Source organism: Hydractinia symbiolongicarpus, chromosome 11 (genome assembly GCF_029227915.1).
Source record: "Hydractinia symbiolongicarpus strain clone_291-10 chromosome 11, HSymV2.1, whole genome shotgun sequence".
In the NCBI taxonomy this organism is placed as follows: domain Eukaryota; kingdom Metazoa; phylum Cnidaria; class Hydrozoa; order Anthoathecata; family Hydractiniidae; genus Hydractinia; species Hydractinia symbiolongicarpus.
The window spans coordinates 25,548,870-25,693,048 of NC_079885.1; the positions used below are offsets into that span (position 1 = coordinate 25,548,870).

Consider the following 144,179-nt stretch of genomic DNA (forward strand, 5'->3'; position numbering starts at 1 on the left):
TACTACTCAAAATTTGATTGTTAATTCAAAACGAGAAATTCGTACCAAGATCCTAAAACAAAGAAAAAAACATTTTCAAATAAATTTAAAAAGTCTACTATCATTTCAACTAGCTATGCTTGTTTGTTTAGACAGAACCAATGATGCTATTTATTGTAGTCCCAACAAACGTCAAACAATTTCGTCGTCAACAAGTTTTATTTATAATGAAATAAAGTACAAGCTTGAATTGATTAATCTGTTTGTGGCAAAATTTTCAACCGCTCAGTTTAAAAAAAACTATCTCATTAATAAATATTACTTGGGAGATGGTGACTCTTCGTCGTATAGTGATGTTGTTGCTAGCAAACCATATGAAGCATATGGCATAGAATCCGAGAAATTAGAGTGTGTTGATCATATACAAAAACGTATTGGAACCAGACTACGCAACCAACGCAAGGAAAAGCATAATGGGATGACAGGCCGTGGCGAACCAACTAAAGTTGCTGTTAATGCCATTCAAATTTACTTTTGTATTACTTTCGCCATACGTCAAACAGTAGCTTGAAAGTCATTAAACGATAAAGAAAAAATGTACCAAGTGAAAAACACATTCAAGCAGTTTGTACCACTGTACTGATTTCCCTGACACGACTCGTCGTCACATACTATATGGTCTATCAGTCCTAATAGGTGGTGTAAGTGGAAAGAGTCAGTTGACAATTCCTACAAACCAAAAGTAAACTTGCCAGTTTGGATAAATGATAGTGTAAAGAAAGACTTTGAGAAATTAAGTGATGATAAAATCTTGAAGAAGTGTACCCATGGAAAGACACAGAAGTAAAAGAATAAATTAGGAGCTATTAGAAAAGGTTGGGTGGACAAGAAGAAAAAACTTGAAGGGGAGGAATCTTATAAATCTGCCAAGCTTTGATGTATTTTGGACAATTTTTAATTTTGCTTATTTTATTTTTGCATCTTTGCATAAATTATTGACTTTGACTGAAGCTAACTTTTGAATGCCTTGAGTTTTTTAATTGAATTTTTCAGGACTTGTTTTAAAACTCCATAATTTAGATTATGTATTAAAACACAACCAAAAACATTATATTGACAGTGCTACTCTCGTACATACATACAAATTTCTTATCCTTACTTCAAAAATATTTAAAATATGGTCCTAGATAACTATTTTAGTACAGGAACTGCATAATGTATAGGAGTCAAAAATAAAGCTTTACTTTAGTTAAGTTTTGAAATTATGGTGATTTGAAGATTTTTTTTAAAAATGGCGGATTTTGAACCTTTTATGAAATTTTCTCATTATTTAGCGAAATAATTGTCATAAAATTCCTGTTTTTGCTTTTATTTTTTTCGATATTTATTAGAAAATACAAACATATAACAAATTATAGCATTTAAAGAAAAAAAAGTATTGGTTAGACAACCTTATCTGTTAACAATTCAATACCAATCTCTTCACATTTTCTGACGAACACAACAACGAAATCTTTAAAATTCCACCATCACACTTAGGTTTGACAAAAATATCAATAAAAACGAAAAAAAAGTCGAAATATTCAAAGAATTAAAATATGGTATCGGCAGGGGTCTGAGTACTTGATGTCGGGGTATTAGGTATCGGGTATTGGGTCTCGGGCATCATCTGGGGTATCGGGTCTCACTTTTCTTATATGCCTCAAAAACGTTGGTCGTCAGCCTGTCGGGAGTCGTTGCAGTTGCAGTTAGCTGGCTGCGCACAGGAGAAAACACATGGGATGTAAAAACGCAGTTCTAAATCAATTTTAAATATATATTATATACTATTTAGGAATAATATTATCTTTGTACTTTGTTCATTGTACTTTATGTTGAATGAAATCTCAAAAATATCTCCAAAAGTAAAACAAGCGTATGTTTGGTTAGTGCCCCCATTTTTAATGACATGGAGGTTAGGTCATAGGTCAGGTATAGCTAAATCTTTCCCCTAAAATTTTCCAACTCCTGAAACTCACAGCCATTTTTTTTATTTTAAACCTCTGCTGACTGTACTTAGCCTTGTTCCAGCCTGTGCCCAGAAATATCTTCACATTCAGTCTTGAAAGAAGTCGGATGGTTGATTTGTTTGATTGTGACTTGACAGGTAAAAAAACACACACTATTTTTTAAACACAGCTAGCATATACCGTCCATATAAGTAAACTTCTAAGTCCAGGATCTACTATATTACCAATTGCACCAGTACCAAAACTTGTGTACGTTACGAAAACAGATGGCTCAAACATCACTTATGTGAGCTTCTCACACCAATAAGAGAATTTGTGTGCGTTTAAATCTAGCTATATATTATCTTTGCAATCCTTTATTAAATACGAAAAACCTGTATTATTATGAAACTGGTTGGGCTTGGAAATATTTGTAAGATAAAGTTTAATCGCGCTGTGTGGCTCTCCTCCACAGATACTTCTTGTTAAATAATCACTTCACCACTAGTTTTCCTAATGTCGCGCCTGTTTTTTGATAGAGAATAGAGAAAGATAAATGGTAGCAACTAGTTACTCTAAGACAAGTCATCAATTATATATGTTGTATATAACCATTTTTAATCATAAAATATAGGCTTTCGAAAAATTCAAGTGGATCTCACATTGGAATAAAAACATAGTGATATGGATTAAGAGGTATATATCATGCAACTAAGACATTTTAGCAATTATTTATTTGCTTGAGCCTGTGCAAATACCTGCAAAGTTCACCAGCATTTTTGCAAAGTTGTTTTAGAATTACCTATAGTCATAACCATAAAGTTATGTAGCAAGTGGAGCCGCCAGATCGTGGCTAGAGCTGTTTCTTTAGATAATCATGTAATATGGAAATTTTGCTTTTAAAAAATGTTGCTGTTATTTGGATTGTTCACTGAAAAAATAGCAAAAACTGGTTTCCATGTACAGTTACTTTATTTTGTTTATGGAAAATGTTCTGTTACGAAGTTCCAAGGAAGAATTGTCACGTCTATATAAGAAGTGACTAACTTTTCGACTCAAGAATAGCTAGAGCTACGTAGTTAGAACAAGAGTTGGGATGTCACCTTTTATTTTTAGGCATTTAAATTTGATAGCGACATTTTAAAAAAGCATCGCAAGTGAAAGTGCTTGGTTTTTTGACTCAGTGACCAGAATTTTCAAGACGTTTTTCAAATTTTACGTTAAGTCAAAGCACTCAAACTTATGATTTCCCGGGAACAAACTTAAAGGGGAAATTAACTGAAAAAGTATTTTGAAAATATTATCACTCATCTGTTCAGTTAATGTCATTAAATAATATGAATTATTATCATGTCTCGTCATAAAAAACTAAGTTTATTAAATGCTACGTTTCGACACTTACAACAAGCAACGATCATATTCTTCTTTCGCTATTTATTAGTCATCATCATTCATCATTCTTGGCTTAACGTCTGTTTTCCATGCTAGCATGGGTTGGACGGGGTATATTAATGACCCTCTTCCAATCTGATCTAGACTGTGTTAGATCTAAACTCAACTTCCTCTGTATCAAGTCTGTCCTTATAACCTCCTGCCAAGTCTTTCTCTGTCTGCCTCTGGGCTTTGCCCCCGGAACTATCAAGTCTCTACACTTTCTTACCAAATTATCCTCCTCCATTCTTTCCAAGTGCCCCAGCCAATTCAATCTTCTTATCTGGATAACATCTTTAATTCTACGGAGACTTAGCCCACAAAATAGAGATTCATTTTTTGTAATTTTCAAATTTTTCAATTTTCAACCTAGATATTTCTGGATATTTTACAAATCAGTTGAGAAAGGATCATCATTATCATCTTCTTTATCGCCAATACATTCGAAAGCCTTTTCCTTACATCACTTGTAAAAGTCTGCATTACTTCCTAATTTACCGCGTTTGAATTTTTTTTTGTCCAATTATTAACGCTTGATTTGATATCCGAAATTTTTTTAGTCTAATTTACTACAGGTGCCGTCCAAAATAATTGATTTTTGCCACGTGTTAAATTAGAGAATTTACGGTATGTAAATACATGATTTACATATATCAGAGTAACATATCTATCAGAAATTACTTTATTTTTCTCATTTACGTAGAAAAATGTCATCACCAAAAACAGTAGTCCCATCTGTCTATAAAGTTGTTTTGATTGGTGAAACTGAGGTTGGCAAGTCCTCAACGTTTATTCGGTTTCGAGATGGAAAATTTGAAGAATACATAAATTCCACTATTGGATTGGATCATACCACAAGAGAAGTATCTTTCGAAACAAAAAGTGGAGCTAGTAAAAAAGTACAGGTGTGTTCACGTTTTTTTAATCACTAACTCCATTTTTTTCCTTGGCCTCGTTTGCTAAGCATAATACACAAATTTTAATGTTGTTTCTTAGAAAAAAGACTTTTTACTCTTTTCAAGAACTAATTTGTAGGTCGCTTATTCATGTTTTGCGTCTTTCTATATACCTCACTGGTTGCTTATGGAGGCAGACTGGCTGTTTTTTAGCTTGTATTTATAGGCAAAAAGGTGTGGACTGGCTCTGAACAGTAAAAACATTTGTAGACAAAAAAATGATTTTGGTAACAAAATTGAACATAAAAAACAACCAGGTCAGCTTGCCTTATCAGTTGCATACTAGGTTGCTTTTTAAAATCAAATGAATTTGAATAGATTAAGTTTTTAGTGCAAATTCTCTGTTTATATTGTAAACTACACGAAACAGGACTTTGGGAGCTCAGTAAGGGATCAGGAGCTGTGCATTCGACTTACATCCAAGAAGTTATGGGTTTGATCCTTATAAGGCTGGTCTTGTCGGGCAGAATATCACTGGTTTTTGTAGCTTAAATAGGGGCTTCACATACTTTTTTGGCTTTGTTGTTCTTCCTAGAAGTAATTGACTGATTAACGGGGCTTTAACTACATGAAAATATACACGCGTTTATATAAGAAATTCAAACTCAAATTTGGCAAAATTAAAGAAACACTAAGATTTTCTTTGTTTACATTTTTGGTGGTAATATCTTTCAGCGTGTCAGGAAAAAAGATAAGGGCTCGAGATGAAGCAAAATTATTTTAAGTCCATTTTGTAAAACGAAGACATTGTCCTAACAATGCCTTCGTTTTGCAAAATGGATAGATAAATTCAAATAAATCAGCATCAATCTATACTCGATATTAGTCTAAAACCTTGAACGATGTTTCTGTGAGAAGAAATCCATAGGTAAAGACCTCCTTTTACCAAATATTAGCATCTTTTTTCCTGACACGCAAATGTCAGCGCAAAAAAGCTTACCGCTAAAAAAGTGAACAAATAACGTCAGGCTGGAATTCATCTAGGAAACATTCAAGACACATTTTTTTCAACAGAAAAACTTAAAATCCATCTTAATATTTTCAAACAAGTCAAGTTGAAAACCCGCCTGAAAAGGAAGTTAAGCTCCCAAGATCACCTGATGTAAAACAATTATCTTTAAAAACATTTGCGAAACATATCAGGTTAAAAATACAAAAAATTAAGAAATATTAAGGCTGAACTCAATTGTTGTGTTTCTTACATAAAAAAATCACTAGGGAACGCCTTAAAATTAAAGGAAGTGGTTCACTATCCTTTATATCGAATCGTACCTAAATACATTTAGATTCAATTATGGGACACAGCAGGATTGGAAAGAACTGGTCGCATGACCAACAACTACTATAACAACAGTCGAGCTGTCATTTTGATGTTCGATGTAACTGATGCATCAACTTTAAACCGACTACAACTATGGTACGAAGATGCGAATTTATACTGCCGTGAGGAACAGGGCGCCGTTACAACAAAATATTTTCTAGTCGGCAATAAAATAGACTGTGGGCCGTCAGAAATCGAAGTGAAGCCACAAGCAGCGCTTGGCTTCGCACAAAGAACTGGATTGCCAAAAAATCATGTTTTTAACGTATCCGCTAAAACGGGAAAAGGATTGGAAGATTTTCTACAAAATATAGCTCTGATCTTATCAGAGACGAGCGAGCCAACGCAACCTAAGAACGTCATATTTCACGATTCGGACGAACACGATGATAAGTGTTCGTGTTAGGGTACAGATATTCGATACATCGCTCGTAAACCCTTTTTTACGATCGCGTAAACTCGCATAAACGCGCTTTTTGTAGCTTTTAACAGGATTGTTTTTCTTTTAGCGTAAACCAGTCTTAATTTCACATTTAGTACAATTTACAGCATATAATTATAATACAAAAAGTTGCGACATTTGATACTTTGAAGAAACTGCCATTTTAGTGATTTTTGGCTCAAATAAAATCATAATTTAATGTGTATTTAATTCTAATCAAGAATTTTACACAATGAATCTGTTCGGTCTTAGTTTTATTTTTTCCAAATGACTACACCAAGAATTTTTTAAGGATGCTTAATCGCGAAAGTTTATTCCCTTAAATTATGTTGTTGTGGGTGTTATTCGCGAAAATTAATGCCCACGGAATTTTTTTCATTTCATCCTTATTGTTTAAGGTTTCGTGTCTTTCAGGTCTTTACATTGATTTAAAATCATGTGGTTTTTATCGTTGCTCACTTTTTTTGGTACACACTTTTTTGATGGTTAATTTTCGCGAGGAATCATCTCAAAAGTTATGCAAAAAAGAGCCATTCACGATAGTTAGTTCTCTGATTTCGCGATTTTTTGGTCTCGTGAACGTTCCTTTTTTTAAAGTAATTGTATTGACCGATAAAAAAATTGTCCTAAAGAGAAACAAATTATTTTTAAAAAGATTTTCTGTGTTGTAGGAAGATATTTTTCTAAGAGCTTTCTAACATTCTACGTAACTCTAGCTAATGATTATAGATCAATAAGAAGATACGATAGAATCCTTTCCTCCCACACTTTTGTGTTTCTATAATTATAATTCATATGACGTCATAATAACAAGATTATATTCGCACGGTGGTTTTAAATAATTTCATATCCATACTTATGACATATATACCCTCCTACACGCACTTATACATAGATTATCTCCCACGTAGAGCTTTTATATGCAAGACTGCGCTATTGATAGGGGCGGGTTTTTTTGCGTTATATTTTTATACTTATGGTCTAATTTGTATCATGAAATTAAACACAACAAAATAACGAGTCTTTTAAAACAAAGTTAGATTCTACTACTGGTTTTAAATTTTTGCAAAGCAAGCATTCTTTTGTGACGATGGAATGTGCCGCTGTCCTACCATCGATAGGTCATTATAACATAACTTAGTTTCTCACCAAACACCCGAACTGCATGATATATGAAAACTAAAGGTTTTTGTTTTTTTTTCATTTTGGATTTGAGAAAAAAAGCGCTTGTATTTTTTTTATTTTTAATGTTTTTGTTAAATTAAAGAAACTTTTTTTAAAGAAATTAAAGAAATTTTTTTTTACGAAGATGAATTATATTTTAGACGTTAAAAATTATTTTTATATACAATATGTAAAAGTTTAGTTCAAAATTTCATGATAGCAAGGAACAGTTCTCATGTTTTATTATCGATAATCATGCAGAATGATGATAAAATTAGAACCAGCTGTCAATTTAGGACTTTATTGTGAGGAGTTAATTGGGCGCTTGTGGAGTTCAAACAATGGGAAGTTTGCACAAAAATTTTTCATAATAAATGCAAGTAGCAATAAAGATATGTTTTCGATGCGACGTATACAGCGTTTTTTTCCGGGCAATTTTTTTTCTCAATGGTGCTGCAAATCTAATTCCCGCCTTTATGGTACTACCAATCTCGTTCGCAGGACCTTTTTGCTTAGCTAGCAACAGAGAACAAGTCCTAGGGACGAGCGAAGCTGTTGCGCCATTGATAACACACTGCCTGTGTTGGTAAAGTTCAAAATAATGCCAAAAACAAAACATCATATTTGCACACGCTGCGATCGCATGGTTAGCATGTCAATGCAGGGGATTCCCTTTATATTTGATTTATGTTTAATATATATTTATTCAAATTATAAAGCTTTATCATATATCCCTAGTTTCTATTAACAGGGATATTTTTGTACGCTTTAAAGGAAAAATACAAAGCTTGTGTTTTTTTTTATGTATACTTTAATCGACAGTTTTGGGTAATTTGCCAGAACTCAAGTTTTTTTTTAACTACAAGCAAACTACGCTTTAGTTAAAAAAAAAACTTGATCAGAATGTTTTTTACGCTAATAGAAACCAGGGTTAACAAGAACGATTGGAAAGTCCCGTTACCAAGAAAAGATAACTATTTTCGGTTTCCCAGAAAGCTTCATCGAAACAAAGAATTGTTATTTCTAGAATCGCTGTTTTTGTTAATCTCAAGTGTTTAAATAAGCATGTATGATTTAAAATCAAATCATAAACAAAAAAACTTTATCATTAGAAGGACCAAATATCTGAATGACATAAATATGCCACCTACAACAGAATCTTTTGAATTTACGGATTTCAATCCACTGAAAAGTATACCTCTGTACAAAGTTGTGCTGTTGGGAAATGTTGGGGTTGGCAAGTCCACCTTTTTTCGGAGATATAGAGACGGTTATTTTACACACCTCAAGAACGACTGTGGTTTGGATAAATTTGAACGAGTTTATAAAAGAAAAAATGAGAACGTGAAGGTATGTACATTTTCTTCTAACCTGTCGGTTAAAATAACTGTTATTGGGAAACTTATGTTGTGAAAAATCTTTTTCTCTTTATTTTATCTTATCTTTTATAACATTTTGATTTATTAATTATTTATTCAATATATATTTGTTTAGTTGACAAAATTGTTCTTGATAATATGCTGGTAGAAAAAAATGCGTCATAAATGCTCTCCACTATATAAATGTTTGCAAATTAATCCCAAAATCGCAAATTGAAATGTCGCAAAAGACCTGAGCGATACCTAAATCGTAGTTTTTTCTCGCAAATAAAATCGTCGAAATCGCAAACATTAATGTTCCTAAATCCATTGCCGTTTGCGAAGAAAATGATTTAGGAACCGCCATGATATTTTGCGATAATTAATTTAAACAATCGATTCGCAAATTTACAAGACACTCTTCGTACCATCGTTAAACCGTGTTTTAAAAGATGCGAACAAAAAGTTATTTTGTGACTGCCAGAAAATAAATTGTAAGCGAGAGAGAAAATTTTTGATACTTCTAAATCCTAAAATATGATAACTACTATAATAACAAATCAATAACTGTATTTAACAGGAAAGTTTTAAGTGTTTACATTTTCGGAGCGCGTGGTAATCGAAATAAGTCATTTCTCTATGAGAGTTTCACCACAGTCGTTTCTCTATGACAGTTTGACCACAAACACTTAAAGAACACCATTGAAAATGTCTGTGTAAAAGAAAGGGAAAGATATCCACAAAAATTTTATTTTGTCTATAAAAAGAGTTTAATTGCAACCCAAGTGTCAGTTAAGCTATTTTTCTGTCAGTTCGCAGAATTCATATTCGTTTATGTAAACAAAGTATCTATTGTAATTGAAACATGATAATATATTTACACGTCATCAAAAGTGTATTCATAATGGCGGGCATTTGTTGAAAACATTTCTAAGATGACGAACTCTCCACCTTGCTTTTTGTTACTTACCATAGGTTTTAAAAAGGTCAACCTCGACCCCAGGGCTTTTCTCTCTTTTTCCTACCTGGGGTCGAAGTTTACAAAAAGTAAAATTGTTACGTGTATCACAACCTTGATCCCAAGGCTCTGTGTGCCTTCTTTTATCCCGAGATGCCCCGATATCGAAAAGAGAAAAAAGAGGTCGAGGTTGCGTGTATCATTCACATCAACTGCCAATTAGAATTGTATTGCCATATCATGACGTAACACTTAAATTTTTTATTTATAGTTGCAACTATGGGACACTGCCGGTTTGGAAAGAACAGGAAACCTGATGGAAAAATATTTCCGAAGCTGCAAAGCAATATTATTGATGCATGACCTGACAGATCGTACGTCATATTACGACGCCATGACGAAATGGAAGGAATATTCCGACGATTTTTGTCCTGACGACGTCATGTACTTCGTCATCGGTACTAAAAAAGACGAAGCGAGGAATAAAGAAATCACACTACCGAAACGTAAAGAACTTTTCAAACAGATACCCGAAGAAAATTTTTTCACGATTTCAACTCGAAATGATGATGAATTTGAGAACTGCATGACCACCATCACAGATAAATTGATCGAGAATGGTCAGCCTGCCTACTTGAGAGATCGATTTCGAGCCTTGACGCTGAGTGACGAGCACAAAATTAAAAAAATTAAAATGAAGTGTTGTGAAACATAGTGTGTGAAACTGACAGTTAGTGAATTGCTAATCTTGTGCAATGTAACAAACTGAACAACCTCGCAAGTACCTGTGCAAGTACCTGTGAACAACCTCGCAAGTACCTGTGCGATTCATGGACCCTTTAAGTGTTCGTTAGAAAAACGTAGGGACAAGGTTGCTAAGTAGATTAAAACCGATTGGTCAAAGAACTTTCAATCGATGGCAACCACGCTCGAACTAAAAAATGTCAGAGAAAATGCTTGGTAGTGCTGGAACTTCAATAATAATAATTATAGTTAAACTGTTTTAATATCTTCATATTTTAAAAGAACTTCTAAAAAAATGTGGATTCCTTTTTAAACAAACAAGAACGTGGAAAGGCCTAGAAGCGGACTGGATGCTGCCTTGGAATTCTTAGTTTTCCGTTAAGCAGGGATGATGTCGAATTCTGTAATATTATTGTTTTCAATAACATTTGTAAAAAATTTGTAATTTTTGAAATGTAAATATGTTTATTCTAATCTGATATCTTCAGATCACAACAACTGCGTCATATTTGTCAAGACTTCGTTAATCTTGTGCATGACGGAACTGGGGAGAGAATTCTAACCAACCTCATTCCTAGGTCATTTTGCCTTAATGATAAACTTTGTGGTGGTGTAAAATATTGGCCACTTCAATGGCTTAGGTAGTAGGAGTAAAATTCAAAATCACACGAAGAAAAAAATCTCGATATAGAGAAATCAAAAACATATAGAGCTGAAATTTGGTATACCTCAAACTTTATCTTAATAAGTTCTGAGGAAAAAAATGATACGATGATACTTACTTCTTTTGATACGTATTACCAGAAAAATTTCCATCAGTAACATTTGTAGCAAATAAGATATGCAACGTTTTTAAAAATGGTGCGTTTCCGAAATTTTGAGGAAGAATTATTAAATTGGAAAACCAAATCAAACTATCTGAAAGAAATGTCAATTTAATAAATTCTAACACCCAAAATCATTATTTTTAAAGTCACAAACATTCGTCATTGCAGCGATGCAATCGTTGAGATTTGACTGCATTTTTTGATATGGCGCACAAAGCTCAAGTGTTCTTTCGTTAGTGCGTGTGGATTATACATATACCAAGATACACTAGAATAGGAAGAGATCAATCTGCAAAAATTGAATGTCAAGGTGAGCGTTCATAAATATAGATCCATGGAACTCCCGGGGATTTCCTAATTTCCCGGATCACATGTTGTTTTGTTTTGATTTTGCGAAACTTTATGATAGAGGGGAATCTTTTTATAACAGACACGAGTATGTTTAAATATTATAATTTTTATAAGCAACACAAAACAAGCGAGGCTCAATGTTAATATATTTCTGCACTTCAAGACTGTTGAGTTCAGGTTGCTTGTTAACTATTCAAGAAGACCAAATTCACTAGCCTCAGTCCAGTGTGCTAATGGAAAATTAAACTTTTTATTATGCATGTCGTTATATAAAACTTGCAAGATTATTTACTTCATTTAGGCAGATTTTTGCTTAAAAGTTTAAGATTTTGCTTATAAAAAAACGGATACTATGGCGTAACAAATGCATCAACAAAAGTATTACCTTTAGTTAAACAGGATATTCACAACAAAAGAAACCGGGTTTATAACTTGAAATATTATTACGCAAATATATACAAAAAAAAGGATAAAATATATAAAATTTTCTATCGATCACAAAAAAAATCTTCCACTTCTACCATAGCGCATGCGCCAAGACCACTTTTCCCCATTGTTCGTAAACATGCTCTTGCTTGTCCGATTGATAATTCTAAGACAGGCTGACCAGGTAATTTTTGAGATTCTGCAAAAAATAAATACAAAGGTAAAATTCTTACTGCAAGACAACATTAATTCACACAATAAGCTCTGAGGTAAATATTGACACTTCCATGTTTCTTAGTGATACACACCATCAACAATTGACAAAAGATTACAAGATCTTTAGCAAGAGTACAAAAAAAAATTTAAAATGTCGGTGTAAACTCATTACAAAGTATTTGCTTTAAAATCACTTTATTTATTTCGCATATCTTTAAGTCCTCTTACTGCATGCATACGAGGCTAGAATTGCTAGAATTGCTCATAATCAGATTACCGCGACAGTGGCAAATGCAACTGGGAGGACCGACTAATAAAGAAAACATTTTTCCACGTCATAACATATGCCAAGCAGTTTTTTCTGTTGCAGAAATTAATTCACATCACATAAATCCCTTGACTGCAAAAACGACAAAAATTGTTTTTTGGGAGAAATTGTTGTGGAACTTGCATTTGAGAATAGGATCTTAAGATTGAGCAAAATGCGAAATTAAAGATGGCAATTAGTAACGACGACTAGCTATTGTTTCACTCACATCTCATGTCTGTAGTTAATTTATATATCTGAAGTTAATTTATATGTCTGAAGTTAATTTATAAATTTGAAGTTAATTTTGCGTTAAATTTACTGCATAATTGCAAACCAGCTGAACTAAGGTATTAAAAAGATTGCAAAGGCGGGCCTTTCTTTAAAAAATGCAGAATTTAAGTTTGCGAATACAAGGTACATCTACTTTCAATTAATCAAATAATTAATTCCGCTTAATGATTATCGATTAGTATTATCTATCTTTTTTTCCGATACTCATACACTGAGTGAACGGATATACAAGTTGACGCATATTTCATAGCAGATTCCGAGAATACGATAAAATAATTCGATTATACGTCCGAAATGTTAAGCCATTGCTGAAAACGATAATTAAGCAATATCTTATCAATAGCATTTGTACACTCACCTAATATGGCAGTATTGAGAGAAGCGCAGATGTTTTCACGTTGTGACGGATCAAGTAAATAACCGACCGGGCTGTCACGTGGGTTGTTGTACGCCAGTAAGCTGAATGCTTCCTAGGATAAAAATAAATAAACATATTTTATACTTTGAAAAACTTCTATTTACCTAATTACAAGGCGCTCACAGTGCAGCGAGGGCGCTTTAGGAGAATTTAGGTTCAGGTTTAAATTTTGGAGGAAATTTTGTCTAAATTCTAAAGGATACATAGTTACTAATAATCAAGCCTATCTCGACATCATACATACTGGTTAATCTTTTTTGAAAAATGGATAAAAGAAAAAATTCTTAGAAGGAAAAAAACACATCCGTATGACGACAATTAAAAATAATAATATTGTAGGTCCATTGTCAGATTATTTGGGAGATTCTACAACTTTTTTACTCGAATAAGCTTTCTATAGTTGCGTGATACTTAATAGGGTGCTCAATCACTCGCCTTATGTATGTCTCAAGTAACTTCTACATAGATGTCTCACCTTCATCAGCATCTCGTTTCGTTCTTCTGCTGACATTTCTTTATAAATATTCTGCAGCGTTTTTCCAAATGCGATTAATTTTTCTATAGCGTAGATATTACCACCGCAAAGTTGGCGTATTGATGGACCAGTATCCATAACTAAAATTCAAAGCTTATCATAACAGCACATGTTGAAACCATAGCAACCGTTCAAACACGATCCTCCGGTACATGTACATCTACTTATTTTCCATTATAATTTTGATAAATCTTTAACATGTTTAACTGAGATTTTTTTAACTGATTAAGCAACACACCCCTGAATCCTAACTTGAAAAAGTGCAGCATGAAATCTTCATTAAAGGGGGTACGAACGGTTAAAACGCAATAAACAGACCAGCGCACTTTGCTCGCTGGTTCAATTTTTTTTTTCTAAAAGTATATTACAAAGAAATAATTTTCATGACAAAATAAATTAGACGCCAAATTCATTGTTTACATTGGTTAACCGCGTTCTGACTGGTCTAAAACTAGTAGCGAAACCTTCAGCCACGAAAAATTAGGAACTGTTTCAACTTTTAAGCGCAGCGAATATTTCGATGCAAAATCATAACAACAAAACTGCGCATGCTCAGATACAATTCACCGTTCAATTCGCTTCGTGAAAATCCCCCTTAAGTCACTAAAGTTGAAAACCAACAGCCGTTTCGTAGCCCCTTTAACAAAAAGAGGAAGAACAACATCTCACCTTTTGTTGCTGTTGTAATTACAGACACACTGGTGGCATTCAGTCTTGAATCATCACTAACATCCATACTACAGTTCCCTTCCTCTCTACATACGCCGTTACTAACGACTTCGTCTGCTGAAAGCATCACTGTGTCATCTGCACCATTTTCTACACCATTCACTTCATGCATACCATCAACACCATCAAACTCCCGATTGGTTGTTACAGACGTCACGTGATAGCCACTGCTACTGCTTCCTCCGCTGCAACTTGAGCCAGTGGAATTTGAGTGACTGCGCGCAGGACTTGCGCAGGGACTGTTTCGCGCGCTTCTTGTTGGGCTGTGAGCGAGGGGTTTGACCTCCCCATCACAACCGTTTACCATCTCGATGAATTGGCGACATTTTAATTGGAAAAATAAGTTGGGGTTACGATCTAGTAAACCAGGATATAAAGACTGAGTTGTCTCAATTGCCTCGCTCACTCGCCCAGATAATATAAGCTTTTGTATTCCTGAAGGAAAGGAAAAGTTATAAGAACAGGTCAAACGTGACATTACAAACATTAATAATTTTTTTTTAATCTTTAATAACATTTTCATTTTTTGTTTTGAATTTACTATGGCTTGCAAAAGCTAATTATAGAAGTGATAACATTTGTTTTTTTTATCTCATAAACAAAATATCTTGATGAAATTAAGAACTTTATCTCATAAGTTATTAAAACAAACTTCTGCAGTCATAATAACATCATTTTTGTAACTGGATTGCCTAAAAAAAACGTTCAAACAAGTTTTGTCATCTAACCAAAAATTCTTTTCCGACAAAACTTTGGCACGCTACATCGAAAAAGCACGAGCTTAATTTTTTCAGTGCTTTTTTACTCTAAACTGCAACAGGAATAAAAATCAATCTGTTCAACACAGGCTTTCGACCACGGGAAGTACATTTGAATATTTAGTATTTAATCCCTTAGCAATGGATTGGTTCGTTTGCAATTCATTCGGATAAGATCATAATTAAGTCGACTGACGCAAAATAGTTTTCAGTTTCTTTCAATAGACATATTCGCCAACAATTTAGTGAAATTTAGATTATTTCGTTACTTTTCACAAACTCTATCACAAAGTGAAAATATAGTACATACGCTGTCTGTTTCGAACAGATGATAATTCTTCTGCTATAGGTTGACCAGTACTCTTTGCAAAACATTCTGCTGTTGCGCAATAACCATGATGAAACAAGTATGCAGACACAATTCTGAAAAACAAAACAAAACAAATATACACATGCAATTATATTTGAAGTAAAATAGAAACTACACACGCCCTCAAAACTTATGCATATAACAAATATAGAGAGAAGAAATTTCAATTTTAATGTTCGAAGCACTACTATGATAAAATTGTTAATTAAAATAAACTGTAATTTTGGTAAGGCTGTTTTTTAAGTGGCAGAATGTACGTGGATAATGTACATGGATAATGAATGTGGATAATGTACGTGGATAATGTACATGGATAATGAATGTGGATAATGAATGTGGATAATGAATGTGGATAATGAATGTGGATAATGAATGTGGATAATGAATGTGGATAATGAAAATGTGGATAGTGATAGTGTGGATAGTGATAGTGTGGATAATGATAATGTGGATTGTGTGGATAGTGATAGTGTGGATAGTGATAATGTGGATTGTGATTGTGCAGATAATGATAATGTGGATAGTGATAATGTGGATTGTGATTGTGCGGATAGTGATAATGTGGATTGTGATAATGTGGATAGTGATAATGTGGATAGTGATAATTTGGATAGTGATAATGTGGATTGTGATTGTGCGGATAGTGATAACGTGGATAGTGATAGTGTGGATAATGATAATGTGGATAGTGATAATGTGGATTGTAATTGTGTGGATAGTGATAATTTGGATAGTGATAATGTGGATAGTGATAATGTGGATTGTGATAGTGTGGATAGTGATTTCCACAAAATCATTACAGTGACTGTAACGATGCAATGATATCACAACAAGAGTGAGAAAGGTGACATAACAACGACGATGACAACGATGACGACAACAACAAAAAACATGGATAAAGACGAAATAAAAACGAAAAAAAAATGATGGCGACGACTACAACAAGAAGACAACAACAAAGACAAAAAACAACAATAACGATAACAACAACAACAACAGCAACACCGTGGTTAATTCAAATACCTACTTCTGTAGTGTTGACTGCCAAGTTCCATCATCTGATGATACTGGGAAGTTTTCAATATTTCTCATCGTGCGTGCACGTAACTCCTACAAACAAAACGTAACAAGCCACTAGAAATAAAACTTTGAAAAGTTTACACAATTGCCCCACCTAAGCAATACCTATTGTAGAAAACATATCGTTGGTTCCTTAAAACATTTACCTTTCTCATTTCTGTAACATCGTATACAAAGGCTTCCTGACCAAAATTGACATCGATAATTTCGCCAGGCGTTTGTAAGCCAACAGTGGGGTACAAATTCGACTGAAAACAAATAATGTTAATTAACAGTAATATAACAATATAACTTTAAAACATTTCACTACTGATTAAAAAAGATAAGTGATTAACCATACTATCACTTTAAGCACTTTTCTACCAGTCATATTTTAGGTTTTGCAAAAAACAAAGGTTTCGTTTTTTTTGCATTAACAATAAACGGTAGTGAGAAACACATTACGTGATTTCAGATCTTTCAAACATTGACAAATATATCTTACAACTAAGTCTTTAAATGCAATACCAAGGTTTACACCATTCTTCGTGTAAAAACATGTTTTGTCTATCAAGTTCAAACCACACCCAACAACATCCCCCGTTGTGAACGTAGGACCATACACTTCTCCAGCACCTGACGTGCAAAACGAGTGGCCATCATCTGCATGGTATCCATAAGAGTCCTTTTCCCATCCTGCGCAAACGAGTTTAAATCACTTTAGTTCAAGGGCGTGTAAAACGTGCACACAATAACTCTCTACTGGAGTGTTCAATTAAATCAATTTCACTTAGTAAAGGCTGCTTTATTTCCACAATTACAATAAAAGAAATTTTGATATTATTGCTCGAGTTTAGCATATGCCTAATTTTTTCTATATTACGAGCCTTAGCAGGTCTATTATTTATGGGAGAGCAATCACAAAGACTCTCCAAATTCTAGCTGAGCTATCGATAGTTTTAGCTAGCTGAGCCATTAATTGCTCCCCCAAGGTTTATCTGGCTCAGCAATATCAATTCATCTCACAGGAAAATCAATGTTATCTTTCTTATTATTTGCAGTAAAAAATAACCAAAATAGATAAAAAAAGATAAAATAAAGTAGATACAAAAGATTTTGTAATAAGATATGCTTATTAACTCATTTTATTTTTTCAGGTTGCTCGCCTAGTCCAAATTATTGTAACCTTGGGTGAGCGATTTATTTCCCGAGTGTTATTTTCTTATTGATGGGCTTGCCTTAGTGGTAAATGCTTAGCAGTATTAAAACGTGTCTTGGTGATATTAGAATAAATGCGCGGAATGTTTGAAATATTATTTCTAACATGACTTTTTCCTGCATGAATGGTAACAAAAAAATTAAGAAAAAAAAATGTTTGCATATACACTGCATATCTATCTGCAATATTTTACCTGGAAGCTTGTTCATATTCACACCGGCAGCACACAATCCAATACCAATGTACCTAAAAATAACTGGACTGGACAGGCTCTTAAAAAAGGATAACAGAGGTTTGGGTTGGGTTTACTGTATAACTTTTGACAGAAAAATAAATATTCTTCCATGATCAAACTTAGCAAGATTGTAGTATAACACAGAAGGAACAAATCAATATAATATACTGCCATCAATAATTGCAATTGCTTTTCACCAAAAAATCTGTCAATCAATCAATAAATATATATTTTCTCTTAAGAACTAGCAGTTAAAAGTACCTATAACTTTGGTCCTAAGTTAAAAAACATTATCTCTTGAAATATTTGCAGTGAAAGTTCTAAAAGTTTGGGTAGCACGAAAAAGTCCTAAAATCAAGCAAGAATAACTATCCAGGTAGCGAAGCTTTCCTAAAATGCTTTAATGTCAAATGAAAGCAGCTTCATACTCATATTAGCAAGTGTATTAGCAAGCAATGAACCATTTTGTTGGTCAAAATGTTAATCTTAGAAAGGGCTCATCATAGCAACAATTCTTACAAAAGTGTTTTTTTAAAAAACTATTAATTTCCTGAATGATAAGATCTGAGAAAAACAAAATGTCAATTTTCCTGGTTTATAAACTCTCTGTTATTCCTTTTATTAAAAGAGATTTGAACATTTACCTCTTTTTAAAGAATCTGAAAAAGAGCTTTTGATGACGTACTTGTTACGAAAATACAAGAACTCTGGATAAACATTTTTAGTTATTGACTTTAAAACGTATGAATAGTTGGGCCAGTATCAAATATGACTTTATCCCTGTGCTTTCCCTGAGTTTTCCAAGAACCACAATTTTAGATTCTTCATACACTACAAATCCTGTTGGTTTGTGAATTTCCAAACTAAACTGGAAAGGTTAGAATGTTCGCAGAAGTAAACATTTAGACTTCATTATCAAAAGGTCTCAAGTAACAAATTATAGGTAAGTTTTACAGTTTCAAAAAAAATCACTTTCAGTTATAAATTAGATCCTCTTTCTTAATCGTGTAAAATACAAACACAGCAGTATTCACATTTTTTTTTTACAGAAAATAGCTTGATGGGTGTTCTTCCGTAGAGTTTGAGCTTAGCATGATTTTGAACATGGTTTAAAACTTTTTAGAAACGTGTCTTAAAATGCTATTGCAAAAAATGTGCCTCAATGGGATTGAATATACTTTCTACGGTTTTTAGAAGGAAAAAACAAACAATTATTATACCCATCACGACCTTTGCTGATAACTTTTATCTCGAAATAATACAATCCACATGTGGCTGGAATAGGATGGGTTGCACGAACTGATGCTGCATCTTTGGGTGTTTTTCCCACTCCTATAAAAATAGTACGCAGACATTAAAAAGTTGTTAGTTACATGATTAGACCTTTCTCCGGTAAAGTTCCTACAAAATATCGCCTTTGGGGTACAACCTGGGGTAATCGGTTATTATAGTATTATTATTGGTAAGACAGCCAACAATACCCCCTTTTTTACCCAACAATTTTGTGCAACATACTTTCTGCTTTGTAACAGGATATTATTTTAGATGTGTACAATAAGATTTTAGCATCTTCATTACCTGGTACCTTCACAAAAAATAACAAATAAACACAGATAGAAAAAATAATTCCTAAAATTGTGCCATGTGTTTGGTCACTGTCATATAAGCCAAGTGAAATGTATACCTTTGTAATGAGCACGGAGGTTATTCTGAGATAAACCAATATATGTGAATTTATCTTGAGTGCTCCAGCTTCTTGGTAAGGGGGTTTCCTCTTCATTTACATATGGATATAACTCTGAAATCTTATCTTTAAAAGTTTTTGTCATTGCTAAAAAAAAAATAATAAATAAAAGACTTAGAATAATAATAATAAAATACATGAAATATGTTTTTATAAAAATGTTTTAGGGTAGGTCACATGAATAGCATGTAACAACATTTGCACACGCCCATACATAATTATGCAATTAGATATATTAATAAAAGATGCATAGAATGCCATTTAATCTCTTATGTATATGATACACTTGACAGGGTATGCAAAATTTTCAACACTTTCCCAGGTTTTCTGCCAAAATTTAAACACAATGAAACTCCCTATAAACATAAAATGTAGGATACTTATTATTGACATTTAAACTCATGGGACTTCCCATGAGTTTAAATGTCAATAATAAGTATTTTTGTTTGAGTAATCCAGGTTGATTGTGGCCTGCGTTGTCCAGGTAGGATTGATTTTCAGCAAAATTTTATTTTTTCTTACTTATTTTAATAAAAGAAACATGTAAACAAATAATAACAACAAGGTTTAAAGGAATCTTTTCTGTTTTTTTATAATTTTATTATTATTTTGACTTATCAAACTGTGATAACACATAACTGTATTAATGGAGAGGTGTGTAAACTTTTTTATTGTAATTTATATTTTGAGTCACCAAGGTTGCGTAAGATTAGCAAGGAGAAGAGAAAACAAATCACTAACAACTACATGAACATGTTAATATTTTTTGTAATATTTTCACAAACTAATAATTACTGAGCACCATCATGTATTTTGAGTCAATATACCATACATCATTACATTCATTTCTGTATGATTATTAAAATAACACAACACACCGTTCTTCATTTAAAAACTTTTAAAATGCGATCTAAAAAAGCTTTTCTATCGCCGCTTTTCGTTCTTAAGTTTTTAAAATGCAATCTAAAAAAGCTTTTAAAATATCTTTAAAGTGCTTTTTAATTTTTCAAACTATACCACAATTTCAACATAATTTTTTATAAAGGAATAATAATAGTTATAGAAGTAAAAAAAAATCTAGTAAAATACGAATGCTCTCAAAAGAAGTTATTTAATACACCTCATTTTCTATAAAAAATAGTTGTAAAGGCTTTAACTTTAAATGTTAATGGCAATAACTCTACACTTTAAACATGTGAAGAAATTGTAAATATTGTTGTCAAACTGTTGCACAAAGAATAATATTACTATTTCCATGGTCAGCAACTTTTCAGCTCACCTTTTGCAATTCTTATTAATATGAACATTGTAACAAATAAAAGATGTGTAAGACCACAACCAAATTCCAAAAGCCATCTATAAAAATAAAAACCCTTTTTATAGAGTGGTGGAGTACAAAAAAATCTGTATATACAAATTCATGCAACAGATTCGTTAGCGAGCAAACTCAGAAATTGTATTTGGTGTCATCAATAAAACAATTCAATTTTCAGCAATTCTCAGCAAAGTTTTTTTGAGATTGTTGATACTAGTACAATGCAAACATGGTTTCTATTGCTGTTAATTCATAATAAAAAAAGGTTGCTACAGTAGTTTATACACATAGGGCATGTACAATGTTGGCACTTAATGTAATTTGCGACGAGTAGGTCCATGTATATTATATTTACTTCTTAAGCATAGTTTCTACTGGTAACATATGGATAAGCATAAGACGTTTACACATGCACAATGCATGAATACAGGAAGTGACATAAACATTACAATTACCACCTATAACATAAACATTATATATTATAGCAAGAGATGAAAAAGGACTTTTTAAGGAGTTTTTTTGAAATTGTTATTGGCTTAAAAAAATAGAAAAGTAAAGAATTCGAAAAGTAAAGTCGGTTAGCAAAAATTTCAACACTCTAACAAAGTAAACAACCGCCTAGATGTGGCCTGGAAAGATCAATTACCATTTTTCTATCGCAGTTCTTCGTTCTAAAGTTTTGTTCTTAAATTTCAGAATCTAAAAAAGCATTTCTATCACCGTTCTTCGTTTAAAAACTTTTAAAATGCGATCTAAAAAAGCTTTTCTATCGCCGCTTTTCGTTCTTAAGTTTTTAAAATGCAATCTAAAAAAGCTTTTCTATTGACGTTCTTCGTTCTTAAACTTTTAAAATGCAATCTAAAAAAGCTTTTCTATCGCCGCTTTTCATTCTTAAATTTTTAAAATGCGATCTAAAAAAGCTTTTCTATCGCCATCTAAAAAACCTTTCTATCACAGTTCTTCATTGTAAAACTTTTAAACTGCGATCTAAAAAAGCTTTTCTATCACTGTTCTTTGTTCTTAAGTTTTTAAAGGCGATCTAAAAAAGTTTCTTTATCTTTGTTTTTCATTCTTTAAGTTCTTAAAATGCAATCTAAAAAAACTTTCTATTGCAGTTCTTCGTTTTTAAACTTCTTAAATGCGATCTAAAAAAGCATTTCTATCACCACTTAAAAATATTCGATTCGCAATTTTATCATTTTCTTCGCAGTGATTCGCAAAAATGGCATTTGGATTCACAAATTGCGAATTGCGAGCTGCTAATTGGAACCCTGATTTTGTTAAAGGAGAAGTAACGAAACGACCTACATACACGTTTTTTTATAATTAAAACATTTTTACATTTTTTGTGTCCTAATTTTGTCCCCAAAAATTGATAATTAAATTAACAGTCGCTGCCATTATTGAACAAAAGCCAACTTGGTTTGTACATATTTTGTTGATATGTGACGTCACACCACAGTGTGTATAGATCAAAAGGATTTGTAAGCAGATGGATGAAGATTCAGTGACTTCTTTGTCTTCTCAGAGTGATTTAAATTTATCGTGAAGTTTAAGCGATGAAGAAGACAAGCTAAATTCTAGTATATATATATATATATATAAAAATCCTCATAGAAAAAATAAATAATATAAATAATTTCCAAGAATTTTTCATTCAAAAAAGGTAAGAAATAAAAAACTTTGACATTGCCCTTGGAATGCTTTGCTTTCACAAAATCACTTCCCATGCACTTATTGTGCATAATCATTTGAACTGTTGTTTTTGAAAGTAGCAAATAAAATCACCTGTCATCTTTCAAGATGTTTTAATTTAAAAAAATAACACAAGAAACATTTCATAATAAAATAGAACATATATATACAGATAATACTTAATAACTTTCAAGTGATAAATCCATGTTCAAAACTATCACTACCAAACCCACTTTTACCAAATAGTGCCACTGTCAATTCTTACGTTAACGGTTAATCATTTTTATTAACGGCCAATGTTTTTTGTTGCCTGTTAACTTTTCTTGTTAACTAATAACAAATTTAATTGATCGTCAATTTAAAAGATTGACTGTTAATAAATTTTGTTGACGTTAATAATTTTGATTGTAGGTCATTGCAAATATTTTAAGACATAAAATTAACGATTAATTAAATATGTTGTCTGTCGATTTTGAACGGTGCCAGTCAGTTTAAAATACTAAATTTTAGTCAAATGCACTGAAACTTCAAATCGATTAATTAAATCTTTTGCATCATTTTTTACCGTTCGTATAATGATATGAAAAAACTAACAAATCTTTAACAAGATTTATTAACCATCAATAATGTTTATTTTCTGTTAATTAAATTTGTTAACGGTTAAAATTTACGGAGAAGATTTGCAAGTTATAAATTAACCGTTGGTATTACTTAACTAGGGTCAATTTATTTAGTTGACGCTCAATTTATTTAGTTGACACTCAATTTATCTAGTTGACGGTTAATTTTTTAGTTGACGTCAATTTATTTTGTTGACGACCACGATATTTAACCAAAGGTTGTTCGGTAGTGCATATTAATGCAGTGGAACATCATTTTATTCTGCTAAAGATATTTATTTTAAAGCATAATAAAATTACTTTCAGACAATTACAGGAGACACAGTTTTCCCGTTTAGTATTCCCTCGCTTTGTTTATTCAGACTGCGTTTGTTTACATCCTAGCGGAATCATGTCACACAAGTTAGTAATTTACAGAACAGAGAACTTTTATGACACTGTCATGGCGGTGACTACAGGACTATTGTGACCTTAAATATCTAGAGAACCAAAGCTCACAAATATAAAAAATTACACAGTTCATATTCACACTATTCTGAACATTTTAAAATCAACTTGTTATCAATCATTAGCTAGATCTCAATTAAAAATCCACCATTTGCTATTTGTAATTATCAGGAGAACATTTTGTGAAATCCGTATAATGGGAGATTTTCATTTAGACCAAATCAAGCAACTGCTCTCATAATTAACTACCTTATACTTGTTTTTAAAAGATTAAGAACTATAATTTGACAAATAAAATTTTTTTAATGGCACTTGTGTATTCACAAAAAGAATTTACAATAAAGTTAGCTAGAGCATTTATATAGCTAGCGTTATTTTTATAAAAAAAATACTGGCCAGAAAAATAAACCCAAGTCAGTGCTTGTCTGCTGGCCAGAAATTCTGAAAAAAAATTACTAGGAATCCTTTTTTTTACCACATAAACATGGAGTTTCTACCAAAACATATATACCTATATAGATAAAATGCAAAAAGTATTATAATCAAACAAATATCAAATATATTAGCTTAGGGGTATTAGTAAGCTGGATTGCAATATATTTCTTCTCGGGAACAAGGCAATGTTTTTTGTTGTTGACAAAGTCAGTGCAGCTTGTGAAGTGGATTCGTGCGCAGGCCACACAAAACTATAATGGAAGCGCATGAAAATTATACAAAGCTCAAAGTTCGTTTATGGTGAAATAGGTGACAGGCAATGTAATGTAGGTAGATGTACGATGGCCCTGTGGCTTACTTCTCTTGTAATTTAAAAACACTTTTCTATGATTCAAACAGTTTACTTCTGTATTCTTACACTTCTCTTCTGTATTTTAACACTTCTCTTCTGCGCTTAACACTTCTTTGCTTTTTGTGGGCCCTAAACTTTCTCTTCACAACTAAATTTAGAAATCTGGTCCGCAATTTTACACCCATGGTCTGTATGTTTTTTTTCACATTCGCAAGAAGTATACTTGGCTAACACGTGCTCAATTTACAAACAGCTCATTGTAGCAGCAGTCCCTGCCTGCATGAATAAAATACTATCACAAATCAATTCCAGATCAGTAGCAGAAGAGTAATTAATTTTATTTACCAACAGACACAATAAATGGCTGTTCAGAGTCTTTAAAATCATGGTAGTGTCCACCAAGCAAATCACATGCTTTTTCTTTATAAAGAATGTGCTTTATGAGTTTATCAAAATAAGAATAATGACCACCCTAGTTAGAATTTATTCTTATAAAAGTGTGTATTAAAGAAGATAAAGAAATGACTCAACAAATGGAGTAGCACAATACATTTTTATCTGAAGTATGTGGCCCACTACACATAAAAGTTGTGAATAGTTAATTACTAAGAATACTTCATCTTTCTCATGGCGGAAGCAAGTATATAATTTATTCGCCCTTGTCCTAAGGGATTCTCGGCATCATCTCTTATATATTTCGAAAAGACAAAAATCCCTGGGGAAGAGGATGGTCATTTATTCAAAAACGTGAGTTATCAAAATCCAGCTCGATCAATATTCTGGTTTAGAATTAGGTCTGGGATTTTTTAAGTTCTTGGAAGAGAAGTGTTTCCCACTTTTGAAGAGAAGTGTTTGGAACGGAAGAGCAGTTTTTTTATTAAGAAGAGAAGTGAGCCATAAGAGGAATTTTCTGTATTCGGCGACTTGGTTCAGTTTGTTGCCATAGTGATGATTGACATTTGGCTTAATTGACGAATCGCATTTGTGCTACATCCACCATTTTTAAATTTTCGCTCGGTGAAAACAAACCTAGTTCGTAGGGGAAGAATGGTAAAAAATGTGGAAATGGAAGAATAATTAGCTAACGAAAGATAGTCGCAATAAAAATCTGTCTGGAAATGATGCTTAGCTATCTGGCTTTTGCTCCAAAAAATTATCTTAGCTCAAACTTTCTAACATTGTTTTTAAAACTCCAAAATCTGCCTAACTTTTCACTTTTATATAACCCAGTTACCATAACCTTGGTTTCAATTAAGATAAAGTTAATTGCATATGAAAGAGCTTCAAAGGTTGTCTAGAAATTTTGAATATTTTTTTTCAAAATTCTTGTTTGACTCTTTAGAATTTGGATTAGAAGATTCACTGATTATGCATGATGTCATGAACTAGCTCTGCGAGGGTAACACTTTAGACAAGTCGTATAGATTTAAAAATGTTTTCTGGTCTTCACTTTGACGTTTCGAACATTTTACATAAATTTCAATATTTAGTTACCATAATTATGCTCGATCTAAGGAAATGAACTCATGAACTAGAGCTAGTTCATGACTTCACTAGTTCATAATTTAGCATAATTAGCGCAACTTTAAAGACAAATATCTTGAGAACGGATAAAAATTTTCAAAAAAATAAAAAGATTTCTAGAGAACTTTCGAACTATCTGCTCAACTTAATTTTTGCGGGAGGTAACCTTTAACGTCTCTAATGTTGTGCAACATCTCTTGTGCATCATCTCTTGTGTGGCTCTTTAGTACAAAAGCTTACAGTGACTGTTGCATTGAAACTGACCTTAATCTAAAATGTCACATTTCTGCCAGTACTGAACTTTACAAATTTTTTAATCTCCTGTTATATCTCACACCTTAATGCCCCACCTTTCTCCATTTTTTTTTTCTCAAACCAACAAATTTCAATACTTTTTTAACTCAAATAAAAATATTATATAGTTTCAATTGCTCTATTTTTAAAGCATTCTGTTTGTTTTTGATGTTTAGTCTTCATTTTAGAAAGAAGTATATACAGTGATTTTTAAGCTTTTTAGGACTGTTTTTCGTCAGTTCAGAACAAAATGTGGCGATTTTCACACACGATTATCTTTGTTATTAAAATAAACAAAGTTGTTTTTGCTACATTAAAACATGATCGTATGGAGCAACATTGTACTTTGTTCAAAAATTATCAAAATGCAATCCTATGGAACTAAATAAAGCTTTATTAGATAGATAGATGTGCATATTTTACATGGCTAGCCTCACTAATATCAAGGGATATACCCTGTCTATTATTTCCAGGAGGGGCCATGGCTTATATGGAGAGTCCTAGAGTATTTAATGCTCATTTTAAGTTTCGCAGACCCAATTAGGGCCTGCGCTCTACTAAAAAAACTCCCGGAAACATCCAACGGCCCACACATGGAGCCATCCCCCCAATGTCCCTCACATGGCTTGGGTTAACCCGGGGCCATGGTACTCGCCCATGTTAAATCGCACCCTGGTCTCTCGCACAGAGTACAAGAGCTATAACCACTAATCTACAGCTTGTTTGGATCATTACAGTATATTGTTTAAACACCATCAAAATGCAATGGTATGGAGCTGAAACAACGCCGTACTTTGTCTTACATAAACTTTGTGGGCAAAAAAACTGAAAGAAAATTATCACAGATCACTTTTAATATTTAATTTGCAATTGTTTATAGAGAGTTTGTTACTTATTTATATATGCAGTAAATATCTTTAAAAAAAATTCAATTAAACCCTGCTGATCAGTCTTGCGAGATTTATTTACCTTTATTTGTGAATGACCCAGTTATCATACTGTATTTAATTTCACTTCAATTCTCAACAGCTGGAACATTTATGGACAAACAGTCATCAAGGCAGTCCTGGAGGAAGGCTTGGCTTTTTCATACGGTGTGATAATAATGATGTTATGTAAAATTACATTCAAAACTAAATACGAAATAATAAGAAAAGAACAAACTATAACAACAGAAAAAGAGAAAACAAACGCAAGCAAGCTTACCACTCGATAAAATAAATTAATAAAATAATTTAAAGCATTTGGTGTGAAGAGCTTAGACTAAATATATCACGTTTGTAAAACTTGTAAAAAAACTTTACCCTTTACGCTCTTGATGCACACTTGTGTAAAGAAAATGTAAGAATACTGTATTGTATATCAATGTCTTCTACTCAAAATTAAAAAAAAAAATTTTAAACATACCGTAATGTTTCGAATAAACTTCTGGGGTGTTTATTAAATTTTTTGACATTTTTTTTTGGGGTGGGGGGCATCTATTTGAGGGAGGGGGGGGGGGGGGCATTTATTAGATTTTTTACAATTCGTCTCTTTTGCAGTTTTTAAGGATACCTATAATATATATGTCTTCATAACAGAAAATAAAAAATATTCACATGTTTTAGAAAATCAACTTCAAAAGCTAAAAACTAAATTTCCAACCTTAAACCTAAGATTTAGGAAAAAAGTAAGTATACTTTTACTATCGCTTCAAATAAACGGCCCTTATGAGGGAGGGGCATCTATTAGAGAGGGGGGCGTTTGTTTAAAAAATGGCTGAAAAGGAGGGGTGTTTAATAGAAGGGGGCATTTATTCGAAGCATTACGGTATGTATATAAAGAAAATTTTAAGCTTTTTAAATGATATAACAAAATATTTTAAATTCCCTCTTAGTTGTAAAAAATATGCTTTGTTCATTTTTATGCTATGTCATCATTTATCCGTGCTGATTTTTTTGAATAAAAAAAGAAAGCTTATAGAATAGACTGTTGTTTCTTTTAAAATAGTGATACGGTTTTTAATCTAAGATTTGCTAATTTTATTAAGATGGTAGAACAAAAACAAAAGTTTAAAAAAAGCAAAGTTTGAAAAACAATATGTTTATAAAACACAAATTGTTTGAAATACAAAAGTTTTGAAAAATAATCAAAACTTTTTTAAAAAAACAGGGAGGTTTAAAAAACGAAATGTTTTTAAAAAACAGAAATGTAGTAAAATGTAATAAAAACACACTACTACAAATCTGTAAAGAGTTGCCCAAAAGTTGACATGTGCTTTGTTTTTTAATATTAGGATACTTCAGTATTCAAAGCACATTGATGTGAGTCCTGCATTGTTATGTATACAGACTATATACAATTGAGCATTAACAGCCCAATTTCCCTAACATGGTGTGAGCTAATTATATAAGACATTGTCTGCCACAACAGCACTTGCTAAACTTACCATGCCATGGACTGAACCACCTGACTAATTTCTTTCCTGTGCACAATTTATTTTACACAATTAAATATACTGCGTTCTGTTTTTGTCCAATGTTCCCTATATGCTTGTTTTATTTCTATTCTTATTTTAGTCTATAAAAACATGATAACATAAATGTAGTCAAAATGTTTCAAAAGACTGACAAGGGAAGCTCCACCAATCAAATTATTGGTGATTTTGATGATCCAAACAACTCATTTCCAGACGAACCGCAAGCACAACTTAACATGCAAGATGCAGATGACTGCCTTCCACCCATAGGTGATACTGCTCGGCAACATTCAGACAGCAATGTACAATTTCGTGGTTTAGCTGCATTACCCCCTGGCCACGTGCCATCTTACCGGGCAGTTTTTCTGATTGCGAATGCTGCATTAGGCGCAGGGTTGTTGAATTTCCCTCAAGCATACATGAATGCTGGTGGAATTGAAATTGCAATAACACTGCAAGCTGTAAGTAAATTTTGTAAATATTTCTGAAAAACTCCTACGTTACCTCTCACTTGTAATGCAAAATTATTTTAGGGTCTTCTAATTTTTATCATTGGTGCTTTTCTGATCTTGGCTAGATGTGCTGATCATTCACAAGCTGCGACTTATCAAGATGTATTGCTGTATATGTTAGGAAAGCGAGTGAAAAACGTGTCACAGATATTCATTGCTTTATACTTTTTTGGAAGTGCCATGACTTATATTATTATCATTGGTGAACAGCTTTCTTCAGGTATTCAAAGCTGCTTTAAATCTAAAAGCACAAAATGTTTTATATATCTAAACAATGCCACTGTCATAATCTCTGACTTTTTAATTTCAAGCCCTATAAGAAAATCTTTTTTGAATATACCTTAATTTACCATATTTTCTGGTAAAAATATTTTTTACAAATACGAAACTTATTTTTGAAAGCTGTCTTAAAAATACAAGCCAAACTTTTCCCAACAGTATGAAGGTTTAATGTAAAGTAAAATACATTCTATCTTGAAATCATCTGCGAAGATTTAAAATGTTTTTTTGCAATTCAATAGTAATAGAAAAATCGGGACTTGTTTTTGCGACCAGTCGACTTTTTCTTACTTTTACTGAACTTATTTTTGCGATTTGCGTAAAAATGTGAAATTTCACAAAAATTGTGGGAAAAGGTTCCAAAATTTAAAAAATAAGTTCCACAAATAATTTCTTTTACAAAAATTAGGTAAAAAGGTGTAAAGAAGGTATTTATTTGATTTGACAGTTAAAAAAAATCACAATTTGCTCAAAAACCTTTGTGAATAGGGTCTAAAATTTCAATATAATTATTATAATTTTTGCTTTTCTTAGCAGTTCTGACATAATTGAAGGCATGATATTTGTTCAAAATACCATTATCTGCTTATAAATTCAATTATTTCAGTTTTTGGACAAATTTTCACATGCTTTTTGAAGTTTTTGACAGACAAATAAAAGTTATTACTTATTTTAAACTTATTTAAAAGTTAAAACTAATTTTCAGGTTTTATATAAATCACTGAAAAAAAAGCTAAAAAATAAGGAAATTCCGTAAAATTCGAAAAGATCGGGAAGTTTGATGTCTAATAATAAATACTCAAAAGTATCATAACTATGCAGCATTGGATAAAATAGTTATTAAAAAAATGGCAGCAGGGTCGGAACTAATTTTATACAAATTAAAGAATACAATTTCTTTAATTAAAAAGGTAAAAATAAAAAATTGAACTTCCTTCACCACTAAAGATTTCACTAGACTACGGGGTAGCATAAATTTTCAAATTGTATGTTATTTTCTTATTATTACAATGTTAAAAGTAAGGAGAATGTCACCAGAGGATTTGACGCAACATTGATGTTAAGACCTGGTTTGACATTCGTTATTGTATAATAGATAAAGCAAAACTTATTTTTATAAAATTTTTAATGTAATGATGGAAAAAGACAACAACGAATTGTTTCAACATATCCATATTTTCCCCAGGTTGGCATGATCACACTAAATTTTTTAAATTTAGCAATCAAATCATGAGATCTGCCAATTTATAATACCTGGCCTTCTATCTGTGAGTGAAAGATGGTAGCTGTGAGTTGCAGAGGGCAATTTTCCTGCAGATTTTTTTAAAACCAGATTAGTGTATTTGTAATACAATAAGCAATTCAAAGTTATGTTTATGTAATAAAGTATTTTTCTTTTTATAGTATTGGAGTTTGCTAGTAATACTTCTGGAAATTGGTACACTGACAAAAGATTTTTATTTTGTTTGTTTGCTTTGCTTTTCTTGCTTCCACTTTGTATCCCAAGACGACTGAAAGCATTGAGTTATACTAGGTAAGTTGAATTTGCAAGCCACGTTGTAAATGTACAAAAAAATACCTAAGCAACTCTAGTCAGGAATTTGTCCCAAAAATGGTTTTGCAGTATGTAAGACTTTTACTCCTGTGAAGTTATGTTTAACTCCTAAAGAAAAACCTACTATTTGTTTCGCCTACCATGTATTGGAAAATCTGTCAAAACCAGATTTAGTTTTTGGCCATTACAATTCCTTAAGGTTTATAATTGACTTCGATTGCTCACAAAAGAATCCTATACTTGGTCTATTACTTATAGGTAAATTTTGTTTTGTTCATTATTAATCCTTTCACCTTGTAAAGTCAAGTTTGTGTTACGTACCGTAATATCCATATATAACACGTTTTAACGATAAATCACTGATGATGTTTCAAAGGGAAGGCTATATTGGGGTACTTTACCTTAATATAGCCTTTCCTTTGACACATGGTGGTATGTATTTTTATTACAAAGTAGAAACTTTGTGATAAGACCACCACTGATATGTATCTCTTTATAAGGGAAGGGATATACATGGCTTCACAGGAGATGTTCAACGTGTTATGTACAGTTTACCTAAGGATAAAAGAATACGAGGTACTTGCTTAAAAACCCCTGATACATTGCATTTAATATATTTCCACATCCATTTGATTTACTATACAGATTTTTTCTCTTTGTCTAACCGATGATATTTTTTTAGTTTTTTCGGTGGAGTTGGTGCTTTCTTCATTGCGTTTGTGATTGTATACAAATATTTCAAATTAGAACGAAAAAAAATTATCCAACCAGACAAAGTGTATGTATATTTCACAATATATCTCTTAACTTTGTTAAAGTCTTTCAATGTACTTTAGGCCCTATAAAATTTTAATCTGCTGAAAATTCTAAATCTCTGTTGACCTGCTAAAGTTTTTTCTAATATATTAATTAACGTCGACACTTGGGAGTTACCCACGTGAATGCTAATGTGTTAACCAAAATTCTTGATTCACGTCGGTAAATTTTGTATCATGCTGATAAAAGTATTGATTTTATTTACTGGCTAAACTTCACTTACTTTTGTGTTGGAGCAAAAAATCGTGAAAAATATGTACATGTATTTAATACTGGCGTGAAATACAATTTGCCGACATGAAGCAAGCAAGCGTCATTTCACTTTGGCAATTTTAAAATGAGAAAGTGAATGTGTTACTGGCATGTAATTCTACTCTCTTTGTTTAGAAAAAAAAAACAGTAAGGCAGATTTAACATATAATTTCTGTTTTAGAATTAATACTGATTGGAAGAGTGCATTCGCTGCAATACCTGTCATTTGTTTTGGTTTTCAGGTTTGTCGTAATGTTTAAATTCTTTTTAATCTCTTCTATACTGCAACAATTTAAATCTCTTACAACTAAACTGGTTGATAGACTAATGTTTTTGATTGCAGTGTAGTAAAGTGGCGCTATGCAAAAGCTGCAGAAATGCGCAACAGAGTTTATCTATTTTGTTCAAGTTTTTCTGCAACATTTTCGGCATATTTTTGTTGCATTGTATGTAAGAAAATGGTATAGTACGGGCTACAATCTTTTTGGTCGTAATGCAACGCAACAGATTCCATTGCGCCCACGACAGATTGCATTGCGTCCCTATGAAAATATTGCTCGTGTCCAATGCTTAACATAAGAATAAAATATATACTCAATTGGCATCATAAATAGTACAAACTATTTCCTTTTTATTCTTTTAATAAAACGAGGACTTAGGATACCAAGCTACCAGTTGCATTAGATTGGCCCGCCGGTAAATGAAGTGAAAAAATTTTTATTGCTTATGTATTTCATTTTACATCTTAAAATCTTTTGAAAAATAAATTGTTCCTCTTCTCTTTGCTTTCAATAGAACGGGATCCCACTGTGCTTTGATTAAGTTTCATGACAGACAATGTTTTTACATCCGATTAAATAGCAGACAAATGCTGTGGAAATGCTAAAAAGAAACCTAGCATGCGGTTATTACAAGCATCTAACATGTTTTTTTTGCATCTAGTGTCATGTGTCATCAGTTGCAGTGTATGCAGAATTAAAAAACAGAAGCATCAAGAAATTCTTTTCGTGTGCCATGGTTGCTATGGTAGTGTGCACGATTACGTATTGTTTGTCTGGTAGTTTTGGTTACAAAACATTCGGCTCGCTAACAAAAGCCGATATTTTAGAAAATTACAGTAATGACGACACACTGGTGAACATAGCACGGATATCAATCGTGTTTATTTTGTTGTCATCATTTTCAATCGTAACCTTTTGCGCCAGGTAATATTATTGCTTCGTTGCCTTTCCTTATTTTTAAATACAACGCTTTTCCTAGTATTTCATTAAAGGTTTACACCTTTAATGAAATACTAGCTATATTTGCTCTCATGTGTAATTTGCAGACCAGAAATACTAGGGTGCTAACTCTCTCAGGATAGTCAAGAATTGCCAGGAATTTTTAATATATAAGCAAAATGTCCGGAAAACTTCTTGAAAATTTGATCTTTTTATGAAATGTCAGTAAAACTTTATGAAAATTTGATCTTTTTATGAAATGGCGGGAAAACTTTATGAAAATTTGATCTTTTTATGAAATGTCGGGAAAACTTTATGAAAATTTGATCTTTTTATGAAATGTCAGGAAAACTTTATGAAAATTTGATCTTTTTATGAAATGTCGGGAAAACTTTATGAAAATTTGATCTTTTTATGAAATGTCAGGAAAACTTTATGAAAATTTGATCTTTTTATGAAATGTCAGGAAAACTTTATGAAAATTTGATCTTTTTATGAAATGTCAGGAAAACTTTATGAGAATTTGATCTTTTTATGAAATGGCAGGAAAACTTTATGAAAATTTGATCTTTTTATGAAATGTCAGGAAAACTTTATGAAAATTTGATCTTTTTATGAAATGTCTGGAAAACTTTATGAAAATTTGATCTTTTTATGAAATATCAGGAAAACTTTATGAAAATTTGATCTTTTTATGAAATGTCAGGAAAACTTTATGAAAATTTGATCTTTTTATGAAATGTCAGGAAAACTTTATGAAAATTTGATCTTTTTATGAAATGTCGGGAAAACTTTATGAAAATTTGATCTTTTTATGAAATGGCGGGAAAACTTTATGAAAATTTGATCTTTTTATGAAATGTCGGGAAAACTTTATGAAAATTTGATCTTTTTATGAAATGTCAGGAAAACTTTATGAAAATTTGATCTTTTTATGAAATGTCGGGAAAACTTTATGAAAATTTGATCTTTTTATGAAATGGCGGGAAAACTTTATGAAAATTTGATCTTTTTATGAAATGTCAGGAAAACTTTATGAAAATTTGATCTTTTTATGAAATGTCAGGAAAACTTTATGAAAATTTGATCTTTTTATGAAATGTCTGGAAAACTTTATGAAAATTTGATCTTGTATGAAATGTCAGGAAAACTTTATGAAAATTTGATCTTTTTATGAAATGGCGGGAAAACTTTATGAAAATTTGATCTTTTTATGAAATGTCAGGAAAACTTTATGAAAATTTGATCTTTTTATGAAATGGCAGGAAAACTTTATGAAAATTTGATCTTTTTATGAAATATCAGGAAAACTTTATGAAAATTTGATCTTTTTATGAAATGGCAGGAAAACTTTATGAAAATTTGATCTTTTTATGAAATGTCGGGAAAACTTTATGAAAATTTGATCTTTTTATGAAATGTCAGGAAAACTTTATGAAAATTTGATCTTTTTATGAAATGTCAGGAAAACTTTATGAAAATTTGATCTTTTTATGAAATGTCGGGAAAACTTTATGAAAATTTGATCTTTTTATGAAATGTCAGGAAAACTTTATGAAAATTTGATCTTTTTATGAAATGTCGGGAAAACTTTATGAAAATTTGATCTTTTTATGAAATGTCAGGAAAACTTTATGAAAATTTGATCTTTTTATGAAATGTCGGGAAAACTTTATGAAAATTTGATCTTTTTATGAAATGTCAGGAAAACTTTATGAAAATTTGATCTTTTTATGAAATGTCGGGAAAACTTTATGAAAATTTGATCTTTTTATGAAATGTCAGGAAAACTTTATGAAAATTTGATCTTTTTATGAAATGTCAGGAAAACTTTATGAAAATTTGATCTTTTTTTGAAATGTCGGGAAAACTTTATGAAAATTTGATCTTTTTATGAAATGTCAGGAAAACTTTATGAAAATTTGATCTTTTTATGAAATGTCAGGAAAACTTTATGAAAATTTGATCTTTTTATGAAATGTCAGGAAAACTTTATGAAAATTTGATCTTTTTATGAAATGTCGGGAAAACTTTATGAAAATTTGATCTTTTTATGAAATGTCGGGAAACTTTATGAAAATTTGATCTTTTTATGAAATGGCGGGAAAACTTTATGAAAATTTGATCTTTTTATGAAATGTCAGGAAAACTTTATGAAAATTTGATCTTTTTATGAAATGTCGGGAAAACTTTATGAAAATTTGATCTTTTTATGAAATGTCAGGAAAACTTTATGAAAATTTGATCTTTTTATGAAATGTCGGGAAAACTTTATGAAAATTTGATCTTTTTATGAAATGTCAGGAAAACTTTATGAAAATTTGATCTTTTTATGAAATGTCAGGAAAACTTTATGAAAATTTGATCTTTTTATGAAATGTCAGGAAAACTTTATGAGAATTTGATCTTTTTATGAAATGGCAGGAAAACTTTATGAAAATTTGATCTTTTTATGAAATGTCAGGAAAACTTTATGAAAATTTGATCTTTTTATGAAATGTCTGGAAAACTTTATGAAAATTTGATCTTTTTATGAAATATCAGGAAAACTTTATGAAAATTTGATCTTTTTATGAAATGTCAGGAAAACTTTATGAAAATTTGATCTTTTTATGAAATGTCAGGAAAACTTTATGAAAATTTGATCTTTTTATGAAATGTCGGGAAAACTTTATGAAAATTTGATCTTTTTATGAAATGGCGGGAAAACTTTATGAAAATTTGATCTTTTTATGAAATGTCGGGAAAACTTTATGAAAATTTGATCTTTTTATGAAATGTCAGGAAAACTTTATGAAAATTTGATCTTTTTATGAAATGTCGGGAAAACTTTATGAAAATTTGATCTTTTTATGAAATGGCGGGAAAACTTTATGAAAATTTGATCTTTTTATGAAATGTCAGGAAAACTTTATGAAAATTTGATCTTTTTATGAAATGTCAGGAAAACTTTATGAAAATTTGATCTTTTTATGAAATGTCTGGAAAACTTTATGAAAATTTGATCTTGTATGAAATGTCAGGAAAACTTTATGAAAATTTGATCTTTTTATGAAATGGCGGGAAAACTTTATGAAAATTTGATCTTTTTATGAAATGTCAGGAAAACTTTATGAAAATTTGATCTTTTTATGAAATGGCAGGAAAACTTTATGAAAATTTGATCTTTTTATGAAATGTCAGGAAAACTTTATGAAAATTTGATCTTTTTATGAAATGTCAGGAAAACTTTATGAAAATTTGATCTTTTTATGAAATGTCAGGAAAACTTTATGAAAATTTGATCTTTTTATGAAATGTCGGGAAAACTTTATGAAAATTTGATCTTTTTATGAAATGTCGGGAAACTTTATGAAAATTTGATCTTTTTATGAAATGGCGGGAAAACTTTATGAAAATTTGATCTTTTTATGAAATGTCAGGAAAACTTTATGAAAATTTGATCTTTTTATGAAATGTCGGGAAAACTTTATGAAAATTTGATCTTTTTATGAAATGTCAGGAAAACTTTATGAAAATTTGATCTTTTTATGAAATGTCGGGAAAACTTTATGAAAATTTGATCTTTTTATGAAATGTCAGGAAAACTTTATGAAAATTTGATCTTTTTATGAAATGTCAGGAAAACTTTATGAAAATTTGATCTTTTTATGAAATGTCAGGAAAACTTTATGAGAATTTGATCTTTTTATGAAATGGCAGGAAAACTTTATGAAAATTTGATCTTTTTATGAAATGTCAGGAAAACTTTATGAAAATTTGATCTTTTTATGAAATGTCTGGAAAACTTTATGAAAATTTGATCTTTTTATGAAATATCAGGAAAACTTTATGAAAATTTGATCTTTTTATGAAATGTCAGGAAAACTTTATGAAAATTTGATCTTTTTATGAAATGTCAGGAAAACTTTATGAAAATTTGATCTTTTTATGAAATGTCGGGAAAACTTTATGAAAATTTGATCTTTTTATGAAATGGCGGGAAAACTTTATGAAAATTTGATCTTTTTATGAAATGTCGGGAAAACTTTATGAAAATTTGATCTTTTTATGAAATGTCAGGAAAACTTTATGAAAATTTGATCTTTTTATGAAATGTCGGGAAAACTTTATGAAAATTTGATCTTTTTATGAAATGGCGGGAAAACTTTATGAAAATTTGATCTTTTTATGAAATGTCAGGAAAACTTTATGAAAATTTGATCTTTTTATGAAATGTCAGGAAAACTTTATGAAAATTTGATCTTTTTATGAAATGTCTGGAAAACTTTATGAAAATTTGATCTTGTATGAAATGTCAGGAAAACTTTATGAAAATTTGATCTTTTTATGAAATGGCGGGAAAACTTTATGAAAATTTGATCTTTTTATGAAATGTCAGGAAAACTTTATGAAAATTTGATCTTTTTATGAAATGGCAGGAAAACTTTATGAAAATTTGATCTTTTTATGAAATATCAGGAAAACTTTATGAAAATTTGATCTTTTTATGAAATGGCAGGAAAACTTTATGAAAATTTGATCTTTTTATGAAATGTCGGGAAAACTTTATGAAAATTTGATCTTTTTATGAAATGTCAGGAAAACTTTATGAAAATTTGATCTTTTTATGAAATGTCAGGAAAACTTTATGAAAATTTGATCTTTTTATGAAATGTCGGGAAAACTTTATGAAAATTTGATCTTTTTATGAAATGTCAGGAAAACTTTATGAAAATTTGATCTTTTTATGAAATGTCGGGAAAACTTTATGAAAATTTGATCTTTTTATGAAATGTCAGGAAAACTTTATGAAAATTTGATCTTTTTATGAAATGTCGGGAAAACTTTATGAAAATTTGATCTTTTTATGAAATGTCAGGAAAACTTTATGAAAATTTGATCTTTTTATGAAATGTCGGGAAAACTTTATGAAAATTTGATCTTTTTATGAAATGTCAGGAAAACTTTATGAAAATTTGATCTTTTTATGAAATGTCAGGAAAACTTTATGAAAATTTGATCTTTTTATGAAATGTCAGGAAAACTTTATGAAAATTTGATCTTTTTATGAAATGTCAGGAAAACTTTATGAAAATTTGATCTTTTTATGAAATGTCAGGAAAACTTTATGAAAATTTGATCTTTTTATGAAATATCAGAAAAATGTCAGTATTTCATACCTTTTACTAAATCCCCGTAATGCATATGCTTTACAATGTCAGTTTTTATCTTCAACTTGTATTTGGTTCACCCTTTGTTTCTTTGTTTCTTCATGTATATTGCATTTTTTCAGCTAGTTTATCAGCAAAAGATCAGAACAGTCAGAAAAATCGAGGTCCACTTTTGAGTGGACACCGTGAATCCATTGATAATATCCATTGATACAAAGCCGAGTTACATTAGTCTAAACCCAGCAAATATTCTAAGTTAATCTTATTTTATTTTTAATTTTTAGAACGGTAATTGATGGTATGGTGTTGTCAGTGCGTAACATGACTGTAGAAGAAGGCGAACCCACTGAGCGACGTCGCCGTGTTATAGTAACACTATGCTGGTTTGCCGCGTGTTTATTTATCGCGTCAGTGGTGCCAGATATTGGTGTTGCTATCGCAGTGATAGGGGGTATCGCTTCTCTCTTCATTTTCGTATTTCCAGGTATACTTTTTATTTCGCGCGTATTTTACACAAGCAATCATTTTTACACTGTACTGAAATAAGCAAAATAACGAAGCAACTTTAGTATCAACAGTATTGTGTCCACTCTGGGCTGCGGTTTTCAAAATACATTGACTTATACATTGACTTGCATTCTTTTGGTGTTTCCTAAGATAATCGGTTATACTCATCACTTTTTTCTGATTTTGACATTTATATTTATTTAGTCTGGGTATAAGATAAAAATTTGACATGAAATTAAACAATTGGAAATGCTTACTGGCATTTCTTTACCAAGTTTTTTGATAATATAAATCTTTAGCAGTTTTAATCAAGTTAAGGCAATTATACAGCAACTTAAGTACTAGGTCTCAAACACATTTTTGGTAACCATGGCAACTGTTTAATCATATTTTTTTTTTTAGGGTTGTGCTTACTGCAGACTGTCGACTTGAAAAAACGAAAACTCTCTCCTACAGATATCTGCTTCGTTGTTATATCTGTAGTGTATTTAGTTGTTGGAGCGTTCATATTTGGAGAAGTGACGACACTGGCTTTGCAGAGTGATATTACTGGTAAACAATTACAATAACCAACTTTTGAACACATCTTCGAACCTCAAATTTCAAAAAATAATAATATAGAACTTCATAATTTAAATTTTTGTAAGTATAAAAATGGTTTCTTAGTTAAGTGACTTTCCTTGTGAAACCCACTCCAACGTTATGTTGTTCGTACGCGTATTAATATCGCGCGGAGAAAAAATCTATTTCGCGCTTACTAGTTTTCGCGCGGGAAAAAAATCTATTTCGCACATACTAGTTTTCGCGCGGAAAAAAAATCTATTGCGCGCGTACTAATTTTCGCGCAAGTAACTAGGAAAAAAAAAGAAAAATACGTTTAATTTAAACTAAAGAATTATATTTTACTTCTTAATTTTTATCGTAATAACGAACTATTTTTTCTAGAATGCGCGAGAATAAATACGCGCGGAAATCAGTACGAATAAAGTATTGTTGAAGTAGGAAACGAGACATTTACATTTCGAAAATATATTTTTTTCCATGATTTTTATATTTTATATGGTATAATAATCCTTAAAATGTAGGTACATTTTAACTGAAAAGTTTGCAAGTATCTCTGTACGCAAAAAAAACAAAAAAAAAACGTTTTCGTGAATTTGTGTTATATTGGCTTTTTTTCGTGCGAAAAACTAAAGTCAGTTTCCACAACAACTTGACTGACTTTAATCTTTGATACTCACTTAGCTGACTATCAGAACTTTCAGTGCTTTTAAAAATGACATAAAATCGAAAAGAGTGCGCTACACCTCAATGTGAAGTTCAAATTTTACCGCCTACTCAAATTTTTCATCGGCCTTGGATGACGAAGGCAAGTCTTTTTTTTTACAAGAGAACTTTGTTACTTGCTGAACGAAATTTAGTTAGCAAATAATTCACATCCAAGAGAATAAACGACAATAAAACCTCTATAATACCCTCTATCAGTGAAGACTAACTTAAATCCCAAAGCAAAAAAGATGTGACGTTTGTGTGACTGGCTAGTGTAGTGTAGATTCAGCTTTTTTTTTGTTTTTTAAACTAATTGTTGACATTCGTATACTTTTTACATATTTTAGCATGTATAAAAAAATAGCATGAATTTTAAAATTTTGATAAAGAATATAATATTGCACAAAACGACCAATGATTTGTAATCTTTGCGTTGTTTAACCAGGGTTGTCAACACTGGGGAGAGAGGCAGGGGTGGCAATCAGTATCACTGTTATACACTCCTAATTATTTTAATTTATATAACAACATTGTCATCAATATGGTTATAAAATTCCCCAAAAGAAACAGATCTTATTTTTACCTTTAGTCCCAGAATTTAAATATACCAAAAAGTGCCAAAGAGCCCAGGGACAAGATTGCCAAATAAGTACAATTGAGACCCCAGGTATAACTACAGTAATTTGCGGATTATATAGAAAAATTTGAAAATGTCTGAAGTAGAAAAATGTAAAAATACGGATTAATATTTTTTGTCGTCATACTGTTTTTTTAATGTCTTATAGGAGCGTTTTAGTGAAAAATTTCATTTGGTGAAAAAAAGTTGTCTATCCTATTGAGTGTGCTATCCGTTCCAAGTACCACTGTCCGTTTTATAGAGCTGACCGCTTTATGGAGACTTTTATAAGCGTTTACTTAGACCTGTTTGTTCGAAGTACCAATGTCCGTTTTTTGATAAAACTTTTATGCTTTAGACAGTTACCGCTTCAGCGGGATTCCACCGTACAATATAAGTAAGTTATAACGTTCTCGAATTAAATTCTTTGAACAATTTTTTGACGTTCGTTTTTTTAAGGTACAAAGTCCTTTAGGCGTATGCGTGCATAATATGACGGATTTCCTCGAGTTCTTCTTTACCGTGCATTCCACACCCAATCTACCACTGGACGTCACACGCCTTCCATTGATGTTAAGATATATTGCGGCGATAAACTTTCACGATCAACCATTATTAAATTTTTGTGGCCCCTGACTTCCGCGATTCGGACCAAAAACCGCGTAACTTTGTTTCCATTTTCAAAGTAACAGTTGTGTATATTTGGAATATAAGTTGTAAAGTTATGGGATTATGGAAAAAATTTGTTCAAAAACTTCACCGATACTCAGCACAACCCTCTATGTTTTATTTCTTCTCTGAATCTTTAAATAATTCTGCAACGTAGGATGTTCTTGACAATCATTGCGTGTCAGTTAACTAATTTGCCCAGGGAGAAGAGTACAGTATGGCTACCTTGGGTGGAAACTATCTAGGGAGTTTTATCAAACAGAAATTAACGGTGGCAATTGTTCGGGGAGAAATATGGCGCAAGGACTTTTCTTGGAACTCTGAAAGCTTTTAAAATGGTATATCCGAAAGAAGTAAAGCCACTTGACAATGTCTGGAGATTACATTTGTCTCGTTTTATCACATTTTTTAATGACAAAAAAACCTGTTTTTTATAAAAAAAAATTTTGTTCTACAAGGCTATATTTACACTAAATATAAGACAATAAGCAATAATTTATTTCACCTTCTTATTCTAGTCACATTAAAAAAATAATATTAATAGTAATTAACAGATATTTACAAAGGTTCCGCTCCAAAGTAAAGTTACGTGTCGGTTTTAACAGCTTGTGGTTCTTTCCCGACTTCTTTCTTTAACGCATGAAGTAATGTTTGAGAACTTTCCAGAATCTAAAACATATTTTCTTGTAGCTACAATCTTATCAAAATAACTTGATGCTAGTTATCCCCTCCCCCCTCCTGAATCTACCCATCGCTTCTCTTCAACTTTTTCGTCAAGGTATTTTCGTACACTGTTGCTGCCTGCTGCCTAAGTTTTTACTTACAGTCAACCGAAAAATATTTTTTATTCACCTAAACAAGGGGTTTCCGCGCTGTCACACGGAGCATTAGCGCCCGTTCTTGAACGTTTAAAATTTGTGCAGTCCTAAGCAAAACTCAAGGTGTTACAAAACCATTTCCTTTTTTCTCTGACTAATCCGAAAATACTTATTTGCCGACTTTCTGTGGCCATGTTGCAATTTAACGTACTGAAATTAAAGTCATTAAGGATTCTCAGATTTTTACAAAAATAGAATTCAAAACAATGGAATGGAATGGTAAAAAACCTCTTTCGTCTACTTACCTTCATATAAGCTGTTTCTGTTTCTGATATTGTCCTATCATACTCAGTCTGTGCAGCGTATTTCTTAGATAAACTTTCTGTTATTTTTGCCAGTCTTTCAGTAAGTATTCTTATATCGTTTTGAATTTTTCGTTTTTCTTCTTCCTCGTTGAGAATTTGGCGATGCAGCTCGTCTCTTTTCGTGCACAAGTCTTCTATACCTAGAAAAAAAGATCATGTGCTTTTGTAATTGCTTGTTTATATTACCCAAGAAAGCTAAATTATTGAAGAGATGAAGAAACAACAGTAACAACAGCAACAACAAAAAACAACAACAACAAAAACAACTACAGGAACAACAACAACAACGACGACGACGACGACGACGACAACGACGACAACAACAACAACAACAACAAAAACAACTACAGGAACAACAACAACAACGACGATGACAACGACGACAACAACAACAACAACGACAACAACGACGACGACAACAACAACGACGACGACGACAAAAAAAACAACAACAACAACGACGACGACAACGACGACGACAAAAACAACAACAACAACAACGACGACGCCGACGACCACAACAACAACAATAAAAAACAAAAAACAACATCAACAACATCACAAACAAACAAACAAAGGCAACACTTACATTTTACCAATTCATTGTTATACAGCTGCAAAGCAGCTCCTTGATTTGACATTACTGTTAATTATATTCTAAAAAAAGTTTTATCCGTTTTCAAAAGAAGATTCTCGCAAGGAATACTAGCCATACATCAATTTTAGAAATTTGGTGTTGCGTATTAAAATTAACATGTCAATTAAAACCATTTTGAGACTTAAATTTATGACTAAAAGCCTAAAATTATCAAATAAAAATCACTGCAGTAACTATATTTTTTTAAAAGCATAACTTTTAAAAGCATATTTAGGCTCGGAGGAAGTTTATAGGCATATGCTAGAGATTGTCTCCACGATCGTGTCAAATTTGATCGTTTTAATTCGTATAAATTTTTTTTAAAAAGATCTCTGTACGAATTTAAAATGATTTGAAACGATTGAAACCAAAAATTCGTATCCCATTCGTATCAATATTTATAAATTTGCTTAAAAATCGTTTCATTTCAATCTAATGTGCGTGTTTTTTTCTTGTGTTATGGGTGTTTCAATTACACGTATAGCAAAGACTGAACACTTGGTCTTGTCTAGTTATATGTAAATGATTTAGTAAAGGACCATTTCATCTATCAATAACATGCAAGAAAATGTTTAGGTTTTTAATTCGTTTCTCAATAAGCATAATGTAAGCATACTCTAAGCCTGATTGCATTTTTAACATAAATATATTTATATGCTTATGAAACGTATAATATAGATTGTCAAAAACCGAAACAGTAAGGTTTTTTAAAGATTATCAGAAAATATAAAGTAAAATTTACAAAACATTCTAATCTAAAACGCATTAAAAATATTTATTCACAAAACTTGAAGAAGTGAATCATCTTCAAGCTGAAAAAATTCTTCCCATATGTCATCACTAAGATCATCACTAACCAAATACTCGCTTGGTATATTATCGTCATTGCTTCTATTTGCGTTAACTTCACCACCAAGCTCAGCAGAGTCTCCACAATCTTCGTCATCATCATCTATTCCAATTAAATCAACACATGAATTGTTTTTAGTTTCTTCAGTGCATTTGTTAGAAGATAATTCTTTATCAAACTTAACATTCTCTTGCTGCTTTAAAGGTTTTAGATTAACTTTTACTGGCAAAATATCAATGTCAAAATCTTCATCATCAAAATCTAAATAATCTATATCAAATTCAGTATCATTTTCCATTAGCGTGTCTTCTTGAAGAAGAAGTTTTGCAGGTGTAGGTGGTATGTTTTCAGCATTTTCACAGCTCTGTGTGGTTGAACCTTTTTTATTGCCACGATTTTCAATTACATTCAAGTTATCATCAATATCAAATTCGACATTAAAAAGATTGTTCAGTTCTTCATCACCAGAGATATCAAACTGTTCAATGTTGTCCTCTTCAATGGCCGGATTGACTTCATCAGGAATTCTTACATCTTCAGACCTATAGTTTATGCAATCAGGATCATGACATTTTTGATACAGCACGCAGAGTTTTAAATCAGCTACATAATAAACATGATTGCTTTTGTGTTGTCGTTGTATATTTCCACACCACCGATTCTCTCCAATATCGTATATCATCATTTGACTCTTTCGGTAAAACATCCACCTTCGAATAATACCTACAAAAGAAATAATCATGAATGTCAGTTAGCTTTAAATAATTCGACATAGCTAAATGTATGTAATGTTATATGTATGTAATATAAGTTTACTGGTACAAAAACAGGTTATAGTATAAAAAAATCCGGTAATGTTATTGGTTTACGCCTTATTTAACCGAGCTTTGTATGGAGTCGTATTGGCTGGTTCGGGAATTCATTAATAATATGAATAAATAAGAAACAGATTTCCACAGGCCACAAGAAAAAAAAAATAGTTGCTCACTGAAAACCATCTTTTTGTTTTCAATTTACCTAAAAAATGAATTGAATTTGTTTCGAGACATTACAAAAGTTTAATTGGACAACCTTAAATTACAAAATTATCATAATAAAGTGTGTTTTTTTTTAAACAAAACATGGCTTCCAATTTTTGTTTGCAAAAGAAAAATATATTTTAAATGAGATGTAGTCAGGTAATAATTAATAATTTACTTTTGACTTCAGGCTTTGTATTTCACAGTACATCTAAACTGGCCAGTTGCTGGTGTTTTTAAATATTACCAAATGTTAAAAGAAAAAAGATTCGCTACTTTTTTAACCCTTACTTTTTTCACCATGCTTATTGGCTTGTTTGAGAACAAAAATATCCAAAGTGGGGAAATGAGTCCTCTGAGAACCTTCTTCAAATTCTTTCGACGTTGTATCTACAAAATAAACAACACAAACATGTACACAGTGCAATAAAATGAGGGACATTCTTGTTGCTAAATTTAGTAAGAAGAATTTATATTTAGCAGGGAGAAAATATTCTCTGTTAAATTATAATATACCCAATAAACAAGAGAGAATTTAGTGTTTATATTTTCTAAACTCTTACCATATTTTGACGTCCCACATTAACAGAAATCAAGACATACTTGTCGTGGAAAAAACTCTCAACTAAAAAGCCTTATATTTTATCACACTCACATTGTCATTTACCTCAATATATTATTTATTAACACCTTGTCCTATCTATCCATAATGGCAATAAAACTCAGTAAATATTTAGACAAAATTTAATGTGTTTATTTATAACTTTATTCGCGCAAACAAAATACTAACAAAAACAAGTACATACATGCAGATTGATTTTGACTGTACTTCGAAACCTTTGCACCATCATCACCAAAATTCAGTAGGTTGACATTATGAATATCTTCAATAAATGGGCACACTAAAGTATCCGAAAACTTCTGATAATCTGCATCAAAGGTTCGATTCTTAATTCTGTATACTTCTCGTTCAATAGCTGTTAAATGTGTCTTAAATTTGTATTCATTTTCTTTAGCAATACACAAAGGGACATGTTTTGAAACTTTGCTGGATCTGTACAACCGAAAATTCCGATTTTTCGAATACACTGACAAGTCGCATAGAAATGTTGGCCCGTTATCACTTGCTACAAGTAGTTTTTTCAATTTCACTTTAATGTCATCAGCACATGTGTTGTTATATTCTGGCCATGCATTAAAAATGTGTGGAAAATATTTATTTGGATTGCCAGTTTCTACATATGACCGAAGAGCAAAACAAACATCTTTAACAAAATCTCCACATTGAATATTGTTTCTGAAATATGTACTGTCCTTGAAATGAAAGATAAGATGTCTAGAAAACTTGCTGTCAGTTGTTGAATCTAAATCAACTACGTCATTACGTGTGCATTCAATTCCAAATGCTTCAAATAAACATTTACAAACAATATCAATGAAAAAGTTTAAAACACTTATTCCATTCAAATTTTCATTTAATTCTGTCTTAAATTCAATATCAAAGTACAAACGACATGGCTTGCACTCGCGAATAACTTCATAAAAATGAAAATACCTCTTCTCCATTAACTCATATTTGGCCCAAAATTGTTTACAGGTTGTCACAAGGTATTTTCTCTTTCCATTACTTTTTTCATACGCAAACAGTGAAAAACATGGCTCCTTTAACAAAATACAATAGCTTATAGCTTCTTGTTGCCTTGGAAACCATCTCCAAACATTGCGTTCAGAAAAACATCTAAAGTATTGATGAGCATTTGGTAAAGGTCTTTTTTTAAACTCTTTCTCTCGCTCATGTCTAAGACGTTTTTTGCAGAGTTGATGAATGAATTCTTTTTTTGTTGATCCGTTATAAAATGACTTTGGGCAAAATCCTTTTTCAATTTTATTCATTTGCTCGTCTAAGAACAAAAGATATCATGATGAAGACAGGAAATTGAAGTATAAATTATATAAAACATAAATTCAAGGACATTTTTCTTATTTTCCTAAAGGTGTATTTCAGGACTAAATGACTAACCATGCTTAATTTCCAGGAAATTGAGAAAAAAATTCGCAACAAAAGATGTTGGTGCCATTATAGCAGTAGTCCAGTTGAATATCCAAGCCTTTTACATCAAAGACAGGGAGGAGTCGCCACTTGTTCCTTGCTTTAGAAAACTCCAAAAATTGTTCGCCCAATCATATCAAGAGATTCCACTGACGAGGAATGACAAACATTTCTGAAGCAATGGGATCTGTTCAAACATAGCATGGAGATCCCAAACAGACAATTGACAACCGAAATGTGGCAATGCTGTGACCAGGATTTGGAAGTAGATTTATTTAGATCGATAGACAATGTATTAACTGTTGCTGAAGCTGTCCTACTAAATGCTACAAAAAGAGTAGCAGTGATATCCACAGCGAAAAGCGTGCGAAAAACTGAACTTTTATCCATGCGTCAAGATCACGGACAACCTGTTCGCACATTTGTTACCAAAGTCAAGGGTAAAGCACAAGTCTGTTCATTTACAAAGGCTTGCCCTTTACAATAATGTCACCAACAGGTGGAATTTACAGATGATATAGTTAAATATGTTGTTGTTGCGGAATTGCAGACAAAGAGATAAGAAAAGGATGTCTTGGGTTATGCTGACCCAGACACAAGAAGGTTAAACGACACTGTTTCTTTGATCAAAACAAGGAGATGACAGCACGGGCTATACCGGACCAGGTTCTGTGTGGGGCTACTACTGAGTCAGAAAACAGAAGTGTGAACATTGCTGATTGAGAAAAAAACATCAGTTGCAGTTGGACTATGGAAGAGAACTTTGTTATGAAAGAATCTCAAGAGTGGTACGAGAGGAAACTACTGCCATATTTTTGAAGATAAGTTTCATTTCAGTTTGTCAAAGATTTGGGTTAAAGACTGAAGGTAATACCAATCTTTTGCTACACCAGTGCATAAAGATTTTTAAACTCAGAAGAACATGAACAAAGTCCCGATAGAAAATATAAATTAATTATAAGCCTATGAATCCCTAGCAAGATGCTTTAAAATTTTAGAAAGTGTTCATGTATGGTGTATATATATATAAAAACCCTTTAGATTTTCTAAAAAATGATTTCGAAAAGAGACCTGGATTAAGACAAAATGAGGCAGTTGCCACGCCAAAAAAATCTAAAAATTTTGAAAATCTGTTCTCTTCTTATAACATGAATACTCAACCTATGTTAACATCAACTCAAGTATATAAATCTATTTATGGAACGGCCTAAAACAAATATTGTAAGGCTCTGAGAATTTAAAATCCATGGGTCAATTGGGCAGTAGGTCAGAGTATATAAGTAAGGATTCAAGATTAAAAATTGACATTTGTGCAGCTGTTATAACAACAATAACTCTTGGTAATCCTTTGAGACCATTTCTAAAAGTCCTTCAGTAGCCTCAATGAAACAGATTTTGCAGAGCTATTTTAAAGAAAAATATGCAACCATTAGTAGTACCTCCCAGTCTACAACTGAGTAAGACTTTGTAATTAGAACCATGGCAGCTAGGCAAAAGATCCTAATCATATCTAAAGAGGGTTTTCCTATTGATCCTAAGCTTTTAAAACAAAGCTTTTTTTAAGCTAGTTAAAGCAGGGGTCCCATGACAAAAACACAGATTTTATATATGATTTTATGCCAATTTACACCCTATTTTATGCTATTTTATGTTTTTTACTTCTAATTTCACGCCATTATTTATGAAAATTTAGCTAATTTTATGCCAATGATTAAATTTGATAACTGTATGGTTCAATGGTCCTTACTAATTTCTCAAAAATTTGACGAATCTCCTACAAAAACTGGATAAACCTTGGAAAACTGGTTAAACACATAAAAAAGTGCTTTGAATTTGTTTTGACAGTCTATAATTTTACCACCATTGCTAAACAATGGGTTAAATCAATCAAGTCTAAGGGTTTGCCTCTTAACCCTATTCGGTCCGGGGTTTTTCGAACATACTATGACCGGGGGCGGATTCCGCCCCCTCTCAATAACTTTTCATAGGATTGTTCAAATTGAATCAAACTTGGTAAACTTATAGTACGTCATAAAAGGAACAAAATGGCGTCAATAAACTTTTGCTTGCGTCAGCACATTTTCTGTGACGTCATCAGAAGGTTGAAAATTGTTAAAAATGCCACTATCTGCTTTAAATATAATTACTTTTGTTCTAGAGCGAATTTTTACATTCTGTTTGAAGTTTCTGAAAGTTAAATAAAAGTTATTTAACATATCTTCCGGTTTTTACATGGATCGGATAAAAAATTGCCAAAAATTGCCCGAAAATCCGTTTTTTTCCGATTTTCGGGTGAAATCTGACAAAATCGGGAAATCGTACTAGTCACGTGTTCAAATTATTCAAAATGATTCTTCGTGATGAAACAAAGTTGTGTTGCAAGTTTCAAGTTCTAAGGATAATCCTAACAGGAGTTATTATATTTTCCCCATTATAAGGATTTCATAGAGATTTTTAGGGGTGGTTTCGAGTAATGGCCAATATCAAAGCCTCTGAAAGGTATGGGACCTAAAAAATTAGCATGAAGGTTTCTAATAGATAAATGTTTAAACTCAGTAAGTATCATAGCCATATAACAAAGCAATCAGGAGTTATTAAAAAAAACCGTCAGGGGGGGCGGAATCCGCCCCCCTCCCCCCCTCCCACCCCCCCGGCCGAATAGGGTTAAGTTTGTTTCTGAAACATTTTGTGTTACAGCATTTTGAATGCTGTAACACAAATTTTACAATAAGCTAAAAATTCATCATTTTTAACAAAACTGGGCCAAGGATAACTTTTTCCCCACTCTGGACAGTGTTTAATCAACACTATTGTAATTAATAACCTTAAAAAAGTTGTTCTACTCTTTTCTTGACTTAAACAATTGCTACAAACTCTGGGAAATGTCATAAGAATAATAAATGCTGAGTAAAGAGCAAACAAAATTAAAAACAACTGCATAAACAAAATTTTGGAGAACATGTACAAAAATTGTGATTTTTTATGCCAACAAAACAATTTTATGCTAATTTTATGATTTGATGCTGGTTTACAATCCCCAACATTATAAAGAGGGTGCCGATAAGCCGCAAACGCCGCATATATACGGGCGAGTTCGGGCAACTTTTCGAATAAAATTGGTGGTTGTCCCCCGAAACCGCCCGCACTTTCCTTAGCTCGCCCGGAACATTCCCGAAATGCAATTCCTTGTAACAAACCATGCGGACGATAGTTGGGAAGAAGGCGCTAGAAGAGAAAGGAGTTAATAAAGTTTATATAAAGTCTTTATAAAGTAAACTTTATCAAAAACCATCAAAAACAGTTCTTTTAAGAACTTCGCTACCACATAGTAAGTTTATTTTAATTTTTATAGATTTTTTGAATCACATTAGTGTCTATTTCTTTTTGTTTTTCAGGCATTGTTCGGGCCTATGCGGGTTTTTTCGGGCGAATACTTGATATTTTTTCAAAACGCCGAACTCGCCAGTAAACGCCCGCACTTTTTACGGCGTATGCGGCTTATCGGCACCCTCATACATTATATCAGAACTGAAACCTCTTTTGAAAAGAGGGCCTGATATTTCAAAGGAAAAGTTATTAGAGTATCTTAACTTGGCAGTGACGGATGAAAAGGAAAGACTTCAAATCAAAAAAATCATGGGAACAAACAAAATTTCTATCAAAGAAAATAAAAATTCTCTGGGCAAAATAATGATGCTTAGCTAACCTAAAATTAATTTAATTTGCATTGAATTGAATAATTTAAAAAAAACAGGGCGCAGAAATTTCTTCATCCTTGGTTAGGAAAACCGATCTAAAATCCTACGATGACTGAATCTTAGAGACACAATAGACATTTACAAGCAAGCAAGAGTACAGGAAATCTGGGCACAGCAGCGTCGCCATCTTGATTATCTTGATAATCCGTCACAAACTTCCCGTTCGCCAGGCATGAATAGACGGAAAAATTTGCAGACGCAACAATGTCCGCAGCCCTTGTCCTCGCTGTTTTCTACGATGGCCCTGAAGGCTCACATTGTGCACGGTGTTCTTGGTTCTGTGCGAGCTCTTCTTAGCACATTGCGCGGTGTTTAACGACCTAATGCGCTCTTCTTGGCTTACTTCGCGCTGTTCTCCATATAAAATTTCGAGAGTTGTTCTTCTGAACCTGACTTTTCATAAGTAGACTGGGGCAGAGTTGTGAAGCCAGCAGGTCAGTAGTTTATATTAACTTTTTATCTTATAAAGGAATACTTTTATTTCTAGCGCTTCTTTTAGTTTAGACATGATGGAGGAACTAATCGAGTCGTACTTTTTAGATGGATATACAAATGTTGAAATTTTGGGTTTCTTAGCCATTCAACACAATATTTACATAAGTGTATCAACACTTAAAAGAAGACTGAAGGAAAAAAATTTGCGTAGGAGTATCTCAAAACAGAACGAAGACAGAGCTGCAATAGGAGCAGAGGTAGCAAGACAGCTTTTTGGCAGCGGCAGTAATTTGGGTATGCAACTGTATGGAAGTTCAATATATTATCTTTTGTTACAGTTGATAATGACTATGTTTCATTTAGGATACAGAAAGATATGGAGTATCTTGAAAAAAATGGGTATTGTTGTTAACCGTAACACAGTTATGAAAATTGTCAGGGAATTGGACCCAGAAGGAGTGTCAACAAGGAAGAAGAAAAGACTTCGCCGACGAATATACTCAGTACCTGGTCCAGGCTTTCTGTGGCACATCGATGGCTATGATAAGTTGAAGCCATATGGATTTTCGATACTCGGGTGCATTGACGGATTTTCCCGCAAAATAATTTGGATGAAAGTTTCTCCAAGCAACAAAGATCCAAACATAATTGCAGCATACTTTCTCTTGGCAGTTAAGGAAAACGCAGCGGTGCCTACTAAAATCAGGTCAGATGATGGCACTGAAAACAGTTTGATCGAGCCTATACAAATAACACTGAGGGCCGAACATGATGACGAATTTGCAGGCCTTGCAAGTTATGTTATTGGTACATCTCCATCCAAGAGCGCACACTGACCAAAGAAGAGCGTGCACAAATCAAAGAAGAGCGCGCACTGACTAAAGAAGAGCGCGCACTAAGCAATGCAAGGCGTAAGTGATTGAGAACACCGCGCACAACGTGAGCCTTCAGGGCCATCGTAGTTTTCAATGCGGTGGTACTGGTCACCGTCGTTTAGAATGTACGAAATCCGTTTTTGAAATAAACGCTCCTAGAATACCGAATGAGCCAACCGAAAAAAACTAACATGAATCAGCTCCTTTGAAACAAGAAATGGAAGCTTTAAAGTCCTCACATGTAAATAGCAAATGTTGTGTTTATTGCAAAAAGATTGGAGCGAGTTTGTTTCAGTGTACTAAATGTCATTCTGGCCTGTATTGTACGAAAACATCTCAAAAGAAAGACATAAATCATCGCTTGCCGTGCAGGGCTATCGACTCGTTGGAAACACACGAGCGGGGCTGTTTAAAAGCTTTAGTGTATCAGACATTAACGTAATAACCAAAAAACAATAGTTAAAATTGATAAACTATCAGACATAAACCAACAGCAGAATTCGTTGCTAATAATGTGTCTATGGGACACCAGTAGTTCCATGGTTGGGGTCGTGAATGCCGACTGGCTACAGACAAAATTTCTGACACTGCTGTAAACAGTATTGTGGAATTAACGGGAGAAAACGAGGAAATATCGTTACAAACCGCAATTAATACGGAATTACCAATCGTAGGAGTAGCACCGTTGACTTTTCAATTAGGGGATAAAATCGTTTTTGACGTACCGTTTTTAGACACGCCAGTACTGTTAAGTTTACCGGTCGATGGTTATTATAATGTCATCCAACACATAGTTTTAAATCATTCGTCTGAACTTTCGGAATTGTTAAAATCTATTTTGCCTCAGGTAACTGATTCAAATTTAAATGTTGTTTACCAAATCAAAGAAAAAGAGAAAAATACCGACTGGTTAGCCGATGTGAAAGTTTGTATAATGTTACGATTCCTAACAACACCGCGTTTCAGATGCAAAACAAAAGTCATGGGTGACAGGTCGAATGTATCCATTCTATGTAAACCATCAATTATTGGTGATTTTGATGATGAGCTAAAAATCTAAATGTCCCTTGCCAGGGCAAGCCGAGGAAAATCGCCGCATATCAACACATTATGACCATAAATCCAACAAACCGTAAAATAAGGCACCCGCAAAACAAACATCCGCTGTGGTACTGGTAAATTACCAACCAACAAAATATCATGTTACAACAAAGAAAGTATTAAAGTCAACCAAATACAGATAAAGATGAGTAGTGAGGACAAAGAGAACGATTGGTTTCCTGAAATCGATTTAAAGCACCTTCGGAAAGAGGGAAGAAATCAAGCAAAGCAATTATTTGAAAAGTTAAAAGACGTCTTTACCCGTTCCAGCAACAATATTGGTTCAATTAAAAATTTTAAAATGAAAATCAAGCTAACCAACTCCATTCCAGTTGCTAAGCCATGTAGGTCAGTTCCCAGAAATCTGTATTGAGAGAAGTAAAAGAATACATGGATAATTTGCTCTTAAATGGTTGGATAGAGAAATCTTATTCGTTGTATAGTAGTCCATTCGTTTGTGTAAGAAAACGAACGGCGGTATTTGCCGCTGCACCGACTACCGAGACCTTAATTGTGAAACTATTTCTGGCAAACAGCTAATTCCTCGCTTAAAAAACATACTAGACAGTCTGGAAGGTCAGAAATGGTTTTCGACACTCGATATGAACACAGCATACCACCAGGGGTATATGGAAGAATCATCACAAAAGTTTACCGTATTTTTAACACCATGGTTTTTATATGAGTGGCTACGTATTCCGTTTGAATTGACCAATCCACCACCTGTTTTTCAGAGGTATGTAAATAAATGCTTACATAGTCTTCATGGCATTATCTACCGTTCATACTTAAAGAAAATGAAAAATTGTCACGCTTTGTCACTGTGGTGAAAAACAAATAATTGTCAATGAATTAAATAATATCCTTCAGTCCTAAAGTCATCGCTTTTCAAGACTTCAGCCTCCCACTCATAGTTCACTGCCACACGTCTAAACAGAAACTTTGGGTTTAATAACGCTATAACACTTGGAAAATAATCAGCTACGCTTCTCACTCGCCCGCCGAACGTAACTACCATCTGCATAGCGGCAAATTAGAATTTTTGGTATTAAAATGGGCAGTTATTAAACGTTTTAAGAATTCTTTGGGTTATGGCCCTTATTTTAAATTTATACCGACAACAATCCACTAACGTATGTCACAACCACTGCGAAAACAATCAACCTGTCTGTGTATCTAGGCTATCTGAAATTAACCTTACAACTGCAGGTTCAGCCGTGATTGAAGATGGTGACATGTCTCCGTTGCAGAATGAAGATGACGTCATCAAGCCTGTTTATGATTCTGTGTTAAATGGACGGTGGCCGAAGAACTTGCATTGTTTGCAAAGGAAATCAAGATTTCTCTAGAACCATTTAGAATATTAAAGATAATGAATAACATACTGGTTAGAACAACATATACACACAACCAAATTGTTTTACTGCGCAAATAGAAACAAATAGTGTATCAGGAAATTGCATGAAAAACATTTGGATGTTTTATTGGCCATGTATGACAAGAGATATAACGCACTATGTACGTCACCAATGCAAATACCTTAAAAAGAATTCACCAAATCAACTCGAAAGAGCTCCATTGGTTCCGATAAAATCTACGGCACCGTTCGAGATAGTTTCCATTGATTAAATGAAATTAGATCAATGTAAAGGTAATGATTTGTGACTACTTCAACTGTTACGTCCACACATTGCAACAAAACGTGCGGCAGGAAAGATATTTAACGATTACATAAGACTGCACCACGACCAACGAGGAGAATTCAATAATGATTTGTTTAACGGTTTACACGAACAACTAAAAAATCTCTGACGAACGGATCACGGACAACCAAAAAGACCAACCAAGCAAGAACCAATGAACGCGCCTACAAACGACGAACAAACGAACTTTAAGAAATAGACAAACCTCAACGTACTGAGGGACACCTGACAGATTCATGGCAATCTAACAGATTCACGATGAGCTGTCTGACGCATGACAAACAAACAGACGTACAATAAATATTAGATACATATAACAGTTGGATGAACACGGCACGCACAACAAACATACTAACATACTAACAAACAACAAATTGTCAGATGCATAACACACGGACGAACGAACAATAAATACAGAACATACGCACAACTGTTAGAAAAGCATGGTACATGGTACAAACATACACAGAAACGACGGCAAAAAACTGAAAAAAAACCCGACGAACGAACCACGGACAATAAAAAACAACAAACCGTACTGACGAACGATGAACTCCCACAAAGAACAAACTCTCAAAAAAACTGACGGACTAACTTCCGAAAAGACAAACTCCTAATAGACTGGCGAATCATGCAGCACGCATATTTTAATTAGCGCCACGTTTTTACTTACTGCTTTTGCCCAGCAACATACTTTTATCCTATTCACGTCACCTGAAGTAACGTGAATAAGATGAATAGTATGTTGTTTGTGCACGAGCGATCAGCGTATTCATTCTACACTAATTTTCTTTTATTAAACTTCTCACTGATCACACGAAAGTTGTACATTAATCAGTCATACATGCAGAACTACCACAATAAGACGAGCATGCTCTCCTCCGCCTTGCTGCCTAAATATATCGTCATTTGGTCGCTAATTTCTTTCCGTAGCGTTGCTGCTTCAACGATATGGTGCAAACACGCATTGTCTGTATATTTTTTACCCAGCAGCTTGTAAATCGTAGTAGTGGTACAGCGCTTACTGGAACGATGGACGTGCTATAGATGTCCGTGCTATAATGTCTGGATTGCGAAGATAAAATCTGTTAACAAATAATCGACGGTTACTGGATGTAACTATTAGCTTTTTAGAGCGAGTAATACTATATGAAGAATAAACCCTTCCCCTAGAAAGCTTATTCGTGGGCTTCAGACCCTAGAATATTAAGTAATTTTAGTTTTTTTAAACTAAAATGCAAGTAGAAGGTTGTATCCTTTTTAAAAAAACCCGCATTAGCAATTTTTATAAAAACATATGTTCGATTAAAGGTACCAGGGAGGAGTGTTATTTCGGAAAGGAGGAGAGTTCTATTTGTTTTGTGATAAATATGCGACATAATAAACAGATACGCAGATGTAAGACAAAGGATCACAGAAAAGGCGGAAAAAATATCTGGGATTCAGCTATGGAAAGAAAAAAATATATTTTCGAGATTGTAACTTTAATTTTATTTATACATTACGCAAAAGGTACGATATATGAATCATCAGTATGCGCAAAGACATCACAAGGTGTATTTTCCCGATTTCAGTATCCAAATTTAAACAACAGTCTTGTGCAGTTTAAAAATTACAACAACAGAATTAATATTGTGGTAAACGTTGCGAGCTTTTGAGGTTTAACCGTGACCTCATACACCCAGTTAAATGCACTTATAACGAAGTATGGAGGCACTGGAAGTTGTTCACTAAATGTCATCGCTTTTCCGTGCAACCAAGTAAGTTTTATGGAATTTAATTGAATCAAATTACTATTTGTTATCCCGTGGTAAACTGTTGGCCCATCGCTTTTGCAGCTACCATATTTGTTTAGGGTCTATGTTTTTATTGTAAAAGTTTGTATAATTAAACAACAATCTGTATTAATTAAAATTTGAAGAAGTACACGTCTAAATTATCTTGATAATCACCTTATCAAGCTTAAAGATAACTTTTTTATTACAAAGTCTTATGAATACAATTGACTCTCTATAACTCAAATAGTCACGGGGAATCAAAAATCGTTCTGTCTTTGTCTTTGTAAAGTTCCCAAGACAGATTTTTAAGGTACTGACTCGTGCTCTTGCTGCAAGGGATGACACGTTTCTAAAAGTCAAAACTTGCCAATCTTTGTGTTTTATGGGCTCCTTCTGCGCCTTCTAAACTTGTAATATTATTAGGTGTATAGGTCAATATTTATCATAGCACATCCGTATTTCATTCTCAACAGAAAATGCTTCACCCCGATCAGACCTCTGATTATGACGGGCGAGTATAATGCGTGTAAGTCATATTGAAGGAGAACTGAAATGAACAAAGTAGTTCTCCTTCAATATAACTAGGTATGTTGGAAATATAAAACGCCGGTTAGAAAATTATTACCACTCTCAAAAATTTATATAAGCATTAAACATCAACCGAGACTGATCTGTGTTTATTTTTTAGTTCGCCAATCAAGAACCATCTTCGAACGCAGAAATACTAAATGTCTTAAAGTTTGTTCGTCCAGGGAATGGTTTCCAACCGAAGATGGATATTTTTTCTAAAGCAGACGTAAATGGTGCTTCGGAAATCAAATTATTTTCCTGGTTAAAGGTACCTTATCTAGAATTACTTACTAAACTTTCTGTTTTTAAATTGCAACAAAATGTATTCATACACAAGTATCGACTTGACAGTCTCAACACTTCAATGAACTCTGTGATTAACGTCAAAGTTTCCACTTGTCCGTTCAGCATTTAATCCATCATTGGTGTATGGATTTCTAATGCTTCGTGAACCACGTATGAATAGCACAGCTGATTTTGTGAGTTTAAATGAAATTTTTGCCGCAGCCAGTGAACGAGTGTACTATGGTCGATGTCTTTCTTTGCTGATAAATGTGATGATGTTCACTTATGAGCCTTTCAGTTTTTCTACCAGCTCCTCATTGAGTCAAGACAATTGGGCTAAAGTTCTTATTAACCTGTGTATAAATTGAATATGCATCACGTAGCGCATTTAAAAAGTTAAAAAAGAAAAAAAAGCAATTTAAGATATTTTAACCGATTGTCATTATTTACAGGTTGCGATTGAAAAATGTTATTTGTGATTCCGTTCACTGCAGAGAACATTAACAAACTGTATTCCGTGGCCACGCAATAACTGCAGATTTTATTAGCTCGCACTATACATCTATTTTAGAGCGTTTGTCCATCACCAGTTGACGTGTTATCATCTTCCAATACAGTACTTTGGAGTCCAATTCGTAAAACAGATATTCAATGGAATTTTGAGAAATTTCTGATCAACCACAATGGAGAACCATTCAAAAGATACTCTGCTGATACTCCACCGTTGACGATGGAAGAAGATATATATGCGCTAATTGAGCAATGTAAGAAAGAGAAATATTATGAAGGGGTCCTGACAAATTAAAGCTAAGGCAGTGCATTTATCTAAACAAAATTTTCATGATACAAAAAAAGTACTTCACTTGAAATAGTTATGGAAAAAAACATACTAGAATTACTTACTAAACTTTCTGTTTTTACAATTGCATTTTCAAACTTAAAGTTACTACCTACTAACTGCCCCGTTGTATACTTTGACTTCAGTAGCTTTTATACGGACCAGAAATGAGGTTTCAAAACCGCAGTGAAATTTCCTCGTATTTACATGGAACTTTTTATATCGAAGATGTGAATTTTGTTTCGGCAAATCATTTTTACAAAATATTTTGAGAGAAAGAACAACATTTATAAAGACTGGACATTGAAATGAAACTTCGTGTGAAGGCTAACTTAGAAACTTTCGCGGGAAAATACGCATTTAAGAAAACAAGAAATAGAACGAAACAGAATTCAGTTTCGCGGTAGTATAAAGTTTATAGCTATGAGATATATATATACATCTAGGTTTATAACTAGTCCTAATTCTTAAGCTAGGTTTATTGTGTCAAAAATGATTAAGAATCTGATCTAAAATTCGCAGTTTTAAGAAAAAATCCAAAAATAAATTTATTTTTTTCAAAAAAACTTTTTAACACGAATACATTGAATTGTAATAAATTTTTTTGCTGTTTATATGATAGTCGTTTGTTAAATTAATAAAGCAATTGACTTGATGCTTGTGTAAATTACAGACCGGATTTTGTGCATTTATACGGAATATAATATTACATAAATGACAGTAAAAATATGAGTTAGAAATTTTTGTGGTTTTTATATGCAACACCGTAAACAATCAGACAACCCAAACACATACAAAAGACCAGAGTACATGGAAGCCGTTTGGACAAGACACTTCGTATCTGCCGCTCAAACGCGCGATCACCCATCTATACTTGCTTTTACGCATACCACGTGTTAAAATACGTTAATGGATTGTTGTTACCGAACACGCATTCAAATAATCTTAGTGAATCTGGTCTGTAAATCCATTCCATTAGGTCACGAAATTAGCTTTATTATATAAATCAGCCGCGTGCTTTAAAATTGTAGTCACGTTTTTGAAACTAGCGGTAGCATGTATCCCGAACTAAGAGGTCTTAGGACTTCCGATCTTGATATTTGCATCTTAGGTTATTTGGTTAGATTCAAAATCCTATAGGTTAATAATTCCTGCTGACGTCAGCACGCCTCAATTCTTTAATTTTTTGAACTTTAGTGTACCGCAGAGCGAATTGTTTCATAACGTGGACATAGTGTAAAATGCAGCGGTCATATTCTGTACGTTGTTTACTTGGTCTATATCTCTGATGAAATAAAACTCCTGCAGTCTACTGGCTGTAGAGAGTGCTAGCCTAGTGATGTTATCCCTAAAAAACAGATTCCCACAAATATGTCCAAGGTTATTGACGCCACTTCAATTGCAAGAAACACAAACACTCCTTTACTTAACTTCTCGATAACTTAACTATTTACCGGGTGCATTGGTTCTTATGTAACTCTTTTAGGGAAATGTGCTCTTTAAAGCTCGAATATACCTGTAAGTTGAATAATTTTGTGAGTCCCCAACAGACAGTTTTGAACTTACTTTAGTTCTTTAAAATAATATTTAAATTCTATCCTTATGTAGCCTGATAAGACGACCTGACGACTTGTAACTGACTTTTTTAAAGATGTAAGACTACAGATAGTAATCAGGAGCACCTTAGGTTTTGATATTTTCTCGCGTCATTTCCGTTTAGCGATATCTTGGTCTTGCTTCTATCACTTAAGCTAACTCGGTAGATTTTCCACGATTCTATAAAACCTCCACTTTTTAAAAGTTAAATATGTCATTTTCTTTTTCTTTCTTTTGTCATGTCATAAATTATTGGCTAATCTAAATATTTTTTTGCTGCTTTCCAATATTTTTAAAAGCTAAGCATATTAAAAACAAACAAACAAGCATATACTCTACATGATTCATTACGCTGAGATTTTTTGAATACAAAAGATTGATTTGAAAAAATATTATCCGGTAGAAGTAAACAAAAAACACAAGTAAACATGGAAAATGGTGAACAGAGTATGGGTCGTTATCGATAAGGACAGCACATTCTCTTAAACTATAGAAAATTAGGCGTGCCATAGAGGCAGAAAATTTATAATTCTTATGCTGAAAAAGCATATTAGTTTTAATTTGTACTACTTTAAATTTTCATACGTTTTTTTTTACGTTGAGATTTTCACCCAGTCCAATGTTTTTTAGCTAGCATTTATATTGAGTTGACATGAAATTTACCAGAAATGAGATTTTAAACCGCCAAGAAATATCGTTGTGTCTACATGGAGTTTTTTATATCAGGGTTATGTGAACTGCAAATGTCGTTGTCGGCGCCTGGCCTTGTGGTTATGGAGTTCGCTTCGCAATCACAAGGTCCGTGGTTCGGTCCTCAGCGCGGACATGTTTAGCAAGTGCCTTTACCACAGCTAAGAGTCAACCCATGCCATGTGAGGGAAAATGGGTAGGTATTACCGGTGTATACTTAATGTATACATTCCGAACACAGGACCCACATTCATAACAGTGTTTCCAATACTGAAGTGGCTATATCCTGTATAAATATTCGGAATAATAATGCATATAACTTTGTACACATGCGCAACATCACTTTGAACAGGCGCAAAAGATTTTTACACGTGCGCCACAGTTTCATTTTTAGGGTGACATTATATTCCATTTTGATCTTTTAGATTGAAATAAAAACAACACTGAAATAGGTTAAATGTGTATAAAAACAGAAATGAAATTCAAATTTTTTTCTCGCCTCTGAAACTTCATGAAAAGTCTGCCTTACTCTTAGCACCAGTCAACCAGGGATAAGCACTTCAAACTTCTTCTATAAATTCTTTTAAGACACTTGAGTGACTGCAGTTCAATGACCTTTAAAAAGGAGAAAGGCTAGTTTCCAGCAAGTGAATCAAATTATGCATATGAATTGAAAAATCTCATCCGTTTAGAATGAACTTGTTCACTTAGTCGAAAAAAAAAAAGGTTTGATACTAGGCGGACAAATTCAACAAATAGCTAATCAGATGTCAATTTTTGTTGGCACCTAATTTTGTGTGTCTAATGTGATTACTTGAGTTAGTTAGTAGACGTCAAAAAACGCACGTTTCTTTAATTTTTTTATTGTTTGGCTATAAATAAATACATTTGGATGTGTAACAATTAGAGAAATCGTAATTAGAATCAAAAATAAACTATTTTGGAACCTACTCAATTCTAAAATAAAAATGATGTCGGTATTTACGTAAAAGGAAAACGAACTACTGAAATCAAAACAATACATTTACCAAATGGCGTAAAATAATTTTCTTTACGCTGAACAGAACTACTATGCTCATCAGAATTAAAATAATTAATACATGTATTGTCTTCAAAATGGTAGCCCAATTGCTGCTTTTTGCTAAGTATGTACAAAAAAGAAATGCACCGGGGTATGCACGACGGGGAATAATCTAAAGACCGGTATGTGTCCGACGGACAAACCCGTTGATTCTTCCACCGGATGAAAAACTTTTTATTCTCTATATTAATAATAATACAAAGTATGTATGAAGGGCATTATAGGGCTGGGGAAGTCGTCAGAGGAACTTATTAATAATAATTACCTCAATTTACTAAATAATAATAAATTATATTAAAAATGCACTAAATACACGCCATCATTCTTCAATAAAACGTTTACAAGGTTATGGAAAAAAAACCATAAATTATAAACAATGTCCCCTGCAATAAAAAGTAGCAGCCATATTGCTTCAGGATGGCTGAAAAGAGAAGTCAAGAAATTCAGTTATGGCTAGAATCTATTGTGAGATTGATTTGATTAATTTCAAATGAAAAATATTTTTCTTTTTGTTTTCAAAGAAATTTCGACATTAATATGAAAGAACGCGATGCCGCAACCGCAATCTTTGTAACACACGCGGTATTGCAAATGACAGTTTCTCGTGACTACCTTTTGATAGAGTTTTTTCATAAATATTTACAGTAGGGGAGAAAAGAACCCTCCTCCATGGGTTATTTTATAGTGATGTGGAACAAGCCTATTGTTAAATGCATGCTTCAGGTCGTCAAAGTTTAGGAAAAGGTTCTTTCAGTTCCATTTTTTTTCCTGCCCAACAAGAAGATTTTGATTATAATAAGCCTACCGATATAAATACATGAATTCAGGTTAGTAAATTATCTAAGTATAGGTATAATTTTATTTTGTTTTCTTTTATTTATAGTGCCAAATTTGACTCGCTATCACTGATGGTTCTGCCTAATCTCTTAACAACCAGAGAAAAGTTTACCGTATACAAAAACAGTGTCTCCGCGTTTTGAGCCAGCTTTCTAATCGAATAATATAAGCGACAAGAAAACATACCTAAGTAGGAGAGCGTCAACAAAAGATAAAAGCTAGTATAGTTTACATAACAGACAAAAACAAAGTTTGCGTCACACTGCTATGACACCAATTAATAAGAATTTTGTTAATTCTTACGTCTATCATTCATCGTCAACACATTAACCAACTTAGTTAGCAGTCCACTTAATTACGAATTATAACTCATTTCCTAAAAAAGTTGTTGATAAAGTCGCTACACGCGAAGTATATAAGGAGACTGAATTGAAGTGTAAAACTATACGTTGTCATCATGTCTTCATTATATTGGCTTCTCTTGTTCTTGCTTGTGGCTAGCCTGCTCTCTTTTAGCAATGCAAGGCCCCATCTTGGATGTACTGGTATACGGTATCGCAGAAGGTGTTCCAAAACTAAGGTGAAAAGTTTAAACTTGTTCTTTCTGCTCAATTAATTTGTTTGGAACTTTTATTTTCGCAGGTTGTTAGAACAGAAATATTTTTGTTGTCAAATTCATCCCATAATCTTTTTTCTGAAAGTTGTTTATTGGAACTTTCGCCGTTCAGAACCAAGTTTGTATTACTTTGTGTTAACAATTTCCTACCCTTTTTTTTAGTTAATTCAATCATTCCTAAATTTGTCAAATCTGTTGCTTTTTTAAAATAAAGGGTATGCAAATGTAATATATATAAAATAATTGCCTCATATGATGTTTGAAATAATTATTTTTACTAAAATGTTTTTTTGGCTTATGCTTTAAAGTTTGCAAGGATACGATAAGCATCAGGAAAAAGCAAGTACCACCAAGTTTTTACAAACAGGTGGCTAATACATCATATTTCTGGTCAAAATATTATCTTTCCGAAACTTAAGCCGCGCTTGTGGACTGAAGAATAGACGTAGATGGTTCATGCTTGATACTGAAATTGTCTGATAGTAATTTGATACTAATGCAAAGCATTTTCCATGATAATCATAAGAAATTATGATTATGCAATTGCGGGTTGGTTTTTGCCCGATTTTGTCTGGATAATTTCATGGCCTGTCGTAGAAAGGTTTACGGGCATTTTGCTGGAAAAAATAGGAGAATTAGCGTATGTAAATTCCACATCAAGTAAAAATAACATAAAATGAATGCCAAATGTGAATTTTCGTATTTAAGACAACGTACAAAATTTCAATTTTTTGTTTATCTAGAATGTTGTGCGCAGATCTCACAAGAAGAAACACACAGTACAAAAACGTTTTATATCCAACTTTTCTGAAGATGATATTCAACGAATTATGAAAGAGATTGAAGATGAAATAAGAAGCGAGGAGAATTGAAAGAAAACAACATATTTTGAAATGGCGTAGGCGTCGTTGCCTATAAAAATGTATGGCAATTGAATATACCAAGAATGGTGATAATTAAGGCCTATGTGCTTATTATTCATGCTGACAAAAATTGTTATCTATTTAATATTAACATTTTATTTATATACTTATTTATTTTAACTTCAAAATTACAGAATATAGTTTTGACTTTATTTTCATTAGGTTAGCTAATGCATATTATACTCGTACATTCTATTTTAAAGCAAGTTTTGTTGCACTTTTTTTTGTCTTCATTTCACAACATCATAGCATCTTTTCCTAATTTAAATCATGGTAGCTATGTGAGATCGTCATCAAAAGGAGATGATCGATTCAATATATGGTAATATCAATGATTGTGGAGCATTTTTAGCTTGAAAATGGCGCATTTGAATGCAACTTGCGAATCAAATGAATGTTATACTTCTTCACAAATACAATGGATATGATAAAATACACCTTCTTCTTATAAGAAACTGAGCTTCAAGAGTTAAAATATTTGAAGAAACTTGTAACAGTGCATCTTATTTACCCCCTTCTTTTGGAACTTAGAATTATGCACTGTTATACGACGCAATTTTCTTTTTTCAATACTTCTCAAATACACACAAAATTTAACTAAAAAGATGACATTTACATTTTTGATATTTAATACATAATAAATTACCCCTTCTTCGATTCCTAAACATTTTTAACAATTTTTTAAGACTAAAATTATGAAGTAGTTAAGAAATAGGCAACAAAAATCCTACACATTATTTCTTCCAAACTGCGGCGGAATTTTAAAGTTTGTATCCACAAGAAATTTAGAAAGCAGCTTCGACATGAGTAACACGCACTACGAACTCGTCAAAGTTAACTTGTCAATTTCGCTAGACTTCTTGTAGAAAGATGACATTTTATTGACGTTGGCGTGTTTTCACCCATTGATATGGAAAGTCTGCATTTACTGGGAAACGAACAATACGAGAGAAAAGATGTTAAGTAAAATCAGTATTCGCCTCAGGTGCGGGAGGTATTGGGCCTAAACCCCGGCTAAGTCATCCCAAATACTATAAAAGTGTGAATCTTTTCTGCTTAGTGCACAGCAGGAGAATAGGATTGATATTTTAGGTAGTTGTCTAGTTAAGCGATTGCTTTGCTTACACAACTTTCGTAGCTCAAATGGGGGCTTTAAATGTGCTAGGACCCTCTTCGCAGGACCCTCGTTAATAGCAGTACCAATAGGAACTGAAAAGACTATCCTGAGTAAATAATTTAAATAATAAAAATAATAAAGGAAATTGCGTGTTTACACTTAGATCATTATTGACATGGCCAAGAAATCATAGCTTTTATATAAATATTAAGCTCTGTCTGTAAAACGTCTTCTACTAATCCAACGTTCCATTGTCTGAACTTTCAACTCACACCCACACGAAAACTAGAGATTCTGAAAAATAAATAAACAAGCAAATACACTTTGGTTTCGCAAATAGCCGACTTGCTTGAGAAGATTTGATGACTGCACGAAATATGATGCCGTTGTAATGGACTATAAAGTTAAAAAGTCAAACAGTCATGGAAGTTGATCAAACTGTTCATCAAACTTCATCAACCTCGCGAGTTTCATGAACAGTTTGATGCATTTGAGATGAACCACCAAATACAACTTTTTTCGAAAAATGAGAATGGGAGAAAAACATCATGTTTGATAGAGTTTGTTCGCGATCAAACTTTTCAATAAAAAACACTATTGATCTTACTTAAAAAAAACACGATAATTACTACATTACTCTAATTTGCAGTAAACATATGTTCAAGGGACTGCTGATAAAATTCATCACACAAAATGTATTTATTTTTAACTCAAAATTGTGCATACAAAGCAGTGACCAGAAACAATGTTAGATAGATTATACACTTGGCATTAACTATAATTGTAACTATTTTCAAACCTGTTACCCCACCCTGTCGGATATATGGTCGACAAATCTTGGCGGAATAGGGTTAAACGATGTCAGCCATAGGTTTCCGTCTATTCGATAAATTGTACACTAGAACCCTGTTACCTGATAAAATACTACTAGATTCAACTTGTGTACTGATGAGCATATCTTATGTGTACCACTAGTTTAGCCATTTGGTTTACTTAAATTTTATGCAAAAGGAATTTTGAAGGGGTGTGTACACATGCGCAATATCACTTTGAATAGGCGCAAAAGATTTGTACACGCCACAGTTTCATTTTTAGGGTGACATTATGATCTTTTAGATTGAAATGAAAACGACACTGAAATAGGTTAAATGTGTATAAAGACAGAAATGAAATTCAAATTTTTTTCTCGCCTCTGAAACTTCATGAAAAGTTTGCGCTAGTTTCCATCAAGTGCACAGGAATAAAATTATGCATATAAATTGAAAAATCTTATCCGTTTAGAATTAACTTGTCCACTTAGTCGAGAAAAAAAAAAGGTTTGATACTAGGCGGACAAATTCAACAAATAGCTAATCAGATGTCAATTTTTGTTGGCACCTAATTTTGTGTGTCAAATGTGATTACTTGAGTTAGTTAGTAGACGTCAAAAACGCATGTTTCTCTAATTTTTTTTATTATTTGGCTATAAATAATTACATTTGGATGTGTAACAATTACAGAAATCGTAATTAGAATCAAAAATAAACTATTTTGGAACCTACTCAATTCTAAAATAAAAATGATGTCGGTATTTACGTAAAAGGAAAACGAACTACTGAAATCAAAACAATACATTTACCAAATGGCGTAAAATAATTTTCTTTACGCTGAACAGAACTACTATGCTCATCAGAATTAAAATAATTAATACCTGTATTGTCTTCAAAATGGTAGCCCAATTGCTGCTTTTTGCTAAGTATGCACAAAATAGAAATGCACCGGGGTATGCACGACGGGGAATAATCTAAAGACCGGTATGTGTCCGACGGACAAACCCGTTGATTCTTCCACCGGATGAAAAACTTTTTAGTCTCTATATTAATAATAATACAAAGTATGTATGAAGGGCATTATAGGGCTGGGGAAGTCGTCAAAGGAACTTATTAATAATAATTACCTCAATTTACTAAATAATAATAAATTATATTAAAAATGCACTAAATACACGCCATCATTCTTCAATAAAACGTTTACAAGGTTATGGAAAAAAACCATAAATTATAAACAATGTCCCCTGCAATAAAAAGTAGCAGCCATATTGCTTCAGGATGGCTGAAAAGAGAAGTCAAGAAATTCAGTTATGGCTAGAATCTATTGTGAGATTAATTTGATTAATTTCAAATGAAAAATATTTTTCTTTTTGTTTTCAAAGAAATTTCGACATTAATATGAAAGAACGCGATGCCGCAACCGCAATCTTTGTAACACACGCGGCATTGCAAATGACAGTTTCTCGTGACTACCTTTTGATAGATTTTTTTCATAAATATTTACAGTAGGGGAAAAAGGAACCCTCCTCCATGGGTCATTTTATAGTGATGTGGAATAAGCCTATTATTAAATGCATGCTTCAGGTCGTAAAATTTTAAGAAAAAGTTCTTTCAGTTCCATTTTATATTTCCTGCCCAACAAGAGGATTTTTATTACAATAAGTCTACCGATATAAATACATGAATTCAGGTTATTAAATTATCTAAGTATAGGTATAATTTTATTTTGTTTTCTTTTATTTAAAGTGCCAAATTTGACTCGCTATCACTGATGGTTCTGCCTAATCTCTTAACAACCAGAGAAAGTTTACCGTATACAAAAATAGTGTCTCCGCGTTTTGAGCCAGCTTTCTTAGCGAATAATATAAGCGACAAGAAAACATAGCTAAGTAGGAGAGCGTCAACAAAAGATAAAACGTAGTATAGTTTACATAACAGACAAAAACAAAGTTTGCGTCACACTGCTATGACACCAATTATTAAGAATTTTGTTAATTCTTACGTCTATCATTCATCGTCAACACATTAACCAACTTAGTTAGCAGTCCACTTAATTACAAATTATAACTCATTTCCTCAAAAAGTTGTTGATAAAGTCGCTACACGCGAAGTATATAAGGAGACTGAATGAAGTGTAAAACTATAAGTTGTCGTCATGTCTTCATTATATTGGTTTCTCTTGTTACTGCTTGTGGCTAGCCTGCTCTCTTTTAGCAATGCAAGGCCTCATCTTGGATGTACTGGTATACGGTATCGCAGAAGATGTTCCAAAACTAAGGTGAAAAGATTAAACTTGTTTTTTTTTGCTCAATTAATTTGTTTGGAACTTTTATTTTCGCAGGTTGTTAGAACAGAAAGAACTATACATGAAATATTTTTGTTGTCAAATTCATCCCACAATCTTTTTTCTGAAAGTTGTTTATTGGAACTTTCGCCGTTCAGAACCAAGTTTGTATTACCTTGTCTTAACAACTTCCTACCCTTTTTTTTAGTTAATTCAATCATTCCTAAATTTTTCAAATCTGTTGCTTTTTTAAAATAAAGGGTGTGGAAATGTAATAGATATAAAATAATTGCCTCATATGATGTTTGAAATAATTATTTTTTACTAAAATGTTTTTAAGGCTCATGCTTCAAAGTTTGTAAGAATACGATAAGCATCAGGAAAAAGCAAGTATCACCTGCTATAAACAATATTAGGAATAAAAAATCCAAGTGTTTACAAACAGGTGGCTAATACATCATATGCATACCCTTGAAACTTAACTGTTTTGGATACGACCCTTTTTTCTGATCAAAATATTATCTTTCCGAAACTTAAGCCGCGCTTGTGAACTGAAGAATAGACCTAGATGGTTATGTTTGATACTGATATTGTTTGATAATAACTTGATACTAATGGAAAGCATTTTCCATGATAATCATAAGAAATTATGGCGATGCAATTGCAGGTTGGTTTTCTCCCAATTTTGCCTAGATATTTTCATGACCTGTCGTAGAAAGGTTTACGGGCACTTTGTTGGATGAAATAGGAAAATTAGCGCATGTAAATTCCACATCAAATAAAAGTAACATAAAATGAATGCCAAATGTGAATTTTCGTATTTAAGACAACGTACAAAATTTCAATTTTTTGTTTATCTAGAATGTTGTGCGCAGATCTCACCAGAAGAAACACTCAGTACAAAAACGTTTTATATCCAACTTTTCTGAAGATGATATTCAACGAATTATGAAAGAGATTGAAGATGAAATAAGAAGCAAGGAGAATTGAAAGAAAACAACATACTTTGAAATGGCGTAGGCGTCGTTGCCTATAAAAATGTATGGCAATTGAATATACCAAGAATGGTGATAATTAAGGCCTATGTGCTTATTATTCATGCTGAAAAAAATTGTCATCTATTTAATATTAACATTTTATTTATATACTTATTTATTTTAACTTCTAAATTACAGAATATAGTTTTGACTTTATTTTCATTAGGTAGCTAATGCATATTATACTCGTACATTCTATTTTAAAGCAAGATTTGTTGCACTTTTTTTTGTCTTTAATCAATAAAAATCATTTGTAAACATCTTCATAGAATCTTTCCCTAATTTAAATCATGGTAGCTATGTGAGATCGCCATCAAAAAGAGATGATTGATTCAATATAAAGGTAATATCAATGATTGTCGAGCATTTTGAGCTTGAAAATGGCGCATTTGAATGCAACTTGCGAATCAAATGAATGTTATACTTCTTCACAAATACAATGGATATGATAAAATACACCTTCTTCTTATGAGAAACTGAGCTTCAAGAGTTAAAATATTTAAAGGAACTTGTAACAGTGCATCTTATTTACCCCCTTCTTTTGGAACTTAGAATTATGCACTGTTATACGACGCAATTTTCTTTTTTCAATACTTCTCAAATACAGACAAAATTTAAGTAAGAAGATGAAATTTACATTTTTGATATTTAATACATAATAAATTACCCCTTCTTTGATTCCTAAACATTTTTAACAAATTTTTAAGACTAAAATTATGAAGTAGTTAAGAAATAGGCAACGAAAATCTTCCGAACTCCAAAGTTCGTATCCACAAGAAATTTAGAAAGCAGCTTCGACATGAGTAACACGCACTACGAACTCGTCAAAGTTAACTTGTCAATTTAGGACTTTTCTTAACGTCAAAACTTGCTAATCTTGGTGTTTTTGGGCTCCTTCTGCGCGTTCTAAACTTGTAACATTATTAGGTGTATAGGTGAATATTTATCATAGCACATCCGTATTTCATTCTCAACAGAAAATGCTTCATCCCGATCAGACCTCTGATCATGACGGGCGAGTATAATGCGTGTAAGTCATATTGAAGGAGAACTGAAATGAACAAAGTAGTTCTCATTCAATATAATTAGTTGTGTTGGAAAAATAAATCGCCGGTTACAAAATTATTACCACTCTAAAAAGTTAGTGTGAACAACAAACATCAACCGCGACTGATCTATGTTCATTTTTTAGTTCGCCAATCAAGAACCATCATCGAACGCAGAAATACTAAATGTCTTAAAGTTTGTTCGTCCAGGGAATGGTTTCCAACCGAAGATGGATATTTTTTCTAAAGCAGACGTAAATGGTGCTTCGGAAATCAAATTATTTTCCTGGTTAAAGGTACCTTATCTAGAATTACTTACTAAACTTTCTGTTTTTAAATTGCAACAAAATGTATTCACACACAAGTATCGACTTGACAGTCTCAACACTTCAATGAACTCTGTGATTAACGTCAAAGTTTCCACTTGTCCGTTCAGCATTTAATCCAACATTGGTGTATGGATTTCGAATGCTTCGTGAACCAAGTATGAATAGCACAGCTGATTTTGTCAGTTTAAATGAAATTTTTGCCGCAGCCAGTGAACGAGTGTACTATGGTCGATGTCTTTCTTTGCTGATAAATGTGATGATGTTCACTTATGAGCCTTTCAGTTTTTCTACCAGCTCCTCATTGAGTCAAGACAATTGGGCTGAAGTACTTATTAACCTGTGTATAAATTGAATATGCATCACGTAGCGCATTTAAAAAGTTTGTTCCTCGTAATCTTAAATTGCCTATCAGTCAAAAAAAAGAAAAGAAAGCAAGTTAAGATATTTTAACCGATTGTCATTATTTACAGGTTGCGATTGAAAAATGTTATTTGTGATTCCGTTCACTGCAGAGAACATTAACAAACTGTATTCCGTGGCCACGCAATAACTGCAGATTTTATTAGCTCGCACTATACATCTATTTTAGAGCGTTTGTCCATCACCAGTTGACGTGTTATCATCTTCCAATACAGTACTTTGGAGTCCAATTCGTAAAACAGATATTCAATGGAATTTTGAGAAATTTCTGATCAACCACAATGGAGAACCATTCAAAAGATACTCTGCTGATACTCCACCGTTGACGATGGAAGAAGATATATATGCGCTAATTGAGCAATGTAAGAAAGAGAAATATTATGAAGGGGTCCTGACAAATTAAAGCTAAGGCAGTGCATTTATCTAAACAAAATTTTCATGATACAAAAAAAGTACTTCACTTGAAATAGTTATGGAAAAAAACATGTGTAGCCAATTTTACATGCTCTGGGAAGTCGGTTGACCACGTTTCTTTTTCTGTTTTTACAATTGCATTTTCAAACTTAAAGTTACTACCTACTAACTGCCCCGTTGTATACTTTGACTTTAGTAGCTTTTATACGGACCAGAAATGAGGTTTCAAAACCGCAGTGAAATTTCCCTCGTATTTACATGGAACTTTTTATTTCGAAGATGTGAATTTTGTTTAGGCCAATCATTTTTACAAAATATTTTGAGAGAGAGAACAACATGACACTGAAATGAAACTTCGTGTGAAGGCTAACTTAGAAACTTTCGCGGGAAAATACGCATTTAAGAAAACAAGAAATAGAACGAAACAGAACTCAGTTTCGCGGTAGTATAAAGTTTATAGCTATGAGATATATATATACCTCTATGTTTATAACTAGTCCTAATTCTTAAGCTAGGTTTATTGTGTCAAAAATGATTAAGAACCTGATCTAAAATTCGCAGTTTTAAGAAAAAATCCAAAATATAATAATAAATTTTTTTGCTGTTTATATGATCGTCGTTTGTTAAATTAATAAAGCAATTGACTTGATGCTTGTGTAAATTACAGACCGGATTTTGTGCATTTATACGGAATATAATATTACATAAATGACAGTAAAAATATAAGTTAGAAATTTTTGTGGTTTTTATATGCAACACCGTAAACAATCAGACAACCCAAACACATACAAAAGACCAGAGTACATGGAAGCCATTTGGACAAGACACTTCGTATCTGCCGCTCAAACACGCGATCACCCATCTATACTTGCTTTTACGCATACCACGTGCTAAAATACGTTAATGGATTGTTGTTACCGAACACGCATTCAAATAATCTTAGTGAATCTGGTCTGTAAATTCATTCCATTAGGTCACAAAATTAGCTTTATTATATAAATCAGCTGCGTGCTTTAAAATTGTAGTCACGTTTTTGAAACTAGCGGTAACATGTATCCCGAACTAAGAGGTCTTAGGACTTCCGATCTTGATATTTGCATCTTAGGTTATTTGGTTAGATTCAAAATCCTATAGGTTAATAATTCCTGCTGACGTCAGCACGTCTCAATTCTTTAATATTTTAAACTTTATTGTACTGCAGAGCGAATTGTTTCGTAACGTGGACTTCTCGATAACTTAACTATTTACCGGGTGCATTGGTTCTTATGTAACTCTTTTAGGGAAATGTGCTCTTTAAAGCTCGAATATACCTGTAAGTTGAATAATTTTGTGAGTACCCAACAGACAGTTTTGAACTTACTTTAGTTCTTTGAAATAATATTTAAATTCTATCCTTATGTAGCCTGATATGATGACCTAACGACTTGTAACTGACTTTTTTGAAGATATAAGACTACAGATCGTCATTTCCGTTTAGCGATATATTGTTCTTGCTTCTATCACTTTAAACTAACTCTGTAGATTTTCCACAGTTCTATGAAACCTCCATTTTTTAAAAGTCCAATATGTCATTTTCTTTTTCTTTCTTTGTCATAAGTTATTGGCTAATCTAAATATTTTTTTGCTGCTTTCCAATATTTTTAAAAGTTAAGCATATTAAAAACAAACAAACAAGCATATACTTTACATGATTCATTGCGCTGAGATTTTTTGAATACAAAAGATTGATTTGAAAAAATATTATCCGGTAGATGTAAACAAAAAGCACAAGTAAAGATGGAAAATGGTGAACAGAGTATGGGTCGTTATCGATGAGGACAGCACGTTCTCTTAAACTAAAGAAAATTAGGCGTGCCATAGACGCAGAAAATTTATAATTCTTATGCTGAAAAAGCATATTAGTTTTAATTTGTACTGCTTTAAATTTTCATACGTTTTTTTTTTACGTTGAGATTTTCACCCAGTCCAATGTTTTTTAGCTTGCATTTATATTGAGTTGACATGAAATTTACTTGAAATGAGGTTTTAAACTGCTATGAAATATCGTTGTGTTTACATGGAGTTTTTTATATCAGGGTTATGTAAACCGCACATGCATATAACTTTGTACACATGCGCAATATCACTTTGAATAGGCGCAAAAGATTTTTACACGCCACAGTTTCATTTTTAGGGTGACATTTTGATCTTTTAGATTGAAATGAAAATAACACTGAAATAGGTTAAATGTGTATAAAGACAGAAATGAAATTCAAATTTTTTTCTTGCCTCTGAAACTTCATGAAAAGTCTGCCTTACCCTTAGCACCAGCCAACCAGGGATAAGCACTTCAAACTTCTCCTATAAACTCTTTTAAGACACTTGAGTGACTGCAGTTCAATGACCTTTAAAAAGGAGAAAGGCTAGTTTCCAGCAAGTGCACTGGAAGCAAATTATGCATATGAATTGAAAAATCTCATCCGTTTAGAATTAACTTGTCCACTTAGTCAAAAAAAAAAGGTTTGATACTAGGCGGACAAATTCAACAAATAGCTAATCAGATGTCAATTTTTGTTGGCACCTAATTTTGTGTGTCAAATGCGATTACTTGAGTTAGTTAGTAGACGTCAAAAACGCATGTTTCTTTATTTTTTTTATTATTTGGCTATAAATAATTACATTTGTATGTGTAACAATTAGAGAAATCGTAATTAGAATCAAAAATAAACTATTTTGGAACCTACTCAATTCTAAAATAAAAATGATGTCGGTATTTACGTAAAAGGAAAACGAACTACTGAAATCAAAACAATACATTTACCAAATGGCGTAAAATAATTTTCTTTACGCTGAACAGAACTACTATGCTCATCAGAATTAAAATAATTAATACCTGTATTGTCTTCAAAATATTGCAATTGCTGCTTTTTGCTAAGTATGTACACAATAGAAATGCACCGGGTTATGCACGACGGGGAATAATCTAAAGACCTGTATGTGTCCGACGGACAAACCCGTTGATTCTTCCACCGAATGAAAAACTTTTTAGTCTCTATATTAATAATAATACAAAGTATGTATGAGGGGCATTATAGGGCTGGGGAAGTCGTCAAAAGAACTTATTAATAATAATTACCTCAATTTACTAAATAATAATAAATTATATTAAAAATGCACTAAATACACGCCATCATTTTTCAATAAAACGTTTTCAATGTTATGGAAAAAAGAACCATAAATTATTAACAATGTCCCCTGCGATAAAAAGTAGCAGCCATATTGCTTCAGGATGGCTGAAAAGAGAAATCAAGAAATTCAGTTATGGTTAGAATCTATTGTGAGATTAATTTGATTAATTTCAAATGAAAAATATTTTTCTTTTTGTTTTCAAAGAAATTTCGACATTAATATGAAAGAACGCGATGCCGCAACCGCAATCATTGTAACACACGCGGTATTGCAAATGACAGTTTCTCGTGACTACCTTTTGATAGGGGAAAAAGGAACCCTCCTCCATGGGTCATTTTATAGTGATGTGGAATAAGCCTATTATTAAATGCATGCTTCAGGTCGTAAAAGTTTAAGAAAAAGTTCTTTCAGTTCCATTTTATATTTCCTGCCCAACAAGAGGATTTTTATTACAATAAGTCTACCGATATAAATACATGAATTCAGGTTAGTAAATTATCTAAGTATAGGTATAATTTTATTTTGTTTTCTTTTATTTAAAGTGCCAAATTTGACTCGCTATCACTGATGGTTCTGCCTAATCTCTTAACAACCAGAGAAAGTTTACCGTATACAAAAATAGTGTCTCCGCGTTTTGAGCCAGCTTTCTAATCGAATAATATAAGCGACAAGAAAACATAGCTAAGTAGGAGAGCGTCAACAAAAGATAAAACGTAGTATAGTTTACATAACAGACAAAAACAAAGTTTGCGTCACACTGCTATGACACCAATTATTAAGAATTTTGTTAATTCTTACGTCTATCATTCATCGTCAACACATTAACCAACTTAGTTAGCAGTCCACTTAATTACAAATTATAACTCATTTCCTCAAAAAGTTGTTGATAAAGTCGCTACACGCGAAGTATATAAGAAGACTGAATGGAAGTGTAAAACTATAAGTTGTCATCATGTCTTCATTGTATTGGCTTCTCTTGTTATTGCTTGTGGCTAGCCTGCTCTCTTTTAGCAATGCAAGGCCCCATCTTGGATGTACTGGTATACGGTATCGCAGAAGATGTTCCAAAACTAAGGTGAAAAGATTAAACTTGTTCGTTTTGCTCAATTAATTTGTTTGGAACTTTTATTTTCGCAGGTTGTTAGAACAGAAAGAAGTATACATGAAATATTTTTGTTGTCAAATTCATCCCACAATCTTTTTTCTGAAAGTTGTTTATTGGAACTTTCGCCGTTCAGAACCAAGTTTGTATTACCTTGTCTTAACAACTTCCTACCCTTTTTTTAGTTAATTCAATTATTCCTAAATTTGTCAAATCTGTTGCTTTTTTAAAATAAAAGAGTGTGGAAATGTAATAGATATAAAATAATTGCCTCATATGATGTTTGAAATAATTATTTTTTACTAAAATGTTTTTATGGCTCATGCTTCAAAGTTTGTAAGGATACGATAAGCATCAGGAAAAAGCAAGTATCACCTGCTATAAACAATATTAGGAATGAAAAATCCAAGTTTTTACAAACAGGTGGCTAATACATCATATGCATACCCTTGAAACCACCAAAATTTCAATTTTTTGTTTATCTAGAATGTTGTGCGCAGATCTCACCAGAAGAAACACACAGTACAAAAACGTTTTATATCCAACTTTTCTGAAGATGATATTCAACGAATTATGAAAGAAATTGAAGATGAAATAAGAAGCGAGGAGAATTGAAAGAAAACAACATATTTTGAAATGGCGTAGGCGTCGTTGCCTATAAAAATGTATGGCAATTGAATATACCAAGAATGGTGATAATTAAGGCCTATGTGCTTATTATTCATGCTGACAAAAATTGTTATCTATTTAATATTAACATTTTATTTATATACTTATTTATTTTAACTTCTAAATTACAGAATATAGTTTTGACTTTATTTTCATTAGGTAGCTAATGCATATTATACTCGTATATTCTATTTTAAAGCAAGATTTGTTGCACTTTTTTTTGTCTTTAATCAATAAAAATCATTTGTAAACATCTTCATAGCATCTTTCCCTGATTTAAATCATGGTAGCTATGTGAGATTGTCATCAAAAGGAGATGATCGATTCAATATAAAGGTAATATCAATGATTGTCGAGCATTTTGAGCTTGAAAATGGCGCATTTGAATGCAACTTGCGAATCAAATGAATGTTATACTTCTTCACAAATACAATGGATATGATAAAATACACCTTCTTCTTATAAGAAACTGAGCTTCAAGAGTTAAAATATTTGAAGGAACTTGTAACAGTGCATCTTATTTACCCCCTTCTTTTGGAACTTAGAATTAATCACTGTCTTACGACGAAATTTTCTTTTTTCAATACTTCTCAAATACACACAAAATTTAATGAAGAAGATGACATTTACATTTTTGATATTTAATACATAATAAATTACCCCTTCTTCGATTCCTAAACATTTTTAACAATTTTTTAAGACTAAAATTATGAAGTAGTTAAGAAATAGGCAACGAAAATCCTCCGAACTCCAAAGTTCGTATCCACAAGAAATTTAGAAAGCAGCCTTGACATGAGTAACACGCACTACGAACTCGTCAAAGTTAACTTGTCAATTTAGTACTTTCGCTAGACTTCTTGTAGAAAGATGACATTTTATTGACGTTGGCGTGTTTTCACCCATTGATATGGAAAGTCTGCACTTACTGGGAAACAAACAATACGAGAGAAAAGATGTTAAGTAAAATCAGTATTTACTTCAAGTGCGGGAGGTATCGGGCTTAAACCCCTGCCAAGTCATGCCAAATACTATAGAAGTGTGAATTTATCCTTTCTGCTTAGTGCTCAGCATGAAAATAGGATTGATATCTTAGGCAGTTGTCTAGTTAAGCGATTGCTTTGCTTACACGACTTTCGTAGTTCAAATGGGAGCTTTAAATGTGCTAGGACCCTCTTCGCAGGACCCTCGTTAATAGCAGTACCAATAGGAACTGAAAAGACTATCCTGAGTAAATAATTTAAATAATAAAAATAATAAAGGAAATTGCGTGTTTACACTTAGATCATTATTGACATGGCCAAGAAATTATAGCTTTTATATTAATATTAAGCTCTGCCTGTAAAACGTCTTCTACTAATCCAACATTCCATTGTCTGAACTTTCACACCCACACGAAAACTAGAGATTCTGAAAAATAAATAAACAAGCAAATACACTTTGGTTTCGCAAATAACCGACTTGCTTGAGAAGATTTGATGACTGCACGAAATATGATGCCGTTGTAATGGACTATAAAGTTAAAAAGTCAAACAGTCATGGAAGTTGATCAAACTGTTCATCAAACTTCATCAACCTCGCGAGTTTGATGAACAGTTTCATGCATTTGAGATGAACCACCAAATACAACTTTTTTCGAAAAATAAGAATGGGAGAAAAACATCATGTTTGATGGAGTTTGTTCGCGATCAAACTTTTCAATAAAAAACACTATTGATCTTACTTAAAAAAACACGACAATTACTACATTGCTCTAATTTGCAGTAAACATATGTTCAAGGGACTGCTTTTAAAACTCATCACATAAATGTATTTACTTTTAACTCAATATTGTACATACAAAGCAGTGACTAGAAACAATGTTAGATAGATTACACACTTGGCATTAACCGTAATTGTAACTTTTTTCAAACCTGTTACCCCACCCTGTCGGATATATGGTCGAAAAATCCTGGACGGAATAGGGTTAAACGATGTCAGCCATAGGTTTCCGTCTATTCGATAAATTGTACACTAGAACCCGGTTACCTGATAAAATACTACTAGATTCAACTTGTGTACTGATGAGCATATCTTATGTGTACCACTAGTTTAGCCATTTGATTTACTTAAATTTTATGCAAAAGGAATTTTGATGGTGTGTGTGTAGGAGATAGTCATAAGCAACATTTTTGCACAACTTAAACAATAGTTTAGTGCTATATTTAGCTGAAACAATATCATAAAAATAATTATACAAGCTGATTATTAAATTCTTCTAAAATTTCTTGTGATTTCAAGGTCTGTTTATATCAGAACTAACTATTGAAATATTTCATCTCGCAGCAATTTCAGAAGAACAATAAGAACTTCAAAACAACAAAACCGTAAAAAACTAGCCTCAAACGACTTTAATTAATCAAAGTTCCTGACAACCTTATAGAAGTTATTTAACATGTTTTCCGGTTCTTAGCAAATTTTAAGAAAGATTTCCCCGTGAGAAAATAAGTTTATAGTCCTAAGGGTAATCCTAATGAAAGCTATTATATCTTCCTGATTATAAGGGTTATTTATAAGTAGTTCGAGTATATCTAAAGCCAATATCTAAAGCTATGAGAGGTATGGGACCTAAATATTTGACACACAGGTGCCTAAAAGATAAATATAAAAACTCAGTAAGTATCATAGACATGCAGCATAGGAAAGAAGAGTTATTAAAAAAATAACACCAAATAGGGTTCATATAGCTATGCTTATTTCCTAACTATACGAAATAATACGATTGGCTATATAATTAGTACAGGATTTGAAAGTGTTTTTCTTCTCAATATTAGCAGAGTCAACAACACAACTGATAACGTTTTCCAGGGGCAGATCTAGCAAATTTTCTTAGTATGTCGGCTGTAAGCTGTAAGCCCCTCAAGCAGGGTCTGGGGCGGTGCCCTAATCAGAGCACTATTTTGTGTAGCTAGCTAGCTAGCTGGCTTGAAAGTTAGTTAAAGTCAGCACCAATCAAAGAGATCCAAATCAGCACCAAAAATTAAGGTAGCTAGCTAGTCAGCACACTTTTCCCACTTATATATAAATTAATTCTTATCTCATAAAATGCATAAATTTAAAAAAATATTAGCTAGCTACATAAAGCTACTACGACATAGTTAGTGGTCATAGTAACAAAAACGCATAGCTATTATAGAAACACCAAAACATAAACATAAACAAAACAGTTGGACGTAATTGCACAACTATCTTTCTTTGATTTCACATAGGAAGGAAGGTAGTACTCTGCATAGCAATTTCTTCGGATAAAACCAAAAGTCATTTTTTTTGCAACACGTAGGTAGATGGCAAAACAGAATTTTACACGCTCTCTCTAGCTCTTGCAAGCCATGTTGAGAACGGAAAGAATCTTCAGCATGCCCATGCAAAACGCCTTATCAGTACATAGAAACTATTTTGACAGGTTTTTTGAAGACTGTCAGGCCCATATAGGTTGATTCTAGTCAACGGGTGAAAGCCTCACGGGATAACTTAAAGCCAAGACTGGCGTCAGGTCAACATAGGTTGATCCATTTCGCGTTATGAGTCAATAACGAAAAGTAGCGATAACAAGGTGGAATTTCGATCTTCAGATTCCGGCTAAATTCAGGGCTGACCTAGTCTAAACCCGTGCTTTTTTTCATCACATAATAAACACGTTCATGTAACTGTAGTACACTCCTACGCATGCTGAATCAATGACATGACCGCTTCAAAAAGGAAAACAATCGAACACCTTCTAAAACACCTTTATTACATAAATGAGCTAACTTCGCAGAGGTAATCACTAGAATGTATGATTAGCAAGAAAGTACACCATGTTGCAGAATAGATTGACCACCAGCATCACATACCTTAAGGTAACGTTGTTCCCAATTTGATTGTAAAGTAAAAACAATAGTAATGTTGTTGTTATTTGTATATACGACACCCATTAACAGTCCGTTTAGGAATGAATAACCTCGTGATAACGATCATGGGAAAAATACGGAAAGTTGATTGATCAATTATACCGATGAATGATCTTCAGTAAAGTGTCTTTTGTTTGAAAACGTTTTATCATTGTTGTAATGGTTGATGATCTGGAAATGTGTTGAGTTTTTTTTCCGTGGTTTCTGCTTTTATATCATATTATCGTGATAAATCATGCGTAAAAAGAATAACAGCAATCAATATTATGCAGAAAACTATGAAGGGATTGGTCCAATGCCATTTGCATATATTATAGGGATACTTCCAATCCATAACATAGTAAACGACTTCCAGTGAGTATAAGCTGTCGTATACAATAGTTCAACTTCTGGATTGATAAGCGGCGTTACTGCCAGGAAAAAAAGAGATGTATAAATAATGTCTAATATACTTCCGGCCATCGAAGAATACAACATTGTTATTAAGCAAAGTTGCTCACATCTAGTTTTTCAGCAAATCGCAACACATAAGGCGAGAATAATCTAGACGGTACAAAAAAACGTGGAATGATTTGGAACCATGAAAATATTTCGAGATAATGAAAGTTACCGGGAGGTAACTGTATGCTTGATGCACAGTTTGCTAGAGATTTGTGATCCAACTGCGTTGTTTACACTTTGAAAAGCCATCCTAAAAAAAAAGGTTCTTAAAATCCCAAATTTTGTCATCTCTTTTGTTAAAGATACTAGATAATTGTGTGGTGCTCAAAAATTTTAGTAATATTATGTTTTATATTTCAAGCAAGTATAGAATGTAAATAAGAAGTTATTATGTTGAAAAGAAAAAGTTGGATTTGATATTTTTACGAAATTTTATTGGGAATCCAAAGTCTTTTTTCAATGATAAAAGGTCGATTAGAAAGTGATTAATTTTTTCAATTTCTTTCTTCATGTAGAGGGAAGTGATTTTCACGAATTTACAAAGATCTACAGGATTTGCAAGATTTCCGAGAAGTAAAAAAAAAGTTTGGACTGGTTGTACGGTTTACTAGCTAGCATAACTGTTAATCGAAACACTTGAATAATTTCTCTAAATTGCAGTAAGTAAGTAAAATATAAGCACAATATCAAATTTATATTTTGGAATTCAAATGTGAAGGTTAAGAAAGAAAAATATAGCTAGCTATGCAGGAACAATTGTCCATGTTTCACGATAGACCTATTTCCATATCCATTTTCGTTCCGCGGAAGATACATAACGAAATACCGAAATATATGAAAACGAAATTTGTTATGAGCAAATTTTTAGTTTGCAGCGAAGTAGTGCAGATATGTTTTGTTTACTTGCAATATTTGCAAAATTAGTTTGTCATACAGCCTAATTATTAACATTCAGTGATAATATGGAATAATAGCATGTATCTGCCAGACCTTGGACCTTTATAATGGTTTGTTTATTATTCTTGGTTTTATATGGGCTAGGTATTAGCTAGCTTTGAATATGATGATATGAGTGGGTAGCTAGCTTTGAATATGATATGAGTAGTTGGCCGTCTGACTTGTTCCAAGAAAACGTAAAATATTATGGTGTTATCAAAATTGGTGATGTTTTATATATATATCCTGTGTTTCCACTTACTGAGTATACGTTATATTTCAAACAACATCTTCAAAAATAACATTAGCTAGGCGTACTGACAGTGCTTCCCAAATAAAAGTTGATCTTGTGGGTGACCCCGCTTGTTTTTTCAACTGAGACAACAAGGTTACTTTTGTAAGTATTTAAAAATCACATTTAACACATTTGTTATTTCAGAATTAGGATACTAATTTGACTTGATGGAGCTTTAAATTTCCCTTAGAATATTCTATTTATACTTGATTGTATATTGAAAAAAAATATAAGGTTCACAAAAGGGATGATATCCTAATTCTTAAATTTTTCATTCAAAGAGAGTTACCATCTTAGCGATTTTGCTCAGTTAAAAACAGATTTTTTCTTGGGAGGATCATTTCACGAAGTAATTTAAAACATTTCCTTAAAAAACAAACAAAATGGTTACTCGAACTGTTCTGGCGTAGTTTTGTGAGGTCAAAAAAAAGTTTTAGTTTTCTATGTTTACAAAAGACACCATGGAAGAATAGCAACACCCTCTTTATAACTGCGTTAAATACGATCTTCAGTTAAAAGTGAACAAGTTGAACGTTGATAGATTCTTAAGCTTGCATGTAAACAACTAGCATCCTGCAATTTCCTCATAACTAATCTCGTTTTTATGTCATTCTTACTTCCGCATTCGTATTTCGCGAAACAAAAATAGAAATGTAAATAGGTCTACCATCTACGATCTAAGTCGAACGAAGAAAAAGTTTAAGTCAACCCTGCAATCGATCAATCACGTTTGTTCGAGTGAAAACTCACTGTTAGGTAAAGCCATCTACATGGGAATTAAATCAATATTATCATATACCAAAACATTGGTATGGTATTCAAAGAAACAAACCTACAAATTCTACTGTCTATGTGGTACTATATTAAAAGCAAAATTAAGCTAAAAATAAATAAATAAGTAGTGATTAAATACAATAAAAGAGAATGCCTTCCGGAACAAGCCCTTACAACCAGGCACGGAAGTCAATATCTCTCAAACCACTGCATTCTCTTCGTACAGTAGTGGATGTAACAGCTCGCATAGCTCTCGGTTGAATCGAAACAATGTTTTTTAACGTATTGCATAAAACTTTTGATAATGTCATCCTGTTTATTTCTCTTCTTTGATTAATTGTAAATACTCCAGGCCTTTCGTACCAAAATCGATCACCATCTCTGAAACGCTCAAATTGGATCTTTTGAATGCACTGAAAAGTTGGGCCGAGCATTTTTCCATTTGTACGTGTTTCTGCAATACCAGCTGCAAATATGTCGATATCATTAGGGTTATTGTACACTTCCGCGAATTTATCAGCAATTCCCTTCGGCATGACACCACCCAAATCGGCAAATGTGTTAACAGCAGGTAAATTACATACTTTTCTCCAAGCTCCATATGTTTGTATTCCATGATCACGTCCTCTTTGTATGTTCAAAGCTGTCAAATCTGCACGTCTATTTTCTCCAAGAGGAACGAATAATCTCCTGACGAGACCAAAAGCAAAACTTGTGTCCACTCTCTGTGACTGGTTAGCCAGTAAACCAAATGCTGTTGATTCGATACCACGTTGACGGATAGGAACAGTATTTTCAAATGATGCTTGAAGAGAAATATCGTCAAAAGCCTTGTCAAAGTTGCTGTTGAGTTGAGCCCATGCGTTTGGTACCAAGCTGTGACCAAATCTGAATGCTGCTGTTGAGAAGACGTTGATAATGCTTGCATCAACAAATGGTTTGTATCCTACGTATGGACTCAGATCAACAAGACTTGGCAAGAATTCATTGTACACAATACGTTGACAGATGGCAATATTTATCTTTCGAGCAGTTTCAAAAAGCAATGTTTCACTCCATTGTTTTCTAAGTTTCGTCAGTTGTTTAACAATGTAGTTATGATTTCTAACAAACACTGTATGCAACGTGTGAAGGACAATATTCTCATCTCCACGGTCATCACCAACTAACGAACAACCTCCTGGATTAATACAATCCGGGTCAGATGCTGGCAGTCTTATGGGCATCAAATCATCACTTGTCACTCTCAGTAACCCAGTTCCTTAAATAAAAAGAAATTATTTCGTTAGAATTAATGTTTCTTTCGTTTTGATAAAATAAACTTTTAAAATTATGCTATCTTCTTGAGAGATAAAAGAAGCACAAAAGAAATGTGTAAACATTCTTACAAGCCTACCATCTAATCATGAAGAAATTTTGATATGAAGATTTTCTCCAAAACTTACCATCCAATCTCCTCAGCTGATTGTGAACAGCCAAATTATTGCTGTAAACTTGAGATAAATCGATATAAGAAGAGATTATGTTTATCTGCTGTCGTGTAGTTCTTCTACGGGATCGTTGACATACTGGAAATGATCTTGCAAGCGATAAACATCTCGCTCCATTTGGTCGAAATCGGATTGGAAAACATGGATATGTAAATGCAGTATCGGAGCCACATCTAATAGATAGAAAACAAGTTGTGTCTAACTATTTGGGTGAATATGCTTAAATAGAAATCAGAAAAGTCCGTGATGAAAAAACAAAAAGTAATTTGATAAATTTTGTCACTTGGTTAGTAGCAGGTCATCACTACCGGTTTTTATGATACACCAATAATGTTACAAAGGGAAAACAAAGGGATATAACTCCATGTAATTCTTTGTCAGATTTACATCAGTATCTTTTCTTTGATTATCTAAAACTTCTGAATTTGATATGATTATCCCTTAATTTCAATATAAAATTATATTAATTAATACGTAATTCTTACCCCGCTGAAACATCACAAGTTGGATGTGTTGTGTATCCAATATCATGATCCAGAAACTGTCCAAATGCCATAAACATAGCAGAGAGTCCTCTGGCTCTTTGCCGGTTACGACGTTGGACAGTAAAGATGGCGTTGGAGACTTGAATAGCTGTAGGAACGGTTGGAGTTGTTCCAGGAAAGCCACGTGGAGTGTCAAGATTATCAACGTAGTCGGCACCTAAGATGATAATGATAGCAAATGTCATATTTGGCAGCTTTTATTTGACTTTCTAACAAGTTATATTCACAGAGAATGTTATTTTTCTTACTTAGTAGTCTTGATAATGGTGTATTTGCAGCTCCTTGTGTTCTCTTTAAAAGGTTGTTGCAAGTTCCATCAACTGTTCGAAATTCTGGTTGTGAAGTGGAACATGAAGGTGTTGATACTTCGGGGATGCAATTTGATAAGGTGTTTCCAATATTAATGGTTGCTAAAATTAAAACTTGACATTGTAGCTACAGGAATCGTTTCAAGAATAACAAGGGGAATTTGTCAATATTTTTATGGATGCAGTTTCAACGCAGTTAAAGTAAAAAAAATCATGTTATTTGAAACTTACTTTGGCTCGCAACATTCTGCATAAACAATGATAAAATGACTAAAGCAGAAGTTGACGAAAATATATTTGTTAATTCCATTATACTCTTTTCTTTTTCTAGTGTCTTCTATGAATATCTTTCTCTGCAGTTGAAAAGTGAATAAAATAAAAATGTTAGCCCTATTTATATGCTTTCAAGTTACCACACAAATTCATTAAAATGGATTTATAATTAGGAAATGTAATTACGGTTTGCTTTGTTACTGGGTTTAGGAAGTGGAACTGAGATTACTCTTATAAAGGTGATTACAATAATTATGGCTACGTCAACATTTAAACGCAGCATCCTTCTCGGTTTAGTGGTAATTACTTGAAGCAGATTGAGTAAAACAACAGGGAATAATACACTAATACACGTTGAAAAAATGAGTCAGTTAAGAAAACTTTTAAATAAATCATACGCTCATCACATTGAAAAAAATACTGCTCGAAATCATTCTTAATAATCATATTCCGGTCTTTGCTTGTGTGTTGTGCATTGAAGACATAATCGAAAATTGAACTATTATTTTGTCTTGTAAAAAAACTGGTGTTATGATACATTCAATTTAAAGTAATGATACCCTTGCTACCTATCGTGTCCTTTCAAATACAATGACGGTAAATTTAGATATTTTAGGTTTATTTATATGTTATTATTACCCGATTGCAAAGGTAATTATAATCGAAAATAACCCGCTTAGAAAGTTGCATTGTGACTTGTTGGTTTTTAAAAAAAGTGTCGCTATTCTTATGTTCTCAGAAAGATGTAATTAAAAATCGGGAAGTATGACTATTAAATAATTTTAAAAGCGGCTTGTCTGTTATTAATTTTTAAAAAGCAGAACTGGTTACTCATGACAGTTCTTTTAATCATACAAACGAGGAAGTTATTTACAAGTAATGAAAAAGCTACCTTTCAACCCTTGTAACTCTTGTAGAAAGTACATTCTAAGTCGTGTTGTACAATGCACGGGTTCGCCCGTCCTTTTTATACCGCATTGCATGCGTCTCGCTACTTGCGCAGCTAAGCTACCATTTTGCGTGAAAGACAGACAGACAGACAGACGTATACGGGCATTATAATATAGATGAAGACTTTTTAAATTCGTAGAGTTTCAATTTCAAGAAGATTATTCTGTAAGTAGTTGTAGGTGGCGGGTAGCCTAGTGGCTATTGAGTTCGCTTCGCAATCACAAAGTCCGTGGTTCGGCTCACAGCCCAAGAATGTGTAGCAAGTGCTTGACCACAGCTACAGGGTAGCCCATGCCATGTGAGAAAAATTTGGTAGGCGATGCCAGTGGATACCTAATGTACACATCTAGAGTACAGAATCTACATTGATAACAGTCTTTCCAACGCTGAAGTTGCTATATCCTGTGTAAAAATTAGGAATAGAAATAATAATAGTGGAAGGTTTCGTACTAAAAATAAAAAACGAACTCAATCCGCAAGAAGCTATTAATGAATGATTCATTTGCGTTTATTTGATTATAAGCAAAAGTGAGAAGAAGTTTTTATTTTTATTTTTGAAGAGCAGAACAAGATTTCGACTAATAGCACACCATTAGAAAGTCTCCATTTATGTTTTTTGTTAATAATTGTTAATTTAACGTCTAAGGCAAACATTATTTTTAAAAAAGTTTTCTGTTAGTGTATGGGAAAAAGTTTCTTTGATAATATAATTAAACTCAATTACGGAAGTCCGGACATACAGTTTTTAGCAATTTTACAAGTAGGTTGTTTTAATATGGTTGGAAGCCGACAGAAAACGATCTTTATTTTAATGAATCAACTCTAAACTTGCTTCCGATAAATGAGTAATCTGAGATTCAGATATTCCTAGTCTAATTAAAGTCTAATTATATACACACGTTTCTTTCACTAAAATAGCCCATCGAATCGCTTCAAACAGAAGTGTATTTTTACATATAAAGAAAACAGAATGACAACTCTTGTTTTTAAAACTCTGAATGGTTGACCGTTTCCTTATGCCGCAAGGAAAGCTTAAAATCATTTCAACTTTCTCTTCCGTCGGTAGAGAACAATAAAATTCAAAGATTTTGTCCCATTTGCTTCCTACAGTAAAAAAAACAAAAAACTTCAAAATATTTTTTTAGATTGGAGTTTACTCTTTTTCGCGACATCTTGTTTTCACGATTGTGTTCCCCGCTTTCCTGTTAAGTATCATGTCTAGGAAGTAATTTCATCACTTATTAAACTATGTAGCTGAATGGCAACAACGTTATGGTAAACCAACATAGGGTAGTTAATCGTCAATTGATAAACCACATATCGATAACAAATATTTTGGTTTGCTTTATTGCATCGTTTAGGTTTATCCCTGCTCACCACATGCAGTAAGCTAAAACAATATTAGAAAAAGAAGGAAAATTTTCCTGGTTCTTCCAAAGAATCATTTTATCGGTTGCTTTCAAATCTAAGTTAAGGTGTAGGTAATTTATATATGCTTGGTTGCTTCATCTCAGTTATCCAACACCTGACAAGCAATGGCGCTATTGTTTAGAAAGTAGAATAAGGTAGTGAATGAAAGTGTCAGTTGGATAGGTCTAAAGACATTTTAACGACAAATAAAAAGTAGGACAGGAAGCGTGATGCTAACTAATTCCGGAATATATGTTGACCTCTATAAGTAAAGTACTTGCAAGATAATAACAAGCGAATATCTCTGAAGTTTGTGTTCGTTTAGGCGAAAGGGAGTTCCTTTGAATCGAGGTCGTTGCACATTCAGTAATTAATGAGCAAGAGAAGTGACTTAGTGACTTGGCGGCGAAGAACAAAATTGGCTATTTTACCGGCATGTATGTAACTTTACACGGGCCAAGCTCGAGATTTACGGGAAATCGGGTGTTTTCGTTTGCCGGCGATTAAACTTCTTTTATTCGGCGTCTCATCAAAAATGAAAACATTTTTGAAAACTACAAGGCTCATGCGTTTTAGTGGTGAAAAAATAATTTAAAGAATCGTTCGGGAAATGTGTTTACTCCCTGGGTACCTTCTTTGTATACATTCGACTATACGGGCCAAGCCCAGAATTTACGGGAAATAGCGGGTTTTCGTTTGCCGGCGATTGAACTGCTTTCATTCAACGTCTCATCAAAAATGAAAACATTTTTGAAAACTACATGTCTCATGCGTTTTAGTGGTGAAGAAGTAATTTTAAAAATCGTTAACCAGCGGGCAAAGTGCGCCGGTCTGTTCATTGCACGAAACCCGTTTGCCGGATTTTTAATATGTGCGCGGGATATACGGAATATGAGCAACTGGTTAACAGTTCGATTTTTTTTACCATATTCGGCATGAAAGCAGCGCTATATTTTATTAAAGGACTCGAATAGAACTTACTTAAGTATTTAGTTTTGATCGATAACACGCACGTCATTCAGGTCATTTTGGTCAAGATATAAATGTAGCTATTTTAGTGAAAACAAGCAACAAAAAAACTGTAACCACTTTTAAATAGACGCCGCTTTATCGCAAAAGTTAGATCGTGCACCGTAACGGATTTACGTCAATGAATAATTAACTAGTATTTACGTGTGTTTCCCATCAATCTGTGTATTTTAGTGCAATTCAAAAAAGGAAGTTTTTATTTTTGGTAAATAGCTTTTTATGTGTTCTTAATAGCTCTGAATAAGAAAGAGGGAGCAAATGACGTAATGATCTTTTTTAATTTTTTTACAACCTGTAAGAATTTTACACTAAACAAGTCTTGCTCAAAATTATCATTTTACAAAAAGATTTCAAACATAAAAACAAAAATTAAATACAGTGTGACTGAAGCAGATAATTTTGGAATGCGCCTAAATTTTTCCCAAACTAAATATAGCATTAATGAAGGCGGATTTTTATATTCTTAGCAGGAGTGTTCGTTGACAGGTAAAAGAAAACTAGTTACTCCACCAATATTAAAATGACTATTGTTCAAAATGAAGGTGCTGTTGTTGCATAAATAATGTTAGGAAAAGAGGAGTAAAAAAGAATATGGCTAACCTTAGCAAGTTCAGCTGTCTTGTTTACAGTAAACTAGAAAAAACGAGCTCTTCATACAAGTGTTTGTTTTAGATAGATAGTTGCACTGTAAATAAATTTACCACGACAAGCAAAACAGTTGTCTTATGGAGCTCTCCATTTTAGAGGATTTTCGATTTCAGAAGGTTCTACTGTAAATAAATTCGTTAAATAAATTTGTTTAAGATTTCTTTCAAAAGCAGGGGTAGTTATTGCGACAAATGAGTAATAAAAATCTACTCTCGACATCAAGGTATTATTCCTACATTGAATAATCCTCCAGGGAAGCTAAGATAATAAGAATTGTTTAGTTCTAACTTTTTGTCTCGTTTTGATGTCATGCAACTTTTATCTACTTGCAGAACAATTAATGCAATTATATTTCGGAAAATTAACTTCCTACATAATGATACAACATCAACGACAACTTCCTTCTCGGTTAAAAGAAAGAATGAATTAAATGATTTGAAAAAGAAAATTCTCGTGAAAAAAAGAAATCTTAACTTTGTATACGAAACACTGAAAGAACTATATTTTTTTAAAAAAATTCGTCAACACATCCAAATTGTTTGCCTTATATATAACGATTACGCTGTTGTAATATTTACTTCAAAGCCAAATTTTAATCAAACATGAAACGTGTAGAAAATTCCTCTTTTATCGTAAGCGAGAAATTAACTCTGCAAACTTTCGTTTAAAATTTTTGACAAACTAAGTGTTAAGCTTGGTTTTAGTCTCTATGTATAATATGCAGAAGTTATTTAACAATGGTTGAAATGTCACTTTGCTGCTCTACCGTTAATGTGCATAAATTCATTTGGTTACACACTGAAACATAGCAGAGGTTTTGTCCCATGCAACACTCTAGCACGGGGAAAGAATGGGTAATATTAATCGCCCTCTGTTCAACAAACTATACAGAAAGACAGCTGAATAGTATAAGTAACTAGTCATGTCAATATGGCACTGGTCATTTCATTATACTGACAAAGTGCCATGAACGAATCGAAAAGAGATCTGTAAGCTATAATAACATGTGCTGTAAAAACGATAACTACTAAACTATATCAATGTTAAAAGAAGAAAGAGCTGTTAAATAGGACACTGAATAATAAAGAGTGCTAAGTTTGAAAAAAAAAACAAATTGAAAGAAAAAGTTAGTTGATTAAATGTTTAATTCATTTCAAAAATTATTCATAGAAAAATCATCCAGCATGCTGCGTAGAATTGCTGATCATTTAATTTAAATTTTTCGCATTCGCATAATTTGTTGAAAATGACTATTTGGGATGCAACGCGAAAATAGCTTTTTTTTCAACAGGGTTGCATAAAATTTTTAATAAGTTTGCATGATAAGTATTTTTATACACGTATGTAGAAGGATTTTTATATTCTAACTAGATGCTTGCATAAACGTACAAGCTGATTGTATATCTGCGTAAGTAGAAAAAATCTACTTGTATGTTATTGTTTGGATTCAATAAATGTTAGTTTTCAGGATTGCGTTTTTAGTCAGAAACTTCCATCTTCTCCGTTGAACCTTCGTTACAAGAAAGCATGGTTTAAATGGTCTAATTATTTAATAACAAGAAATGCAGGAGAAATATGATGCAAAAATAAAACAAAAAATTTTTCGTCAATTATGCTGTTTCAAAATTAAAGAAGAAATTGCAGGATATGTTTTTTTAAATTCACTGAAAATTTATTAAAGCCCTAACTTTCTTTGTACGTCTCTGTACGTTTTTGTAACGTATGTATCTAACAATGTTTCATTATGTGCTAAGAACAACACCACTAAGTGCTTACATGGGACATGTCGAAATAATTTCTTGTGCTAAGAGACATTTTTACGTGACTTAAACTTTAACATAGGTAAATTCTGGTTCCTATACCCCTTGTTTCCAGTTTACCTGTGACATAGGGGTTTAAACATGTAGCATTCGTTTCCTTTTATAGAGTGATTTAAAGTCAATCTTTAGCATTTGGATAGGTAGCCAATGTTTGTTCTTCTTTTCTTGTTTTTCTTTAACATTTTTTCAGGTACCATAATTACCTTAAATATATAGAACATTAAAAAACTATACAAATTTCTAAGACGTGATACCAAAATTTACTATGATGCTGTATCATTTAGTCATTTTAAAGTTTCATATATTTTGTGTTAACACTGTAAAAAATGTCTATCAGAATTGGAGGAAGTTTAAAAACCTAGTGTTTTTTGTTTTGACTGTCTTTTTTTAAATATCTCAGATTACTCGAACTGTCTGTAGGAGCATAGGAAATAATTAGTTCGAACAGTTATTAAATTGATACAATGACTGCCACCACAACGCCTTTTTGATACTGTCATTTAGAAGCGACAGGTTTGCCAACTGGTCGGTGGATTCAATCCGTTTACAATTAGCTAGAATACTTAATTATTTTGAGTAACTTCCGTTTTCGTTTATTTTTTGTGTAGCTAAATAGTAACATACGAAAGTAAAAACATCAAAGTATTTTCCTAGCTTTAATCGCAGGTTTTCTGAGACAAATTTTAATGGCGTGGCCTTGTGGTTATGATGTTTGCTTCATAATCACAAGGTCCGTGGTTCGGTCCACAGCGCAGGTGTGTTTAGCAAGTGTCTTCATCACAGCTGCGGGTCAAACCATGCCAAGTGAGGGGAATTGGGTAGGCAATGCCGGTGTATACCTAATGTGTACATTCAGAATACGGGACTCACGTTGATAACAGTGTTTCCAACACTGTTGTGGCTATATCCTGTATAAATATTCGGAATAATAATAATACTGTTACAATATTTTCTTGCTATATGCTTGATGTGTTGGACAGGACCTGGGCGTTAATCTTCTCTAGTAGTTAGGATAATTATGGTTAGTGTAAATGACATCAATGAACTTATACTTATATAAAAAGAAATGCAGGAGTTTTGGTATAGAAACACATATCATCAATTCCTTGTAACAGAAAGTTCTTTCTTCACCCTTGTTTAAACTTTAAAACCTTTTCATCCATAATTTCGTGACAGCAGTTACCGGATGTATGGCCGTGATATTAAATTGTTTACATGTGGAATTTGTACATCTTGTGGTTAAAAAAATATATACCATTAAATAGAACTGGCGGTTTGCACAAATTAAAGGCGGGTTACTTGTAAGGTTATTAAACACTGTGCATCCTGGCATTAACAGTTCCGTGCATGCAATAGATAAATATGGCGCAGTTTGTCTCATATTCTATTTATGATATACTACGTCATAGCATTTAGCCTATCGCCTTTTAAATATTCGTTTGAGATCACAAGAGTTCATTGCGATCAATTTTCTGAAGTTAATTTCTATATTGTTATCATTGGCTATATTCATAAAAAACGAATATTAACGTATTCTTCTCTAACTTTAATCGCAGGTTTTCTGAGACAAATTTTCTTTCAATTTCAAACCTTGTGTACTTCAAACATTGGTGCACATATACAGATAAAGAAGAAAGACACAGTAAACAGAAAAGGCAGCACTCAAAGCGACCGCCTCGTAAGAACTGTAGCACAGTTGATCTCACAAAAATATAAAATGAGAAATTGTAATGCAGTGCTTTATTTAGGGGGGGTTAACGCAAGTTGATTATAGGTGGATATTACATTTTCACTAAGAAATATCCATATATTTTCGAACTCTTTTGCCGAAAGGTTTTAATAAACCTCACGTGCACAAGACAACATACAATAAATAACAGCTATTTTCAAAATTTTAACAGACAATTTTTTCCTCCGCTGTGAGTAAAATTTAATCGCGATAACTTCCTTAACCATACATCTTACCAGACATTTTTTCTGGAAAGTTAAAACAAGTTTGACGCAAAATCACATTAGTGACCTTTCTGAAAAGTTTTATCTGAATTCCACTTCCTAAACCCGGTGACAAAACAAATCTTAATCGTCAAGGTGCAATTAAAAAAGTATCCTAATCAATTTGTGTGGTAATCTAAAGCTGTATAAATAGAGCCAGTAATATTCACTTCAATTCAAACAGCTTCTGAACTACAGAAGACACTATTAATAGCAGGCACAAAAGCTGTCAACCGGAATAGCAAACATGGTATTACTATATGTTTCAGCAATCTTATTACTGTTTATGCAGAATGTTCACAGCCAAAGTAAGTTCAGTTTTTTTGTAATCACTATATAGTTAAAAGCTTTCATTAACTTAATATTAATAATAATGTTTTTGTTTTTGATTATGCAGACACAACCCTCTTTTCAAAACTTTATTATACCAAGGCAAATTTTGTTATTAGTTAAACAACAATGCCATATTTTAATTTTAGCAACCATTAATATTGGAGACACCTTATCAAATTGCATCCCCGAAGTATCAACACCTTCATGTTCCACTTCACAACCAGAATTTCGAATAGTTGATGGAACATGCAACAACCTTTTAAAGAGAACACAAGGAGCTGCAAATACACCATTATCAAGACTACAAAGTAAGAAAAATAATATTCTCTGTGAATATAACTTGTTAGAATGTCCAATAAAGGCTTTACTATAGCATAAATATAACATTTACTATTATTATCATCTTAGGTGCCGACTACGTTGATAATCTTGACACTCCACGTGGTTTTCCTGGAACAACTCCAACCGTTCCTACAGCTATTCAAGTCTCCAACGCCATCTTTACTGTCCAACGTCGTAACCGGCAAAGAGCAAGAGGACTATCAGCAATGTTCATGGCATTTGGACAGTTTCTGGATCATGATATTGGATACACAACACATCCAACTTGTGATGTTTCAGCAGGGTAAGTATATGCATAAATAAATTTATTTAATTCATAAATGAAAATGACAGGCACATGAAATTTAGTAGCTTTAGATGATTGGATTGCATTCAATTTCTTCTTCCTGTATCATTATCGATGATCATACCAACCGTAGTTACAACCAACTATTTAAAAAAATGTTTTACCTAACACTAGAGACTGATCTTACCTCCATTTTAACAAATCTGGGCTAATAACGACATAAATATGTAGGCTAAAAAAGACATGTTCCTTCTCTAATAGATGTGGCTCCGATACTGCATTTACATATCCATGTTTTCCAATCCGATTTCAATGGAGCGAGATGTTTATCGCTTGCAAGATCATTCCCAGTATGTCAGCGATCCCGTAGAAGAACTACACGACAGCAGATAAACATAATCTCTTCTTATATCGATCTATCTCAAGTTTACAGCAATAATTTAGCTGTTCACAATCAGCTGAGGAGATTGGATGGTATGTTTTGAGATCTCCTTTATATTAACATTACATTTTTTCATGATTATGTAGCAAGCTTTTTAAAATGTTTACACTTTTTTATTTTGGTAAACTGATGTGAAACCGATACTACTTTTATCTTTCAAGAATATAACGAAGTTTTAAAAGTTTATAATGTCAAAATAAAAGAAAACTTAGTTCTAATGAAAAAAAATTATTATTATTATTTAAGGAACTGGGTTACCGAGAGTGACAAGTGGCGATCTGATGCCCATAAGACTGCCAGCATCTGACCCGGATTGTATTAATCCAGGAGGTTGTTCGTTAGTTGGTGATGACCGTGGAGATGAGAATATTGTCCTTCACACGTTGCATACAGTGTTTGTTAGAAATCATAACTACATTGTTAAACAACTGACGAAACTTAGAAAACAATGGAGTGAAACATTGCTTTTTGAAACTGCTCGAAAGATAAATATTGCCATCTGTCAACGTATTGTGTACAATGAATTCTTGCCAAGTCTTGTTGATCTGAGTCCATACGTAGGATACAAACCATTTGTTGATGCAAGCATTATCAACGTCTTCTCAACAGCAGCACTCAGATTTGGTCACAGCTTGGTACCAAACGCATGGGCTCAACTCAACAGCAACTTTGACAAGGCTTTTGACGATATTTCTCTTCAAGCATCATTTGAAAATACTGTTCCTATCCGTCAACGTGGTATCGAATCAACAGCATTTGGTTTACTAGCTAACCAGTCACAAAGAGTGGACACAAGTTTTGCTTTTGGTCTTGTGAGAAGGTTGTTCGTTCCTCTTGGAGAAAATAGACGTGCAGATTTGACAGCTTTGAACATACAAAGAGGACGTGATCATGGAATACAAACATATGGAGCTTGGAGAAGAGTATGTAATTTACCTGCTGTTAACACGTTTACCGATTTGGGTGGTGTCATGCCAAAGAGAATTGCTGATAAATTTTCGGAAGTGTACAATAACCCTAATGACATCGACATATTTGCAGCTGGTATTGCAGAAACACGTACAAATGGAAAAATGCTCGGCCCAACTTTTCAGTGCATTCAAAAGATCCAATTTGAGCGTTTCAGAGATGGTGATCGATTTTGGTACGAAAGGCCTGGAGTATTTACAAGCAATCAAAGAAGAGAAATAAACAGGATGACATTATCAAAAGTTTTATGCAATACGTTAAAAGACATTGTTTCGATTCAACCGAGAGCTATGCGAGCTGTTACGTCTAATACTGTACGAAGAGAATGCAGTGGTTTGAGAGATATTGATTTCTGTGCCTGGCTGTAAAGACTTTGTAAAACTTTCACCTACCATCGTGGAGTTTGGTCATGTTTTTATTTATACTTAAAACTAATTTTCCTACAGCTATGTAGTATTTATAATTTCCTTTCTTTGTAAAACTAACAATACTAGAAAAATATATTAATGTAGCAATGAAGAAGTTTTTGTTCACACAGTAACCTACTGTCAAAAGTAAGAAAGGCAATTCTTTAATACACAAATGAAACATGTTTAAAAGAAATTTTTGTGTCGGGTACACACCTAATCAATGTATTATTATGTAACGTTGCTGTAGGAAATATTTATCCGTGACTGGATTATCATGGACAAAATAATGAATTCAAATAGGTGAAATAGTCACGACTTTGCAGCCGACAAGCTGCAAACTCGCTACTTATCTATGAGCACACGTAGGGAAGGTAGCGAGCGTGTAAAATAAGCTACTTGTATTCTTTAACGCGCCGGCACTAAGTCCACTGTGTGTACAATGTACAATGAACATTGAGAAATAAACGTTTACAAGTTAAAAAATGCGCCACTTTAATATAGAAACAATCAATATGATTACTTGTGGTGGCTAGGTTTAAAATTAGCCGTTCTGTTTCGTTATATTTTGTTCTTGATTGTAGATACATAGACGAAAATAAACTGCAAGAAGATACGCACGTGAAGAAAGTTAAGCTTATTTCCTCTTTAGTTATTTCAAAGTTTTGTCTTCACTATACATCAAAATGTAGATTTTTTAATCAAAACAGACTGAAGTTTTGCTAATACAAAACCCCCTGGAACATATGTCTTTAAAATAAACCTTTTTCGCTTTGGCGAAGATGAAACCGCTTAAATGGACAAAATAGAAACGTGAAAAGGTTTTCAATATAACCTTTCAACCTGTCAGAAACACGAAGACAAAAAGAGAATCACATTTTACGATCGGAACACTTTTTTCAAATCCACATTATGTATGTTTTAAAAGATTGTCAATTAAATAGAAATGATATTTACCATCCGTTAAAAATGTAAAAATATTTTTCTTGTTAATCGATCGTAAAAAGTAAGCAAACAAAAATTACCTTCGATGATGTTGCTTGATACTCTCCAATACTAACAGTTGCGCTGAAATGAATAATTTTTCCGAATTGAAATGGAGACCTAAAGGTAAAAAAAATTTTGAGTGACAGCCTTCCATGCAAAAAAAAAAGAACTGAGGCACTAAATATTCGATGTTAGAAAATTGTGCAAAATACAGTTTGACTACAGTTAAATGCAGTTTCTCAGGTCCATTTCGTAGATGTAAAAAGTGAACTCTGGTAAATGGAAAGATATTGATTTAAAATTTACTATAGGGTATTTTTAGACCTGTCTGATAATATTCTTCATTTTGAGCTGGCCAAAACAGATCTTACCTGATAAAAATCTTACAGACTCGGCAAAGCACCGTGAAGGAGATACTGCTACAAAATAATATAAAAAGGAGAAGCAAAAACGGAACCTAATTGTAACGATTCTAGGAAGCGCGTTGGGAGGAGGCTAAATTTCTCCTTAGGCGAGTGCCGAGTTGCCAATGTGTGAATCCGCCCCTGATGGACACGAGGCAAACTCGTGCTGCAACCTATTACGATTCTAAGGTTAGAGACAACGTGTTTAAAACGGGTGACATAGTGTGCATGTTGAACCCAAGGAACGTGTCGAAGAAATTAGCTTAAAACTGCAATAGTCCGCATGAAATACTACACCCATTTTACAAAATAGCAATCGATAACAACAAGGAAGACTGCAAATGGGTCACACGTGATAAGATTAAGTCGTTTCCACCTACATGGGAGGATGAGCCAGATATTTCAAGTGATGGTTGCCCTCTACGATTCTTCTGATACAGAAAGTGGTAACGAGAAAATCAGCGGTAGAGGGTAACAACAGATACAACCTCGCCCAAATTCTCGTATGCCAGAACAATTAAGCAATTTACTTGCGTGAAGTTATACTTAACCCACCAATTTTAGACGGGTGAATATATTTATTTATTTTCCTCTGGATTATGTACAGTATTTAGGATTTTTCAGGAAAAGAAAATAGTAAATATTGTGGAAGACAGTAGGGAAATAACCAACAGACCGTGAATAAACAACACAAACATAACATGTATCTTAAGTGGATAAAATTTCGCGAGGACTAATTTTCGTGAGGTTAAAAAAAGTACATTTCGCGAGGGTTTATATTTGCGAATCACAAACTAGGAAAAAAATTTTATCGAGTGTGAGGTCACCGTCAGAAGTAATAAATGACTATGTATTCGCTGTAGTAGAAACGTTACAAAGATCTATATGTCATCACAGGTATGGTTCACCATCAAAAAAAGACGAATCAAATAAATAAATGCGTGTGAAGTGACGGTCACCATTCCACTATTAAAGGCCATTTGCTGTTGCAACGCTATGAAGAAATAATACAAGAACTTTTTTAGGAACCGAAAGATGAAGTTATAACAGGTAGTTTTATTAAGAAGAATGCTAATGCCACGTTCAGTTTGATGCACAGCCAAAAGCAAAAAGGAAAACGGATCCTGCTCAAAAACGCGTAAAATGCAAAGACATCCATCTTTTTTCAGAGACTGTAAATATTAATTTATGTATACTGCAAGCACGAGGCAAAAATCAAACTTCTACATGACTTACAGAACTCTATGAAAAAAGAAAAAAAAAGATGAGGAAAAATTGTTGTTTTTAAAAGTTTCGCGTTGATTTATTTTAGCGAATGAGCCCTTTTCAAAATTTTCACGAGGAATAAATTTCGCGAATTGGGCTTCGTCAAACTTTTTACCAGCATTTATCTTCGCGAATTTAGCCGAAAATCGCGAAAATTAATCCAGTTCTTTATATCGCGGTCCCACAACACATAACATATAAGCCAAATGAACTGGACAGATGTTTATTATTTTACAAAAATGTTATATTTTACACTTATATGTTATGTTATGTTTTAGTGAGAAATTTTTAAGGAATTAATTTCGCTAATTTTAGATTTAGACCCTATTTGCAAACTTAAACTCCACAAAATTGCACGGTTAATATCAAATGGCATAAAATAGGCTTCACGAAATTTTTTTCTGCAAACTGTGGACCGACTTGAATCTTATAATGACCTTCACTTAAAGTCAATGTGTTGTATATGATGTTTACAATAACCATTATATTATGCAACAAATTGAGATTCAAATCGTTCAACAGCGGTACGTTAATAACTATAGTGTCGATCAATTTAGTTTGTTGTTTGGCTAACTAAACAACAAAATAACAACGTTTGTATCCATTTACTGCCATTTGAACTTTATCTTTAACTTGTGATACTTGTGATTTTTATTTAAAACCACAACATAGTTATCAACCAGTAAGTAGGGTAGATTAAGATTGTGATCAATAGATGAGACATGGTTAACACTAAAAGAACACCTCACCTCCAAACATGCTGGAAGCAACAATCACATGCCATTATTCGGTTAGAGCTATTTTTCTAATCCTCACTCAACTTTAAATTAACGTGTTTCTTCTTCATTATGTCGTAAAATAAAGTTTACAGCATTAATCTCCATATCTCTTCCATATTTCAGGGCTGGAATATTCGGATTGACGAAAGTTAAACCAGAAACTCGTTGCTTCAATAACCATATAGTGGCACAGACACCATCAACCTTTACTAATTTTGTCAATATTTGTGGAAACTTCGTGGCACATTGAAGCAGTCACTACACCTTGTGGACAAGTGGATCAAAGGGTTTTTTTATGATGACACTAAAGCAGTTTTTTTTTCATTGTTGTTGTTCCCTCTGTCAAATTCATGCCCTTTACTTCCATTGTTGTTACCCCAGCATGATTTGGAAGCCTTTCATTAGCCTAGCTAGTACAGACAGGATTTGTTTGCCCAATTTTACTGCTTTCTCAATTTAATACATTGCAGCAGCCACATGATTGCAAGTCCGACTCATGGCTGCCATACACGTCCAATGACAACTTCTTACTTTGACAGGTTTTTTTCAATAATTATGTGGTGGATTATTTAAGTTTTGCGACTGTTTACATTGTCCTTTATATATACAATGCGGAGTGCCTAATTCCTGGAAAAGAATTGGCTCCAACCAACCAGTATAGTAGCTATAAACTTTGAAATTTTTATAATCACTCGAGTCTTTGGTTTTCAGTTCTGTATGATGAAATATTTAAGGTTGCTTTCCATGTGACATTTAATGGTGTTATATTTTTCGCCCTACTTTCTGACTTCAAAGTTAATCATATTGCAAGTAAAATTAACGCTGATCTAATTCATTTTTTTTTGATGAAATACGTCGAACAACAGGGAGGAGGACATTACGTTATGAATTTTTCACGGGGCAAATTAAAGGGAGAAAAAAAAAAAAAAAAAACTGTCGAGATTTTAGGACCGTGAAAAGAGGGCGATATGAAGAACATAATCCATCTTCTAGAAGAATTTTAAAACTTTTAAATTTATTCTGTTAATTACTGTTGATGGAATCAAAAAATGTAAATAATAAATTTTCTTAAAGAGTTGAAGTTTGTCATTACTCTTTTTATACTTTGTAATCTTGTCTTGCTCAGAAATATTGGTAAAATTACATGTAAATGATTACACTTGCATAGTCATAGGTTAGGTCAATGAAACATGGTTAGGTCCTGTTCTTGTCAAGAATGATTTACTCATATTTAAAAGAATCTCTTCATAAAAGTTGTTTTCAATGACAAAACTAGTTTGGCTTCGTACGTGCAACAATATAGACTAAGGGCACATCCAAATAGCTTATCCGAATCGTAGGAATTAGAGTTATCAGATCAACTGATTAAGACCTAAAATTTATCAGCCTTAGGCCTGTTAGTATTGTTTGGTCGCAGCATTGTCCGTAAATAATTAGTTACGCACTTGAAGGAACATTAGTGATGCAGAAAGTTATAAACAAAGTGCAAAGGTATAACAAAACAGTAAAGAAAAGGTTATCTTTCTTGACGTTAAAATAACATTAGCACATTTTGAGTTGAGTCAGGTGTTGCATCTATGCAAGAAAAGTAAAACGTATAGGTAAAAAGCTAACTTTAGAATCCCTTGCCACCTTTTTATCAGATGCGTCAAGTAGGAAAAACGTTGAAAGAATATTAACCTCCTCTCCTCTTTGTTGATTATGTGTTCAATCACGCAGATAAAAATACAAACAGAAAGATGGTTATTATAATCGGGATTAAAGAGTTTCTATGTTTTCCAAAATCTTCCACTTTCATAACAAGTGATTTTTCGTATTTTCTGGTGCTTATCATAAGTCTCGCCCCTTCGTCTGGTGTCCTGCGACTATTTTATTCAATGCAGATACAATTTTAAACTCACCAAGAACACTTTTCATTGCAAGATCTCATGAAAATGGTTCCTTTACTCAACTAAAAGCTTCTCCATCAAAATTTTTTCGGTCAATGAGGAAATTCAATGATACGAAACTTTGATTACTAGCTCGGTTATAAGCTTTTCATTTTTGCAACAAGGAATTTTGAATACAACTTCGTTCCTCTTTCGCATAGTACATCGTCAAGGAAAAAAATTGTCATATTTATTGTTGTAGCAAAGTTACACCCGGTAACGAAATGCATATGGTCTCTTTTAAAACAATTTTTTTTCTTGTCGAAACTCTTGACCTACACTGGTTAGGTGAGGCCGGTATTTTAAAGTCGTATATCTGTTAGGAATTTACCCATACAAAATTGTCGTCAAGGCAAAAACTAAGAGAGTAATTGCAAAGTTAGAAGAGGCTATTCTCCGTGATTTCCGCTTTTCAGCACTAACATATATGTTTGTGTTTTAACACGCTTTATAAGCGATTAAATGATTTTTAACAAAGTAACAGTTGTGTTGCCTCGATTGTGAACTCTAGCTTATGACCTTCGCAAGAGGAGAAACTTTAAAACATTTATTCATAATACAGCATTACAAAAAACAAAAGACTAATTAAAACTAAGAAGCATCAGCAAGGATGCAAAATTAAAACACTTAAATAAAGCATTTTTCCTGTTTATGTTAGTTTCTCGTTAGATTTTCGTCATGTTTTATTTAAAGATAAAAAAGATGTTTTGGAGTAGGTGTATTAGAAAAAAAAACCTCATGCACAATATCAAAAGGACCAATCGGCTGGATCAGATTTTTCTTAGGCGAAAGAACGTATGTACTAAGTGCAGTCAAATTGTAAACATGTTATATCAGAAGGTGTTTAGTTTATTTATGTTGGCGAGTGGTGCAGGTACGTAACATGTAAGTTAAAGTTTAAATTGTTTCTTAAACAAAGATGTGAATTCATTTATTTTTTATACAGTTTGCGAAAACTCGATCCTAGGGAGTTAGCCCTAGGATGTTGCTGATGGGAAGCTTATCTGTCTGCTTTGTCTCTGGTAATAATACCTAGGTGTATTCTGTACACACGGGAAGACTTCATGTTAAGCATGCATGAAATAATTTTGATGCATCAGTCTAGTATGTCTATAACGGGTATGTGTAAACTAATAATGGCGGAATTTTATCACAAAAACTGCGTAAAAAGGGAAACTTAGCGTGTTTGCTAAAATAGATCTTTCCAGTGTGAAAAACTTTCAGCTATTTATGAATAATCTATATAATATATAGAAGTAAGCACAAATACGACGGTTGCTTTTTTAAGCTCATGTAAAACTCTCAATTTTGTTGTTTTAGTGAAATGTTAGGTTTGCATTTTACTCCAGTTTGAAAAGTGCGAAACATAAAACGTTTTCCTTGGGCTAATATTTTAAGTTTAAACTCGCAAATAGCGTAGACTGAATTCATAATATCAGAGGTTAAAGAAAAAGAACGAGAGAGGTATCTTTAAAGCGACAAAAATTTATATTAATTTGTGTTGTGTTTTTTTTATCAAGCTCAACTCTCGTCCGATCCTCGAGCCCCTTTCACTCGAAAAAAGGATTAAATTCAAATTTCTGTTAACAAAAGATGCACGTGTTTGCTAAAGATTTGTTATTTGGCTAATTTACTACCAGCATCGAGTTATTTATTCAGATAAAGCCTTAGAATGTGTCTGCATGCTGGTGCAACAATAAAACAATGTTTTTCCAGAAGATAGAACTGTGCACGGGGAGTTCATAGACTGTCCTGAACGTTGATTGATATACATATTAAAAAGATTCAGGTTAAGATAGAATATTCAGCATTGTCTGTATATAACTGTGAGAAAAAGAATGTAAAGAGACCACAGTTATGTAAACACGATGCTAAATACGCGTGCCCTAAAGGATAAACAATAATGCAGCCCTGTTTTTACGAAAAGAACTTGTAGTTCTATAAACTTTATGGAAACAGAAAAAGGTGTTAATATGCTAAAAAAATCTAGTAATATAAGCATTGAGCGGATAGACTCTGAAGAAAGTGAAAGTACGAAGCCTTGGTTGTCTTTTGTCGCTAAATCGAGTAAAAAGTGAAAAACGTTCAGTCTAAAACAAGTGTAGATATGTCATGTTATGAACAGAAACTTTTGATCATTTTCTGTTATTTTTGTTCGGGAATTTCAATGGCAAAATTATGCAGCTTTTCGAAGCTCCATAAAAGAGATTGCAAAATAAAATACAAAATAAAAATTTGATCGAACAACATTTGATCCAAAATAGGTCTTTAATGATTATATACCTAACTTATATAGCATCTACAAGGTTAACACGATCCGACCAATGTATATCTTATTCACTTTTAATTTTTTGTTCCTGTGTGTAAACGTTTTTGGATTTTTAAATTTTAGCATGCATCTTAATGCTTCCTTTACTTCTAATAATTTCAATGTCTTTAAACGGTAATTCAATTCGTAAGAGTATTCATTTTTAAAATTTTTGGCTAGTACTCACTAGCCAAGCCCTTTTGAGACGTTTTTGCATGCTAAAGGCCTCTAAAAGTGGAAATACTAAATATTTTAACTATTTTGCAACCCTTAAAAAATATTGGGAACTTCATTTTGTGCTTTCAACTAAGTCATCGTTAAAGATAAAACCTTAGAGGTATAGAGCAATGACTTTCAGTGGAAAGGTCAACAAAAGAGATTTCAACATTAAGAATAAAAGCTAAATTTGCCCTTCCTATCACATTATTTGTAATATCTCTTTAAGAATTGTCTGACCTTTGAAGTCTTAAAAGTTAAATAATTTTAGGATTGTAAAATGACTGGCATATTTTGCATGTTCATAAGGTTGGCATGTGTGTTTTTATATTTATACGGCGGGTGTGAGCTGTTGTTTTCATGATTTAATATGAAAACGACAGTGTTCAGCTTGAAGCTAGAATACATAAGATATAACAAAATGACTCCAGAACATACTGCTGATATCGTATTTAAATCATTATAAAAAAGTCTTTAGGCAACATTAAATGCTCCAGGTCGATTCGATAAAATATGTACCCTCAACACTTAAAACTACCAACCGTATGTTATAACCGAGTCATTAAAACATGCTCAAGACAGTCCGATAATTTTTTGCTGTGTTAAATGTGGAGAGAATGATTGGTAGAACTAATATCTCAAGAAATGCAATTGTTGAAGGAACTTTTTCTTAAAAAAAATCCATGGTTACTTTTTTATTAGAAAAGTAGGGTTACCATTGCCATTTCTCGACAAATTTGAAATATGACGAAACTATGACGTACCAATGATATGTATATTTTACAGGAAGTGGTAGTTTTTAGACGATGCTGGACTGGCAAACAATAATTCATTTAATTCACCTGCAACATATCGTTTTTACTGCAAAAATATTTTCAGAGGTAAGCAATCGCAAAAAGCAATCGTGTCCATTTCAAGTCTCGAAATTGCAAAAGCAGCAACCTAAATTCCAACGGAATTACAATAATAAGATTGTTTATTCAATTAGAAAAGTTTAGTTGTGGCTTGTTTAAGTTATATTTAACGGTTACATTATTAAATTTTACCTTCATGCAAGGGAAATGGGGTGGGCAATGACGATATAATAGCATGCAAGCATGATTTTGTTGACGCTAAAACGTCCTTTAAATTTGTGCTTTGTACACGCATTTCTCTATTTTTGTACAATTTTTAGAGTTATAAAATTTGTTGGAGGATATTGGCTATTTAGATACTGCATTAGAATCTAAATTTCTACAAATAACAACTTTGATCATTTCCATCACATGAAGGGGTATTACATCTGAATGAAAAATTGCATTTGTTGCATTAAAATATGGAACAACGTACGCAAAATTTACGAGAGACATTCACGAAAAAACAAATAATCCTGCTACGGCTTACTACTCTAATTTATGAAACTTTGCCACCTTTTGAAAGGACTGCTTCTAGATTATTTTTAGCATACTTTCTTTTAAAACACCCAATCTTTTTCCTTTACTTCCGAAGAAAATATTTTTTCAAATGTTACTCCAGATCCAGAACAATAACAAACAGAGCCCTTCTCGTCTTCTTCCTTACTAAAACAGGCAATGCCCTTAAATGGAGATGGTAGTTGACGTTAGCGTAGGTAAAATATTTTTTAATCTAGTAGGTAATATTTACCTTTTTTAGGTATCACACCAACAAAGAGTTTGTCAAACTAACAACAAACTTCCAGAGTTTGTTGCAGATGTTTGCAAATCGACAGACAAAATCGATATCACGTTGAAGCCGTCAAATAAAAACGTCAATCAGGAAACGGTTGGAATAATGGACATCCAAGTCGAAGTAATGAATGGAAATTTATCATCTAAATTTTCTGCTTACAGATTCCCATTCAGTTTCATTAAAACACGTGTGAAGCAAATTAAAGTTGCAATAACGAGATACATGGCTTGTCTCAAAGGCCATACAAACACTACCTGTTTCCGACCAATTGTGAGAAAAATAGGAAAGCGACAAAGAAAGGGAGAAGTGAAGATTACTGTGCAAAAACGTAAAACAATACTTGGACTTGATGTCATTTCTTTCATGGTAAATTTCCAACCAGAAAAAGCAAAGCCACATCTGAGACGGATATTACCTTTCAAAACAAGCATCCTTGGTAGCGCAACAATGAAGCGAGGCGTGAAAATGAAAGTGCGCAAAACAGAGAACTTATTAGAGCTATGTAGAAGAAATGTATATAGGTGCCTTAAACTTACCATATATGGTGTGCAAAAGAAACGCAGAAGGCGTTTCATAGACCAATGGAGTGCTTTAAAGCTTATAAATCATTGTGTCAAAGGTTTGACTGCAATGAGTTAATATTGTATTTACATGTGTTAGATTATCTTTATTTTGCGCCTGCTCTACAGCAAGAATTTCCTTTAAAAAAGGACAATATAAAACAAAATGATATGAGAAAGAATTGTATAATGGCTCGATTATTAAATCCAAAGAAAAAAGTCCCATACCTCTTACATACCACTTTGGTTTTCGTTATTTTGTTAAGCAAAGTATCGTTATTTGTTAACCGTCTGGATTTTTCAAGCAGGCAATACGGGTTACGGGTTTTTGGATTAGCGCTCTTGAAGACGGGGCGATATTTTGCAGTATTGCCCGTCGTCAAGAAAAATGGTAGCTTAAAATGTAAACAAGCACGAAAAAACTATTTAAGAAGCATTGAAAATGATTATATATCTAACTCCTACAATACATTTATCGATAAAAACATTTTCTTAGTATAGAAACAAAACAATGTCAAGTTTAACAGTTAAAATTAGCGAATTCACCAACATTTCGTCTGGATGCTTCTTCAACATGGCTAGTTAACTAGCTACATTGTCCATAAAAAAACGATGATCTGATATCCAGTTTTATCAAAAATACCAAACACAGGGCTACGAATCATAAATCACCGATCTCGCAAGCTCTGTCGGCACTTAGACCTTGGTCGATATTTTGCGGTACAGCCCGGGGTAATTGGTTATTATTGTATTAACTAGTCTATAAAGCCCGTGGAGAAATCCACTTATGCAAAAGGTCAATAAAAAGAAAGTTGTTTAAGATGTTTTGATGACGTCGTCATTCGCGAAGTTTGTATATTCTTTTTCTGTAATGTGTAGAGGCTGAAATGCTGGTTAAAATAATGTACAGGATCATATTTTCTCGACAAACGCCTAGGAAGATCAGGGATTAAAAATTTTGCTGACGTCAGCAATGGCTCCGTCAAAACAGAAAATATTTTTTTAGAAATTTGTGTACGTGTTGTCTTCATCGTATAGATCCTGAAACGCTGATCAAGAAAATGTATAGAATTATGTACTTTTGACAAACGGTTGCAGAGAAAAACGTTTTTTGATGACGTCATCAACCCGTTCATTCCGAAACGGATTCGGGGACCCAGGTTTGGGAAACTTACCCAAAGTGGTCCTAGGTGGTCCCTAGTTACCCACGCGGTGAAAAATCATTGACGTCACCACTTCGTTTCCAAGTTATTTGGCCTCCAAATGTTAGGTGCACCGTAATGGCTTCATTAATTTAATATAGGATATTGACGTTAAAGTAGTGTTACTGACGTCGCGCGGTAACGTTACTGACGTCGCTCCGGAACGTCAGAAAATATGACATACTAGACATGCATTTTTCGGCAACGTCAAAGGAAAATCACAGAGACACGGAACTGGCGTATTATTGTATAGACTAGTCGATAAGGCCCGTGGAAAAATCCACTTAGGCAGGATAACAGTGAAAAACAACCGTCATTAAAATTTTGATGACGTCAGCAGAGACATGTCAGAACACAAAATGTTTTTTTCAGAAATGTGTATGCCTGTTGCCTTCATCGTATAGATCTTGAAACGCTGAGCAAGAAAATGTATAGGATCATGTACTTTTGACAAACGGTTGCAGAGATATTAGGGTTTAAAGGTTTTTTAATGACGTCATCAACCCGTCCATTCCGAAACGGATTCGGGGATCCGGGTTTGGGAAAATTACCCAAATTGATCCTAGGTGGTCCCTAGTTACCCACGCGGTGAAAAAACATTGACGTCACCACCTCGTTTCCAAGTTATTTGGCCTCAAAGTTTTAAGTGCATTGTAATGGCTTCACTAATCTTAATTAACTTTCCTTTGACGTCAATACTATTTTATCGGTAAAGTTTGGTAAATTACAGAACAATTTTATAGGCGATGTTTTATAGAATTTGTTAAAGAAAATTTTGAAGAATGTAATCCACTTTGCAAAAGTGACAGACAGACACACTTAGCGTATTATTATAAGAGACTAGTCGATAAGGCCCGTGGAAAAATCCACTTAGGCAAAAGGTCAATGAAAAAATAGGTTGCTTTATATAGATGTTTTGCTGACGTCAGCAGTGCATATACAAAAAAAAATGTTCTTAAAATCTTACACCAAATCTCAAATGTCAAGTCGCATTAAATCCTCCACACAAATCTTACACAAAATAAAAAAAACAGCTTGCAAGGTGCAAAATCTAGTTGGTAAAAAGTTACAACAATGACACTCACAACATCAACACTCACAACACCCACAAAACCGACAGTAAAACACCGACAGTTACAACACCGACAGTCACAACACGGATAATAACAATGTTAGAAATAACGCATCTCAAATATGTATATCTTATAAGTGATTATGTTATTTTATTCTGAAATGTCAAAAAGGAGGCCTGCAAGAGTTAGCACAAATCAACAAAAATAAGTTCTTTACACATTTTAAATATTATACAAAAATATGAAAATGCCATAGTTTGGAAAACATCAAATTTAAATCTATAGAAAAGTTTACACAAAATGTAAAAATCAACCAATTCAGAACAAAAAAAATTATTTTTTAGTATGATGATCCATACTGCCCTTTACCAACAATTTTAAACCTAAATGTCAAAAAATCAATAAACAAAGAATAAACTTGAATCAACAAACATTGTATATATACGGTTCATAAACAAAAGTTTACACAAAATGTAAAACAGATCGGTTTTTGAGAAACACATCTAAATCAACAAAAATAAGTTCATTCAGCATGTCGTATATTGCCATTACCCATTAATCTTCCACAAAAAGGTTATGAAACACATCAAAATTTTTTAAAAAACAGTCATTTCAGAGCATACAGTCCTCGCGTTTAGATTACAAAATATAAAAAACAAAAACAGTTTCAGTCAGAACATTAAGTAATTTTTTTATCATCAGCAAACATTTGGTATAGTATACGAAATATAAAGACAAAGTTGTTTATATAGTCTGAAGATGTACTTAGTGTACGAAAAGCTTAACAAATAATTACTTTTTAACTTTCAAACTCGTTTTATCTTTTTCTTAATTAGTAAACTATGGCTGTTATTTTTACCGATAAGGACATCAGCTTTATAACAGCTTACAGTGAAGTTTGATTCTACAAAGATTTGTTCTTTCAGTATATATATTGCATGTGGTCTATTTCCACAAAAGTTTACACAAAATATCAAAAAACAGTATTTTGCAACACAAACAATATGAACTGACACCCATACCATCCTCTCATAAATTAAAATAAAGTCATAAACCCACGTAAATTGCCAATCAAATGTCTACAAAACCCTGTAACAATAACCTGGTATTTTACATGTAGGCTGACAAAAGTTTAACAGGATGTCAGAAACAAAACAATAAAAATAACTTAACACACACGCTTTAAATTCTGAAAAAAATTATTCCACTTGTCATATTGCTTGGGTCCCCTTGTTAAGTTTACAGGAAATGTGAAAATAATTATACTCTCAAAAAAATACATCCTACTATCCTGCAAAAGTTCAAGTCTTTGAAAGATTTTGTAGGTAGCTAGCTAGCTTGTTACATCATAATTCGTGCTCATAAAAGAAGAAAGGTTTGGAAACTAAGGTAGCTAGCTATAGATAATTAAAAAAGAGGAATAACAACATAAGTCATATGTTAGGGCTAGCCATGGGGGGGATGGAAAGAGTAGGATCTGGAGGCTATAACATTAGCTAGCTAACAGTAGCTAAGACACCCCCAGTTAAATATACTTAAACTGGGAACATTTATCTAAAACTAAAGCTAGCTATTTATGCTTAGTAAAGAGAAACAATAGTAATGTAAAAATAATAACATTACAGTAAGTTCAACAAACCAAAGTTTTCCGTTTGTTAGTCAGCTAACAGCTTTATGTAGCATTTTGAATTTTCAGGACAAACACATTAGTTACGCGCCAGGGGATACATTAATTATGCAACAAAAACATAAACAAATATGGTGGCTAGGTTGTTTTTTTAAAAAAGCGGTAAAAGTTAGCCGTTAAATTTATTTCAGCAAATCAAATTGAGTCGTTTTCATCACGTGACGTAAACAAAGTAAACCCGCTAGCAAAATGGACAAAATTTTTTCGGCAACATCAAAGAGAATTTCGGCAACATCAAAGGAAAATGACGATATCAACTTTGCCTGTTACAGACACACGGAACTGGCTTATTATTATAGAGATTCTGTTTAACTATTTAAACATTTCAAGTAAAACTAATTTTCCAAATCCATCAAGAACTCCTGCGCATTGAATATATGATGCAATAATTTATGTAAATGATATATAATTTATTCATTGTGCAATAATTTGTTATTATAAGAAGCTATGCACTTTACCCATTATTTTTTTTGCGTTAAATCTTACCTTTAAGGAGAACTACAAATTGATAACAAGTTGTGCTTACAATGTTCATTATGGCATGAATATGAGCGGGGAAAATTCTTTTATATTTGTGACAGTGTCGATTAGGTCTTTCTGTTCGGTTAATTACTAACATGTGTGATGAAATTCCGTGGGAATGTAAACAAACGCATTATAAATGAATGAAGGGAGGAAATGCTACCCGGGAAAAACTTTATCTCCTGTGATTGTCTGAAAGTAATTTTATTCATCATGTCTTGAAATATCCTTCGCAGAATATAATGTTTCACTTTCAAAAAAATTACCTGTATTTTATCTGACTCTACACAAAATGTTACCACAGTAGAGAGACACCAAAAATGGGTATTTATCCACAAGTCACTTACTTGTTCATAAAACAAAGGTCATATCTTTAATGTTAATCGACAAGCTAAACGTCGCGACGTCAGTAACACTAATTCAACGTCTATATCCTAATTTAAGTTAAGAAAATCTTACAATGCCGTTGCAACTTGGACAGATAACTTAAAATGAGGTGCTGACGTCAGTCATTTCTTCTCGTGGGTAACAACCTAGGACTAAATTGAGTATGTTTTCCAAACCTGGGTCCTCGAATCTGTTTCAAAATGGACGGGTTGATGACCTGTTTAAAATGTTTCTTTACATTTTTGCGTTTTGAGATCTATACGATAAAGGCAACAGGTATATATTTCAAAAAATATATATGTCAGATCTTTGCTGACGTCAACTTAATTTTGAACACTAATATCTCCTTAGGCGTTTGTCAAAACAATGCGATCCTGTGCATTATTTCTAACAGCGTTTTAAGCTCTGTAGTATAACGGGTAATAACATGCAACAGGTAAATAAATTTCTAAAAAACTATTTGTGTATTGACAAGTTTTTGCTGACGGCATCAAAATTTAAGTGACGGTTGTCTTTTCTATTGTTCTCCAGCCTAAGTGGATTTTTCAACATTTTGAAGAGCACGCTCCCATAAAGCGCATCCGAGTTACACGACGCCCAGCACCCTGGATGAAAAATCTTGACATTGTTTTATTCCAAAACAAATGCAGGAAGTGGTGATACAAATGTCGTTAAACGCAATCTAAAGCCGAATGGGAATTTTTTTGATTTTACCAAAACAAATTGAAAAATTCAATAAAATCAACAAAAAAAAACAATTTTATATCAATCCTCTACAATCCCAACGACCTAAAGAGGTTTGGAATACCATACATACCATACTATGTTTTTCTTCACCTCTAACAATATTATAAATGCATGTATATCTAAATCAATTTTTCCAGAACAATGAAAAATACCGAACTTATGTCCAATACCTAAGTTAGCAACCCTGTATGTAACAAGGATTAACGACCAATTTTAATCTTGCCCATCGTTACAAAATTATTTGTGAGACTTGCCATAAAAGAACTTTGCCCATTAATAGAAAATCACTCCTTATACTCTAGCAATCAGTCAAACACAACCACGCCATCAACGGGAAACTTTAAAAATAGAACTGCAAGAATGTTTTCATTGTGTTCGAAAAAAAATTAGTTTTCTTTAGTTGATCAATTTATATTGTCAAAAGACATTGTTTCTACAAACATAAACATGTTGTATTTTATGTTTTATCAAAATGCCAATGTTTTTGTGTATTAGATTTAGTTGAACTATAGATAACTTCAATTCTTATGCTTTTATCAGGTTACCAGGTGCTAGATGGATTAAAAGCCGTTTACTCGGTCGCTACCTGGGAAAACAACAACCTCTGTTGCTTGCATGGACCTCACTGGTGTCGGTCAATGACGTTACAACTTCGGTCGCTATTTTCCTGTAGCGCACGGGTAAACGGTTTATAAGCTATTAATATGCACTGGCAGTGGTAAACTCCGATCTATTGTTCTTCTTTTCCCTTGTTTTTGTCATAAAAAAACGAAAAGAAATAAGAATGATGTCATTGACTTGTTTGTTCTGAAACAGGTTAAACCAGCTTTAGAAAATTGACCCCATATTGGTCTGAAGAGATCCCTAATTACCTCGCAGGATATGAAGTCACTTATTTTTACCCGTTTCGAAGGTATATAGTCTTATACTAAAAAGTACGGTGCCATGGCTTCAACAATAACAATTCAGTTACGGAGTTGTTCAATAATTAAGTCACGCTAGGGTGGGTCTTTTTGTTTTTCGTGACGCAGCGTAACAGGAAAGGAAAAAGGGGATGGATAGTACGTAGTTTAAATCCGTAACATCATGGTATAAAAATTCTCAAGAAAGTATTTTTAATTTGTCAAAATAAAGTCTTAGTTTTGTCACAATTCTTTTTCATCCTATCGCTTTGGAAAAAATTTTGACATTAGTTGATGCAAAAGATAAAAAATGGGTAAGTAAAAAAAACGCCGTTTCAGCAAAAAGTTCAAAATTCCTTAAAGTAAAAAGATGTATAAGAAGAAAGAACTCAATCAGTTGACAGAGAATAATCGAAGTGAAATAAAAATACGTAAAGAAAATCTTAACAAATTAAAAGGAAACTGAGAAAATTAAAATTAAACCAACAACGCTCCGGAAAGTACCGAAATGAGCATTAGATGAACTGAGAAAGGAACTCCAACAACTGGCTGCCCTCAGAAGTATGATAACACGAATCAATATCTCGAATGGCGTAACCTGATTCTGCCGCACATGAGAGGCAACGGAAGGAAGTCATAAGAACAGTAAAATCAATTCGCTCATTACCAGTAGCATTGAACCACGAAAGCTACGAGTTAAAACTGTCTTCTGTTTACCTTTATTTGTTGCCAAAAAGTTTTAGAACTATAAAATTAAAGAGACATATTTACACTGCTCCTGTTAAACTTTAAGTCACAAAAAATTCAAAACACGCAGCCAATGTTTCTACAAAGTTTGCAAGATCTTATATCAAGGCCCGGAAGAGTTTGTAACCATTATAGGACTAGGAAAATTTGTCTTTCGTTCTATGAGCGACAAAGCAAAAGTCCTTAGCTGTATCACAGCTGCCAAGAAACAAACTCCGTTACTAATGCATATGGAATATCAAGTGATTTTACCAGATAATTACAGACAGAGGTTGCTTTTTTTAGTAGTTGGTGATATGAAAGTCTCACTAAAAGATCTCATTAATGACGGTGTTACATATTCTGGTGCTACATACATCGCAAAAAGAAGCGCAAAGCATTCCGGGTCTTCTGCTTTTCACACCTTCATGACATAAACAAGAAACCATCTTTACCTGAATTCACCAAAAGTTTCAAGAACTGCAATCCAAAGAAAAAAAGTGATGATCGGGACAGTGTCTGGAGGAGAACCCTAGGTATTAAATACTATTAGCTTCGCCATTGAGTATTTTTGCGAGCCCAGCCTTGATGCTTACTTCCTTGCAACAAATGCACCTGGAAGAAGTGTCTTTAACCGAGTGGAGAGACGAATGTCGAACCTCTTAACAAGGAATTGTGTGGTTTTCTCCTACCCCACGACTTCTTTGCACCCGTTTAGGCAATAACATTAAAACTATTGATGAGGAATTAAAACTTAAGAACTTTGAATGTGCAGGTGAAATTCTTGCCGAATTATGGTCAAAATTGGTCATTGATGGTCATCTAGTTGTTGCTGAATTTATAAAGGATGATACAATGGGAATTACAAGGTGAGAGTAATAGAAAGCAAATCATGTCCGTGAGTCGCAATATTTCTTACAAATAGTTGGATACACTAACAAGGCATGTTGTCAAGCCTCCTACATGAAAATAATGAATTGAGATGAGATTCTTGCCACCTCATGTCTCAGCGGTATACTCTCTAAATGATATGCGCAAAAGATGGTAAGGAAGCTTCGTATTTGTGCTTATTTCAAAATATAGCATTGAATCCTAGCCTTGTACCCAAACAAGCAAACACAAAATTCCCAAACGGAATTCCATACGATTATTCGTGCCCTTCATCCAAGGATAGTTTCGTAAGCGGTGTTTGTGGACACTGCGGTCTATATTTTGGAAGTATCAAATCGATGCAAAACCATTAATCAGACTGCCGAACAAAAGAATCGCGTACAGTTGCCAAAAGCTTTAAAACAAAAAAAAAATACGACAGCAAAGAAATGCAGCCCGCCGCAAAAAAGAATTGCTATGTGAAATCACGCTTCAGGAGCTTGAAATTCATGCTGTTGATGATGTTGATTTTAACGACAATGAGTCCGATATTTCAGAGAGGAACTTCGATCCAATTCGGACAAGCGGTTAACTATTTGTTGCTATGATTATTTTATTTGTCATTTACATATTTGGTAATTTGTAAAACGTATGAAAGAATCTGACATTCACCTAAATTTTCTAAGGCCCTGTGACGGGGGTGGATGTGGTTCTAAAAATACAAATTTAGCGTCACGAAATTATTAAACAGCGCCCACTGATGTCAAGCATTAACGGGAAATTAGTTTTTTATACAATCTATTTATTTTTTTATTCTTGGTGATAAATAGTGTACCTACTTTATTAGTTTAGCTAACTTTGAATATGATGATATGAGTAGCTTATTCCTAGCAAACGTGAAATTTCAAGTTGAGTGTACCTTTTTTTAAAAAAACAGAGAAAAATGCCTATAGTGCTTAAATTGTAAGTTGAAAATATTAGCTAATATTCAATTGTTTGCAGATTTATCATTTGTTTTTACCTGTTTATGAAGTTTTTGTTCACTTCAATTTAATTTCGTAAAATTCAAATAACGGTTGTGATCACATCTGTATAAGCTTACATTTAAATTCTAAATATATTCATTCCAGGAAAAACATAGATCTTTATTAAAAGGCCAATCAGAATCCATCGCGTGACCAGAGCTGCTTTCGAAATTATCTAAAAGAGCTCTGGAATCCAGAATGAGATCACGGATTTCTTTCTTATGGCTCAAATATTGTCTCCCAAAACGTAACGTTACGTTAAAATTTACCAAAAAAATAAGTAAGCCGGTAAAACAGAAAACAGAGGGTCCATTTGTTATTTATGCTACAGCGGCGTACGCGGCGTAATATTATACATAATTTATTTTTACTTCCGGTTTAGCATGCCTGTGCCGTATCGGAAACAAGTTGTTTATCAACTAAAAAGAGAAAACCGAAGCGGTTTCTTTTTTAATCTTCTAAAACTCATTTCCTTTCAATTGACGCTGTTTTTTATTTGAAACAAAGCATGCCAATGTTTACTCATTACAAGGCTAGTGTAAAGTTTGATTATTTTTCTTTAAATTCCATTTTTGCGTTTTGGAAGCTAGATTGCTACTTTTTTAAAAAACTATCGCATTTGAATGTAATTGGAATTTAAAAGGTAAAATACAAACAAACTGTTATTGTCGAGTATAAGAAGTTGGTGTTGGTAGTTAGAATTATTTTTTATAAAAAAGAAAAACGTACGAAGAGAACTGATTTGAACTATATACATTCCCAATCCGTTCTCTTTGGCAAGAAGCAGGATTTAGTAATCGAAGTGAAAAATTGACTTGACTTTCATCCAGAGAACGCTAACTATCTACTGATAAAGTCAAAAGAAAGCAGGTGTAACATTAAGATTATCGTAACATTAAGATGATCTGCTGTGTCTTAGTTTATTTGGTAGAGAATAAATTTAGATGTGTAACGATTTTATTCTATATCCGTTTCAACTTTCAGAGCTTAACTTTACATCGAATATTTAGTTCCATGTTGTTTCTTGAGCCTGAACATGTTTTTAATCACATTTTGTACGAATGTAACTATATTTTATATTTTGTGTTTACACAAAATATAAAATATAGTTACATTCTGTGGAAGAGGACGGTATGCAAAAGACTAAACAATTTATGTGTTGAAAATTCTGAGATTTGAATTTTTGAGTGAAAGATAAAAATAATTAAAGTTCGTAATGTTACATTTTGTGATTTTTGTTAAGGAGAACAATATATGACAGTATAACGCAGTAATATAATGCAGATTGTGAGTTTAAAAAAAATTCAAATACTGTCTTGTACAATTTCGCAACACGTTGGTATGGTTTATATGGATTTAATGAGACAGACAGAGACAGCGGATTCTTCCACGAGAATATGGCTAGTCTCTTATATTAATACAAAAAGTTTGTCTGGGGCTAAAAAAACATTCTTCACGAGTTAATCGACTAGTATAGTAAGTAATAAAGCTGCGCAATGTTAACGGGGCAGGTTAGGATTCGTTATACGCGTTCAGCTCGTTTCACATCACATTTATTGAAGGGATAGTAATGAAAAGGAAGTTACAACTTGTTAATTGGTAGTAGCAAATCGTGCGTATAAATAATTAAAATTTTTGAAAGAATTGAAAAAATGAATGCATACGTGTTGCACAGTTGACGCAAAATTTGTAAACACATAAATGTACGTGTTCCACATTTATGGATGAATCGGATCATCGGCACGTGTTATAGAGTCAACCTTAAATATTTAATTAAATATAAACTGAATATTTTATATAAATTTTGATTATTTTTTTAAAATTGAGGTGAAACAAGACTTCAGTTTTTATTACAAGTGTGAAAGAAGAAGAAAAAGAAAAAGAAGAATGTCTTTCATGATGCCCCTCTTGTTCCTGACATACCAGTTTGTTTATTTTTCACTTTTGATTTTCGGAAGTTAAGAATCATAAAATATCCGGTGTAATCCAAAACAAACAATAAATTGTTTTCATTAAAAAAGTTGTTCAATTTGCTTAGATGCGGGTTCAGTGAAGCATCAACTTGCGAATCAAAGTACAATTGCAAAGAAACAAAAACATCCGCTACATTTGCTTACATCAGCATGAATAAACTCAACAACACAAAGTTAAATGGCAGCATACTATCAACACATTATGTTGAAAATACAACAAGGTGTAATAAACTCTGCGCATTGCATGGTGGATGTGTTTCAACTAATGCTGGTCCAAACAACGCATCAACGTTTGTTTGTCAATTGCTTGGTGAAGACAGACGCACAAATGCTGAGCTCCTTGTCAAAGCAGCTGGATGGTCGCTTTTCACGAAAGCTGTAAGGGAATCCCTTTTCATTGTTCGTTAAAACAATTATTTTATGCTCAAATCTGACTGTTTCTTTGGCTTTGCCAAGCTTGGTGATATTATTATATATTGATATGAGTCAATCATCCATGTGAATTCTGATAACCATACCATGAAGGGATTTTCTTATTTCTTAACAGATTAAATAAAGATTCTCAAATGAAGTATTCGACTTTTTTGCTAATTAAAACAGTACATATATTTATGTTTTTAACTTCAGAGTGAATGTGATTACAATCCATGCACCGATACTGAGACATGTCTTCCACATTATCGAAATGATTCATACAAATGCGTACTAAAGCGTAAGTTTCTGATTTTTTTTTTTTCAAATTTTTAAAATAAACTATTTACAATTCACAATCTAATTAATGCAACTAATCTCAAAACGGAAATTTAAATACTTCAAATTATTACCCTGTTAGTTTGTGCGTTCGAAATATTACTTCTTTTTCTTATTAAATTTCCGCGCCCGAAGGCGTAAGAAATTCTTTAAAACCGTCGTTTTTTTCTTTTGGAGCTTTTCTTAAAAAAAATTCGACCCTGGGATTTCACGTTCCTCTGAGAGGAGGATAGTATTGGTTTCCAACTAACTAACCTTTCCCAAATGGTCAATTGCAACGTCGCAAATCTAAACTTCGTACCCACACTCCCTAGGTACTGGGAAGTCATCTAAATGACGTTTTAGATCAAAAATGATATTTGTTTTCGACAAAATTTGGCACAGTTAACAAAAAAATTATGCTGAACATAATGGTGACATTATAATTTTCATTTTTGTCACCTAAATGTCATTTTAGGCTAGAACTTGTCCAAAAATTAAAATTACTTTATTTTCAACAAAATTTGGCACAGTTAACAACAAAAATATGCTGAACATGATGGTGACATCAAAATTTTGATTTTTTGTCAACTAAATGCTGTTTAAGACCATAAACGTTGCAATCGCAAGACTTTTAACCATGAATGATAGGCTGTATTTTTGTTAAAATTTCTTTTAAATTGTGAGTTTATTATGACACGTTTCGTTTTGTTTGCGTTTGTTGTAAGATATTATGTCACTTGTGTGCTTTAACTTCAGAGCTTCATGCACCAAACCTCTTCGAATGTTTGGCATGATAACACAACGAATTAGCAGGTTGTCATCAAATATTTTAGTAGCGAGCGGAAATTTATAGAGCCCCCAGGGCTTCTTGTTATTATTTATTCGACAAGAACGCAATTGGAGCCTTTATTTGATGCCTTTATAATAATAACTGTTTAACATACTGTCTAAAGCAAGATTGTAAACGTTATATAGTGTTCTATAATAAATCCAATTAAATGTGTTTTTAAAATGAATCGCTATACCCGGAATGTTTCAATGGGCAATAATCTGAGGACCGGATTATAGACGACGATCGTTGTCAGGCTAACTCGGTACTTTCAATGTAATATAAATTATAGTATTCAAGGTAATGTTATACCGTTTTTCTACTCCCTGTAGCTTATCACCTTCCGTTGATAAACTTCACATTTGATGAAGATGACAAATGTTCTGGTTGCAAAGCCAGCGCAAGTTGGGCGGGTGGAAAACGAATAAACGTTCCTGATCGAATAACTAAAGTGATGTACTTGCCAGAATCAACAAAATACGAAAATGGAGCAAGCTTATCTTCTGTGGGGTGTCTTCAGTAAGGACTTAGTTACGTAATTGGACAAGTTGAACAACTTTCTTTTTCATTTCTGTTATTATTTACATTGGTCACATCCACCTAGTCATCAGGTTTCTTTTTTTAATGATTATGAATAACAACTTTTTAATTAAAACCTGCATGCGGTCTTGTTATTAACACTGATTTTAGATCAAAATCTTTCTCATTGATTACCACCAAGACAACCACTTTATTCACCGAAACGTTGAATCTGAAGAAAGCACAATAGGTTTTGTCCTGAAATTTATTTCCAGGATTGTATTTCATAGAAATTATTTAAAGAAATTATTTTAATTTAACGTAAAATTTACATAAATAAAAAACAGTTTAACATAAAAGTCTGTGCCTTTTTCGTTTCTTGTTCAATGTTTAATTTGCCTAAATTGATACATGATTAGTTATGTTACAAGCTGACAAAAAACATGCACTGCGGTCAACACTGGGTTCATTATGTGAACTTAATAAATATCTAACCTAAATTCAAAAGATAAGCATTTTTAGACCTGATCTAAGGAAAGTTTTTTTTAAAAGAGAAATGGAAAGCTCCCAATTTTTACAGAATCCTGCGCTTCCATTGACTTGTAATTTTGACATCAAAAAGACAGCTAGGAAAAAGTTCAATCTATTTAACTGTTTATCTTGGTTAAGAATTACTATTGTTTAGGGATTTATCACCTGCATTTCCTGGAAACTGTGATAGTGATGGTTTCGTATTTTCATTCTGGTACAGAACATTCATGCGTTCTCTTGGAAGTGCTTTTATATTTGAGAGTCCAAGAAATGGATTCTATGTCCGTATCAATAATCGAAATGCAGAAAGCAAGACTGCGTTCTGGACGTTTGATTTCCTTACGGCAAGATATAACTATCGTTTTGAAAACCATGAAGGTCCTGATGCATTTCAATGGATCCATCTTCTTTTTAAATTTGACATTGCAAATCATTTGTTTTCTGTGTATATTAATGGAATACATGCGTTTGATGGAAAAAAGATTACCAGATCAAGTATGAAATGTGATTAAATTTCTAATTTGCCATGGTGACTCATCCAGGGGGAAAACAGCTAACAATTCTAAAGTCATGTTATAGTTTCTTTATTTATTATTCTATTTATTTATCATTTACTCGAATTCCATTGTAAATTGTTCTTCTGCCTATAATAAAAATGGTGATGAAAATTGAAAATATAAAAATCCATGAAATTTAATGGATAAGTGGAAAATCGAGAAATAACCGCTACAGACACACCAGTAGGGAAGAGGTCGAAAGACTGTTAATGACGGCATCATAGAGAGGAGGTTTTTTAAAATGATTATATGATCTTTGATTAATGCCAATTTTCCAAAATTAAATCTTTCAAATTTGTACGGGGAGTTTGTTCTAGGTTTCAACTCGCAAAATAAACTTAATGCATTTATCAAGTATTTTTACTAATCTAAAACGCTAGAAACACTTTTTTTATCCCCAAAATTTATAATTCAACGTGTAGTCTTTAAATATATGATGACGTTATCTAGGTCTGAATGAAGTTATGCAAAAATTTTCATCTTCTTCTTTTCGACCGTCAATTACCTAACTGACGCTTTGACAATTGCTGTATGTAAAATTTTACCGAGAGATGTATGTTGTAATTCAATCTTACCCCTTTCATCTTCGATATTTTTACAACGCCCCTCCAAAAAAGGCAAGTCTAGGGTTAAGGTATTTTTTATTTGTAAAGCATAATTTTTAATGACAGAAATTAAAAAAGTACTAATTTAATAAATCAGCTAGCTTTGCAGATGTATGCAAATAGGAACTCACAATCTGTATGACGACTACTAACTGATGTTTTGTTGTTTTAGCCGGTTACATAAAAACCCATTTAAAATTAGCTTGGCAGTACACAAGTGGTAAGAAAAATTACGCAATATTTGATGATATCGTGTATTACAATCGTTTGCTTTCCAATGAAGAAATTCTCAACCTGCACCGAGTAAGATTGCGTCTATATTTTCATTGAAAATAGTTTTTAATAGTTGAGTTTACAATCCAGAGAGGTATTAATATTTCAAATTAAAATACTTTATTGTTTTTTTCAGGAGCAGGCCACACATTAATGGAACATTGTGATGATGCTGTCGCTAGTTCTCAAAACTGCTTATCATAGTGGTCTCATTGTTTCTCATTATTTGTGAAATATTTATTTGTGAGATATTTATTTGTAAAATATTATTATTAAAATATTATTTTGTGGAATATTTGTTTTTGAAATATTTACTTGCAGGATATTGATCTGCAAGATACTTATTCGTGACATATTAATTTGTAGAATATTTATTTGTAAAATATTATTGATTTTTACTAGGACCGCAGAATTATTTAATATGCCTTCTACATTATACGCACGACCATGAACGAATTTCATACGCACCGACTATAAACTCTTTGTAAATATTTTATACATGATATTGTAATTTAATTGTAAGTTTTTTTTAGCTATTAATTTAGACATCGTTTTGAAATCATTCGCATTCTTCTGTAAGTCTCAACGAAACGCTGCATTTCTTGTATATTTCTGTCAAGGTAATACCATGGTGGTAAAACCACGGAAAACATCACAAAATATATGATTAAATGTGAAAAAAAGTCATCAAAAAAAATAGCTGTTGTTTGGATCAACAAAAACAGAATGTAAGTAAAACCAGTCAATGCGGAGCAATTTTAACTGATTTTTGTGTGTCGTGATACAGTGGCCGTAGATATCTAAGTACGCAAAGAAAATTATTAAGAATTTCAAAATTTTGATGAAAAAAAAAATCATTTAAAATCAGGCTAAAGAAATAAGACTGATATTTGAGCCAAAAACCAGGGTAATTTTTTTGTCCAGCGAAACAAATCAGGTTAAAATAAAAGCCAGCTCAAGATGACAAATAGTGGTTCTAACCCCTAGCCCTGTCGTTTCTCACCGGCTAAAATGACTGGTGAGAATAAAAAAAAACTGCACGTAATGTAATCAATAGAGCGCCGAAATGCAAGAAAATTGATCAAACTGGCTGCTGTTGATTATGTGGTGAATGGAACATTATTGATAAAGTGCCACTTTCCTAAGAGCAGTATTCGCGGGTAAATAAAAAATATATGTTATATGTTGACGATTGCGTCATATGCACCCCCCCCCATCCGCGAACACACTCTTTTTGTTTTTGTGCTTATTTTTTAGTGTGTATGTTTTTATCGAAGATTGAAGACACGTTTTTTCTTTAAAAGTCAAGAATGAACCCTTATTTATCATAATCTTCGTTTACACAAGTGTATATTTTGGATAAAAAGAAAAATTTGAACGTTCAAGTTTATTATCGAATGTTTAATTTAGAGTGAAAGTTTTTGTTGTTGTGAACATAGTCAGTAAAAAACATTGAATTTGAGTGAGTGCTGTTGTTTTGAATGGAAAAGTCGAAGTAATCACATTGTATAAATTAGTGTTGGATTTTATTGTTGGTTTGTGAGCGTTTACAAGTTTAAAACTTGATTCGAAATTTAAATTAATGATATTGAAATTCAGGTTTGTGAACAGTAAACATTAAATATTTTTGATCGAGTGAATGTTACCTTTATTTTACCGTTGTTGACAAGGTTTATTGATTAGCTTCGAAAGAGTTTTAAAAAAGTCGACAACAAACTTTTCAAGAACCGCATAATACAAACATACAAAACGATTGTTGAACGAAATAAATTAATGTGTGAAGGTCTTTGACACAAATAATAACATTGAAGTTGTGAATTTAAAAACTTTGAAGGAAAGGTTTGAACTGAAGTTGATGCGATAAAGTTATTAAATGAGGGATTTTGACTATGATCAAGGATGAAGATGACGATGACGTTTGGAAGGAAACTTTTGAGAGTTTACAGCAGTTAGATCGTCTTATTAAGTCTTATTAAGTGCTGGGAAAGGATGAAAATATGTTTAAGTGCGGCTGATGATGTGGTTAGTTTAAGGTTGGTGAATACTGCGAGAAGTAATTAAAGTTACCAAAGCTGGAATTAGAATGTTTTGATGGTAAGGTAGTTATTTGGCAAAGTTTTTGTAATCGGTTTTATAGCAGCGTAAATAGTAAGAGTGATGTATCGGACATTGACAAGTTAAACTATTTAATCAGTTGTTTAAAGGGATTAGGTAGGACTCCGGACTGGAGTTAGCATCAGCTAATTACAAAGAAGCGATTACAGTTCTGAAGGAACGTTATGCCCACAAATAATCATTAGCTTTCTTATGAATACTCTGGTAAAACTTACTGCTATGAAAAATGAAAGTAACGTTGTACAATTGACAACGATCAACCTACGATCAAGTTGAGACGAGTATTCAAAGTTTGAAGACCCTAGGAATTGCTCCTTTAAGTTATGGCTCTTTTCTCGTATCAATGCTGACGGAAAAGATACCTCGACACATGAGGTTCACATCTAGGACCTGGAGGGACTTATCAGTGATTTTAGGCGAGAACTGCAAGCGAAGGAACGATGCACCTCAGTTGGTTTAAATTTAAACAACAAGGATCGAATCGAAGGTTGTGCTACACCGAAATTAACAACATCTGTGTGTATGATCGATGGAAATTCAGCCTGTGTCTACTGTCGCCAACATCATGCGCCGTCGAAGTGTCCGTCAGTTACAGACGTCAACGCTCGCCGTAGTATTCTAAGAAATACGCGCGTTGTTTTATTTGTTTAAAAAAGGGACATGTCAGTCGATAATGTAAAAGTGATTACAAATGTAACAAGTGTTTTAAAAAACATCACATATCGCTTTTGGGAAAAGAAAGAAAGAGATCCGCCGAAAGAATCACACAACAACTTTTCCGACAACACGAACAATATTTTTCTACAAATAGCTTCCGTGAGGTATTGACCGTTGGAAATAATGAAAAGAAACCAGCGAGCATATTTTTACATTCTGGCAGTCAACATTCGTACATTTTATCTAAATGTCGTAATAAGCCTAATTTGAAACGGATCATGCGAGAGACATTAATCATTCAAACGTTGGGTGGAGTACATGATTATTTACATTTTTTGACCAGCGTTTTAAGCTCTACACAATAGAGGCAACGTGGAAAGAAGGTTTTAATTATCTTTTTGGGGATGGGTTGCTGTCGTCATCAAAACAGCTAAAACAACCTATTTTCCATTGTCCTTCTGACGAAGTGAATTTCTTCTCGTCTGACGTCAGCAAATTTTTAAACCCTTATATCTCATTAACCATTCATCATAAGCACGTGATTACATACATTTTCTTGATCAACGCTTTAAGCTTTATTTAATACAGGCAACGTAAAAGCCAGGTTCTTTTTTTGGATGGGTTGCTGACGTCATCAAAATTTGAATGGGCTTCTTTTTCATATTTTTCCTGCCTTAGTGGATTTTTTCACGGGCTTTATCGACTAGTTTGTAAAATAATATAGATTTTTACTAGGAAAGGTAATTATTTAATATGCCTTCTACATTAAACGCACGACCATCAACTAATTTCATACGCAACGACTATAAACTCTTTGTAAACGTTTTATACACGATATTGTGATCTTAAAGTTTTTTCGAATCATATTATAAAAAATTTAGGGATCTGTTGGAAATCATTTGTATTCTTCTGTAAGTCTCAACGAAAGGCTGTATATGCTTGTATATTTCTGTCAAGGTAATAACATGTAGTAGAACCACGAAAAACAACACAAGATATATGATTAAGTGTGAAAGGGTAATAGAAAAGTTATTAAAAGGAATAACTCTTGTTTGGATCAACAAAAACAGAATGATATGAGTAAAACTAGTCAATACGGGTCATCACGGCTCAGATTTACGGTTCTGTGAATTTTAACTGATTTATGTGTGTCGTGATATGGTTTAGGCGGTGCAAGATCTAAGTATACCAAAAAAATTATTGAGTTTCTCAAATTTTAATAAAAAAGAATATTTAAAATCAGTGTTAAGAAATATGACTGATATTTTTACACCAAAAGCGAAGGTAATTTTTGACCAGCAAAACAAATCAGTTCAAACCGACCTGCTAAAATAAAAGTCAGCTAAAGTGTAACCCCCGTCTTTTGTACATCTTCCCTGATTGTCATTTTCCGAATGGGAGAAAGTAAGAAGAGAAAACTTCGAAAAAAAAAACGGTGACCGGCGATATTTTTGTGATGCTTTGTAGCAACTAATAACTAATTGATGAGAAGTTTATCTGATAGTTGTTAAATCGATAGTAAATGTTTCTATTACAGACAAAAATATGAACAGACATAAAAAAAACATAGCGAAGCTTCGCTTTCTTATTTATTCCTCGTCCTGTCAGAGCTCCAAAATTCAGTAAATGTGTGCTAGTATGTGTTAAAAATTATCGTTTCTCACCGGTTAAAACGACTGGTGAGTAAAAATAGCTTCACGCAATGCAATTCTGGTCAATAAAGCACCAAATACAAGAAAATTGATCAAATTGGCTGCTGATGATAAGGTGGCAAATGGACCATTATTGATAAAGTACTGCATTCCTAAGAGCAGTATTCGCGGGTAAAAACACGTGTTTGCAGACATATTCAAATATGCAGATATATCTTCTATCTGTCAGTCTGTGACTTGCACAAAGACGATACTTTTACCACCCAAATGCGCGAGCTTGTCGATTTTTTTTTGTTTCGTTTACATTTGTCGCGCAACTGTCACAAACCACGTGATAGAAAGTAAGCAACATGATTCGCACAAGTTCGTACTTTCGAACGGGATGGCATTCGAATAGATTAAACATGATGTCGGCGGGATCAGTTGCTGTTGCTTCTCGAAAATTTATTCTATGTTTTGTATCGATTTTTTGTATTCTCTCTTGTGGAAATGGCGAAGCTTGTTTTGTTGTGCCGAAATCACTTACTAGAGATGAATTTAAACAAACACTCTCGTGTAGGGGTTTGAAAATAGCTCATCAAAACATTCGTGGGCTGGAAAACAATAATACTGAAGTTCAAAAATTTATATCTACACATAATGAGATGGATATATTTATTCTTTCTGAGACACATTTACAAAATGATAGTTGTGTTGATATAGTTTATATTGATAATTCCGATTTTTTGAGAAAATCTCGCTCGGAGGGATTAGGCGGTGGAGTTGGATTATACATCAAAAACGTCATCATGTACGCACACAGAAAAGATCTTAAAAACGCTTCACTTGAAATAATTTGAATCGAGATTTCTGTCAAAAAGAGTAAACCAATTATCTTGGGTTGCTCTTACCGCCCTCCTGAGACTTCAAACTATCTACCTAAAGATTACAATGACCTTCTCGATGAAATAATCACAAAAGTTAACAAAGAACAAAAGGAGACTATTATAATGGGTGATTTCAACATTGATTTTAACCGCAGTAACGTCTCAAAGGATTTCAAAAGCCAAATTTCTTCCTATGGATTCAAACAGCTCGTAAAAACTGCTACAAGAATTACAAAAGACACTTCACCGTTAATTGACTTGATTTTTGTCAACAAACCAAACTCCAACCCAACAGTTAATGTCGTCAGCAAAAGTCTCAGTGATCATGATTTAATTTGCCTTACACGGAAAGCCAAAGCATCGTACAATTAAAGAATGCTCAATGATAACCGCCTGAACCGGCGCAAGTTCTGGAATACTATCAAGTCAATCTTTCCAACCAAACCCAAAGTATCTTCTCCAAGAACTGATGATGCAAAGCACCGCGTAAATTGCTTTGCTGAGTATTTTTCGACCGTTGTTTCTTTTTAGAAAAAAACAGCTTATCCTCTGTCTATCTTGGTAACCTGCTCAATAAACACCAGCCAACTTCGATCGAGCCGTCAAGAAAGCATGTGGGCGATTGAGAATCCTGTTCAACGTACGAAAGAGCCTGACCATCAAGGCTGCCACCTCATCTACAAGATGATGATCTTGCCGATCATAACCTGTAGCTCAAATATTAAGACCTGCTTCACCGAAACCCAACGACGGAAGTTCTCTTTGATTGAACGCCGTGGTGAAAGAATAGTTGGAACACCTGTTCAGCCTATCGTAAAGGTTATTGAACAACAAGTCCGTTCTCTGGTTATAAAATGTCTAAACAATGAGTTATGTCACGAAACCTTTGACAAATACTTTTAGGTTCAACGACACAAAAAAAGGACGAGAAATAACGATCTCTTTCTAAAATTGCCAGCATTGAAGCTTAAATTGGCAAGATCTGGTTTTTAAATTTTCCCGAGTTTACCTGGAGTTAATTTCCACAATTCACTGTCTCTTTTCAGATCTTATTCGTAATGTGTTTTCCGTATTCTTACCTATTTTACCCTTTAATTTACCATTTTAGTCTTTTCTACCTTTATGCTGTTTATGTTTTATTTTAAGGCTTTTAACACGACAAACACTGATAACAGTTTCTTTATATAAAATACATTGTAAATATGTATTTAGAACTGATGTTTTTTATCCTGTGTAAATATTCGCGAATAAATAAATAAATGAATAAGTTCCCTTAGTGTAAAAACAAACAAAAAATTGTTAAAGTTCTCGCAACAAAAAATGAACTTAAAAAAGCGAATAAAAATTAGTATCGTTAGTAGATAAAGAAATACACATAACACAGTTTCTTCTCTTTTCCTGTTGTTTTAATAAATAGGCTAGCTAAGACATTTTTCTTTTTAAATATAAAGCTTCTGAAAGTATTTTCAAAAAATGCAGAAAACCAATGCAGCTACTAGGTCACTGAACATATTCTTAAAAAAAGAAATGTTCACAAAATCATATTTTAATAGCTGCAGCTAACTACAGTACATCAGCTTAAGAAATATCCGCATAAATCAAAGTGGTCCGTTAAATAAACTTCGTGCAAAGAAAAGGGAAATACTTCTTATGCTTTCGTTTTCCGATTTGTTTATATATATATACTAGTCGATAAAAACCCGTGGAAAAATCCGCTTAGGCAATAGGACATTGAAAAAGTTGGTTGTTTAAGACGTTTTGCTGACGTCAGGATTGCAAATCCAAAAAGAAATTGGCGAAATTTAGTTTATTCGTTCCCTGTAACGTGTAGAGGTTGAAACGCTGATCAAAATAATGTACAGGATCATATCTTTTCTACAAACGACTGAGAACATATAAGGGTTTAAAAATTTTGCTGACGTCAGCAATGGCCCGTTAAAACGGAAAAAATTTTTTCAGAAATTTATATCCCTGTTACCTTTATCGTATAAACCTTGAAACGGTGATCAAGAAAATGTATAGGATTATGCACTTTTGACAAACGGTTGCAAAGATATTAGGGTTTAAATGTTTTTTGATGACGTCATAAACCCGTGCATTCCGAAACGGATTTTGGGACCCAGGTGTGGAAAATTTGCCCAAATTGGTCCCAGGTGGTCCCTACTCACGCGGTGAAAAAACATTGACGTCACCACTTCGTTTCCAAGTTATTTGGTCTCAAAGTTTTAAGTGCACTGTAATGGCTTTATTAATTTAATATAGGATATTAACGTTAAAGTAGTGTTATTGACGTCACGCCGTAACGTCAGAAAATTTAAACATGCATTAGACATGCATAAGTTTTTCGGCGACATCAATGGAAAATGACGATATTCACTTTGGCTGTTACGGACAGACACAGTCTCTTTATTATTATAAGAGATAACAACAACAAAGCTAGCCTATTTGTTTATCTCCAAGTGCGTGTTTAATTATTTAAGGTTAACCTTTTAAAATCCGATTTTTTTTACATATTCAGTTACTAAAAGCTTATTTCTAGGTTATATATCTATATAATTGCTATTATTAAGCTGCTATCACGGTTTTATTGACATATTACTATTATCCTTCACCAACAAAATTGAGTTTCGGGGATTTATCTTTAAGTCATAAATATGTCATGAGTTCTGATATAAACATAGTCAGGAAATTGTCTAGGGTGGCATATTGTTTTAGCATTTAAAATTCTGCATAATAAGAAAACCTATACAAAAATAATAATATTGTAATGAATGAAGTTGGAAATTGACATGAGTTGTAGGAAAAAAGAAAGTTATCCTTTCAAATGATATTGCTACTACACCCAAATCATTCTCTGACAGTTACAGCAGTTATTCCAGAAGTTACACCATAGTTTCATTTTCAATGATAAAAAGTTTAATAGATAAACAGGCGCAATGTAAGTTCTGCTGTGGAAAGCTTTAATTAGTTGAAAAATGCTCAGCAAGTTACTCTCTGGGTAGAGTATGGGCACTACATTCTAGTAATATAAACTGCTCCTCTCAGCAATCAAATGATATTGCTACTACACCCAAATCATCCTTTGCGTTTCAAATAAAGCGTGCAGTCGCATTAGCGTTTTGATCAATTGGTATTGGGAGGCCAGGCGCAAAGAAAGTATTTAGCTTAATGAATTTTCACTCGCCATCGGCACAACATAGCTGGCACAAACATACTACAAAAATAGGTGAAGAAACTGATAAATTATTCAAAAAAAATATACGACATGAGGCTTTCACGGCGAAACAATACCTTAGAAAATTCTAATGAAATTCCCTGCAGGGAAGATAACGAATTAGAAAACGCAACAGTTGACGTGTCCTTTAGTACAGATGGGTCGTTGGGGCCACGAAAATGGTCCTCCCGGGATGGAATATCCAATGTGAGTTTTGAAGAGACTGCAAAAGCAGTGGATGAATTTACAAAACATCAAAATGTCGGGATTGTGACAAAATGGAAGAGAAGAAAAACAAATCAGAGATAATTATGGTGGATTTATTAGCATAGTATGTAAAACACAAAGAGCAATGTCTAAAAAATCATGAAGGATCTGCCCAGGTATGTTAGGAGAATCAGAAAATTAGGCTTCAGCCAGAGGTGTTTAGATTTTGTTACCTGTTTCCATTTTTTGCTTTCTCCTACGTTTTGTTTGTGTCTTCTAGTCCATTGAGAGCGATGGCGTGAAAACAATTATTTCGTCGTTTAATTGAAAAATTAGGATTGCACTATAAAGTGTATATTGGTGATGGTGATAGCAAATCATACAACAATGTGAATAATGATCAACCTTACGGACCATCATTACACATTAAAAAAGAATGCAAGGTCCACGTTACTAAGCGCATGGGAACCGGCCTTCGCGAAATTGTAAGAACATATAAAGGTAAGTTGTACTTTGTTAAGTGCATAAATTATAAGCCTCTCTTTTCTGATCCCAAGAATATTTATTATTATCCGTTAATAAGAAAATTTGAGGCGGAAAAGTGTTAAAAAAATAAACACATCCAGCCACAGCAGTATATGAAATGACATCCAAAGTATCATACTAATCCAGGTAAAAACTCAAAGATGGAGGGAGGATTGGTGGTCAAGGACGACTGACAATTTCCCGTATCAATACCTTTCAAATTTTTATGACTTGGTATTGCGCAAAAACATATTTGATGCGGCAGCAATGGCGAAAGGTACACAGACTATTCTTCAACATTATTCTGTAGATGTATCGCATGCAAATTGTCCGACGGGTCCGACAACCCTTGGTGTAGTTTTAATCGGGATGCCGTGACTGGTGAAAAAAAACACAAGCCCATGAAAAATCCACTTCCACCAGCTGTAGTCGAAGTGGTAAAACTATTGTTCAACAGGTTGAGTAACCAAGAGTTTCTTAAGGCATGTAAACGCGTCCGCACACAGAATGTAATTGAATCATACTATAATGTTGTACTGTCGCTGGCTCCATAAACAAAATTCACTTCCAGCAGTGAAACCAAACCGGCTATTGAATTAGGTACATTACTATTTAACCAATCTAATATAACCCAGCACCTCTTTTAGATATGCATAATGGGGACTTGATGCTATTTCCAATCCAACTTCCTTTTTCTAAAATTATAAATCATTATTAATCTGCGTACCTCCTTTTATTTTATTAGAATTATTCATTATAGGATAAAAGAATTGTATGTATTAAGAGTATAAACAAAACCACGGTTCGGCACTCGCGGAGAAATTTGGCCAATGAGAAAATCATGTGTATCTAAATAGAAATTGATTTAAAGGAACGCATAATTTTTATTATAAGCTTTTAATAAGATTCCTTTGCGCCCCGGATCCGAGGTAATATTTTTATCCCCACTCAGGAGTTTTTGCCGAAGCTCGACTCTTCTTCGATGTGCTTTGCCGGACTACTATGGTTCTTACGGTAGTCGAACTACATTTTGCCGCATTTCTCTGACTTTGTTTCTCTCGATTCCTCTGTTTTCTGCCGTAAAAACAGTCGACTTCGGCGGCCGCCGAGGTGTGGACTTTTTGACACTCTTTAAAACAAAAGATACGCTAATTCTTCTGGGGCTTTGCCCGAGACCCGACTTTGGGGGGCTGACAGTGCCCCCCCCTAGACCCCCAGCTGATTTAACGCGCGCAAATTTTGCTACGCGAAAATTACGCAAGGACTGCGCTTCGCTTCGCAAATCTGCTTAAGGAAAAAAAATCCTGTATCCGCCCCTGCATCTAGATTATAGCGAATTTTTCAATTTGTTTTCCCTCGCTCTTTGCGTCTGCAAGTTGCTTCAAGTAAATTTTGGACAAACTCGTTCCATCATACCTAGAAAAAAATATGGAGTAGAGAAACATTGCAAAAACATTTAAAGTTAAAAAACGACCATAAACACTTCTTTTTGCATTTCTTCTAAGGGTTTTGCTTTTGGATCCTTTTCCTTCTTTTCTAGGTTCCTTTTATTGTTTTTTTCTCATTTACATGCGCTGGTCATTTTCCTGACATTATTAATCGCTTTACAACTAACTTTCCGTTTCTAAAACTTACGCAACATTTACTGCATGTTCTGAAAATATATATAGTCTCGTTCCAGTATTACGCGTTTGTAAAAATGCGTAGAAGAATGACGTAAAGAGAAACGTTAATAACAACAAAGATGGCGCATTATGTAAAAATTTACGACGATCTTTACTATGTTACATTGCACGAGCTTTAGCTTTCGATAGTATTTTCGTTTTACTTTAAAATTTTCAGACATGCTTGGTAAATCATGCAGCCATGATACGGTGTGCGGAAATCCTTTTATTCAGAATATATTTCTTTTAACAGCGTTCAATGCAGCAGGGGATGCTAACAAAGAATCTTTTGAAAAAAACAAAGGCTATAGTTAAAAAAATAAAATGGACAAAAAAAATCCGCACACGTTTTACCAGAGTTAACCCAAGCTTCATTTAATAACAGAAGCTGATGAAAAATAACGAGATGGAGCTCGTATAAGGCGATTTTTTTCTCGTTTATGATACATTTTTAGGTAGAAATTTCTGCTGACTAAGCAATTTTGTTCTTAAGTTAATGTGATTTTATTATGTACTAGTCGACACAGACCCGTGGAAAAATCCACTTAGGCAATAGGACATTGAAAAATTTGGTTGTTTAAGACGTTTTGCTGACGTCAGCATTGCAAATCTAAAAAATTGGCAAAATTTAGTTTATTCGTTGCCTGTAACGTGTAGAGGTTGAAACGCTGATCAAAATAATGTACAGGATCATATCTTTTCTACGAACGACTGAGAACATATAAGGGTTTAAAAATTTTGCTGACGTCAGCAATGGCCTGTTAAAACGGGAAATTTTTTTTCAGAAATTTATATTCCTGTTACGTTCATCGTATAGACCTTGAAACGATGATCAAGAAAATGTATAGGATCATGTACTTTTGACAAACGGTTGCAGAGATATTGAGGTTTAAAGAATTTTTGATGACGTCATTAACCCGTCCATTTCGAAACGGATTGGGGAACCAGGTTTTGCAAAATTACCCAAACTGGTCCTAGGTGCTCCCTAGTTACCTACGCGGTAAAAAATCATTGACGTCACCACCTCGTTTCCAAATTATTTCGCCTGTAAGTTTTAGGTGCACTGTAATGGCTTCATTAATTTAATATAGGATATTGACGTTAAAGTAGTGTTATTGACGTCAGAAAATTTAACATATTAGACATAAGTTTTTCGGCGACATCAAAGGAAAATGACGATATCCACTTTGCCTGTTACAAACAGACACAGTCTCTGTATTATTATAAGAGATTAAGGGCCATAGTTTTGGGATAGAGTAAAAAAATGGTCTAAATAAAACACCGAGTTAATAATTCAGCTATTTGGAGAGCTAAAGAAGGGTCACTGCCACCTTAAAATGCTGCACAAAGATGTGAGTACAAACAATTTTGTAGTTGTTCAAGCAAATTATATTATAGAGACTAGTCGATAAGGCCCGTGGAAATATCCACTGAAGAGGCAAAATAAAAATGAAAAAAAGAGTCGTTTTTAGTAGGTGCTATTTTGAGGCGTCGATCACATATTTCCCAAAATTTTGAATTTCCACAGGGAATACAGAGAATTGTAGTGCCACGTTTATCTGATAATAAGGATGATGCCTTTGCTAGACGTAGGCAATACTCTCAATGTGTTGCATCTTTACGTCCATTGAAATCGACTGATTAGGCCAATACTAGGCGGCATATTGATACTGTTAGACAGGCTGCTAGGCGTAATGCAAAATCAGCTCAGGAAACTCACAACAAAAATTTATGGATACTCAACAGCACATTGTTTCTAGGTAATTAGAATCTAATGGACACTATACACACAGACAAGCTCAAGATGCTGAAAGACATGCTGTGGCACGTCAAGAACAACATAACGAGCACGGTATAAATAGGAGGCTAGTTATGTTCAAAGACATGCTGCTCTTCGTGTTCGCAGAAATGCCCAATAATATAATGTTGCACGTTTACATGTTTGCCTAATGTTTATTATTAAGATGTTATGGACAAAAATTGTGAGTATTGTCAAGCTGCAAAGTTTGAAAATGAAGAGTGTTTCCAATGCTGTCATAACGGCAAAGTCGCACTAGATAATTTGTCTCCTTAGCATGAGCAGAAAAAGCATCTGTTAACAAAAAAGTATTACTGCTCAGACAAGTAATTGTTGAACCAATATACGTAAATATAATAATGCGGTTTCGTTTGCTTCATTTGTAGCAAATCCTCGTCCTCCCCCTGGTCGCGGACCACAATGTTTTTGTATCTGCGGTCAAATAAGAGTACAGGTTGCCGAGCATGCAACCTGTACTCGAAATGCTACTACAATGTTGCAGTATTACACTTACCGTGTATTTGTTCGGGGAAATGTTAGCCCGATTCATTAAGGTGAGAATTTATCTTAACAGTATTGTGTGGATTCTTATGTTAAAGTTGGGGGTGACAACTTAAACTACGTTCGTGCGAATCAACCAAGCCTGTGTGTTGACAGTTATTAAGGTTTAGCTGACCACTTGAATGCACGAGCTGAAGAGCGAGGCATTCAACCAGGACGTTTGATTGCTTTCCTTCAAGTTTTCAAGGAAGTCCATGTGCCATGGCTCAAAACTATTAAGATACTATGGCCACCATTAGTAAATTTAGAAAACCAGATTTTTTTCTGACGTTTACAAGCAATCCAAAAATGGTGCGAGATAACAGAAAATTTGTTTGCAGGAAAACATGCACATAATCGACCTGATTTAGTTTCTCGAGCTTTTAAATTGAAACTAAACGAACTCCTAATATATATGTTACTGAAAGGGGTGTTTTAGGTAAAACTGTATCACATATTTATGTTATAGAATTTTAAAAGATAGGGTTTACCTCATTGTAATTTATTACTACGTTTAAATCCCAATGATAAACTTCTGGATGCAGATGACATGGACAGTGTTATTTTAGCAAAAAATCCTAATCAACAGGAACAACCTGAGCTGTTTGAAATTATTCATCGTGTATGATTCATGGACCATGTAACTATTTGAATCCTAGCTCTAGGTGTATGGAGGATGGTGTTTCCACAAAAAACTTTTTAAAAAATTTTTAGTGTGTACCGTTGCTGATGTTGATGGATATCCATTGTAAAGACGTCGTAATAATGGAATACATATTAATGTCAATAATGTTGCTGTAGATAATCGATGGGTTGTTCCCTACAATCAATTGCTTTCCAAGAAATACAATGTAAATATAAACTTAGAGGCTTGCATGTCTGGTAAATCTGTTAAATACCTTTATAAATATAATTATAAAGGTATAATACCTAATAAAGGTCATGATTGTGCCAACATTGAGATCAATCAACGTATTGATCATGATTAGGTGCAGACGTTCTGAGACAATTTAAAATGCATTAGCAATCTCATGTTGTCCATAGACTTCCAGTGCATTTGCTTTATAACCATATTCTTCATTTTCAGCAAGGTCAGGCTGAAGAAGCTTTGAACAGAGTTGCAAATCAAGCGACAAAATTAACAGCTTGGTTTGTGCTAAACGGAGAGAATCGCAATGCTCGCCAATATATGTATCCAGACATTCCTCTTCATTTTGTTTTTAATAATGCCAGGAAGATTTGGACACCCGGGCAAAACTTTAACTTTAAGATTTTCTCTAGAATGTAGTAGAAGTTTGAAGAACTGTAGATGGTAATGTTGCTGAAACATTTCGTGAAACCTGTTAATTGCGTGTACTCCTGCAAGATGATACTGAATGGAACAATACTTTGCAGGAGGCTGTCAACTTTCAGAAGCTTTGACAATTGAGACAACTGTTTGCAGTAATACTTATCCACTGTGGACCTTCTGATCCTTATACTTTGTGGACAAGATACAACGATGTTATGTGTGAGGATTATCTTTGCCAAATGAATGAGGATCAATCGGGGTACAGGGCGCTTCAAGATATTTATTCTGTACTAAGACAATATGGTAAATCTCTTACTGATTTTAATCTTCCAATTCTAGATAAAATACCTCTACCTAACAACATTGACGTAGCTATGGAGGCTAAAGGAGCTTCTCAACTGAGGGCTTAACTTACTGAAGAACAGACAGCACTGATGCAGTTATAGAGGTTGTTGTGAATGTTGCAAACAATACGGCCCAAAATAACCGTTTGTTTTATTTAGAAGGTGCTGATGGCAGTGGTAAACCCTTTATTTATAATTACCTTGTTTTTGAACTTTCAGGTAGAGGCTTTCAATTTGGAACTGTTGCATTTACTGATATAGCAGCAACCCTTTTGAAAAACGGTACCACCATAAATAAACTGTTTCGATTACCAGTTCCTATTTTAGAAAACAGTACATGAAGCATAACTTCAGTGTCTGCTTATGCTGCAAAGCTACGACAAAAAAACTCTTTCTACTTGATGAATCTTCCATGATCTCTAAACATGCCTTCCCTGTAATGGACCGTCTTCTCAAAGAATATAAAGAACTGCCATTTGGAGGTAAAGTTGTTTATTTAGGTTGTGATTTTTTACAGTTGTTGCCTGTTCTTAGAAAAGGAAGACCAACTGAGATTGTTAACATGTGCTGAAAAAGTTCTCTTCAATGGCACTTGGTAACAGAATTTAGATTAACTCGCAACATTCGAACAAGAACAGGAGAACAAGAATTTGCTGCATGGCTTCTGCAACTTGGGAAAGGTGTTTTACCTATTTGGGAACATACACCATTTCAAGGTGCAATCGAAGTGCCATCTAATTGTGTTTTGGATCAACATAAATGAATTGTTGATACTTTGTTTACGGATTTTTACACAGAAAAATGGCATCATCTGTAATACTAACACCTACAAATGGTGATTCACTTATCATTAATAATCAGGTGCTGATATTGTTGCCTGGTGAAGAAAAAAATTATTTCAGTGCAGATGATGATGTTTGTGATGATGAGGAGGAACGGAATCAATATCCGGTGGAATTTTTAAATCGTATCACACCCTTAGGTATGCCTCCTAATTAGTAGATGTAGGGAGTCACTCGAATTAGGACATTGGGGTTCAAGCGTAAACCCCTCGCTTTTACATAGATCCCCGACACCCCCGCAAAAATCTGTGACTCCGTGTAGTATCTACGCGAAAATCTTTGGCGTCATCAGCATAAATTAATCAAAATGATCATAAATTATAAATTCTGCTGACAGAAGCAAAAACATCTGCACATGCGCAAAATTCCGATAAAATCTACCGACGTCATTTTGCGCAAATTGAGTAAAATAATTTTCTGTCCATCTAAAAATTTTATTGATAATTAAATTCTACTTATAATAAATAGAAAAATGAGTTGGTTAAGAACGGCAATAACACAATTATACAACGCTGTATCAGCGCCGATGACAGCCACTCGCGATGCTCTTACCACTTGATTGCAGAGTGTGAGGGATATTATTACTGATTATTACAAAAAAGCAAAAAAACAATTTTCGAGAGGAACGACGCTTCACGATGAGATCGAGCATGAAGCACAAGAGAATTACTACAACATGGAGGATATACAAGATAAATATAAGGGAATCAAAGATATGAAACACCTATTCCCTCGAGAAAAGAAGGAGGCCACGGATTTAGAAGTGATCGAAGATATTCAGCATATATTCAGCATATATTTGAAAATGATATACAAATGCTGCAGGATGAGAGTCGTATCAAAACATAGAGGATCAACAAGAATCTGAACCATACGCTCACGCGTGCTATCATGGATAAAATCACCCCTCATATAGATATGCGAGTAAATGTTGTTTAAAGTTTCAGCTGTAACATCTACCAAGGAGGAGGTGGTGCATCTTTATATCACAAAACTAAGAGCTCCAAGTCGTTATCAAGCATCGCAGACATCGAAGCTTTCATAGAGGAATATGAAATGAAACGACCTGGAGAACGGAAAGTTTTGGAGCAAAGCCTACTTCCCAGCATCGAGAACTATAGATACCCCAGGAGTATATGAAAGGAAAATCGTCTTCGATTATGTACAGGTTAAGATCATAAGCGCGCGCGAACCTCTGTTGGGCTGCAGACCTCTTCCAGACTGGCTACGAAAGAGGAGATGCATCTACGGTATTGATGGTAGGGAGGAAAGAAAGGACAATTTGTGTATGTGGCGATGTCTTGCCATACACTACCGGGGAGATAGAAAACAGAGGGAATAGTTTGTCACCAAAGAACCATTTGCCCTAGAGTACTATGAGGACTCCAAGCTAAAGCGTAATGACGTGCTCCCTACAAAGCTGGTGGATATGGAAAGTATCGCAAACCATCTCAAGATCAACATCAAAGTGTATGAACCTAAGTCAAACAACGAGAAAGCACCATGGCGACTCGTCTATGGTCGGAAGCAGCATAAGAAAGGGTTAGATGACATCACTATTTGAATGTTGGAAGGCCACTGCTTTTACATTAACGATATTGAGGTGTTGACAAAAATGCTGGAGTGCGAGGTATGTGGCCAACTATTTACAAAAGCATGCAATCTCACGCGACATAAGAAAGATGAATGTTAAGGGGTCAAGACGACGATCATTTGCAAGGTAAGGAAGTGAAACATATGCCGATATTCTATGGTGAAGGTTATAGCTACGCTGCATCTAAATGGTAAGAACACATATCGAGGGAAACAAGAAGGCATATACATCACGCATTCTGTGGTCATGGTGGTGAACGTGTGATATGTGATGAAAAAGGGAAGGAGTGGAGAGTAGACGGTTATGAGCCTATCACGAAGACCGTCAACGAATACCATGGATGCATTTGGCCCGGATGCTCCTGCCAGCCAGAACAACCTGACACATATCGTTATAAACAAACGATGAAAAGGGAGGATATCATAAGACAACAGGGATACAACCTCGTTACCGAAAGTTCAATAAAAAATTCACACCCTATCCTCATTACATCGTGTTTAATTTCGAGGCCATCTTGTCACCTTTAAATTACCAGCAAACATTTGATTTAACATACCTTTTATAGCATATACCAGTAAGTGTCGGTATTGACGATAGTCTGAATGACAACCCAACGTTCATAGAGCATGAAGATCCTAAAATTTTATTGAAACTTTTTTTAGAAGAACTGAAAACGCCCTTATTGTCGCCGAAGTGGAAATAATGTACCCAAGACCAACAGATTTCGACATGCTTGTAGATGGATAAACCATGATGCTGTGATTGGTTTAACTGTGGAAAATATGATCTGAATATGATCAAGCGCTATTTTGTCGAAGAAATTACGAAAAACGAAAGCGAAAAGACAAAAGTAGACAAAAAGACAACAATTACATGTTCGTGACAACATCAAAATTCAAATTTCTTGATATTATGAATTTTCTCGCTCCTGGCATGAGCTACGACATGCAAATCTCTCGAATGCAAGCTCGAAAAGCTCGTATTCCCATAAGAATGGTTAACAAGTTACGACAAGTTAAACTATGTCGGCCCTGTCGCTCACAATGATTTTTATAGCCGATTGAACGGTTAGAATACACTTTACGTTGAAGAGTGCGAAGCCTTCTGCACCAGATTCTATAATGGAGGTTGTGTGAAGATGATGGACTGGTTACGCGAATATAGGATGGCTGACGTTGAACCCTTTAACGAAGCAGTTGATAAGACAAGACGTCAATACTACGGAGATGATATCCACATTTTAAAAGATGCAGTCAGTATTCCAGGCGTGTCGATGCGTTATGTGCTGAACAAGACTCTAAAATTAAACCGTAAGGTAGAGCTCTATGCACCAGGTGAGCCTTGTAAGCATACATGTGAAGAAGACTGCTACAGCAAGACATGCAAGGATTGTAAAAATGTGCAGAAAGCTTGTACGAAATGTACGAAGAATGAGGCTTACGAGCTGCTACAAACAGGTATAGTAGGAGGTCCGGCGATCTTGTTCTGTCAGTATCACGAGAGTGGTGTGACAAGGATCAGATCAAATGTATACAAGGACTCCAAAACGTACATGACTATCTTGGGGCTATATGCAAGTATGAGGTACCTGAGCACCTTGTTGCAAGACTTCCCTTGGAGTAAGGAAAAATTGATCAAAATTGCTGAGCCCAAATCGCCGGATAGCGTTGAGGAACTCACACAAGATGTGCAAGCAGGCTCGCTGTTTGCGTTTGCCCAAGTTGACATTAAAGTGCCCGCAGATTTGTATGAGAAATTCTCCAAGATATCACCTCTGTGTGTTGTACGTAAAAGAGATACCAGATAAAGGAATCCCTGAGCATATGCACGCGTACCTGGTATCGACAGGTCGTAAACGTGTTTCTGGTACACGTAAGCTCGTTGGCTTGATGAAAGCGGAAAAGATCCTGCTATATAAGCCTGTTCTAAAATGGTACCTTGTTCATGGTATGATAGTGACAGCCATCCACCAACGCCTTGAGTATAAGCGAGGTAAACAATTTGCTTGGTTCCCTGAAGAGATCGCGAAGGCTCGTAGGGAAGCTGATAAAGATAAAGATTAGCGTATTGTTGGCGATACATGCAAGCTGAAAGTTAACTCGTTTATGGTAAGATGATTGCAGATGTCGCAAGGCATGTAAATACAATGTTCACGAGCAACAAAGAAAGGTTGATCAAGCGATGAGATCTCCATATTTCGAAGACTTGGAGCCGATAGGCGTTGCTTATGAAATTAGAGAAGGAAAGCACAGGTGCGGGGTTGACAGAGCCTAACAATGCTGGATTGCAGTTTACCAACTAGCCAAGTTACGTATGCTTGAATTTTACTACGATTTCCTGGATAAGTATGTAGATCTCCAAGACTTTAAGTATATCTATATCGGCACAGATAGCGCTTATTTTTTCATTTCTGGAGAAGAATTGCGCAATGTCGTACGCCATGGGCTGGCCAAGGAGTTCCGCCAAAGATGTGAAAAATTCTGATATAGAGGAGCCTGGAAAAGAGATACTTGTTTTAGCGAAAAAATTTAAACAATAAAATTTCAATTTTTTAAATAAGCGCCCCCTTATTTGAATAATCGCTCCTTTCGAATAAGCGCCCTTAAAAATTATTTACGGTATTTTAACATTGCGGTGCAATTCATATAAAGGATATTTTTTTATATCATGGGAAGTATTTATGTATTTTACTGTATATTATCAGACTTAGTCAGACCTGCGTACCGTACGGGCGTGTTTCAGAGTGGCGCGAGAAATCTAGGTGTATCAGAGTAGGTGTGTCTAGTGAATCAGAAGTCTCTAAACTTTTTAGTGACATCAAAGTGGGCGTGGCTTCTGGGGACGACAAAATTACAGCAAAAATGGTTAAATTGTCAAAGCCTTATTTGATTAAACCCATAACAAATGCAATAAAGAGCAGCATTCGTCTTTCTGTTTTCCCAGACGGAGCTAAAAGAGCTATTTTGTCTTCATTAGAAAAAGGAGGTAAAGATAAGTTTAGTGTGAGCAACTATAGGCCAGTTAGTGTGTTGAATATATTTTCTAAATTCTATGAAAGAGTAATTAAGTCTCAAATTGTTACATATATTGAATTTAAACTGTCAGAATTTTTATCGGCTTACAGAACGTCATATGGTACACAACATGTTCTTATTAGGTTACTCGAAGAGTGGAAAGACAAATTAGATAAAAACTATGTAGTAGGTGCAGTTTTAATGGATCTGTCAAAGGCTTTTGATTGTGTTCCACTTGATTTACTTCTGACTAAACTGAGTGCTTATGGTTTTAGTAGTGAATCTCTACTTTTCATATTGTCTTACCTTTCGGATAGAAAACAAGCTACTCGAATAAATAACAGTTTGAGCTTGTTTCAATTAATTTTATCTGGTGTACCGCAAGGGTCGATTCTAGGACCTATTCTTTTCAATATTTTTATTGACGACTTTATTTATTTTATTAAAAAAGCTAGTGTTCTCAATTATGCTGATGACAATTCCCTTTCCGCTTACTCTAACTCGATTACAAACTTAATAAAACTGTTAGAAAGTGAATCAAACACAGCTTTAGAGTGGCTGAAATATAACAAAATGATAGCTAATCCTGGAAAATTTCAATCCATTATAATCACACGGAACAAAAATAATAATAGTGACATAGATTTAACAATTGGCGATAAAACTATCAAAACAGAAAATAGCGTAAAGTTATTGGGTGTGACTATTGACAACAGATTAAACTTTGATCTTCACATTTCTGAACTCGGCACAATTGAATGCATTAGTTAGGCTAGATACGTTTCTGACTTACAAAGCAAAGGTTGCTCTTGTTCAAAGTTTTGTACTTTTCAACTTTAACTATTGTCCATTAGTGTGGCATTTTTCATCTACTAAATCTTTGTTAAAAGTTGAAAGAATACAAAAAAGGGCTTTGCGTTTTTTATTTGACGACTCTGATAGTACATACGAGGAACTGCTTTTAAAATCAGGAAGGAATTTCATGAGTGTTTACAGGCTTAAAACGCTATGTACAGAAATTTACAAGTTTTTGCATAGCCTTAACCCTTCATACTTTCATGACATTTTTGATTTCCAACAAAGTTAAAGATCTGTCAGATCACAAAATGTCAATAATCTCAAGGTTCCAAGAAAAAATACCAGAAGTTTCGGAACTAAAAGTTTAACTTCCCTAGGTCCAAATATATGGAATATATTACCCAATCATATGAAAACAGCAGAATCTTTGAATATTTTTAAGAAAATGATAAAATTTTGGAATGGCCAGCATTGTTCTTGTGATGTCTGTTCACAATAACATAAATATGTTATTTGTTTTTCTTTTGATTTCACTTACTTTATTTTTATAGTATTTATATTTCTGTCTATATGTCGGTTTGGATTAGCACTTTAATTAGAGCTATTGTATTGTTTGTACATATTTTAACCGACAATAAATAAATTAACAACAACAACAACAACAACAAGTGCAGGGCCCGCGGCGACGGGTGGGCCACCCGGGCCGTGGCCCGACCACTTTTTTGCAAAGTAATAATTTTTTTTAGCTAGAACATTCTGATTTGAGAGTTCTTGTTCCAAATAAAATAGCATTACATTAACGGTCTTTCTGTATAATTAAAATAAACAATTGAACTATAACAAAGGCAAAACTTTTCTTTTTCACCTTTTCCATTACTATGAAATATGAAGACATTACATTGCGCATTGATTGTGAAAAAAGTGAAAACACGCAACTGAGTATTTAAAAACACACGAGATTATTTTCTGCATAAAAATGAATCAAAATAAGTTGACAAAGTATTTTAAAAATTCTAAAGATGATACTAACAAAACTACTACAAATCAAACATCCATCAACGTACATAATGTAAACGAAGTATCAGAGACAAAAATTGAAATAACTAC

General features: G+C 33.3%; 10 protein-coding genes across 10 annotated transcripts; 7 read left to right on the forward strand and 3 right to left on the reverse strand.

Annotated features, from left to right (window-relative positions):
* The first annotated feature begins 4,004 nt into the window (after window positions 1-4,004).
* On the forward strand, window positions 4,005-6,941 carry LOC130613774 (uncharacterized). The gene is made up of 3 exons (XM_057435114.1): window positions 4,005-4,025; window positions 4,102-4,303; window positions 5,641-6,941. The coding sequence occupies exons 2-3, from the start codon at window positions 4,106-4,108 to the stop codon at window positions 6,079-6,081; spliced, it is 639 nt and encodes a 212-aa protein (XP_057291097.1). The 5' UTR covers window positions 4,005-4,025; window positions 4,102-4,105; the 3' UTR covers window positions 6,082-6,941.
* A 1,260-nt stretch (window positions 6,942-8,201) lies between these two features.
* LOC130613772 (ras-related protein RabC-like) lies at window positions 8,202-10,839 on the forward strand. The gene is made up of 2 exons (XM_057435113.1): window positions 8,202-8,631; window positions 9,869-10,839. The coding sequence occupies exons 1-2, from the start codon at window positions 8,347-8,349 to the stop codon at window positions 10,310-10,312; spliced, it is 729 nt and encodes a 242-aa protein (XP_057291096.1). The 5' UTR covers window positions 8,202-8,346; the 3' UTR covers window positions 10,313-10,839.
* A 1,104-nt stretch (window positions 10,840-11,943) lies between these two features.
* Window positions 11,944-48,473, reverse strand: LOC130613768 (ran-binding protein 9-like). Its single transcript, XM_057435108.1, has 12 exons — window positions 48,463-48,473; window positions 19,770-19,917; window positions 19,306-19,417; window positions 18,044-18,096; window positions 17,137-17,327; window positions 16,799-16,900; window positions 16,600-16,682; window positions 15,513-15,625; window positions 14,385-14,879; window positions 13,656-13,795; window positions 13,121-13,232; window positions 11,944-12,144 (listed from the first exon to the last, which is right to left on the reverse strand). Exons 2-12 carry the CDS (start codon window positions 19,912-19,914, stop codon window positions 12,008-12,010), a joined length of 1,683 nt encoding a protein of 560 aa, XP_057291091.1. The 5' UTR covers window positions 19,915-19,917; window positions 48,463-48,473; the 3' UTR covers window positions 11,944-12,007.
* Window positions 28,688-40,947, forward strand: LOC130613770 (sodium-coupled neutral amino acid transporter 7-like). Its single transcript, XM_057435111.1, has 8 exons — window positions 28,688-29,430; window positions 29,503-29,701; window positions 31,165-31,294; window positions 31,998-32,093; window positions 32,565-32,625; window positions 33,326-33,588; window positions 39,041-39,240; window positions 39,666-40,947. Exons 1-8 carry the CDS (start codon window positions 29,104-29,106, stop codon window positions 39,830-39,832), a joined length of 1,443 nt encoding a protein of 480 aa, XP_057291094.1. The 5' UTR covers window positions 28,688-29,103; the 3' UTR covers window positions 39,833-40,947.
* On the reverse strand, window positions 44,265-47,492 carry LOC130613765 (DNA-directed primase/polymerase protein-like). Its single transcript, XM_057435106.1, has 3 exons — window positions 46,313-47,492; window positions 45,798-45,896; window positions 44,265-45,210 (listed from the first exon to the last, which is right to left on the reverse strand). The coding sequence occupies exons 1-3, from the start codon at window positions 47,397-47,399 to the stop codon at window positions 44,417-44,419; spliced, it is 1,980 nt and encodes a 659-aa protein (XP_057291089.1). The 5' UTR covers window positions 47,400-47,492; the 3' UTR covers window positions 44,265-44,416.
* A 3,283-nt stretch (window positions 48,474-51,756) lies between the features above and the next one.
* LOC130614788 (uncharacterized) lies at window positions 51,757-52,595 on the forward strand. Its single transcript, XM_057436248.1, has 2 exons — window positions 51,757-52,043; window positions 52,113-52,595. The coding sequence occupies exons 1-2, from the start codon at window positions 51,821-51,823 to the stop codon at window positions 52,583-52,585; spliced, it is 696 nt and encodes a 231-aa protein (XP_057292231.1). The 5' UTR covers window positions 51,757-51,820; the 3' UTR covers window positions 52,586-52,595.
* Window positions 52,596-56,783: 4,188 nt separating this feature from the next.
* LOC130614078 (glutathione peroxidase-like) lies at window positions 56,784-59,268 on the forward strand. The gene is given in 3 exon segments (XM_057435475.1): window positions 56,784-57,188; window positions 57,895-58,044; window positions 58,633-59,268. Coding segments are annotated over 3 exon segments (774 nt in total). The 5' UTR covers window positions 56,784-56,798; the 3' UTR covers window positions 58,867-59,268.
* A 9,421-nt stretch (window positions 59,269-68,689) lies between these two features.
* LOC130614079 (epididymal secretory glutathione peroxidase-like) lies at window positions 68,690-72,832 on the forward strand. Its single transcript, XM_057435476.1, has 4 exons — window positions 68,690-68,846; window positions 69,714-69,892; window positions 71,082-71,231; window positions 71,854-72,832. Exons 3-4 carry the CDS (start codon window positions 71,166-71,168, stop codon window positions 72,085-72,087), a joined length of 300 nt encoding a protein of 99 aa, XP_057291459.1. The 5' UTR covers window positions 68,690-68,846; window positions 69,714-69,892; window positions 71,082-71,165; the 3' UTR covers window positions 72,088-72,832.
* A 10,405-nt stretch (window positions 72,833-83,237) lies between these two features.
* On the reverse strand, window positions 83,238-85,900 carry LOC130613603 (thyroid peroxidase-like). The gene is made up of 7 exons (XM_057434923.1): window positions 85,693-85,900; window positions 85,385-85,601; window positions 84,855-85,072; window positions 84,806-84,808; window positions 83,584-84,670; window positions 83,386-83,401; window positions 83,238-83,312 (listed from the first exon to the last, which is right to left on the reverse strand). The coding sequence occupies exons 2-7, from the start codon at window positions 85,459-85,461 to the stop codon at window positions 83,238-83,240; spliced, it is 1,476 nt and encodes a 491-aa protein (XP_057290906.1). The 5' UTR covers window positions 85,462-85,601; window positions 85,693-85,900.
* A 7,373-nt stretch (window positions 85,901-93,273) lies between these two features.
* On the forward strand, window positions 93,274-97,380 carry LOC130613604 (peroxidase skpo-1-like). Its single transcript, XM_057434924.1, has 11 exons — window positions 93,274-93,610; window positions 94,060-94,183; window positions 94,273-94,307; window positions 94,355-94,516; window positions 94,617-94,833; window positions 95,098-95,186; window positions 95,263-95,310; window positions 95,525-96,611; window positions 96,694-96,700; window positions 96,905-96,957; window positions 97,239-97,380. Exons 1-11 carry the CDS (start codon window positions 93,274-93,276, stop codon window positions 97,378-97,380), a joined length of 2,301 nt encoding a protein of 766 aa, XP_057290907.1.
* Window positions 97,381-144,179: the final 46,799 nt, after the last annotated feature.

What these genes read in the sequence shown, in the direction of transcription:
- LOC130613774 (XM_057435114.1), top strand. Translation starts at nt 4,106, where the DNA reads ATGTCATCACCAAAAACAGTAGTCCCATCTGTCTATAAAGTTGTTTTG. An exon ending in GAGCTAGTAAAAAAGTACAG is followed by an intron (nt 4,304 to 5,640) that starts GTGTGTTCACGT and finishes AAATACATTTAG; the next exon opens with ATTCAATTATGGGACACAGC.
- LOC130613772 (XM_057435113.1), top strand. Translation starts at nt 8,347, where the DNA reads ATGTATGATTTAAAATCAAATCATAAACAAAAAAACTTTATCATTAGA. An exon ending in GAAAAAATGAGAACGTGAAG is followed by an intron (nt 8,632 to 9,868) that starts GTATGTACATTT and finishes TTTTATTTATAG; the next exon opens with TTGCAACTATGGGACACTGC.
- LOC130613768 (XM_057435108.1), bottom strand. Translation starts at nt 19,914, where the DNA reads ATGACAAAAACTTTTAAAGATAAGATTTCAGAGTTATATCCATATGTA. An exon ending in CCTCCGTGCTCATTACAAAG is followed by an intron (nt 19,418 to 19,769) that starts GTATACATTTCA and finishes CTATTTTTATAG; the next exon opens with GAGTGGGAAAAACACCCAAA. An exon ending in TCTCAATACTGCCATATTAG is followed by an intron (nt 12,145 to 13,120) that starts GTGAGTGTACAA and finishes TATTTTTTGCAG; the next exon opens with AATCTCAAAAATTACCTGGT.
- LOC130613770 (XM_057435111.1), top strand. Translation starts at nt 29,104, where the DNA reads ATGTTTCAAAAGACTGACAAGGGAAGCTCCACCAATCAAATTATTGGT. An exon ending in ATTATCCAACCAGACAAAGT is followed by an intron (nt 32,094 to 32,564) that starts GTATGTATATTT and finishes TTTCTGTTTTAG; the next exon opens with AATTAATACTGATTGGAAGA. An exon ending in TCATTTGTTTTGGTTTTCAG is followed by an intron (nt 32,626 to 33,325) that starts GTTTGTCGTAAT and finishes TTTTGCATCTAG; the next exon opens with TGTCATGTGTCATCAGTTGC.
- LOC130613765 (XM_057435106.1), bottom strand. Translation starts at nt 47,399, where the DNA reads ATGAATAAAATTGAAAAAGGATTTTGCCCAAAGTCATTTTATAACGGA. An exon ending in CAGTCAAAATCAATCTGCAT is followed by an intron (nt 45,897 to 46,312) that starts GTATGTACTTGT and finishes TTTATTTTGTAG; the next exon opens with ATACAACGTCGAAAGAATTT. An exon ending in CAATAAGCATGGTGAAAAAA is followed by an intron (nt 45,211 to 45,797) that starts GTAAGGGTTAAA and finishes TTTCTTTTGTAG; the next exon opens with GTATTATTCGAAGGTGGATG.
- LOC130614788 (XM_057436248.1), top strand. Translation starts at nt 51,821, where the DNA reads ATGATGGAGGAACTAATCGAGTCGTACTTTTTAGATGGATATACAAAT. An exon ending in TGGCAGCGGCAGTAATTTGG is followed by an intron (nt 52,044 to 52,112) that starts GTATGCAACTGT and finishes TGTTTCATTTAG; the next exon opens with GATACAGAAAGATATGGAGT.
- LOC130614079 (XM_057435476.1), top strand. Translation starts at nt 71,166, where the DNA reads ATGGATATTTTTTCTAAAGCAGACGTAAATGGTGCTTCGGAAATCAAA. An exon ending in AATTATTTTCCTGGTTAAAG is followed by an intron (nt 71,232 to 71,853) that starts GTACCTTATCTA and finishes CATCTATTTTAG; the next exon opens with AGCGTTTGTCCATCACCAGT.
- LOC130613603 (XM_057434923.1), bottom strand. Translation starts at nt 85,461, where the DNA reads ATGTTTATGGCATTTGGACAGTTTCTGGATCATGATATTGGATACACA. An exon ending in ACTTGTGATGTTTCAGCGGG is followed by an intron (nt 85,073 to 85,384) that starts GTAAGAATTACG and finishes TCTATCTATTAG; the next exon opens with ATGTGGCTCCGATACTGCAT.
- LOC130613604 (XM_057434924.1), top strand. Translation starts at nt 93,274, where the DNA reads ATGATATACTACGTCATAGCATTTAGCCTATCGCCTTTTAAATATTCG. An exon ending in AAAATATAAAATGAGAAATT is followed by an intron (nt 93,611 to 94,059) that starts GTAATGCAGTGC and finishes CAATTCAAACAG; the next exon opens with CTTCTGAACTACAGAAGACA. An exon ending in ACCATTATCAAGACTACAAA is followed by an intron (nt 94,517 to 94,616) that starts GTAAGAAAAATA and finishes TTATCATCTTAG; the next exon opens with GTGCCGACTACGTTGATAAT.